The 121,733-nt window shown below is 43.9% G+C and overlaps 6 protein-coding genes across 8 annotated transcripts; 4 read left to right on the plus strand and 2 right to left on the minus strand.

Moving 5' to 3' along the window:
- The first annotated feature begins 13,537 nt into the window (after nucleotides 1–13,537).
- LOC138611499 (actin-related protein 2/3 complex subunit 5-like) lies at nucleotides 13,538–17,351 on the plus strand. The gene is made up of 4 exons (XM_069684651.1): nucleotides 13,538–13,771; nucleotides 15,208–15,280; nucleotides 15,874–16,050; nucleotides 16,715–17,351. Exons 1-4 carry the CDS (start codon nucleotides 13,632–13,634, stop codon nucleotides 16,775–16,777), a joined length of 453 nt encoding a protein of 150 aa, XP_069540752.1. The 5' UTR covers nucleotides 13,538–13,631; the 3' UTR covers nucleotides 16,778–17,351.
- A 658-nt stretch (nucleotides 17,352–18,009) lies between these two features.
- Nucleotides 18,010–26,880, minus strand: rnf2 (ring finger protein 2). The gene is made up of 9 exons (XM_069684650.1): nucleotides 26,831–26,880; nucleotides 24,148–24,244; nucleotides 23,738–23,898; nucleotides 21,576–21,658; nucleotides 21,361–21,493; nucleotides 21,142–21,241; nucleotides 20,804–20,976; nucleotides 20,393–20,582; nucleotides 18,010–20,077 (listed from the first exon to the last, which is right to left on the minus strand). Exons 2-9 carry the CDS (start codon nucleotides 24,232–24,234, stop codon nucleotides 19,976–19,978), a joined length of 1,029 nt encoding a protein of 342 aa, XP_069540751.1. The 5' UTR covers nucleotides 24,235–24,244; nucleotides 26,831–26,880; the 3' UTR covers nucleotides 18,010–19,975.
- A 1,439-nt stretch (nucleotides 26,881–28,319) lies between these two features.
- Nucleotides 28,320–53,984, plus strand: LOC138611038 (ADAMTS-like protein 2). The gene is given in 20 exon segments (XM_069683918.1): nucleotides 28,320–28,423; nucleotides 40,168–40,252; nucleotides 40,534–40,637; nucleotides 44,523–44,598; nucleotides 44,720–44,822; nucleotides 45,131–45,276; nucleotides 45,418–45,541; nucleotides 46,646–46,726; nucleotides 46,884–47,059; nucleotides 47,158–47,563; nucleotides 48,930–48,998; nucleotides 49,304–49,595; nucleotides 49,883–49,983; nucleotides 50,491–50,617; nucleotides 50,760–50,973; nucleotides 52,183–52,338; nucleotides 52,434–52,604; nucleotides 52,935–53,111; nucleotides 53,546–53,699; nucleotides 53,836–53,984. Coding segments are annotated over 20 exon segments (3,015 nt in total).
- Nucleotides 53,985–59,844: 5,860 nt separating this feature from the next.
- Nucleotides 59,845–61,851, plus strand: LOC138611159 (putative ferric-chelate reductase 1). Its single transcript, XM_069684132.1, has 6 exons — nucleotides 59,845–59,944; nucleotides 60,366–60,443; nucleotides 60,915–60,991; nucleotides 61,138–61,235; nucleotides 61,395–61,476; nucleotides 61,792–61,851. The coding sequence occupies exons 1-6, from the start codon at nucleotides 59,845–59,847 to the stop codon at nucleotides 61,849–61,851; spliced, it is 495 nt and encodes a 164-aa protein (XP_069540233.1).
- Nucleotides 61,852–63,264: 1,413 nt separating this feature from the next.
- On the minus strand, nucleotides 63,265–97,773 carry agla (amylo-alpha-1, 6-glucosidase, 4-alpha-glucanotransferase a). 3 transcript variants are annotated; one of them, XM_069683915.1, is made up of 35 exons: nucleotides 97,719–97,773; nucleotides 94,930–95,057; nucleotides 93,165–93,375; nucleotides 92,302–92,471; nucleotides 91,997–92,200; nucleotides 83,733–83,914; nucleotides 82,549–82,660; nucleotides 82,307–82,433; nucleotides 80,368–80,470; nucleotides 79,971–80,068; nucleotides 79,064–79,203; nucleotides 78,766–78,953; nucleotides 76,951–77,074; nucleotides 76,078–76,241; nucleotides 75,753–75,854; nucleotides 73,154–73,309; nucleotides 72,889–73,039; nucleotides 72,660–72,784; nucleotides 72,474–72,586; nucleotides 72,193–72,327; nucleotides 71,756–71,886; nucleotides 70,613–70,749; nucleotides 70,118–70,251; nucleotides 69,865–70,040; nucleotides 69,682–69,784; nucleotides 69,448–69,571; nucleotides 69,114–69,215; nucleotides 68,570–68,681; nucleotides 68,301–68,436; nucleotides 68,021–68,137; nucleotides 67,736–67,943; nucleotides 67,558–67,655; nucleotides 67,383–67,470; nucleotides 66,553–66,686; nucleotides 63,265–65,324 (listed from the first exon to the last, which is right to left on the minus strand). In XM_069683915.1, exons 2-35 carry the CDS (start codon nucleotides 95,018–95,020, stop codon nucleotides 65,207–65,209), a joined length of 4,614 nt encoding a protein of 1,537 aa, XP_069540016.1. In that variant the 5' UTR covers nucleotides 95,021–95,057; nucleotides 97,719–97,773; the 3' UTR covers nucleotides 63,265–65,206. The 3 variants fall into 3 exon arrangements, with proteins under 3 accessions (XP_069540016.1, XP_069540018.1, XP_069540017.1); XM_069683917.1 differs by lacking the exon at nucleotides 76,951–77,074 and adding an exon at nucleotides 78,012–78,135; XM_069683916.1 differs by lacking the exon at nucleotides 97,719–97,773 and adding an exon at nucleotides 95,648–95,669.
- A 6,933-nt stretch (nucleotides 97,774–104,706) lies between these two features.
- Nucleotides 104,707–115,058, plus strand: frrs1a (ferric-chelate reductase 1a). Its single transcript, XM_069684133.1, has 16 exons — nucleotides 104,707–104,977; nucleotides 105,222–105,364; nucleotides 105,596–105,690; nucleotides 106,534–106,681; nucleotides 106,805–106,924; nucleotides 107,703–107,774; nucleotides 107,995–108,093; nucleotides 108,814–108,964; nucleotides 109,398–109,511; nucleotides 110,776–110,891; nucleotides 111,160–111,246; nucleotides 111,776–111,873; nucleotides 113,858–113,916; nucleotides 113,993–114,136; nucleotides 114,236–114,291; nucleotides 114,966–115,058. Exons 1-16 carry the CDS (start codon nucleotides 104,707–104,709, stop codon nucleotides 115,056–115,058), a joined length of 1,866 nt encoding a protein of 621 aa, XP_069540234.1.
- Nucleotides 115,059–121,733: the final 6,675 nt, after the last annotated feature.

The raw sequence follows: 121,733 nt of genomic DNA on the forward strand, positions 1-121,733 counted from the left end.
TGCACAACCAGTGTTTTGGATTAACGAGCGACCCTGTTATCTGGCGACTTCAACAGACTCAGCCTATGGTTGTTGTAGTTACAGTATAAGGAAAAGGATATGTAGGATAGATGTCCTTGCTCGTCTGAAAGCTGCCAGTTAACAGGGTTGCTTGTTGATCCAAAACATCGGTACCAGACGGCATCTGTACGCAGACAGGCAGCGCAGAAGGTACATCTAGGAACCACAGAGGTTGCACCATATTCAAGATTTACATGAGAGACTAATGCCAGATGACTTCTCTCTCTCTCTGTCTCTGTCTCTCTCTGAGTGCATGGTGGGAATGAGCGTGTGGGTCGGAGAGCGTTTGGAGTGTGTTTTTGATTATTTTCTATCTTTATCTCTTGTTTAAGTGTTATTGTTAGTCTCAGTTTGATAGTTTGTTTCTTTTGTGTTTCTTAGTGAGAAAACAGGTGAGATCAGGTAAGACAGGTGAGTTAGCTGGAGAAGCTCACACGCTGACACGGTGTGAAGCTGCTGTCGGGTGGGGGCTTCTCGTAGGAGGAGGCCAGCTATGCTGCCGGGGAGGCTGTTGGTTTTGACAGTGTCAAGTCGGCCTCCCGGATGAACGGCGCCATAGTCATCCTTTTAGACCAGGTGAATAAAGCAGAGCAGGTAGTGGAGGAAGTAGGAAGGTTTTTATGTTACTAAAAGACAGCAGCAAAGACCTGAATCTCACGTTCTGTTTCAGAGTGGATGGATTCGCCTACAACGTGTTGACAATTCTTCTCACTTCTGAAACAATGAAGTGTTTTGGCTGCGGGGCGGCGGGACATATGTTTGTGTGTGCGCGGCATACTGGCGGAGGTTCAGCGCGGCTGCGCCGTCCTTGGGCACATCCGCGCCATCCTCCAGCGTTTCAACCGAGCTGCTGGCCGGGCCATCGGCTGGACCGGACGAGTCCAGTACTCCTCGGCCAGCGGTTGGGTCGGGCTGGCTCGGCTCATTTCGGCTGTGGAGGAGGTGCAGGACGGAGAGGCGGACGTGCGGGACGTGGAGGACAGGGAGCTGAATGTGACTCAGGATCAAGGTAAGACAGTGAAAAATGTAAAAATTGTTCAGAGCAGTGAGAAAGCAGGTAAAACCAAACAGACAAAGAGGAAAAGTGTAAAGAAAATGTCGAGAGCTGCAAAACTGTGATGAGTGATGTTCAGATAGATGAACACGTGTGAGGATGAACTTCAATCTTCAATCTTCTCAACAATCTGTTAAATCTGTTGTGTGTCTGAGAAAAGAAGAAGATGCTTTCAGTGAGCAGGAGGTGTACAGACTAAAGAAAATGGTGACCAAAGTCAAAACCCAGCTGACTGAAGATGATGACTAAACCCAGAATCTCTCTCCTCATGCTGGCTCTGTGTGCTTGTTTATTAAGTCTCTTCCTCTTCGTGGCTGACATCAAAATTGGTCTTTAAACATAAATGGAGCAAGAAGTGACGTGAAGAGAGCCTCTCTTTTTAAACTGATTGATGTTAAACACATAGGCCCTCATTTATCAAATGAACGTACGGCAGAAAACCGTGCGTACGACCATTTCCACACAAGCTTCGGCATTTATCAATTTGGACGTGAGCGGAAGCTACGATCAGATCAAAATTGTGTTATTGTTTTTGAGCGCAGGTTCAACAGTGCGCAAATGGTGAAATGGAGTGCCTTTTGATGTGCCGGTGCAGCCAGAGGAGCCAATGCCCAGGGAACGGTGGCCAGCACAGCCTCCACCGGGGGCTATACGGAGGAGACAGGACCTCATCAATCGCCTTTAAAATGTAAAGTACCTTAAACTTTTGCAAATGCGCTGAAGTATTTAATCAGTAATGTGACGAAGTATCCTAGGTGAAATTGGCTAAAAGCATACTAAACACAGACAATGGACAACATAAAGTCATTTAAACATTTTATTAAGGCTTTTTTAGGGTTTTGTTAATTTATTTTAATGTGTTATTTATTGCCTCAAGTGTGCGGACAACTGAGGCCAATAAACAGCATATTTGTCTCTCCAGGACCTCTGCCTTGATGATGTTTGGTCTTGGCAGCGCAGCACGGGGGGCAGAGGGCACGTGCTTGCTCTCGGCAGCCTGACTCGGTGGGTCTGGCTCATTGGGACCGCTCTGGGGAGGAGACCTGGCCGACATACTGCTGGTGCCTGGCTCTGAAACATTTAAATATACAATAAAAATGTATACCCATGTAACATGTGTAAGCCTAATTATTTATAAGAAATGGTGTACAGTCAGAATTAAATTGATAGATTTTACAATGCAAGCAAAAGGGGGGTTGTTAGTAACCATTCTGCTCTGGCTCTGACGCGAGTGCGTCTGTGTCTCCTCCACCACTTATGCCAGAGATCGACTCAGACCCAATTAACGAGGCAATTTTTTCCTCTGTCCCCGTAAGGATCAGGCTGGAGTCCGGTTGGCCTCCCTCAGTCTGCCTGATGCTGCGCCTAAGTGCAGCAATGCGCTTTTTGGTGGCCAGCTTTAAATCCGCCCACTTTTTCTTGACCTAAATGTAAAGAATTATCTTAATCAATTAGCAGGCATAAGCTCTTAGGCTGTGGATGAATAAAAGATTCATTTAAATCATCATTAGGCATAGGTTAAGTTAGTTATTGAGAATTTTATTCAAACCTCAGCCGCAGTCCGTTCCTGTACGGCAACGCTGTTGACTGCCTCCGTTATCCTCTTCCACACAGCGTTTTTATGAGCTCCCTTAATTCCAGTTTCAGACTGCCAAAAAGCACATCTTTGTTTTGCTCCACCTCAGACGTGAGGATGCCGATTTCCATCTCGGAAAAGTTTCTTTTCTTGCCAGTGTTTCTTCTCTCCATGTTTGACCTCAGTGGGCGAGGCCTCCGAACCAGGAATATTTAAGGGCGTGACATGTTAATGACGATCAAATTCAGCCGCCGCATTTATCAAGACCCGAACGTTTGTACGCTGGGATTGGTCAGATACAAATGTTTCATAAATCACACGTGTCCTGTCGTAAGACCAATTCTGCGCTCAGATCTGCATCCGTTTTCACGCAAGATTGATAAATGAGGGCCACTGTCACCATGGCCCGGTGTCTGAGTGACCTGGAGACTGAGGCAGTAGAGCTCCAGAGTCTGGTTGATTCTACAGGAAATCAGGGGCACGTTGAGGCCCTGCAAGCTAAAAAGGCTGCTTTAGCCAACCTGCTGGGCATCACTGCACAGGGGGCTCCGGTTCGGTCCAGGTTCAAGAGCTCTTCTCATATGGACACCCCCTCCCAGTTCTTCTTCAGCCTGGAGAAAAGAAACGGTCAGAGGAAGATCATCCACTCTCTGCACTCTGAGAGTGGAGCCACAGTGACAGAAAGCTCTGCGATCAGGAGCTACCCCACCTCCTTCTACAAGGAGCTGTTTCAGAGGGAGTTTGTGGAGGACGCAGAGCTGGCTGGGCATTTTTCTGATGTTCTACCTCAGGTGACGGAGGAGTCCAATACACTGCTGGACTCTGAACTATCCCTGAATGAACTGCCATGAGCCTGCAGCATGGAAAAACACCGGGGATAGATGGTCTCCCGGTTGACTTTTATAAATCCTTCTGGACCGTGATTAGTGAGGACCTGTTAGAGGTAATTCAGGCCAGTTTAAGGACTGGGCTGCTCCCGCTGAGCTGCAGGAGGGCGATCATAACCCTGCTGCCTAAAAAGGGAGACTTACAGGATTTGAAGAACTGGAGGAATGTGTCCCAGTTCTGTGGGGACTATAAGATACTGTCCAAGGCTTTGGCATCAAGGCTGAGAGAGGTGATGAGTGAGGTGGTCCACATAGACCAGACCTACTGTGTGCCCGGCAGGCTTATCAGTGACAACGTCACTCTGATTCGGCATGTTGTGGAGGTCTCTGGCTCATTGGCTGAGGATACTGGTCTGACTTCTATAGACCAGGAAAAGGCTTTCGACCGGGTTAAACACCAGTACCTGTGGCACATGCTCGGTGCGTTTAGCTTCAGCTGAGGGTTCATAGCCAGGATAAAGGTCCTGTACCGTGACATTGCGAGTGTACTGAAAATCAATGGTGGTCTGGCTGCACCTTTTAATGTCCAGAGGGGGTCAGGCAGGGCTGCTCGCTATCGGGCATGCTGTATTCTCTCTCCATCGAGCCTCAGCTTCACAAGCTCAGGAGAGTGCTCTCAGGTGTGTCCTTCCCAGGCTGTCCTTCCACTTTTAAAGTCACGCCACATGCAGATGACGTCATCTGCAAAAGTCAACTGGAGTAAAAGTGAAGCCCTGATGGTGGGTAATAAACTGTCAGACCACTTAACTCTGCCGTGGGGGCTCACCTGGAAAACGGGAGGGTTGAAGTACCTGGGGGTGTTTTTAGGTGATGAGTCGTTTTTAATGAAAAACTGGGAGAACGTTGTAGAGGAGGTGGAGGGGAGACTGAAAAAGTGGAGGAGGCTCCTGCCAGGCTTGTCCTACAGAGGGAGGACGCTGATCATTAACAACCTGGGGTCCTCCTCTCTGTGGCACAGGCTGGCCTGCGTAGACCCCCCCTCTACTTTACTCTGTCGTGTCCAAGCTGTTCTTGCTGTTCTGGGACAAGCTGCACTGGCTTCCTCAGGCGTCCTCTTTCTTCCTAAAGAAGAAGGAGGACAAGGACTTATTCATCTGGCCTGCAGAGCAGCTGCTTTCCGGTTGCAGTTTGTCCAGAGACTATTGTTCGGACACAGAGACTTGGTGTCGAGGCCGCTGGTTCACCTGGTCCTGCAGCAGTGTTGGGGTTTTAAACTGGACACGCCTCTCTTTTTAATGGATTTTAAAACTGTGAACTTTCGGGGTCTGCCACTGTTTTATCGTGGAGTTTTCACTGTGTGGAAAATGCTGGTGAAGGAGCGACCGGTCCTAAGTTCCTCTCTTCACTGGTTGCTGCAGGAGCCGGTGGTGCACGGCGGATGCCTGGATGCCCCCTGCTGGGTGGGTTCAGCAGTGTCTCAGGTGGTCATCAGAGCTCACCTGCTCACCCTCGGATCTGTAATAAATCTTGCTGGGCCTGGTCTGGAGGATGCGGCTGCTCTGACAGCTGGTCTGAGGGTCAGATCAGTGAGGACCATTCGCCGACTCCTGGAGCACTGGAGGCACCGCCGCACCAGACACGAACGCCTCCTGCTGGAGGATCACAGTCGGGGTCTGGTGACACCTGACAGTGACCACCTTCCCAGAGATCAGTCTGTGTGTGGACTCAGAGCTGCGCCCGGAGTTAAACCTGGAGGAAGCGAGGGCCAAACCTCTGTACAAACTGATGGTCTGGTGTCTCCACAAAGACAAACTGAACCAGCGTGTCTTAACGTAGGCTTTTAGTGTCTAATTATAATATTTGATCTTTTTATATATATTGAAAAACAATTTTTAAGAAACCTCGGCTTGATGTCCAGCCGGACACAAGGCCTACAGCTGAGGAGGCACAGCAGGGCATGGGGCCCATGGAGGACCCCGATATGCCACCTCAAAGGTTACAGACCTTTCACCAGTAGACGAGCCTGCATGCCAGCCCAAACTGTGAGCTTTCCTAGCCACACAAGCAGCCAGTGGAAAAAGAAGGACTTTTTCTGCTAAATAGTATGACCAGTACACTTGGCTGAAGTACAGCATTAAACTAGATGCTGTTTTTTGCCCGTCCTGCCGGTTAATACAGAAACATCGCCAGTATCATTTGTTAAAACGAACTCCTTCAATCTGAGATTCAACTGGTTGTAAAAAAAGCAGAGAGGGACTAAACCGCCATGTAAACTGGGCTTTAGGCAAATTAAGTCTCAACAGCATAGTGAGGGAGCTCGATCAGAGGTAAGAATGTTAGGATACTTTGACTGCAGAACGTTGGGGATCAGTTTTGAGTCAAGGAGGAAATAATCTATTCTGGTGTAAGATTTGTGGACATGAGGGACAAAAGAATAATCCCTGTCTGTAGGGTGCTTCAGTCTCCATTTATCAATTAAACTTAAAGACTGAATTAAATTATTTAACACACTAACAGAGCCGATGGTGGGTGGGACCCGGGAGGATAGGCAATCGAGATAAGGGTTTGCTGGTGCTGAGATCAGGGAGTAAATTAAAGACCTTCCATATCCACATTAGGACCATAAACTTGCAGACATGTTATTGGGAATGAGTTAATGATACCAATGACATATCTGCCGCCCTGGTCAGAGGTAACAGAAGTCATGTGAGATGTGATAGATTTGTCAAAAATAATGGCAACCCCTCCAGCCTTTGAAGAAAATGGTGCTTTCTATACTTGAGACACACAATTCACTATTAGGCGCCCCTGATCTTTCGCCACTAGTTAAAACATTAAATCCACAGACGGTGTTTCCAAATGAGCAAATACTTTCCGTCTTTTGACTGCGTGACCGAGACTCTTCACGTTCCATGAGGCCATAGTAATGGGCTTGTCACCCCCTGTGTCATTGTAACTACGTATCATGAGAAGCATCTTGACATAGGCATGAAGTAAAGTAAGATAAAAGGAAGTAGACTGGCACCATGCAGAACGGACCCACCCACCCTCCACCGCTTCCCCAAATGAAACGGAAAACCCCCATAATACTCACGGAGACGGCTGGGCAAAAAGAGACTTTAAAAAGACCTTAGCTTACAAAACGGGCCGTCCCTCCGCAACTCTGACGGTCGAAAGAAAACGATCGTTCACACTAACGGTCGGAATGAATAAGCGTGCTTGTTATCATCCCGCTGCGTCCCTTGGTTGAAAATAAAAATAGTTCACAAGATTAATGTCCATTTGTAAAGTTGAGCTTGTCTGTTGTCTATGATGGCAGTCCACTGCATTGATCATTTGGTTATGGACTCAGGAAATGGTCTGCCTCCCCTGGTGTGTCATAGGTTCTTATCGCAGAGAGCGAAGGCTGTACTTCACTCCGGCATCACGAGTTTCTTCATCACTTCGCTTAAGGACATCACCTCCGCAGTGTAGTCAGGAAATATGAACACCTTAGCTCCCCTGTAAGACAGTGGCCCCCGCTCGCGGCTGAAACTCAAGACCAGGTCCTTGTCATGTCGCGGTGCATTTCGGCAATGATGGTTTTCTTCTGCCTCTATAATTCCCACAAACTCTAAGTTCAGTCTGCGAGACCGGCCCTCAAGGTCATTCGCTTTGGCACAGAGTGAGTTGTAGCCAGCAGCTTGTCATGCGACTTTTCCAGGGTGGTCAGACGGTCCTCATAGCTATTAAAGGTGTTTTGGATCTTGGACACCTGTTTATTTATCTTGTTCTGTTCCTCTTAAAGTATGTCAAGCGACGAGACCATGAAGCCTCTCATCAAATAAATATAAAAGCATCAATGAATGTTTATTCCATTTTTCTGATGATGAAAGCAAACACGGTTAAATTACCCTGGACTACAATATGCACACTTACATTTCGCTAACACTAAACACACTAACACTAAAAACTAACAAATGTAACAACCAAGCCAAAGGCCACACAGCTGAAACAAGCTTGAAGAGGAGGATACATAGGTAGATAATGAAAAGACTCAGAATCAAGAGTTAGTTACTCAAGCCCATTTCTGATTCTGCTGTGTAGTTCATATATTTCACTGATAACCACAGAGCTGGAGGAGCATCAACAAACAATGTTTCATATCACTTCAGTCCATACTCACCCGCCCCCTTCAGAGGCAGAAGATCAGGAAGGCTCCAGGACCTGACAGTGTGTCTCCCTCCTGCCTAAAGGGTCTGTACTGACCAGCTGGCCCCCATCCTCACCCGGATCTTCAACAGATCTCTGGAGCTGTGTGAAGTCCCCTCCTGCTTCAAACGCTCCACCATCATCCCGGTCCCCAAGAAACCCTCCATCACGAGACTGAATGACTACAGGCCCATTGCCCTGACAACTGTGGTCATGAAATCCTTTGAAAGAATGGTGTTGACTCACCTGAAGGAAAACACTGGCCCCCTGCTGGACCCCCTGCAGTTTGCCTACCAGGCAAACAGGTCAGTGGATGATGCGGTCAACATGGGACTGCGCTACATCCTGCATCACCTCGACTACACAGGGAGGATCCTGTTTGTGGACTTCAGCTCGGCATTCAACACCATCATCCCTGAAATCCTCCACCACAAACTCACCCATACCCCTTTTCGACCGAGACAGTTTCAGAGCCAGTTCGGAGTCGGTGCTCAATTGAGAACCAGTTCTTTGTGAACTGTGACAGCAAAAAAAATGGATCTCAGCCAGGGAAACAGGTTCCAGAGCGGCACCAACTCTTTGCTGGACTAGAACCACAAACAACAAGAGTATCTGTTTTTCTACATTCAGCGACACAAATCAAGAAAGGTTATGGATGCAAAGGCAAAGCTGTGGTCGGCCGAGGAGACAAGAAGCCGCCTTTTTTAGTTTGGTGCTCGCAGGAGATCGAGAGCAAGCTGGAGGGATCAACGAGGACCAAATCAATTTTGGAGGAGATCAGGAGACCTTAAACTTGCTGACGGTCTTTCTGGAGTCGATGGTGGAGGACTAGTTAAGTTTTCAGAGCTCTACTGATAACAGTAAGTTTTTATTTGCCTTGTTGCCAGCTATGCATTACTAGGCTGTGCTTATCTTATTTTCAAATCTATGTTACGTTAAACCCTGTAGTTATGTTTGGGTAATGTTAGCTGACCAACAGCTAGCTTCCTTCCTAGCGTCACCTTGGTAACAATAGCTAACGTTAGCATGCTACTAATGTAAGCATGCTACATTTTGCCACTGGCTAATAAACTAAAGTCACTTAAAATTTGGCTTCTAGTCGAGCGCCGAGGTCGATGCGACGCTGCAGCCATCATTGACCTGTAGCTCTCTTGCACCAGGCACGTGCAGAGGGGGGGCGGAGGGTGCTGGAGCACCTGCCCCTTTGCCCCTTGATGCCCAAAGTGCCCCTTGTGAAGTGATTTTTTTTATTTTCATTTATTTATTTATTTTGTAAGTGTGTGTGTGTGTGTGTGTGTGAAAGTCTGTCTGTGTGTATACAGTGTTTATTAATAATAATAAATAAAACAAAATAATAATAATTTAGATCTACCTTGGTCGGTCACATGATCCACGACGTGCCCTCACTCTGCCCTCACTGCCCTGACGTGCCCAGACGTGCTGTAGCTAAGCGCTGCTAAGCTGCTAGAGACGGCCACTGCTAGTCTCGCGAAACCGAAGAAGACCCGAGGGAGTAAACAACTGGTCCGGTGAGTAGGTTTTGCAGCGGTATTCGTTTGTGCACGGTGTAGTGAGTGAGTCAGTGAGTTAAACACACACAGCGTGCTGTGGGGAAAAAGTATGTCAGGCTTCTTTTTGTTAGTATGTTTCTCTTGTCATGGGCAAAGTGCATTAGAGAGATGTCATGTATTATTTTACTGTCAAGCAGTGTTTTTCCTATGTTTCTAGAGGCAATGAGGCATAGACTATGTTATTTCACTAAACTATTCACATAATTTTGGACTATTACAGTATAAATACAACAACAATAACAATAATAATTAGAAGAATTTGAATTGTGATTTTCTCAACCTCTCATTTAAACATATCAGTACTTGTTTGTTTATAACATTTACACACAAATTAAATATAATATGCATACAAAATATATAACTTTTAGAACCTTGCTGTCTTATAGTGGATAGTCAAACTGAATAAAAGCACAAAAATATTTAAATACATCATTCAATTATTTTTTACTTTATTATTAGCACTAGGAATAATAAAGGGCAGATTATGAATGGATTAAATTCGTGGCTATACAGTACAATTTTTGAAAAGGTATGAAATGTCACTGTGATGTTTAAAAAACACAGAAACACACAGACACACAGACAGACACAAACAGAGACACAAACAAGCACAGACAGACACAGACAAACACAGACAGACACACACACACACACACACACACACACACACACACACACCCCTCCTCTATTCTCTTTCTCCCATTATTAATGTTCCCCTTTCAGTTACAGTTACAGTTAGTTATATATAGAATACGAATACATGTCTGTTAAATAAAATAAATAAATACAGGATGAAACATTTCATGTTGAAGTCATGTTTGTGTCAAAACAATTGGTTACATTTGGTTTTACTGAGGTTAGAAAACAAAAATAAAGCTGTGAAATTAAAATAAAGAGGTCAAATTCAATCAATCAATCAAATTTTATTTGTATAGCGCCAAATCATAACCAGAGTTATCTCGAGACACTTTACAGAAAGAGCAGGTCTAGACCGACTCTTTGTTAAGTTATTTAAAGAGAGGCCCAACATGAATCCACCTTACCAGCACTTAGCAATTCGGCACATTGGCAGAAAAACTTCCTTTTAACAGGCAGAAACCTCGAGCAGAACCAGACTCATGTTGAACAGCCGTCTGCCTCGACTGGATGGGCCGAGAATGGGATAGAAGGAGATGCAGGATAGAGACAGGCAAAGAGAGCAACAACAACATATGTCCTTGTTACATGAACAACAACAGGTAATACATGCTTATGGTTACAGTGCCAATAATAGTGGTACACTAGGGTGAAGATAGCAAAATAAATAAATAAATAAATTAGCGAGAGAAGCAGAGTAATGATAAAGGCTGAGGTAATCGTAATTGTAACAGTTGAAGTCAACAGGTCTACTATTAGCATTAGCAGCAACAATAATGATACTATGGGGAAGGCTGATGTTAGTAGTTGTTGCAGTCGAGCAGGTCCACAGCAGCAGGTGGTCTGCAGCAACGATCCCCAGGAACCTTCAAGACAAGGGAGCACAAGAACTCCCGGGAAGATATGTGGTTAGTAATGTTAATGGGACCAGAAGATACAGAGTTAATGAGCTGCATTAATATGACAGAGAGAGAGAGAGGGAGAGAGAGAGAGAGAGAGACACAGAGAGCCAGAGAGGGAGAGAGACAGAGAAACAGAGAGAGAGGGAGAGAGAGAGAGAGACACAGAGAAACAGAGAGAGAGAGAAGCTCAATTATGACAGAGGTGTCATAATTGATTAATTTTTGTCCTCCAATTTGATTAGAACTGAAAAGCAAGGACTCCAGGAAGAGTAGCCACAGTTAAACAGTCCAGTGTCTAATGGTGATCTAAATTCAACTTAATACATTATCTTCATATGTCCTAAATTAATGCATAGCCTGAATTATGGTTTTGTGGATATAAGCTGTACCTCCACCCCTCCTTTATTCTCTGCTCATACTTAATACTGTTCTACTGTGCATATATCCTGGTGTACTCATATTACCCCTTACAAGTTTCCCTTCATGGGTTGATAAAATAATATAAATGTGTAATATACGGTAGTAAAATGTTATATATACTCTGCAACACCCTGACCCTTTTTTGCTGCTGAATGCTATTTAGTTATCTAATTCTTTTACTAATTGTGTTTTTGTTGATAATTAAAAGGAAGCGGGACAGCACCTCAGAGCTGCTCCATCTCATGGAGAGGGCGGATGAGCGGGAGGAGAGGCTCCTGCAGCAGAGTCAGGAGATGCATGCCTTGCTGATGCAGAGGCTGGACAGGATGGAGGCTGAGGTGCAGGCCTTCCTTGGGCTAATGGGCCGCATTGTGGCGGTGATGGAAGCCAAAGGCAGGCCAACATGATTGCCACATTTACAATCCATGTTGCATAAAGCTTGTACCATTTGTATCAAAGTTATTTTTTAAATAAAAATGAAACAAGACACCTGTCTGTGATTCAGTGCATTTTTAATCAATAAAGAAACAATATTGATTTCTTCAACACAAAGAGAACAGGTTTGCTAGACTGTGTAGTTACCCCCATGCTACTCCTGACCCAATCACAGATGTGATCGAAAGACTCCCGAGACACGGGGAAATTCTGAATGAATTGTTATGCGTTGAAATCCGGAACAATTGTGTTTCACCAGTGGCGAGATCGTGGATGTGTGGATCGCCATCAGCATCAAGACTGTCTATAAAAAATTAAATGTAGTTTAAAATTACTGCATTTGTTTAATAGACACCAGTTTAGTTGATGCTAAATAATAAGCTCATCGTTGTTATTGTGAGGGAAAGATGGCGCTAGCACTGCTGGGAAAGGCGGTCATGTTTAGAGTGATGTCATGGCGTGGCTCTTCCACAGGCTCTTGTAGGTGGAAAAACAAACTGGTGTCGAGTTGGTTCGCAAGTTGAATCAGCTCTAAATCAGCCCAGAGTTAGAACCAGGTTTGTGTTGGTCGAAAAGGGGTACCAGCTCACTGTGCCAGCCTCCACCTGTCAGTAGATCACCAACTTCTTGACTGACAGGAGGCAGCAGGTGAAGCTGGGAAACATCACATCCAGCACCCGGATAATCAGCTCTGGAGCCCCCCAGGGATGTGTGCTCTCCCCACTGCTCTTCTCCCTCTACATTAATGGCTGCACCTCAGGGGACCCCTCTGTTAAACTCCTGAAGTTTGCAGACGATCCGGGACGTTATCCGGGAGGGAGACAAAACTGCTTACAGACGGGAGGTGGATCAGCTGGTCCTCTGGAGCTGTCAGAACCACCTGGAGCTCAACCCGCTCAAGACTGTGGAGGCAACAGTGCACTTCAGAAGAGAAGCCCCCCTACACCCCCCCTCACAATCCTCAACAGCACCGTGTCTACTGTGGACATCTTCAGGTTCCTGGGATCCACTATCTGTCGACCTCCCATATAGACACCATCAGGAAAAAGGCCCAGTAGAGGATGAGACGGCTCAGGAAGTTCAACCTGCCTCAGGAGCTGCTGATCATGTTTTACTCCGCCATCATCCAGTCTGTTCTCTGCACGTCCATCACTGTTTGGTTTGGATCTGCCACTAAACAGGACAGACTGCACACACAATCTGCAGAAAAAATCATCGGGGCTGACCTGTCCTTCATCCAGGACTTATACCGCTCCAGGGTCAGGAAGTGGGCAGGTAACATCACTGCAGACCCCTCACACCCCAGACACACACTGTTTGAACTCCTCCCGTCCTGCAGGCGTTACAGAGCACTGTACACCAAAACATCCAGACACAGGAACTGTTTCTCCCCCAGGCTGTCTCTCTGATGAACACTGAACAGTCAGCATCAGAACAATCAGTGTGGGAAAACCCTGTCACCTGTAGGTAAGACTCTCATTGTATGGACACACATTTTATTCATGTAAATATCATCCGTCATCTGGAACGAATCTATGCACTGTGTTTACTGTAAATGCTGGAAACTATCTACCTCATGTAAATGATCCAATCTGTTACATAATTACATACTTTTTAAAATCATATTATATATTTCAGCATCGTTGCACTCCTCATATTTGCACTATTGTTTTTCGTAGGCGTGGCCAATAAAGCTGATTCTGACATACTGTTGTGATAATAATAGTACTTAATTAAAATTTAAACTGAAAACGATAAGCCGACACTAATGATTTACGCCACCCTCCAGTCCGTCAGGTGGCGTTCATTAATCTGTACGCTTGTCTACAACCAACAACAGATCCAGAGAAGAAGAAAAAGCGGAAGTGTAGAAGCGAGGAAGTGGCAGCAGCTCTGCAGACAGGACAGTAACGTCACATCAGCGAGTGTCTATTAGATAACCTTTCTGTGTTCTGCAACATGTCCAAAAACACGGACTCGGCCCGGTTCAGGAAAGTCGACGTTGATGAATACGACGAGAACAAGTTTGTGGATGAAGACGAAGGAGGAGAGAACCAGAGCGGTCCGGACGAGGCGGAAGTAGACGCTCTGCTCAGACAATATCCTTTAACTTTGACTTAATTAATTATAAACAATAGATTCTACACTAACATAGACTTCATACCGAGACACTGACAGAAACTTATGTCAGGGCTCCCTGCACACCTCTGTTCTGTTCTCATGTACACCAGCTGAGTGCTAAAACAAGAGCAAAATGTGGATTTAAGTTCCAGTTGAGCGCTATATTTGGATAAATTAAGATTAAATCTAAACCATGTTGTTTAAACTGCAGCCAGGAGCCGTTATTTACTTTATGTGTGCAGTTTGCGGAACATTTCCGTAGAGAAGCTCTCGTTTCCGGGTGTCGGGTCCCAGGAGGGTGTGGTCGCTCACTTTTTAACAGTAAATTCAGTTCAGAGGTGAAGTTCCAGCTGTAACCAGACTGCAGCATCAATTTCGTGTTTGTGTTTTGGTGCATAACAACTTACTTTAGCTGTGTAATGTGAGCATCACCTGGTCTTTCTTTAATTCAAAATATAAAACTGCACACTGGATTCATGCAGTGAGGAGCAGGACTGTGTTGTGACAGGACTCATCTCTTTGTGTTTTAAGCAGAATTCAGGTATTTATGAACCTGAGCCCTATTTTTATATACTTAGGTTTTAGCTCCAGTAGATGTGTTCATCCTGCAGCAGTGAAACAGGCTGTAATGGCTGCAACATAATCCTTGATGGATCAAAGTGCGTCCAAAGTTCTTGTTGTTTCCACTGACAGGATCAGATTGTTATTCTAAGTGTGTGACAACATTACAGAAAGGATCCCTACAGAGAGAGACCTTTTTGTTACAGAGGAAGAGGATTGTTTTTCACCATTCATAAAAACACTGATTTTACCTGATTAAACACAGGCGCTGCTGGTCTACTGCTGCCTCCATCAGTTAGTTTGAGTTAATAAGTGTTACACAAATAGAATGTTGGATCCAATCTGACACTAACCTTGCTAACCAAGATAGTGTTAGCGTTAGTTGTTTGCTTCCTCATTGCCCCCCTCACTTCAGGCTATAAGAAACTATGATTGTGTCTGCTAAACTCAAGGCTTCAAACTAATAGTCCACAACCTAATGATGGATGCCATGGGGTCTAGGTCCACTTATATACAGTCAATAAAAAAAGCACTCAGGCGCTGCGCTCATTTTGTATAATGGTAGAGAAAACCCTGCTGTTTGTTTTGGCCAACATGTTGGTGACATTCTGAAGTAAACAACTGTTATAGTGATGCTGTTAAGTAATGCTTGCTATTTGTGAAGCGGTGGTGGTAGTAGGATACGTTGCTCACAGAGAGACCACATGATTCCTGTTCAGTGCTTCCATTCAGTTTTCCATCCATGCAGTTTTAAGAGTTTGTCTCATCTTCCTGTGCTCATTCAGTGGAAAAAGAAATGCGTGTGTATCTGTGTGTCCTTTGAAACGGTTTCGTCCTTGACTGTTTTTTTCACGGGGAACATGAATGCAGCTCTCCAGGCAGTGCTGAAGAATCCCCCCATCAACACCAAGAACCAGAACACCAAGGTATCAGTGTTTGTGCAGTAATCCTCTTTAACAAGGTGATGGTAGTGTTCTCCTCGGCTAGTATTAAAGCTGGAGTTCTTATGTGTGTATCGTTGTCATACTGCATGCAGCAATTTTTTTACTTGGGGTCATAATTTAATAGTATTAGTGGGGTTTAGTGGGGTTTCTCTTAATTTGTAAAAACTACATAGTAAACAAACATTTTATGGGGCAAAGAAAACCGTACGCAAAAGTAGGGATGGGTCTGTTTTTCAGCCTCTTTGTAATTGAAAATGTTGGTATTGGTTGTGGTACAGGAAATAGTCAGATCTGAAACCATCTGTTTCACAGGTTTAAAAAATATTAAATATTAAACATTCTCCTGTAAAAAAACCTATTTTCACCTCATCTTAAAACTCAGGGGAAAAACGCATCAGATTTATGCATGTTGGTCCTGCAGCCTGCAGAGTTTTATACTTGGGGATAAAACAAAGTCAGCTGCAGGAGAATATCCAAGTCATCCAGCTACATGTTGTTTAACATACGGTATCCCTCTGTGTTTGTGCGTGTGTGTGTGTGTGTGTGTGTATGTGTGTGTGTGTGCGCATGTTTAGGACCGGGCCGAGCTGCTGGTGGTGCGGGTGCTGAGCAGTTTTAAGAGCAGTGACATCGAGAAGGCTGTGGGCTCCCTGGACAAAGCTGGAGTGGACCTGCTGATGAAATACATCTACAGAGGCTTCGAGAAGCCAACTGACAACAGCAGCGCCGTGCTGCTGCAGTGGCACGAAAAGGTGTGTAGTCAGCAATAATGATACAGAGAAAGGTTGTTTTCTAAACATATTTTTTTATATAGTAAAAAAACATCCTTTCTCCATCTTTCAATAGTTTGTGACTCTCCTGTTTGACCTGCTGCTCCCTCCTGAGACATGCTCCTTAAAAATATCGAAAGGCTCAGTAAACCTGTAACAGCTGCTCACTCTAGTTTTTATGAGACGTTTCAAAACGTTTTTTTTACGGATACCTGATCTTGTTTGTCATACGGTACCGAGCACTAATGTAATCCCAGTGTGACTAAAAAATAAACGTAGTATTATTTAACACCTGTAGGCCTTTACTACTAACCTTTGTTTCGCTGGTGTGACTTCCCAGTGTTGAATATCGACACATTACTGCCTTTCTGTGTCTGAACCACTTCATGAGTGACAAAGAAAAGTTGATTTCATGTGTTCCAGAGTAACAGTATCAGATCAGTGCATAGACTGATGCATTTACCGACAACTAATCTCACATTTTAGGGAGCATCAGAGGCATTACTGAGGAAATGGTGCATTTGTTGGGGACTATTTTCTGCTGTGCATTAATCCACATTTTGTACATTGAACATTTTCTCAAAGCTTACAGAATGCTGCAGTACACTGGACCTGATGTCTGGCTTTAATGTGTGTGTGTCCGCAGGCTCTGGCCGTAGGAGGTGTGGGCTCTATAGTCCGAGTCCTGACTGCCAGGAAGACCGTGTGATGGTCCCAAAGAGTCCAGCTGGTGACAGATGTTAGTCTGTCCAACACGCGGTCACGGAGCTCAGGGACGAGCCTCTTCTTCTTCTTCTGTTTTTATTTTTATACTGAAGCTGAGTGTCTTTCTTTCTTTCTGCATCCACACTCACAGCTCTGGGATTCAGAGGAGCTGGCAGTCAGGTGGGCAGGGAGGTGCTGGCACCTCACACTGTCTCTCCCTGCCAGCCGTGCAGAGAGAACAGACACATTTCAGACGCTTCCTCAAACACTTTCAACTCTGCGCTCCTTCAGACGGCTCCACAGCTGCTCTGAAGCCTCTGCTGGCTCCTGCAACTCCTCCTCCTCCTCTGAAGCTTCTGGGTCGTCCAGGTTTAGGAAGTGGAAAAGATTGCTTTCAGATGGAGGGTGCTTCCCTGCATTTCTCCCAGTGCATGCTGGGTTTGGAGTTCTTTCTTTCCTGATCATTCTTTCTTAAAGCTCTTTGTTTATTTGTTTTCTACTTGCATCATGTTGTTGTGTGGGGCCTATTTCTCTTGGTTTTTATATCTGAAAAATAAAGTGCTAAACCTGAATCTGGACCGATGACTCTCCTGTCTTTTGAACTTTTATTACTTGAAAAAGACAGGACCAAGAAAAACTTTTCTTTCCACTTAAGCTTGGACACATTCAACATAATCTGAAGTTAAGTGACTAAAAGTTTCGGCAGTCATGAAACAGGCTGTAATGGCTGCAACATAAGCCTTGATGGATCAAAGTGCGTCCACTAAAAGTTCTTGTTGTTTCCACTGACAGGCTCAGATTGTTATTCTAAGTGTGTGACAACATTACAGAAAGGATCCCTACAGAGAGAGACCTTTTTGTTACAGAGGTAGATGATTTTTTTTTTAACACAAATAGACGTTACATCGCTCTCTGCAAACACACCAGACTCCATTCATAAAAACAGTGATTTAACCTCACAGGACACAGGAGCTGCTGCTGTGTAGTTTCCTCTCAGTGTTACACAAATATCGTTTTGGATCCAAAAGAACTATTAAAACAAACATTCTGATCGAGGCAGAGGTAGCCCAGCAGCTCCTGTGTTCTGCAAGTTAAAATGACGTGTCAATGGAGTCTGGTGTGTTTGAAGAGAGCGAGTCATTCCAAACCCTTTTTTTAATCTATGAATGTTTTTGACAAATGTCTCTGTTTTGTTGTCATAATGCGTTGTTGGTCCTGCCCTCACAGAAAGACGAGTTAAAACATCCTGTTTGAAACATAAATGTGTTTAATGGTTGTTTGTCCAGTCGGGGCTCCTGTGGGCACGACAGTGAACCAGATCAGATGCAGAATAAAAATAAGGCAGTAAAATAACAGCACATGTATGATACAAACACTTTCAGACCCCTCCATCTGCTACATGGAGACTGAAAAACTATGAAACATTTTACAGGAACCTGCTCGTGTGTTTCAAACATGTCATGTTTGAGGCCATTCTTTACATCCATGGGAAAATTGTCCTGTGTCAGACAACCACCTTTAAAGAGAGCAGGTTTGCGGACCTACTAAAATGGTCTTTATGTCTGTGATACTGCTAAAAAAAAAAACAACCTCCAATCACACACATTCCTTCCTCTGTTACAAAAGACATTTATAAAACGAGCAGCCACAGATATCAGACGGTTTCTTCTACAGGCAACAGATCAACACAACAGGTTCTGTCACAGCTCAGGGTGATCGCTGCTCCATTCACCTGATGTCAGTTTCACAGACTGCAGTCTCTCACACCGTCTCCATTCTTTAGTTTTATTTGAAAGACGACACAGACAGGTCAAAACAGAACAAAACGTTTAAAGAACACTTCAACATCATTGGAATAAAACAAACAGAACGATTCATCTGCTTCAGTCTCTGTAGAAACACACCTGGGTATTTAACAGACTGAACACACATTGTACCTGGAGGCATTCAACAGGTGTTTTCTCAAAGGCCTTGATTCACACTGTGATAACAGCATGCAGATCTGTGCCACATGGACAGTCTGTGTCTGACTGAGGGACTGAGAGGAACGTGTGGAGGCAAAGAAACAGCCGTGATAACTTTGAAAACCTTCTGTCTGATGTCAGCTTGTTTTCTTATCTCAGTGTCGAATCTCCAGCCGCTCAATTCAGGTTGTGCATTTCCACAAAGTTTCCACAAAATCAAGTGCAACATTTTAAGAGATGACAGAGACTGATCAAAGTGAGTTCATTCATTCTGAAACTAAAAAAAGTCTCTTCAGTCCTCTGAAGTGGTTTTTGCAGCAAAACACAGTCAGCTCTACAGTCCGTCCAGAGTCTATGATGACGAAAAGCAGCCTGTGATTTAATTAAACAGAGACTCACAGCAGAGCGGAGACGTGTTTAGCTCTGTGTGATGCACATGAACGTAGCAGCCCGAGAACTGCTGCTAAGAAGCAGCTAATGTTAGCGGCATGAAATCAAATCTGCTGTGCTGGGATTGAAGATTTTAAGTATTGTTAGATATCGCCCAGACATTTTCCAGACAAGTTTGTGGAAAAAAATACTTTGAAAAATAGCAAAACTTGAAATAACCTGAAAATATCAAAAAGTGGAATCAAACGATTAAAATCCAGACGGTCGTCAGAGCGAAATATTACGACTGTCTTAATGAATATTTAGTTTTTATTCAGCTATCTATTAAATGATCATGGCCCTTCTGGGCCTCCGTACACGTCACACCCACATGTGATCTATGGGTTTGGTTTCTGGGCATTTACAATGGTGCTGTCCTCCACTTCATGCGGCATCATTTCACACCACGTGTGCTGGACAACATGCTGATTAAAGTCAGACACACGTCACAGGGAGATCTGGGACCAAAGAGTTCACCGTTTCTCGTTCACTGCAGACAGAAAGAATATAATACACTGTTTTTACTGATTCAGAGACTCCATCCCGTGTGTGACCGAGCTGCTGTACTGATCTGCTACCATCTACAGAGAAAAGATAGAAAGAGACACAGAAAGATACAGAGAATATAAAACAGGGTTTTTCTTTTTACAAGAGTCCTTTGGAGGGTTTCACCCACCCCCCTCATCTCCTTCACACACACACGCTCCTCTCCTCCTGTCTGTGTGTGTGCAGCTGTAACCGAGTCCATGTGTGTACTTCCTACTGGTGTGCATGTGTGTGCATGTGTACGTGTGTATATATGTATGTGTCTACTTGTGTTCTTTAGTCGGAGCGAAGTAGAGCTCCATGGGTTTGTTGACCTTCCAGTACTTCTCGCTGACCAGCTCCAGGGAGAAGGACCCGTTCAGAACCTGCGGACGCAGATTCACAGTTAACAAACATCACTGAGGGTTTCCTGATCACCTGCTACCCAAAATTCACCTGGAACCAACAATTAAGCTGGTACCCACAATTCAGCTGGAACCCACAATTCAGTTGGTACCCACAATTCAGCTGGAACCAACAATTCAGCTGGTACCCACAATTCACCTCCTCCACTCCATCAAAGTGTGTTCAGAATGAGGAAGCAGTGAAGGAAGTTAATCTAGCAGTGAAGCGGTGAGAGCAATGCTGTTCTGCTGTGTGTGTGTGAGTGTGTGTGTGTGTGTGTGTGTGTGTGTACTCACAGTGAACTGGTTTCCAGCAGTAGGTATGTAGATGGTGTACTGTTTCTCTGAAGCTGCCTCCACATTAACAGGACTGGCCTCTGCGTTTCTCCTCAGCTCCTCCAGAGCAAGTCTGACAGCCAGGTACTTGGACAGGTGATCCACCGTGGCGTTACCTGACGTCTTGATGTAGCGAGGGACGAACTCCACACTGCACACACACATTCAGCACAGCATATGTACATGAGCAGGTAGCCACATTGTTAGCTTGTAGCTACTATCTCACATCCAGTCTAGCAAACAATAAACATGATCATAACACAGAAACAGCCACCAGCTGCAGTTTTTTATATACTTTGAGACCACAATTAGGCTGTATTCCAGCTGTGTGTGTGTGTGTGTGTGTGTGTGTGTGTGTGTGTGTGTGTCTACCTGTTGTGAGCATCATCCTTCTCCATCAGGGTGGGGTGTGGCCTGAACACCAGCTCTATCTCACTGGCACCTCCGTCGATGACAGAGTCCCCACCCCCGTTCTCAGCAGCGTTGTCCATGTCCAGGCCGCTGTCGTCACTCGTCTTGGTGCGCTTAATGCTCGGACCGGCCTCCTGCGGGGAGTCAAATACAGTGTTTGTACGATGGCAAACCACAGCTGTGAGACAAGCTCACCCTTCATTCACGTACGGCAATAACAAAGATTGAAATCTAAAGGTGAAGTTCGTTTATGGGTAACTGAGATATTCTTGAGTTTCCCTTTAAACATAATAACATACCTGGTTGCTGTGGACGGAAGCGTTGCTACAGTGGGAGGAGTCTCCATTGTCCTCCGCTCCGCTGCCGTTCTCCACTGTGTGTCTCTTACCGCGCTGCAGTCTGACACACACACACACACGTTATTTATTAGAGAGTTTAAAGAGTATTTGTGTGTTTTTCTGTGTGTGTGTGTGTGTGTGTGTGTGTGTGTGTGTGTGTGTGTGTGTGTGTGTGATTACCTGGTCATGGCCTGTATCTTCAGCCCCTCCTCTATGCTGTGGGACAGGGCCTGCTGGTTGTTGTGTTTGCTGATGCGGGCCAGCACTCTCTCCTGGTGGGCTTCGTACTCGTCACGGCTCGGATAAATCTTACCTGTAAAGTAAACATATTATCATCTGCTTTGTGACTTACTACGGTGTGCGTATCGATTAAACCTCCTCATGCCGACACTTACTAATCAGAGCATCAAAGTTGGGGTCTGGACGCAGCGACCTCTTGGACACCAGCTTCTTACGACAGGTGGGACACTCTTTATTACTGCAGAGACAGTTTCAGACATTCATCCACATCATTCACTAAACGTGCCAATGCAACAGTGTGGAATATGTATTTATGATGCAGTTTTATTTGTCTGAACATGTCTATTTCCATCAAACGAAAACTTTGAGTGAACCCTGAACACGGCTAACACTAAAACACTGAAACATAAACAAAAAAAAAAAGAATACAGCTTTAAAAATGTGTGAAAGATAGCTTTAGAGCCAGCTGTTGAGCACCACTCAATGGTGTTTTTAGTTAGTAACAATAACAGAGGACAGTGAAATAAATACAGTAACAACATTTTGATTTTGGCATGGTGTACATTCAGCCTTGGAGGGTGGTTTAAAAAGTAAGCCTGGTGACTGGAGATGCACCGATACCAGTATCAGGTATTGCGCGGATACTGAGCTTAAGTACACAAGTAAAACCACATCCGATATACCAGTGTACGGCTTGACGTTAGCGTCCTGTAGGCGCGGGGTAGCATTGTGTCAGCAGTTTGGAAATATTTCAAAATAAACGATGATGATAAAAGGAGGGCGGGCTGCAAAATATTCACTGCTAAACTGTCAAGAGAGGGGGTGAAAAATAGCTCCTATAACACAAGTCATTCAATAAAATCCTTTTTAACCACGGAAGTCAGGAGAAGAGCAGATCTGTGCGTTTCTCATGCTCTGTACGTGGCTCAATAAGGTCGCGACGCGTCCGTATTTCGGCACACAGTTACTATAAAGTATAAAGTACATCTCAACATGTGAATGACACGAGCAGGAGCTGTAACCTGCGATCAGTTCATCATAGTTTATAATAACACAGCGCGGGGAGGACACAGACATTTAATGACGTGGATCTGTGTTTATCACGCGGCTCCGTCTGTCTAACTGTCACTGTTAACAGACTCCAGTCTGCTGTGTAGTTCATATATTTCACTAATAAACACACACACGTTTTATATTGCTTCAGTCTGTGATCACCCGCTCCCTCCCTCTGCATCACAGTTTTTTATTATATGCTGTTTTTTAAAGCCTAACGAAGGTAAATGAGGCTCTCGCGATCCATCTAGGTTATTTTTACGTTCGATAGCACCGAGAGCTTTAAAACAATAACAGATCTACAGTCAGAGTTTCAACACAAAGCTGCCGCAAGCAAAAGAGAGAGAGAGAAAATACAGTTGTTTCACAGCGGTTAAACAACAAACTAACACGCCTACACCTCGGTACAACCCCGCAGGAAGGGACAGGGTTTACTTTTTATAGTCTGAAGTGGAGTGTGTTTGTCTGCTCCGCCATCCGTCACACCTGGAGCTCTGATACAGCAGCGACACAGCGGACTGTTCTCATTCACAGAACGACACATGAAGACGTTTTGTGACGTCCCTTACACGTCTGATAAAGATGCACAAGTTACAATAGTGTCTGTGAGCAGAGCAGAGAGACAGACAGAGAGGCAGAGAGGCAGACAGACAGACAGACACAGAGCATAGAGACAGACAGACAGAGAGCAGAGAGGCAGACAGACAGACAGACAGACACAGAGCAGAGGGACAGACAGACAGACAGACAGAGAGCAGAGAGGCAGAAAGACAGACAGACACAGAGCAGAGGGACAGACAGACAGACAGAGAGCAGAGGGACAGACAGACAGACAGAGAGCAGAGGGACAGACAGACAGAGAGCATAGGGACAGACAGACAGACAGAGAGCAGAGGGACAGACAGACAGACAGAGAGCATAGAGGCAGACAGACAATGAGCAGAGACAGACAGACAGACAGACAGACAGACAGACAGACAGACGAGGCAGGAAGAGTTTAGACGTGTCCAATATTGGGAAGCTCTCGTTTACACGTTATTAATAAATGCGGTATGCTCCTTTAGATCATTAATAATTCCAGTCTGTGAGTAACGTTAGCCTCCACCTCTAATTATATAAAAAGCTGGTGACGGCCTCCCTACCCACTGATGTATCACTCTCTCCAGCTCTGACACCAGCTGCTGGTCCCACTGTGTGCTTCGAGCCCTGAGGACCACCACAGGGACACAAAAGCTCTGCTGGTTTCCCTGCTGATTAGACTCACCCGGATCTCAAAGCCGTGATGATACAATCAGCGCAGAAGCGGTGCAGACATTCTTTGGTGGTCATTGTGTTCTTCAGCATGTCCAGACAGATTGGACACATGAGTTCGCTGTGCAGGGACCTGGGCGACACGGCGATCTCCAGTCCATCTGTGATCGCCTCCTGTGCCAGTACGAGACACAAACAGATGAAGGTTAGTACACACAGAGACATGTCTGTCTGTGGACATCAGGCCGGATGGAAGTCACACTTTAGGAGCATGATGGGGCTCCAGATCTTCACGACTATGTTACAGGGATGATGATTGAATATGTGCTGAGAGATACACCTGTCAGTGTGTTGTGTGACGCATACAAACCTGTGTAAAGCAGAGCGATAGGGGTCAGACAGTAATGCGGTATGAATGGTTACCTGTGGTGTTCTCTGCAGCTCATACAGACTGAGCTCCCAGGTCTTACTGAGGGGCTGAACCCCATTGGTCTGGACCGTCTGAGTCATCACTGCAACACTGAAACAAAATGAGATTGTATTGAAGGTCCAGGATGTAACGCTGACCTCTAGTGTTGCACTTTATGCTTGCAAATAAATGGACCACAACACTAACACATTTTTCCCTTGCTCAAGGGCACTTTCAGATTTCTCGATACATCTAGATTGTATCCAGATTGATTTTATAAATTCTGGACAGGAAAAGTAGAAACAAGACGAGATCAAAACCTAGCATGTGGATGACCGCATCAGGTCAATGTGCGATTTTTTTGGGCAATGTGTTACAAGGACTGTCCATAAGAGGCCGATGACAACGTGTTTGAAAGCGATCCAGTTTGCTCCATGATCCGCCATTGCGATGTCATGAGTCTCTCTCTCTCTACGGCTGTGTAAGTACGGTCACTCAGTCACTCAGTCAGTCAGCCACATACAGACCCATGTGTAGGCCCGACCCCGGCGGTCAGCCGAAAAAAATAAACAAAAAAGACATGAAATGCGATATTTGCATATTGGATTAGTTAGGCTCAGGATCAGATATTTACAATTATGACTCAGTACAATTAAAAAATCACAGCAGCCTCAACAAACCATGCAATTCATGCAAAACCAACTATACCTTCTGACTTTAGCTGCCATGAATATCTTCATTAATAATTAGTAATTACTGTTTTTTATATTTGTATTCTTACTGCCTGTTTCTTTTTTTTCTTGTTCTATTGAAGTCTTTTACTCATCTTTAGTCTAGTTCTGCACCAAAACACCAAAACAAATCCCTTGTCTGTGTAAACCTACAACAAACCCTGATTCTGATTCTGGTAAAGGATGTGATCACAGGTTTAAACACCCTTTCGTACGGTTCTGATTTGCTTTATTTTGCAGAACAATGTTCCAAGCAGAGGAACACCACTAAATCCATTCTACAGAAAGTCACAAGGTTTCAGTTACCAAATATGTATGCTCTGGCTTGTTATTCGTAGGCCTAATGCCTACATTCAGAAATTACTCTGACCCATAAGCTGGTACCAAAACATACATTTTTACAGTGTGTCCATACTTGGTACAACCATTTCAATCTAAGTGCAATGAGTGGATGTTTAAACAAATGAACTTTAATTTTGTTCATTTAAACCTCTATATCTTCTTGCTTCCCAATTATAGTTGTGCATTACTGAAAAAATAAAATCATACTGTGATGATTTAGACGGATATCGATTACAGTGTGATTCATATTAAGCAGAAATGAGCCTTTGTTCAACACAAATTGTATTTTCCCTGTAAAATCATGATGAGACCTTTCCTTTGGTATTCTTAAATCTGGAGCTTCTCTGCAGCACTGTGGTTTTTTAAATGTGTTACTTTGTCACATATTTTATTCTTATTTAATCTATTACAGCTTTTACTATATAGATATTGTACTTGGCTTTATTTCACCAATATTTGCATTAATTGTGCAGCCCTTGGTCCCAATCGATCAAGGACGAGTGAAAGAAGTGAATTTTCAAAACAACAGAGACAGAGTCTGAGCAAATCTGTCTCTGATAATCCAAATATCTAAATTTAGATCAACTAACGATACAAATAATTGCCTTGTGGTTATTAATCAATGCCACCTGACACCTGTGTGTGCTGCATAGCTTGAATTCATGACATATCTCAGAGTCCAACAGGGGAAGCCCAAACTGGGTACTGGGTCTGAGGATACTTGTGCTGCATTCCTGCTAGCCTTTAGAAACAGCAAAGCCAAGACTTTAGAACTTATTCATTTCAAACATGCTCTGAGACTTCTGCAGCTGTGTGTCCATGCTGCCACACGTGTGACAGACAGGGGGTGAATGTGGGGGTGGTCCATATTAAAAACACTGACTGATTAAAGGCAAACTAATCGCTACACAATAGCTCAAAAACATCAAGAAAAATAAAGCAGAAACTGAGACATGAACATTTTGGAACGTCTTCATCACACTTACACGGATTTGTTGCAATGCTATTATCAACTAATGCCAATAAACAAAGCCCAATAATGTACTAATATTATGTTACTTATTGGGATTAAACACATGTGGTATCTTATACGTATATAACGTTGGTTAGGCTGTCTCGCATAGGACATGGCTCGCGATTCAGTCATTTTAAGGTACTTCCTAATCAATTTCAGTTTTTAAAAAAACCCAGCGCAGAGATTGTGTGTGAAATCTGTGGGGCTAAGCTAATGCTACCTAGCTACCAGGGGCTAGCTATTATTCGTAACGCTACATAAATAAGCTTCAGGTATTGCAGGTAGGTAGCACAAATAACACAAGGGAACAGAGGCAGCTCATGTGTGTCCATTTCAATATCTCAACTAACGTTACAAAAAGGTTTTTATCTTAAAACAGCGAGGGAGTCGTGAGGCAAATTACTCTCCTTTACAGAGGGAAAAACAACAACAGAGAAAGAGCCTGCGCTCCAGCCTCCGGAGCTAAGCTAACAGGCTTTAAACCCTCATTCTGCCGTATTTTAACAGCTGCAAGCTCGGTATAAGGGCGGCCATTAAACACAAACACAGACGTATAATCGAAATATACCTAGCTTGTATAAAATATGATTGTTTCTCATCTGTACTTACATTTTCAGTTGTGGGTACGAGCCGATCCAGCCAGCGCGTTTGGGGGGAAGGCAATATGGCGGCTGCAAAAGACGGGTGCAGTCTGGGAAATTGAGGCGCTTTGCAAGAGGGGAAGTGGTTCCGAAAGAGAAGTGGAGCTGCTTGTATGAAACAAGAGCCAACCTATCATTGTACACATCCGATCCCCCAACACATTAAATGTTTGTTTGTGTTTTTTTTTTTTTACGTTTACGCTATATTACGTACCGACTGACTTCCCCACCTCTCTCCTCTATTTTCTACCTCACCCCTAGACATAGATGGTATGGAGTCACAGGAGTGCAATAAAAAAAGAATTTATCCGTGAAATAATAGGAATAACAAAACAAGAACACTAATTACACATTTTGATTTATTATTTTTTATGTATTCATTTATTCTTGTTTATTTCTGTCTATATTTGTTATATATTCGAACCAATTTGTATTTATTTTGCGGATACAAGATCATAATTTTTTTTATATTTATATTTACAGAAGATGTAGGATCTAGTGCTGTGCTAAATAAAGTGTGGGACATTGTACATATTACATATACATATTATACATGCAGACATGGGTTCTTCAAAACAATGCAACTGACAGAAAGGTTTTAATAGTAATTACAAACCTATGACTAGGCCCAAAAAAAAAGAAAATATCTGGAGGATAAGCTGATGAGACCGAGTTGGCTATGATGCATTAGGTGGGGTGATAGGTAACATTACTGGGGAATTACTCTACATGTATACATATTAATGTACATTGCTTTGGACAAAAGCGTTTGCTAAATGAAATTATAGCATTGTAAAAAAAAAAAAAAAAAACATTTTGCAAACTGAACTACTGCATTTAAATATATATATAATATATTTCCTGTCTCCTTCATTCCTGCACCAATTATACAGCTATTTATACACAGTAGAAATAGATCAAATATTATATTATATATATATTATATATATATATATTAACTTCTTGAACAAGTAAACCCAGTCAGCAATCAACCCATTTTGGTTCTGAAGTCCATCCACACTTCAAAAACACTGTCAACAGAAAGCTGTAAGTCGGTCAGTGAGACATTTAAAATACACATTATTGGTTTATCTGTTTTTGGTGAATAAAAATAGAAAATAACAAAAATCAAATACAAAATAAATGACACAAAAGACATTCCGATCACCTAACAAACACCCCTAAACAACTATCACTGAGACAGGCAGACAAACAAACAAACAAACAAACAAACAATTCTTTATAACAGAGCAGAAACATCACGTGAGGACTGAAACCAAAATGGGGGTGTCTCGTGCAGCGCGCGTGCGTACACGCGTGAGTGAGCGAGAGTAGGAGGCGTAGCCACATCAGAAGGGGGTCGAAGTGGGAGGAGGAAGGAGGGCAGAAGGAGAGAAGGAGGAGGAGGTGAGGGGGGAGCGGAGGTAAGGGGAAGGGAAGTGTTGTCGGTCCGTGACATGAATGAACCATGTTCGGTAACGGAGGCTTCGCTCTCCCGGTTTGCTCCTTCCTCCTGCTGCACCTCCCGGTTCTCCCACTGACCAACAACTGGCCCGTTAAGGTAAATAGTTCGCTGTTTGTTCACCTCTTCAGGCTGTTTGTCCATTTTTAAACTGCTGAAAAGTTACTGTGGGGGACTGGGGAGTTTGCTCACAAGTCTGTCACGGTCCTCACCGTCAATCACACTCGCTGTTTCCACCTTAAATTAACGCTTTTTCAATCCGACTAAGTTATAATGAACCCGGCAGCCACCGTGTCTGTTAAGCCGTCCGTCCCCGGAGAAGCCGAACCATTCAGCCTCAGAGTAACAGTGTGTGTAAGGCGGCTATCTGTTACCAAAGGCGAGTGTCACTGTTCCCCCCGAGACAGAGCTGATAAACTGCTGGATTAACGGGATGCTTTAGAGCTGCGTCAGGACTGAACGTGACGGCTTTCTGAGACGTGTTCACATTATGTGTTCACATTAGATTTATAAACAATAGAGCAGTGGAATGACAGGAGTAGCAGGAATTGTTAACTGTGTCTTGTGTTTTCTGCTCCGAAACACTTGAGACGTTGAAAAATGAGCTTCCCCCTAAACCAGAATAAAAACACGTCACCTGCTTTTCTTAATGATGTCTGCTTTACCTTTGTTAACCCCCCTATAAAGTATTGCTATACAGTTTTGTGATAAAGTATCAATTCATTGTAATGATTGTAAAGGGATAATGTGCAGGGAGTGGGTTGCTATAGCATAAATAAACCCTGACGGGGTATGCAGCTTGTCTAACCCTAAAGAGATTTATCTTTGCTATGAAGCCCCACTTGCTGTACACCATCCCGCTTCTGAGACAGTTTACGAAATAAAATAATCATTTTACAAAAACTATTGATTTAAAAGTGCTTTAATTTCTTCATCTTAAATAAATAGTCCCTTTGATTCGACATTTGGAACTGCATTACCACTGTGACTCTCTTCTTACAATGAGCCTGCGTGGTCGTGGTTCCCATGAAGTGAACATTGATTGATTGTGAAGAGTGACAAGCTGAACTGGGTCGCATAAATGATCGCAGCACCTGACTGAGGCTTTATATTAAAGTTATACATTTACCTTTAATTAACACTGCACATCCAATACCACGTTCTGTTTAATGTTTAAGTCATATTGTAACCTCTTTTTTCTGCACCTTTTTCTTAATGTTTTCAAAGATATGAATATGAATGGACTCATGTTAAATTAGGTGGAGTTCTTTCTGTGGATTGAAATGATGGACTTTGTCTTAAGATCAGGTTGGTTCAGACTGTTAATGGAGTAACTGACCAAACACTAATGAGTTAAACTTCATAACTCAGCTGTTTAACTCCTCCTGGACATTAAAAACAAAGGTCTCTAAAACACACTGAGTCATAAAAGGCACAATAAATAAAGTTCTTACAAAATCACAATATGTTTAATATATATTGTATAATATATAATATATATGTTTAATATATATATTTAATATACTGCAATTTCATGTGTCATACAGAATACATACGTACCTATCTTATCACCTTATTCGCGCCAATTCACAGTCCCAGTGACAGGACTCAAAAAAAAGGACCCAAGAGCACGACTCAAAATTCAGAAAAATCAAAAGGTTTATTTTAACAAAGGAAGTCCACGAAAATTCCAAAGAAACACAAAGTACAACATAAAATCGCTGCTAAGCAGGAAAACTAAGATCAGGTTGAGAAAAACACAAAATCACAGCAATGCTGGAAAAAAGGCTTGACCAAAGTACAAACAAAAAATCACAGCTAAGCTGGAACTAAAGACCAGAGCAAAGACCACACTAATATGAACAAAGCTTACTTGGACAAGAGGGATCAGGACGAGACTAGAGACAAGACGATCTGACACAGGACACAGGTAGACACAGACTTAAAATACATGAGGAAATGGGAAACAGGTGGACACAATCAGGGGTGGAGCAGACAATCACACTGACGAGGAAACACCAGGGCAGGAAATAAAGTTTCTGAAACGAGAGAGGACAGTTACTACAAAATAAAAGCGGACATGGCAAACATGGAAGACAGGACTAAAAACATAAAACTTAACATAACCGACGAGACATGACAGTACCCCTCCCTCTAGGGACGTCTCCTGACGGCCCAGGGTTCTGTGAGCGTTGTGCATAATAGTCTCTAACCAAGTCCTTGTCCACAATGAAGCTAGCAGGGATCCAGGATCTCTCCTCAGGACCGTACCCCTCCCAGTCAACCAGGAACTGTTGTCCCCGACCCCGACTCCTGACATCCAACAGTCTTTTCACCGTGTAGACGGGACCCCCGTCCAACATACGAGGAGGAGGCGGTGGTTTGGCAGCCGGAACCAGGGAACTCTCCATGACGGGCTTGACCTTGGAAACATGAAACGTGGGGTGGACCCGGAGAGACCTGGGGAGGCGGAGACGGACAGACACAGGATTAACCACTTTGGAGATGGTATAGGGACCCACAAACCTGGGAGCCAGCTTTTTGGAGGTCACACGAAGGGGTAAATCCTTGGTGGATAACCAGACGTTTTGACCAGTCCTGTACTCCGGGGCCGGACCCCGCCGTCGATCGGCCATCCTCTTCATCCTGGCCGCGTTGCGAGTCAGGACCTTCCGAGCTGCTGCCCAGACCCGGTGACATTGGCGGATCAGAGCATGAGCAGACGGTACCTCCACCTCCTTCTCCCCCTCAGGAAACAGGGGGGGCTGATAACCATAGGCACACTGGAACGGAGTGAGTCCAGTTGCCGAGGTAGGGAGGGAATTGTGGGCAAACTCCACCCACATCAGACGGCGACTCCAGGAGGCCGGGTTCTGGGACACCAAACAGCGTAGGCAGGTCTCCAACACCTGGTTGAGTCTCTCCGTCTGCCCGTTGGATTGAGGATGGTACCCAGAAGAAAGGCTCACCGTGGCTCCAATGAGAGTGCAGAATTCCCTCCAGAAACGGGAAACGAACTGTGGGCCCCGATCAGATACAATATCCCTGGGAAATCCATGCACTCGAAAAACATGTTGCATCATGACCTCCGCCGTTTCTTTAGCTGAGGGTAATTTAGGTAAAGCTATGAAATGTACCATTTTGGAAAAACGGTCAACCACCGTCAATACGGCAGTGTTACCTTGGGAAACCGGGAGTCCCGTAACAAAATCCAGGGATATATCCGACCACGGTCTGCTGGGGATGGAAAGAGGATGAAGGAGTCCCCTCGGAGACAAGGATGAAGTCTTGTTCCTTGCACAGGTGGGACAGGCAGCAACATATTCTCCCACCTCCTTCTCCATTGCCGGCCACCAAAACCTCTGCTTGATCACAAACATAGTACGCTTCACCCCAGGATGACAGGTAAGCAAGGAAGTGTGAGCCCAGTGAATGACCTGTGACCTCACCGTCTCCGGCACGAACAGCCGGTCCGGAGGGCAGCCACTAGGTGCTGGAACCTCACCATTAGCCTGCTTGACCACAGTTTCTATCTGCCAAGTCACCGCTCCAACCACACGGTTAAGTGGAAGGATGGGTTCAGGCTCCTTGGCATTAGATGTGTGAGGAAACATCCTAGACAGAGCATCAGGCTTGATATTTCTGGAGCCAGGTCGGTAAGACAAAGTAAAGTTGAAACGATTAAAAAATAGAGTCCATCGAGCCTGCCGAGCATTCAGTCTTTTAGCCTTTCTGATGTATTCTAAGTTCTTATGATCAGTCCAGACTATAAAAGGGTGCTCGGCTCCCTCTAACCAATGTCTCCATTCCTCTAAGGCAGCTTTAACAGCTAACAGTTCGCGGTTTCCTACATCATAGTTCCGCTCAGCTGTGGAAAACTTACGTGACAGGTAAGCACAGGGGTGGAGTTTGTTGTCGCTGACCGAACGTTGGGATAAGACAGCCCCCAACCCCTCGTTGGAGGCGTCCACCTCCACTACGAACTGCCGATGAGGATCAGGAACGATGAGGATCGGGGCAGATGTGAACATCCTCTTGAGGTTCTGAAAAGCTTCCTCCGCCTGGGAATTCCACTCAAAATGTACATGATTAGAAGTCAGGGCATGCAAGGGGGCAGCAATAGAGCTGAAGTTCCTGATAAAACGTCTATAAAAATTGGCAAAACCCAAGAACTGCTGAACCTGCTTCTTGCAGCTGGGTGTTGGCCAATTGGCCACCGCACTGACCTTAGAAGGGTCCATCTTGATGTGGTCCTCCTCAATAATGAAGCCCAGGAATGACACCTTTTTGACATGAAAGTCACACTTCTCAGCCTTTACGAACAGCTGGTTGTCCAATAGCCGTTGTAGAACTTGTTCCACGTGCTGGATGTGGGTTTTCTCATCAGGAGAGAAGATCAAAATATCATCCAGATATACAAAAACGAACACATTCAGGAAATCCCTTAACACGTTGTTTACTAGGGCCTGGAAAACAGCTGGTGCGTTAGTGAGGCCAAAAGGCATGACCAGGTACTCGTAGTGTCCAGTGGGGGTATTAAACCCCGTTTTCCATTCATCCCCCTCCCGAATTCTGACCAGATGATAAGCATTACGTAAATCCAGTTTGGTGTATATTTTAGCATCTTGTAACTGTTCAAATGCTTCTGTCATGAGTGGGAGGGGGTACCTGTTCTTAACCGTGATGTTATTCAGCGGGCTGTAGTCGATACATGGTCGGAGTGACCCATCTTTTTTCTTGACGAAGAAGAATCCGGCCCCTGCCGGAGACGAGGATGGTCGTATTAGCCCTGCTTTTAATGAAGAAGAGATATAGTCATTCATGGCCTCTCTTTCCGGCCCAGAGATGGAGTAGAGTCGCCCCTTGGGAATGGCCGCCCCCGGCAACAACTCTATGGTGCAGTCATAGGGTCTGTGTGGAGGTAAAGAAGTGGCTCGAACCTTGTTAAACACCTCTTTTAACCCATGATAGCAAGCAGGTACTTTAGAAAGATCAGGGAACTGTTCTTGCTTTTCCTTGACGTCAGTGGTGTCACTGACCATGGCAGGACCAGTCTTAGGAATTTTTGCAAAACATCTGCCTCCACACTTCTCCCCCCACCTCAATATCTTACCAGACTTCCAGTCAATGTGAGGGTTATGGAGGGTGAGCCAAGGGTAGCCAAGGATGAGTGGATTTTGAGCTGAGTCAAACAAATGAAATGTAATCATCTCATGATGTCCTCCCGACATCGTCAAGCTGACAGGTTCAGTAACATGGGTTACATTGAATAAATGGTTTCCGTCAAGAGCTCTAGCAGTTAGTGGTTGCGTCAAAGGTGTGCACTGAAGTCCCCACTTCTTAGCTAGCCCCCAGTCCATCAGACTCTCGTCTGCCCCCGAGTCAATTAATGCACCTATAACCTCGGTTAGTCCATGCATGTCTATGGTCACTTGAGACAAAAGGCGAGAAGGGTAATCAAAAGACTGAATTTGACTCACCAGCGCCCTTCTCTTCACTGATGAGCCTGTTCTTTTACTGAACAGGCAGCGAGCAGATGTCCTAGTTCCCCGCAGTAAAAGCACCTTCCTTCCCGTAGACGTCGCTGCCGCTCCTCGGGAGTCAGCTTGGCCCGTCCCAGCTGCATGGGTTCCTCCGCGCTGCTAGAGGGCGCTGTTCTTTCCTTGGTGTCTGAAGCAGCAGAGAAAGGTAGCCTCCTGGTGTGCTGGGGAAGAGTGCGCCCCCAGTGCCGAGATGAGCGTGGTGCAGTCAATTCTCTGTCTCTGACCCGGTCCCGGATACGGTTGTCAATCCTTGTGGCCATGGCTATAACAGAATCGAGGTCAGCAGGAATGTCCAGAGGGGCCAGTTGATCCTTAATAGGACCGGAAAGTCCATGTAAAAAGGCATCTAATAAAGCTGATTCATTCCACCCACTGTCGGCAGCCAGAGTGCGGAATTCAATGGCGTAGTCAGAAACACGCCGCTGCTGCTGTTTTAACTCCACCAGGGCTCGAGCAGCTTCTCGCCCCGGAGTCGTGTGATGAAAACATTTTTTAAAAGTGTCACTGAATAACTGAATGGAATCACATACATTAGAGTCTCTGTCCCACTCAGCCGTGGCCCATGCCGCCGCTCTTCCCGTCATGTGGGAAATCATGAATGCCACTTTGGATCGCTCGGTGGGAAATGAGGCGGGTTGGTGGCTGTAATGCAGGCCGCATTGAACCAAGAATGGCCTACAATCCCCGGAGTCGCCCGAAAATCTTTCTGGGGCAGCCAGGCGGGTCGGAGCCAGGAGGTGAGGGTCCGCCTGGGCCGGTCTGGGGGTCGTGGGCACCGGTGAGGTCTGTGGGACAGCTCCCATCTGGGTCAGCACCCGGTGAAGCTGCTCAGACAGGAGGCCAACTTGCTGAGAGACTGAGGCCTGGAAATCTCCCTGTTGATTGTGCAGGTTGCTGATTCCCTGATTAATCGCCGACAGCTGCTCCTCGTGTTGATGCAGGCGGCTGCCTTGTTTCTTTAAGGCATTTCTGAATGTCTCAGAGTCGGCTGGGTCCATACTGGTCAGATCGTACTGACAGGACTCAAAAAAAAGGACCCAAGAGCACGACTCAAAATTCAGAAAAATCAAAAGGTTTATTTTAACAAAGGAAGTCCACGAAAATTCCAAAGAAACACAAAGTACAACATAAAATCGCTGCTAAGCAGGAAAACTAAGATCAGGTTGAGAAAAACACAAAATCACAGCAATGCTGGAAAAAAGGCTTGACCAAAGTACAAACAAAAAATCACAGCTAAGCTGGAACTAAAGACCAGAGCAAAGACCACACTAATATGAACAAAGCTTACTTGGACAAGAGGGATCAGGACGAGACTAGAGACAAGACGATCTGACACAGGACACAGGTAGACACAGACTTAAAATACATGAGGAAATGGGAAACAGGTGGACACAATCAGGGGTGGAGCAGACAATCACACTGACGAGGAAACACCAGGGCAGGAAATAAAGTTTCTGAAACGAGAGAGGACAGTTACTACAAAATAAAAGCGGACATGGCAAACATGGAAGACAGGACTAAAAACATAAAACTTAACATAACCGACGAGACATGACACCAGTAGGGAGGAGCAATATTGAATTTAGCATATATCTGAACTGTCTGATATTTTTGTCCAATTATACATATGTACTACACCTAATAAGAGAACAAAGTCTCATGTTATATTGTTTGTTACATGTAAATGCCATCATTGTATCCGCATTTAACGCGTCATCTAATCTGCCTGTTATATTGTTATATACCCTACCTCTACCTCCCTGTATGGTACATTAACACCTCTACCTCCCTGTATGGTACATTAACACCTCTACCTCCTTACGTTTAAGTTATATGTTAGTTTTATATTTTAGATTTACTTGAGTAGGTTTACTTTTCAGATATGTTTATATTTAGTTATATGTTTAAATTTTAAATTCATATAGTTGATGTTATTATTTATTATTGTTGTTAGAATTCCTGGATGTATATATTCCTTCTTCTAGTGTTCGGGTTATTTTTACTGTGTATTTATTTTCTCCTGTGCTGTAGTCGCCTTGATAACCTGCTGCTGTAACGCCACAATTTCCCAGTTTGGGATCAATAAAGTACATCTATTTATCTATCCATCCATCTATCCATCTATCCATCTATCCATCCATCCATCCATCCATCCATCCATCCATCCATTAGTAGACATGTTCATTACTGTACTGGTGCCAGTATTTGATTTTTTTTTATTTTAAATTTTTTTAAAGATTATTATTTTGGCTTTTGCCTTTATTTCACAGGACAGCTGAAGATAGACCGGAAATGTTGTGAATAGAGAGTGAGGGATGACATGCACCAAATGATCGGCAGACTGGGAGTCAAACCCCCGATCAGTGCGGCCTCTGCACATGCGGCGCCCGCTCCACCAACTGAGCTAAGCCAGTGCCCCCAGTATATGATTTTAAAGCCTTTATCGGCCGATACTGATGACTGCGTATCCCCAAACTGCAGCTTTGTTGAACACGACCACTTAGGCCATTCATGTAACAGAAGCAATGTTTGTTATGTCTGTTTGTAATTCAGTCAAATATGAAGAACAGTTTCATGAAGGAAGGCAAACTATTGTCCTCTAACTCACATTGTGCCGTCTTTCTTTCACTCTCAGTCCTTATGTATCTGTTTTAAATGAGAAAGAAACGCTTTAGCTTGAATATTAGAAAAAGCCTTTATTACTGTACTTGTTCAGACCCACACTTGGACAAAGCTTGTGACCAGATTAGTCTAACTGTCTGAGTTACTGCCTCTCATCATGTAATTGGCAGAACAGCCAGACTGTGATGAACTTCGAGTAGCAGCACAATTGTTTTGCTTATAGTAATATTATAGTATATAGTTAGAATAATAGGTCTGGTCCAATTGGTAACACATTTTGTGACTCTTTTCTTGCTGTCCCCCTGAGGTCAATAATTTTGTGTTATAGGAAAATCAGCTCGTCTTTCTTCATGTGGCCAAATATAATATATATATATATTCAGTCTTTCAGTGTGTTTGATGAACATGTCAGGAGGTGAATCTGGTGCCATGACTGCAGGATAGACAACATCACTGGATAGTTACATCACTGACTGACCATTTGGCCCCGCTGTCCACTGAGGGCTGAATGACCAGCTTGCAGACTGATGTGCTGTCTGACCAAAAGGTTTACACAGCCTGTTTGACTGAATGAAGAAGACAACATGGTGACAGCCAGCCAGGAAACTGTTATCTTTTGCCTTATCAAAGGACCATAGCTCTTCTTCTAAGCTGCATCGTTTCTATGCACATTAATTGACTACACATTAATGCCCCACAGATAGCTGGGAAAATACCCCATATGTATCCAGTTAGCACTGCATTCATCATTCAGTCCATTTGTTTTCACCAATGAGCGAAAGAGCTCTGCTGTGAAGTGAACCAAGAGTAGGACTGTGTTTGTGGATGTGAACTTGATTACACATTAAATTGATGGCAACAGTAGAAGTAGAGTCGTCGAGAGCAGACAACAACTGGCAGAACATCTGAAACGCTTTTTGCAAAGACTAATGAAGGACATTGTTATTGAACCAGACTGAATACCTCTTTGCACATTACAAACATCATGATGCACCATAGCAACAGAGATCTAATGCTTTCTATTTAGAGGTTTGAATTTAATGGCTAATCATTGCTTAGTTTGTATTAGCAGTGGGTATTAAGATTAATTACTCAATTCAACTGTAAAGAGCTTTTGAGGTACTGTTCGGGCAACAGGCCAGAATGATGCACTAATATATGCCCAGATGTTTGAAAATTAAGTGTTTTCAAGTCTGTTATACAAGAAAAATACCCCCCATCCTGCTCTTATGAAAAGTTAATCTAACATCAAGAGTTGTCAACATTTTCACAAACCTATTCATGACCTTAGACCAGGGCGAATTCAAAGGCGGTTCAGTCAAAATGAATTACATATTGGAGCCTGACTGATCAAGACTTCAGGAATCTTCAGGACAGTTTAGGCCAATGTCTACATATGAGATGAGAAACCTGGGGTGCAGATAAAACGTCCAAACGCAAAGTAAGTTAGCCCAGATGTCCCTCTGCCCAGCAACGTTTTTCAGTTGGGAGATCCCATGACATTCCCAGGCAAGATGACAAGATATAATCCCTCAGGCAAGTTCTGGGTCTGCTTCTTGGTCTCCTCCCAGTTGGACGTGCCCAGAAATCCTGTAGAATCTTGATCAAGGGGGCAGACCACCTCAACTGGCCCCTTTTAGATGAAGGGGCATCAGCTCTACCCTGAGCTCCCTGCTGAGTAAGCTCATTTCAGCAGCTTGTATTCGTAATTGCATTCTCTCAGTAACTATTCAAAGCTCATGACCATAGATGAAGCATGAAACATAGACTGGTGAATGAAAAGCTTTGCCCTCCTGGTCAGCTCCCTCCTCACATAGAAGGTTTCGTACAAAGCCTGCGTTACTACTGAAGCGGCTCCAACCCATACTTCACTCTTGAACAAGACCCTTGAACTCCTTCGCTTGAGGAAAGAACTCACTCCCATATCTGAAAAGGAGCCACCCAGAGTTTTCTGGCAGAGAACCGTGGCCTCTGGCAGCTATCGTTCACTTCAGTGACCCGGATCTTCAGATCTCGTTCAGCTGCAAGATTCGTTAACTACAATTGTTCACCAGGTCGTTGAGTGACATTTCCAGTTTCCCCTTAACTAACTCACTCACTCTCTCTCTCACTCATTCATGAACGATGACGGCTCCCGTTGCGTTCACTGGTCTTCTTGTGAAATCGTCACAATATAACAGTTACTTGGCCCAACTTTTCCATTACAAAACCTTCTGACGTTATAATTTCTTAATAAATAAACATAGTTTAGTTTGTGTTCATCTGTCAGAGGTTTACACGTCTGTGAATTGACTTTGTATGCACGCCTGAAACACTTCTGCCCCACTTTCGTTCCTAATCGGGTTCTCGTTCTTTCGGTCAAGCGGTACGTTCTGTAGTTCTCCTAACCAATGATGGTCATTTGATTTCACAAATACAGCCCTCCTCCAAAAGGCAATTGGCGCATGCTAACATGCAAACGAAATTAGCACATTTAATGCATGGAAGTGAACGGATCATTCTGTTCACTGAAAAGATTCGCTCTTTTTGAACGAATCATTCAGGACCGAAACATCTCTAATGGCCTCAGACTTGGAGGTGCTGCCTCTCATTCTGACTGCTTCACACTTAGCTGCAAACCACCCTAGTGCCTGCTGGAGGTCATAACTTGACACTACCAACAGAAGCAAATCATCTGCAAAAAGCAGAGATGCAATTCCCAGGTCCCGAAACTTAACACTCTCCTCCCCCGGCAGTACCTTTTAGATCCTGTCCCAGGGACAACCCTGAGGGAAGTCAACACTCACCGGGAATGTGCTTTTCTTTGTTCCGAGGATAAGGACACAGCACTTACTTTGGTCATAATGGCTGCAAGCAATGACCCAGGTACCCCATACTCTCACAGAGACCCCCGCAGGAGTCCCACAGAGACATGGTTGTAGACCTTCTTTAAGTCCACAACACATGAAAACTCTGTCTGTGTGTGTGTGTGTGTGTGTGTGTGTGTGTGTGTGTGTTGAATTAGCCAGAGTTAGGAGCCTGTGTGGGCTTGTTAATGACACAGTAGTGGGACTTTGAGCCTCGGTGTGTGAATGAACCAGAATCAAGCTAAAGCTGCAGCTTATAACAGTCTCCTTATCGATTAGTCTGCTCATTATTTCCATAATTAAAAGACGAATCCTTTAATCTTTTGAATGACAAAAAAAACAGTGAAAATGCTCGTCAAAGTTTTCTACAGAAGATTATCCTCACATTGAAGACGTTACAATGGAAACTGTCTTTTCTTGAAATATAGTTGGCAGCTTTGATCAACTTATCTGCTAAGCTTTGGCATCTCCATTTATCTGTAAATGAAACTGGTATAAAATATGCATATTCCACCATTATTTACCATCAGATGTTTACATGCAGGAACAACAAAACACATCTGGCAGGAGCCAAAAATAAACCCCAAACTCAGAATCTGCTTTCCTTATAAGTTCATCTCAGCTGAGGTAGAAGTGTTTCTATTTGATGTCCTAGGCAGGTTCAGTAAAATGTGTCGAACACGATCTAATCCCAAAACGTCTGACACAAGCTAATCTCAAACACTGCAGTCGAGAAGTCGAAGTAAACGTATACGGGGTATGTATGCCATGTTTTCTACGTTCATTTGTACGTGTCTGTGTGTGTGTTTGTGGTGTGTGTCTGCCAGGACAGAAGTGGAGGGGGGGTGGAGCAGCGTGATACCCATCTACAACCACACAGCGTTGGAGGTCAGGATGCCAAGCAGACAAGCAACAAGGTAATCACACGCACACACACACTTTCTCTCTGTCACTTTTAAGCTGTGTAATGTGAATGGGATTTGTGTCTGACTGTCAGTATTATGTGAGACTCACAGCAGCCACACACCTGCTGCTGTCAGTGTGCACTCACACTCTGCAGGTTTTTATCACCTCACAGTGTTTCCTGTCTGAAGTCTGATTAATATTCACCATTCTAATAAGTCTTTCTTGTTGCAGTCTGACATGTTTCACTTCTCTCTGATGGAAACAACATGCCTGTTTGTGTGTTCTCTCCCAGGAGGAGGTGTTTCAGTGGTGGGGGGAGTGGTCCAGTTGGTCCTCCTGTTCCAGGAGCTGTGGAGGAGGAGTGAGGAGTCAGGAGAGACACTGTCTCATACAAAGGTACGCTTACTTTTCATTTAGTTAGAAACATGTTGAACACGAACATGGGTTTTTTTCACCTCCTGTCTGAGCTGAATGTATGCCTGATCTGTGTTGAGTTAAAGCATAATGATTGGCAACAGGTTTTGTGAGTATCTGCCTATTTGTTTACTAACTTCAGCAATTAACAGGGTATACTGAGTGTATAGCCCCTTTTACAAACCTAGTTAGAGGCGGGGCTACATTACAGGATCTGCATTAAGTTGGTTTAAATCTTATTGATCAGATCGATCTCAGTTTGTTAATGATCATGATGTGTCCTCTATGCACACCAAAGTTAGTCATGGAGTTCCACAAGGTTCTGTGCTCGGACCGATTCTTTTTACCTTATATATGCTTCCTCTGGGTAATATCATGAGGAACCACTCCACTACACTCCACTAATGATAGATGATGCAGATGATACTCAATTATACTTATCAATGAAGCCAAGCGAAACCAATCAGCTTTCTAAACTAGAAGCATGCCTTAAGGACATAAAGATCTGGATGACTAGAAACTTTCTGCTTGGCCTAAGAGACACTTTCTCTTATGTTATAGCTGCCCTAGATGGCATCAGCCTGGCATCCATCTCCACCGTTAGGAATCAGGGACTAAAATTTGATCAGGAAATGTCCTCCAACTCGCCTCTTTGACTAACTGTCCCCTTCTACACAGCTTTAAGGTGTTCCTTTTGTGCCATCATTTTGCCTCACTGTTCTGTATAAAAGGGACAGAGGCGACATTGGTGGGGTGAGGTCGTTCTGCCTTTAAGCTGGCATCTGAGATAATAACAGAAGCATAGGTAAAACAATGTCTTGAACGCACATGTCCGGTTGTGTTAATGTGTGCAGTACCACAGAGTGGAGGGGTGGGTAGACACACAGCCATGCACAGAGGGATGTTGGGTTAAGCGTTTGTAGCTGTCATGTTACCTTTGACCTCCCCTGTCGGACATGCGGAAGTTTCTGTCAACCATGATTAACACCACTCTGCCCTCACTTGTTGGCCTCTGTCTCTCCCCTCCTCCCCCTCTCCCATTTCTCCCCTCATGTCTGCCCCCTTCACTCCTCTCTTCATTTTTCACCCTTTTCTCTCCTCTACACTTCCTCTTCCCACTCTTCTCCCCCTCTTCCTCCCTACCGCGTTCACCTCACTCCCCTTCATCTCCTGTCCTGCCCTCATCACCTTCTACCAATTAGATGTGACACTCTCACATAGTGACCTCCCGCTCACCTCCTCCTGCTGTCTCTCCTACTTTACCGTCTAAACAGGGTAGGAGGATGGGCTAAAGAGAGAGGTAGAGATAGACAGAGGAGGTGTGTGTGTGTGTGTGTGTGTGTGTGTGTTGGGTTGGGGGTTAACATGGTAATGAAAGACAGATGCATTAACTCCATGTTGAAGTTCTGCAGTGACAACCCTCCAGAGTTTTCTTTCTAAAGTCTGACGTACATGATTCAAGAACAAAACGGAGAACATACAGGGTCTGTGTCAGACAACATACTTCACTGATTATGAAAGATACTTAGATATTGATTGATATCTGATCTTTTTTAGTTATTGCCTATTTACACATCCAGCAGACTCAGAACAGCTTTGGCATTCAGTAAGAGTCGAGTGTTGGCCCACCTGATGAATGTAAGTCCAATATTAATTCTCTTTAAGCTCTGTTTTGGTCTCCTCCAACTCCTGAAGGAAACATCTGGCTCTCTAACTGCTCCACTATGTTCACCAGCTACTCTTTAAGAAATAAGGTTTCCAAAGAAGTTTCCCCTCAAAGGATGAAGTCCTACTGAGAACCATTTGCTTCCTATAACCCTTGTCCAAAGACTGGGTTCTTTGTTAGATTACGGGTTACATTAAAAACTGAATGTTTGCTCAATTTAAACATTTGTATTATTCTTTATAGAACCCTCAGAAGACAAGAGGGTCACTAGAGGTGAAACCCCAGTCAAAAGGCTATCCTTTCAGTTCCAGAGAAACACTTTTGGAACACAAAAGGGTTCTTGGTAGAACACCCTGGGTGGCTTCTAGATGTAACTCTTGGGACATTAGACAGTTCTCGTTACACCCCCTTTGGTGGGTACTAGATGAAACCTTTTGAAATATATTTCTAGAGACCCGCTCGGTGGGTTCTAAATTGAACCCTTCAAATGTATAAGGGTTCTCGATAGATTCCCCTGGGTGGGTTCTTGAAAGCGCCCTTGGAATGTTTAAGGGGCTCCAAATGGGACCCCCTGGGTCGGGTCAAATATAACCTGGGTAGATCTCCCAGAGAGGATTCTGGTTGGAACTTTTCCACCTTAAATTGGTTCTGAGTCCAACCTCTCCTGGGGGGTTCTGGTTAAGCCTTTAATATTTGGTTGTAGGTACAACCAAAAAAGGGTCCTTCTATGAGTACAAGCTGTAAAAGCTCAAGTTACTTATTTATTTCCAAGAGTGTGTTTCTTAACTGAATCTGCTGTTTGGAAAGTTAGCTTACATGGGGATTATCAGAACGTGTTCCTGTTGCCTCGGGGGTCTCTCACTCTGAGAAATGGACTGCTCAGAGTATTCAGCAAGATTACAAACCATAGGGAGCAGGCGATGTTCAGTCCAAAGGGAACTGTGTAGGAAAGAGCTAAACAACGGTTCATCATTTTTTCAGAAGCTGACACGCAAGATTACCCATCAGTCATTGGGCCGCAGAATTTTTGCTCGGTACATGTCATTAATTTTGTGCTCCAATTATAATGATGAAGAATGACACAAAAGGATTCTTACATAATAATAATTATGTTTAAAAAAATGACACATAATTTTAGATCTTCTGTAAATAATCAGAAAATTGTTCATCTTTCTAGAAATAAAAATGTACACTTTCTACATTAATTACAAGTGACCTGAAGCAGTGTTATATAGTTATGTAGTGTAAGCCTAGTAGAATGAGTTTGGGTTTTGTTTCTATTTACTTAATATTTTATTTGAGTTGTGTAAAGTCTCCACAGAGGCAGCGACAGGGAACCTTAGCAGGCTGTTCTTTAGGGAGAAGTTCTCTTTGCTGTCATTCCCTGAACAGGAAGCAGGCTGCACTGTTTATACCAGAGTTTTCTCTGTAAACAGCTGTTTGCTGCTGCTGGACACTGATAAGAGCAGAGTTTGTAAAACCAAAACAATGAGCTAATAGAAGCTTAAAAACCAGTGAGCTGGAGGAAGGATTGCTGACTTACAAAACTGGATATTGGAAAAGGAGGAAAAAAGCATCTAGATGGAAGGCTATTTTCTGAAAAGCACTAATTAAAGTAAAGAAAAGAGGGTCATTTTGAAAAATGAAGGTAGCGCTCTCTGAAATTGTGAAGTGTTCAGCACCACGAATAAAAAGAGTTTGGTCTGGAAAGGCAAAAACACTTCAGCATCAGTCAGAGTGAGACACTTTGGATGTGTTGTGTGAATGAATGCCAAGTGTCTGGGAAGTGTGCTAAGTACTGTTTGCTCATTGTAGCAGCTGCCCGAGCTACTCATTACCCAGACTAAGTCACTTTTCATTATGAGAGCTGTATCTGTGAATCACTGTTTATTCCAGAGAAATGGGACTGGCTGAGATGAAGGAGAGAGAAGAGGAAAGATCCTTCCAAAACTCTGCAGCCAGATTTTAACTCCATCACATGACACCACCTGTCTTCCCCACACTGGCTGCCTGTTGCTTTAGAAGTGATTTCACAGTTTTACTGAGCACATCTCCCTTTGCCCTTTCCCTCTCCTTTAAATGTGTTTTATTGTTAGGCCTCTTGTGACTGTGTTTAGAAAGAATAAGTAAAGGTTATTGTTATCACTGTGTTACTACAGTAAATTCCCTGTGTCCTGTGTTGTGTCCTGTCTCTGCCTCAGGATGTCCACCACCCAGGATGTGAACAGCTCATATTGTGTCGGCTCTCCCAAACAGTACCAGCTCTGTCCAAACCAGGTAGGACTCTGCACTGCTACTGATACTATATTGATTAGTTCTCTGTTCAATCCTTAACATCAGAACACGGAGGTTAACTGGAGGGAATTAGAATAAGTGTGTGTGTGTGTGTGTTTTCCAGCCCTGTCCCAGCCACAGTGTGAGCTTCAAGCAGCATCAGTGTTCCCAGTTCAACTCCAAAGCCTTTGGAAGGAGATACTTCCAGTGGATACCGCTTTACCCAGGTGTGCTATCAGCCACTCTGCCATCTGTCTGTTTGCACATTCGGGTCAGGTCACTCACGACATACATGCTGTCCTCTCTTGAGAGAATGAAACTACGTAGCTGTAAAAGCATTGAGTTTGCCTGCTCACAGAGAGAATTGAAGTCATGCTGAGAACAGCAGGAGAGAAACACTGAGCTCACTCAGCTGCAGCTTTGCATTTGTGCAATCCTAAATGATAACCACATGTAACTAATTCAATGTGAAGACTTCACCCCACAGAAATCCTATACTGTGATGTCAATAAAGTCAATGTCATTTCCTGTGCAGCTGATTACATCAGCATCTCCAATAAGCCATGTGACCTGCAATGTACAACCATCAGTGGTGAGCGACAGCTGCTGGTTCCCGCCCACGATGGTACCTTCTGCCGAGACACCAAGTACAATGGAGTCTGTATAGAGGGAATCTGTCAGGTAACCCAGCAAGAGGAATCACTAAAATGTATTACCTTTATTTTATACCGTGTAAAACATGTTTCCTTTTCACTGTGCTGCTGAGATCAATTTAAACAGGCCTAACTCTCTAAAGTGGCTTTACTTCCTGTCCTCCTGCAGCCCGTGAGCTGTGACGGGCAGCTGTACAGCAGTAAGACGGTGGACAGATGTGGAGTGTGTGGAGGAAACGGGACGTCATGCCAGCGTGTGTCTGGATCATACAGGAAGGCACTCACACAGTTAGGTAACACACACACAAACACACATGTAGACAGACACTGACACAAAAACCACAGCCATGTTCCTGACTGTATTAATGCTCAGCTCCTGTAGAATGTCTGAACCAGTTCTTGAATTTTTACTCAACTTTCAATCCACTCAATCTTCAGACACAGTTTAGTCCCGTTGTATGCTGTCCTTCCACCAACTGGAGCAGACAATTCTACAATGCTGAAATGCTGTTGTGAGGGTTTGGTTGGAGTTGAGGTGCTCCTGTTATCTCGATTGTTCGGTGTAAGGTTGGCATGAAACACTAAAACTAAAACTCAGCCTGAGCTGTCTCAGCTCAGTCTTTTCTTGTCTTGACGATCCCATAAAATCAAACATTTTGATATTATTTTTTTTGTTTTTGGTTTGGCTCATGCAAATAATGAAGTTAACTATCACCGATCACCAACCAATAGGAGCGCTCTCTGCAGCAGCAAACAGAAAGCAGCATGGTAGATGGTAAACATGGAGGGAACTCTGAACATCACATTGAGTCCATGCACGGTGACATAGTTGGATGCTCGCTGGTAGCACACAGTGTTAGAACTGGTGAAAGTTTGATGTACTCGCTTGTGATGCTAATCCAGCTAACATTACATCCTCAATTACAGCAGACAGATAACACAGACCAGTGCACACACAGGGACAAACGCTGCTCCTGTTTCTGCTATTTTTGTAAATGTCCACCAGGAGCATGATGGGAAATACTCTCAACAGGAACGTAGTCTGTAAATAGTGAACCTAAGAGAATCGCCGTCTTTGTAAAACGTGTTTATTCTGTGCCTGTAATGTGTTTATGTGCGAGAGGGTGTGATGCTGTAGTCTTCCTGTGTGTGGTAGGCGACAGTCAGACTTAACCATGAGGAGTCTACTTTTTGTGACCTTTATATCTCACTGCAGAAAACTGCTGTAACATTTGATCTAATAGATTTGTGCTGAAGCGCCTGGTGCAGAGGATCAGCCACAGAATGGCAGGTTGTGTGATTCAGAGCGCAGCTTTCAGAGAGCTCTGATGTTACAGTTTATGATGTCCCCTGCAGACAGTGATGGCAGGGTTTAAAGTCTGTGTTACTGTCACCAGGCTACGTGTTCATCACCCACATCCCAGCTGGAGCTTCAGACATTCAGATCATAGAGAGACACAAGACTGAGAACATCCTGGGTGAGAACCTACACCTTCTTTAAGGTCAATAAACTGAATCAAGAGGTTTAAGTCAGCATGTTCAACAGTGCTAGCATCTTAATGTATAATGAGGTTAAGCATGGTCTGCAGACTTTGACCCTGACTCTGTTGATTCTGATGATCCTGTCCTCCTCAGCCCTGTCAGATGAAGCGGGTCACTTCTTCTTTAACGGACACTCAGTGTTCGACAATCCTCAAAACTTCAGAGTGGCAGGAACCGTGTTCAAATACCGACGTCCCAGCAATGCGTTCTCTGATGGGCTGGAGTACATCATCGCCCAGGGACCCACACTTCAGGGCCTGAATGTGATGGTAGTACACACACGCACACACACACACACACACACAGGACCAGTATATGTGTCTGTTTAATTAGTATCTAACCTGTGATGTTCTCTGTGGATGTGCAGTACTACAACCTGAACGGGAAGCTCCCCCACATCACCTACGAGTTCACCGTCCCGTCTCATGAAATCACAGCAGCAGAACCTGCAGGCCCCGCCCACTCCCACCTTAACCTCACCTTTAACGTGGTAAATGAGGACATCAGAGGGGATCAGCTGAGAGCGACCAATCACAGCAGAGGGAGCGTAACATCTGTTCATCAGTACAACACCCAGCTGGGGACCGATGACCGATCAGACGTCCAGATGCAGGAGGAAGAGGAGGAGGAGGAGGAGTTGGTGTGGGAGATCAGGACCCCCAGCCCGCCCCCACCAGCGGCCATGTTGGTCTACAGGCCTGTTGATGTCACCAGTCATGTGATCAGCCATAATGACGTAGAGGAGCGGGGTCCTCCAGGACCATCTGCCTACCGTGAGTCACAGATTGATGTCATTCCTTCAGTCGTTCTGTCCTACACTGCTGCTGAGTGTCACACCCACACACTGGAGGTCCTTCTGGACTTTAGTAAATCACAAATATTAAAATAATTATCAGCTCATTGTGACGCCCAGACTCCAGAGATGTGAGTGTGTGTTGCAGTCATAATGCCTGCAGCTACATTACAACGCAGTGAAGCCTGCTCTTATTTATGGTCATTATCAAAGTCTGACTTAAAATAATGTCTGAACATTATTTACAGGGACCAAGTGTGTGCCAGATGTTTGTATTAACACGTGCACATTTACTGTAGCCCCCGCTGCTGCAGCCTACATGTGGAAGATAGTTAGTCCACTTTAGCTACACAGTTTTATCCCAACTCATTACAGTTCCACATCTATCCCTCCTCCTGAGACAGAAAGGTTAGAAGAGCACTGTGAAGGCCGATGCTCAGAGCAAGTAAGGAGCCTACTGTTCACACTCCATGCCAGCAGGGGGTGCCGCAGCACAGACTTTGAATTAAGAGACTGTGAGATAATGAACCGTAGGCTAACAAGAAATCAAACTCTAATTTAAATGAATAAAACAAAATATGTTAAGTCTATTCAGGTCTTGGGTTATGGAAGTGTCACATTCATGGAAGACTGTGGGTCAAATGATCTTTTGAGAGTTGTTTACCTTTGGGCCACAAAAACTAATCTTATCTTTTATTATGTCTTACAGTAAATTTAGGAGCCTGCGGCCCCACTTGGTGCATAAAATATGTTTATTTATGATATGACCAGTACATCCATCAAGTAGCTATACCGCTTATCCTGTTCAGGGTCACGGGGGGCTGGAGCCTATCCCAGCTGTCATTGGCTGAGAGGCGGGGTTACACCTGGACAGGTCACCTGTCAATCACAGGGCTGACACACACAGACAGACAACCTTTCACGCTCACATTCACACCTACGGTCAGAGTCACCAATGAACCTAACGAGCATGTCTTTGGACTGTGGGAGGGAGCTGGAGTACCCGGAGGGAACCCACGCATGCACGGGGAGAACATGCAGACTCCACACAGAAAGGCCCACTACCTCTGAACCGGGACTCAAACCAGGAACCTTCTAGCTGTGAGGCGACAGCGCTAACCACTGCACCACCATGCCGCCTTGACCAGTTTATCATCCAAGTTAAAATATCTGGCAGTTGTAATGCAGACCTGGTTCATGTCAGTCTAAAGCTGTTGTGAAAAGTTCTGTTCACTGTATTTTACGAGTGTGTCAGTCAGCCTCGTAGTTTTGTGTGTGTCATGAATGTACTGTATATATCTGGGGTCTGTTTGTGTCATTGCCTCGTTGTTTTTCTGCTCATAAAGGAAGTTCCTCGAACTCGATTGACGAGCAGTCCACAGCTGATGACAACGCTCTGCTGCTCTCTTTCCCAGGTAGGAAACACTGATGAGGCTCGTTTTCACTGATGATGTCTTTATGAAAATACAACATGGACCTGAATGCTCGTGCTTTAGCTTCTGTTGGAAATATTAGTCATGATAATTGAGTGGAGTGTTGGGTTTAGTTTCTGTTTCGAGGCAGTGCTGTATTCTAACTCTGGATCATCACCAACAGACCAACACATTATAAATCCTTCACACAGAGGGACTTAAAATAACACCCATGAGTACCTGTTGAGCAGGAATCATCAGTAAATGTTGAAATGATCAAGCCTTCATTTGTTTCTATCCTCTCACAGGAAGTCGGAGTGCTCATCCTGCAGCTCTGCCAGAAGATGCCCCCTACCTGCTACTGGAGGAATTACATTACAACCAGACACACTCAAACACACACTCCCTCACACAGTCCAACACACACTCTGTCAAACACACACTCACTGACCCACACTTGGAGACGCCGTCAGCTGCAGACGCTGAATTACACACAGTTCCTTTCACTGAGACGGACAGCGACACACACGCAGACACACGCGCTGCCATCTTGGTGCGGCTGCAGCAGGTGTCTGCGGTCCAGGCAGCCGGCACAGAGAGGTACGAGAGCTGGAGAAGACATGAGTGTGTTGGAGTCATGTCAGGAGATGTTTGGTGTTTTATAATGTGATCACTGTTGTCACGTTATAAATCACGGAGATCAGTGCTCAGAGAAACGTTTAATGACTGTGTCAGGCTGGCCTGCCTGTTCTGTTTTTAATATAACTGAATGGACAGGACATTCGTCTCATCCTGTCAGCGGGATAAAAGCTTCACTTGTGTGTTTTATAAATGAAGTGGTGAATATGAGGATTCACAAATGTCCCTGTGTGTCTCTGTGTCTGCAGTAATGACTTTGATGTGGGTCTGGATCCAGATGTGAGTCTGGCAGACATGTATCGCTGGAAGGTGTCTGCTTACGCTCCCTGCAGCTCCACCTGTACGACAGGTAAACACATGTGAGAACAGTAAAAGGATAATACACTCATTTGTTATAGGCCAAGTAAAGGCTGCAATCTTTCAGGATCAATGTGACAGATCAAACACAAACAAACTAACCGATAGAGGCAGCAGCAGAGCAGCAGCTCCTGTGTCCTGTGAGCTAAAATCACTGATTTTATGAATGGAGTCTGGTGTGTTTGCAGAGAGCGATGTAACGTCTGTTTGTGGTTAAAAAAAATCATCTTCCTCTGTAACAAAAAGGTCTCTCTCTGTAGGGATCCTTTCTGTCATGTTAGAATAACATTAGAATAACAATCTGAGCCTGTCAGTGGAAACAACAAGAACTTTTAGTGGACGCACTTTGATCCATCAAGGATTATGTTGCAGCCATTACAGCCTGTTTCACAACTGTTGGATGACGTGCTCTGCTGGAGATACTCAGACACTGCGTGTGTGTACGTGTGTGTGTGTGTGTGTGTGTGTGTGTGTGTGTGTGTGTGTGTGTGTGTGTCAGGTATCACCACCAGCTACGCCCTCTGTGTGCGGTATGATGGGACTGAAGTGGACGACAGTTACTGTGACTCTCTGGCCCGACCTGAGCCCACACATGAGTTCTGTACAGGAAAGGAATGTCCTCCAAGGTACCGTATTCTTTTTGTCCTGACTGACTGACTGACTTTGTTTGTAATGGCATTTAATTCATGCATCATTTTACAATCAACCCTTTGTTGTTTAATATAAAACTATAGCTGCCCCTCCCCCACCTTACCCCCCTCTCCTCAGGTGGGAGACGAGTGGATGGAGTGAGTGCTCTCGGACCTGTGGGGAGGGCGTTCAGTATCGTACCGTGCGCTGCTGGAAGATGCTGTCGCCCGGTCTCGACTCCTCCGTCTATGATTCCCTGTGTCTGTCACATGACCTTCACAAACCAGCCAATAGGAAGGTCTGCCTGGGCCAGAGCTGCGGGCCCCAGTGGGAGGTGTCAGAGTGGTCGGAGGTAACACAGCAGCAGCACAGGGCGTGTTGTGATGGAGGGATGTGGCTGTTTCCTGATAATTAAATTGAATAAAATTGTTCAAAGCTGCAAAAACCAAAAACATGTTGAAGAATCGTGATGAAGCCAGTTTTTGAATCCAGTTTTCCACATCAGCATCAAACAAGTCCAGTTAGGTTTACGTTACTACTGTTTGTAGAGACTGTCCTGCTCCTCCTGCAGGTCAAACACTTTATCCCTCCTCCGTCATGCTGTGTTTCCTGGATATCATCAGAGGGAGGCTGCTAGCAGAGGCTGGAACTCAGGCTAGTTTTTTGTTGCGAAACATTTTAAAGCTCAAACAGCCTTTCCCTGATGAGCATTATGATGCAATTTTTAAAAACAAAACGCAGCCAATGACCATTGAGCTACACTGGGCATGCTTATGCACACACAAAACAAGCCCTGGTTCTCTCAGCTCCATGCAGGGCTGACCACGCTGCTGGACACGTAGTCCCTCTAATAACACTTTACCACTGCATGTAGGCAGGAGCTATAGTAGAAAATGCTGAATTTTAAGGAGCAACACCCGCTAGACAACAAGGTGAGCAGCCCGTGATTATATTATTATGTTAACTACTGCAAGTGAAGGCAGGTGAACATTCGATCTAAGAACATTGTGCAAGGTTCTGCTCTGGTTCTGGAGTTGGAGGACACGTGCTCCTTCACGTGTGAAACTGGCTTTGAGATGCGTTTTCTCTTGTTTGCTTGATGTGTCAGAGATTCGACCCAGTCAGTCAATCTTAAGCACTTTATTAAAAATGTACAGTATAATTCTTGCATAACACATGACGTATTTAACAGGGTGTTCTATGCACCACTATTTCTGCTACTTTTGGTCAGGGCTGAACACACCTTGTAATTAATTTTATTTAAATCTGGACGAGAGTGATGTGATCAAGAATCAGGGAAGGGCACGTCTTTTGTGACTATCGTGCAGAAACGTAAGAAACGATTAGTGTTACCAAGCGTAGCAGTGTGGACGCAGCCTCAGAAGAACCAGCACAGATACTAAAGAGGAATGAACACATGAGCAATACTGTCCTGCATGATGGTGTCAGCTCATGTGTTCTTTATCTGATGGGCTGTTAGCATGCTGAACATGCCCTCCTATAATACTGTAGCCCTGACAGGTGCCTGTTGTATGAGCCATGCTGTGTATCTGTGTGTTAGTGTTCTGCGCGGTGTGGCTCCCGGGGGGTCCGGACTCGGGAGGTTCGTTGCTCCATGGAAATGAAACTGTGTAACAAGACGTCTCAGCCAATAGAAAGCCAGGAATGTGAAGGCCCGCCCTGTGACAGAAGATGGACAGTTACTGACTGGGGACCAGTGAGTGTAACAACACACACAAACACACACACACACACACACACACACCAGACATCACCTCTCATACAATGTATGTGTGTCTCTGTGTGTGTTAGTGCTCAGGTGTGTGTGGAGAGGGGAGGATGGTGCGTGCAGTGATGTGTCGATCATCAGGTGGGGTGGTGATGTCAGAAGAGCAGTGCGACCAATCACTGCGCCCGCTGGCCATCCATCCCTGTGGAGACAGAGATTGCGCCCCCCACTGGGTAGAACAGGAGTGGCAACAGGTAAACATGGAGCACTGAAAGGGTTAACTCTGCTCTCAATCACTGACAGGTTCTGAAGGGTTAACAAAGGCTCCAGTCCATGTGTTTACACCAATGTTGTGTTGGATATAAAAGGACAATTCACTGCTGCAGGCTGAAGACACCTGTCAGTCCTTAGAGCCCAGAGCGTGTACGAGCAGGGCCCAGGTCTCACCTGAACTCCCCTTTTAGAGGACGTAGGGACGGATATGTGTTAGTATGAGATAAGCAACAGTCAAAGTCAACCCTCATAGATGTACACTGTAAATCTATATTTAATGTGTGTGTGTTTGTTGTGTGTGTGTGTGTCAGTGTAACGCTACGTGTGGGCGTGGCCTGCGGCAGCGTCAGGTGGTGTGTGCGGGGCTGGAAGGCGGCGTGTTCAAAGAGTTTCCAGACAGCAGCTGTGACCAAAGCAACAAACCAGAGAGCAGCTCCTCCTGCTTCCAGAGACCCTGCTCCAAGTGGTTCACCACCTCCTGGTCTCAGGTAACTGTCTGTCTCTCCGCTGTCTCTCTGCCTGTCTGTCTGTCTGTCTGTCTGTCTGTCTGTCTCTCTGTCTGTCTGCCTGTCTCTCTGCCTGCCTGTCTGTCTGTCTATCTGCCTGTCTCTCTGCCTGCCTAACTGTCTGTCTGTCTGTCTCTCTGTTCTTTCCCTATGCCTGTCTGTCTCTCTGTCTGTCCCTCTGCCTGTATGTCTCTCTGTCTGTCTCTATGCCTGTCTGTCTGCCTGTCTCTCTGTGTGCCTGTGTGCCTGTCTCTCTGTCTGCCTGTGTTCCTGTCTCTCTGCCTGCCTGTCTGTCTGTCTCTGCCTGCCTGTCTGTCTCTCTACCTGTCTGTCTGTCTTTGTAGGTTGTCCTAAGGTCGGATCTTCAGAGATCAATAATCAGTCATGTGTCTCCCCCCCCGCCCCTGCCCCCTCAGTGCAGTAAGACCTGTGGGAGTGGCGTCCAAGTACGAGAGGTGAAGTGTTACCAGGGGGAGGAGCTTGTAACCCGGGGCCACAGCTGCGACTCTGCCCTGAAGCCAGAAGCCCGACAGAGCTGTGAGATCCAGAGCTGTCCGACAGAAGCTCCAGGTACAACAACAAGCACAGCGCGATGCAACACTTCAGCACGCTGTCAGCTCTGACATGCGTCACTGTCAGGGAGTGTTTATCCACATGAATGAAGCAGAACATTCAGACTCTCTCTCTGTCTTCTTCTGTTCATCAGCAGCCGTGCCGGCAGCGTCGGTATCCGTAGACGACTCCTGCCAGGACAAAGCGACAGCTAACTGCGCCCTGGTGCTGAAGGTGAAGCTGTGCTCTCACTGGTACTACAGGAAGGCCTGCTGCCAGGCCTGTAAGGCACCCAGACCCTGAGGTCTGAACTGAAACCTCTCACCTCAAACCACTGGTACCAAAGGTCACATGACTCTCATGTTGGTGCTACACAGACTCCTGCTGCTAGCAATGAAAGGCCTGATGACATCAACCCTTAACTCCTCCTCCTTTCACTGATGTCAAAGGTCAACTTGGGTCCCTGTTTTTCCCTTAAATGTTATAAATCCTGTTTTTGTTTTTACGATCACACTCACTCCTAAAGAGAACAAACATTACTCTCAGTTCGTCCACGATTCATCAGTAAAATACTCTGTTGACTGACAGCCTCTTCCCCAGCAATGTGAAGACAGACTCCCTTTAGGACACACTCACTGGACATCTGTGTTCACCTGTTTCCTTCAAACATCCTGTTCAAACAGAAGATATAAACCACTCTATGTCCTTGTTTCTTTTGTATTCCCTTTCGCACTCTTCATCCATCCTCCTGCCCCACTTTAAACCTCATGCCTCCTATAATAAATATCTAACCATTCCCTCACTTCTCTTTAAAGGGTCGTTCAAGTTTTCTTAAATTGGGCCCTTTTGTTCATTTAGATGTTTTGGGATCTAAATAAGAAATGGGTAGAACAGGTTTCTGAATTTTGCCTTAGTTGGTGTTCCTGTTGCTGGTATTGTCTGCTGGCCAAACCTGATCTTGTTTGTAATAATACCTGTCTACTGCTTACTGTTTTTGTCAATGGAGTCTGGTGGCTAGAGCAATTACCAAACTTTGTATACCTGTAAGTCATATAGACCCCAGAATATGTAAATATGTAAAAATAGGGCCCAGGTGTAAACATCCAAAATTCCTCTTTAAGGTGCTCTGCTGCACTTCAGAGGGTGATCCTCAGGAAGCATGAATTTACAGCATATACATCTGACACAAAACAACCTGCTGCCAACTGAACGGCCCCCAGCTGCTCCTTTTTAAACACGGCATGAAAAGTCATGTTGCATCCAGCAGGAGCGATACAGACTATGATGTAATGACCTTAAACTAAAGACATCTACAGCATGAGACAGGTCATCTTCATCAAACTACATGCAAGAGACGCAGATAAACAAATATTTTAAATTCATTCAAACTAAAACACTGACACATGATATGAGTAATGTTCTATTAACAGCTCCAGTAGCTCAGCAACATGTGGTAATGTCTAATTCTAAATCAAGTCCAACAAAGTATTTTACAGTGTTTAAGGTCACACATTGTTTTTAACCAACTTCTCTATGGAAGCCCTTAGAGGACATGCATCATCATATATATGTACTATATATTAAGTTTTCTTGTTGTTTTCTGGAGATCTCGACTTATTGATCTCGTTATCTCGAGATAACAAAGCTGGCTTTCTCATGATAACGGGATCATTCTCTGTCGATGTAGAAAACAGAACAACAGGCTGCTCACGGTGATGTTACAGAGCAGGACATGCCATGCTGTCATCGCCCACACTGATGAGGTCAGTTCAGCCTGTTTCTGTGTTTGTTTGATGCTTTTGCAGCTCTGGAGGTATGAGTTAAGCTCATGTGACGTTACGCTCGAGATAACGAGATAAATAAGTCGAGATCTCCAGAAAACAGCTGAAATGACATGAGGTGACATGTAGTTCTGTACTTGAGGACATGTATCAGACTCATACAGCGCCCCCTGGAGACTCTTTAGCTCTCTGCAACACCTGCACACAGGTGTAGAAAAAACAACATCATAGAGTGAAGACTTTAACAGACTAACATTTGTTAACTTAACCACAGTGAGAAGGTCAATACATCAGTGTAGGTCCAGCTTAGCCTAGCTTAGCACAAAGACTGGAGGCAGTGGGAGCCTGTTAGCGTAGCTCCTTGTCAAAAGTAAAAAATATCTCTAAAAAAGCTGTTTTTTTACACCAGTGGTTCTCAAAATGGGGTCCTAGGACCCCTGGGGTTCTGCGAACCATAGCCCGGGGGTCCGCAAAATAATTATAATAAATTAATAATACATTTTAAAATTGTGTTGTATCATTACAAACTGCATGTCTACAGATGTGAACCATTTGTACCAATGAAACAAGCATGTTGTGTCCATTCCTCTCGCCCACGTTAGCTTTGGGCCAATAGAAACTGATATGATTGTGACTCATCACGTCAATCTGTCATGAATCACTCAACTCACTCAGGTCGCGATGAACTGTTCCTGCTGCTGTTCATTTTCTGAAAGCTTTTAAGATCAATTACTTGTATAAATGCCCTCTGTTTTAACGTATGTAAGTGGTATTAACATGATTCAAATGGAATGTGTTTCTGTTTATCACTATGACACAGGTCTGAAGTATTAAGGTTGAGACGTTTTACAATACAAATACTTCCAGTAGTATCTAAGAGTGCAGATGGTAGTGAGCATGTATTTAATCAGTGTTAGAATTATGAGGGGGTCCTTGGCCCCAGATGTTCTCCCCTGTGAGGGGTCCCTGTCCCCAGAAAGTCTGAGCCCCTGCTTCACACCTTTAAACAGGAGCTTGGAGTGTGTGTCCTGTTTGAAAGCAAAAGTCAAAGTTATGTAAGTCTGTCACCTCCATCACATCACCACAGTGTGTCATTTCATTTAATGTAACATGCTCACATAACCATCATCCTTTTACAACGTCAAGGATTTTTCTTGGTACAGTCGTGTAGGTGTGAGTACATGTAGGTCTCCACAGTGTTGTAGGACATGCTCCTGTAGGTCTCATTAGAGTAGGAACAACCTTTGTGGTTGTTGGAGCTGGAACTCTTGGCTCTTCTTTACCTTGTGTGTGCACAACACTAACACTGACAAAGCCCATGTGTGTATCACTGATCATCTTACAAGCTACAACATTTACATGAGACAGCTGCAGAGGCGGCTGTAGGAGAGATGATCTGTCTTTAGTGGACACACTGAGACCCAATGGAAAAGCATCACACTCGTATCTCTAAAGATGTTGGAGTTTGTTTTTAATGCTAAACTTGATGCTAAAAAAATCCAGGATCATTCTGAAGAATGATCAGCAGTGGGACATGTAGAAGTCTGTGAGGAGTCGGTCTGCTCCTGTGCATGTGTCCTTTAAGAGGCCTTTAGTAAAACGCGTCAGTGCAGCTGCTGTCTTTAAAGCAGGAGAGTTGTGTAAACAGCTGTGGAGCAGGAGCGTGGTACTGTGAGAACTTGTCCCTCCATGACACTGTGCACACTGAGTCATTACCTGTTGTTGTGTTTTCTCACTGTGTCACACATAAAGAATAAAGATCAGCTGTTTCTAACAATCGTCTGTCAGACTGATTTCTGCTCCACAATGAAGAAACACTAAACTACTTCCTGTAGAGCTTCAGCAGGTACTTTCCAGAAAAGGAGACGATTGAATTACACGGTAAAGACCTGAACACTAAGCAACCAACCAAACTAGCAATAAGTGAAAGTGTACTTTTCAATAGTAACCATGGTAACCTGAGCTGGGGCTGAATGGTAACCACACAGAGGAGACAGAGTCCACGCTGGTTTACACGAAGGTCCATTTATCAGAGGAACTAATCACACCTTCACCTGATACCTGAGCTGTTTCCCTGTTTGTGTCCTATTATTGACCATTGTGTTGTTTACTGGCACAATTAGGATGGATGGATGACTCCTTGGTGAAAGTACATCACACACATGAACACACACACATTACTCAACTGAGCTGCTCTCAACCAGACGGTGTGAGTCCTTCACTGACAGACGACGAGCTCCACATCACTTAATTTCTTCAGATTCACACCCAAGAGAGGAAACAGCTGCACAGACATGGTGAGTACCTCAGGACCAGCTGATCCTTCTACCAACAGAGACTTTACCTGTGCAAAAAGATGTCACGTTCAGGTCAGTCAGTCTGGACCCAAAGCTGCTCTTGAGTTTATTTCTACTTTTATCTCCAGATGTTCTCAGGTGAGATCATCTTCATTGATCCCACACTGACTCGTATCTCCAGACATAGAAACAGGCTCAACTCAGTGTGGGTGATGGCAGCATGTCCTGCTCTGTAACATCACAGTGAGCAGCCTGTTGTTCTGTTTTCTACATCGACAGGAAATAATCCCGTTACCGCGAGAAAACCTTGAGATAATGAGATCAATAAGTCCAGATCTCCAGAAAAACTGAAATTACTCGTCATCACAGGAAAACAGAGGACATAAAATGTATGGATGCGTGTCCTCTTAGGGCTTCCATAGATAAAACAATGATTAAGAAGAGATAGAACTTTATCAATCCCAAAGGAAATTACAGAGCTTTCAAACATACAGAACAAATTAGAGAGACACAGAAAACAACTAAAATATAAGTGAACATATAAAATATAAAGTGTATGTGTTCGTGTGTCATAACATGACGATATTTACGAAGACATGACTTTGCACAGAATAACTGCACACATAATTGTTAAACACACACGGTGCGTAGCATTATAACATGAACAGAAATAAGGTCGTATAAAACAGTATGAAAGTATTGCACAGTATAAATAACGTATGTAAGGATACTGTATGTATAACAATGTGACTAAATGTACAAAGACAGATATTATTTAAATGTTTAAGCACCAAAATAACGATGCTGGATTTATTTCTTCAGTGTTAGAGAGGGGACATCCAGTGATCACAACAATACACTAACATGACTTTAAGTGTAGTTAATAATAATGACATGTAAAAGTTTAATACATGTGAAACAATAATATATTTATATAATGGATCTAAGGATGTTGTTGTACGTGGTGAGTGATATAAAACTGTGATTGTTAACTTCTATTAAATTCCGTTTCTAATGAGAGCAAATAAGAGAAAACACCTTTACCTGACTTTAACCCAGAGGAACAAGAGGTGAACAGGTGAGGGGGAGCAGGTGTAGATGTTTGGCCGTTCTCTCCAGTGTGGCCGTGATGAGAGTCTTATATTTAAGTTTCAGGTTAAACTCATGTTACTGACTATTTTTTTAAAGCTACCTAATAAAACTTTACATCAGAGATATGAGGCTGTCAGCGGTGTTTGCTTAAAGAGTCGGGGCAGGAAGAAGGAAGTCGATTCTGAGTTTGAAATCAGACTTCAGGGACAAGTTGTTCAAAACAGACGTGAAGTATTGAGTCATCAATAAACAGGCATTTGAATCAAACTAAAATCATTAATTCTTTTTCCTTTAATTTATCAGCTCATGTTCATAAGTCAGAAGAAGTTTCTAACTATTTGTTCTAGTGAGAGGTCAAAGGTCAAATCCTCCTGAATCAGAACACAGGTTATATATGTTATGTGTTATATTAAATGTGAGTTTTAAGCTAACTTACTACCTGTCTGCCTGCCTGCCTCTCTTTCTGTCTGTCTGCCTGCCTGCCTGCCCGCCTGCCTGCCTCTCTGTCTATCTGCCTGCCTGCCTGCTTGCCTGCCTGCCTCTCTGTCTATCTGCCTGCCTGCCTGCTTGCCTGCCTGCTTGCCTGTCTGCCTGTATCTCTGTCTGCCTGTCTGTCTGCCTGCCTGTTTGCCTGCCTGCCTGTCTGCCTGCCTCTCTTTCTGTCTGTCTGCCTGCCTGCCTGCTTCTCTGTCTGCCTGTCTGTCTGCCTGCCTGTTTGCTTGCCTGCCTGCCTGCCTGCTTGCCTGTCTGCCTGTATCTCTGTCTGTCTGTCTGCCTGTTTGCTTGCCTGCCTGCCTGCCTGCCTGCCTGCCTGCCTGCCTGCCTCTCTGTCTGCCTGTCTGCCTGCCTCTCTGTCTGCCTGTCTGCCTGCCTGTCTGTCTGCTGCAGGTCTCTCTCCCAGCCCTCTGCTTGTTGGCAGCGTTGGTGTGTGTGTGCTGTGTGCAGCAGTGTGTGTGCTTCCCTAACGGCTCAGTAGCGTTCTCCTGTGGCAGCATGATGCCGGTGCACCCCCCCTACACCCCGTCCAAAAGCAGCCCCCCATTTACTGTGTCCGCCTCTAGTGCCACCTACAGGCCTGGAGGAGTCATCACAGGTAAGTCTGAGCAGCATTTCTTATCCCCCTGCTTCCTCCCTTTGTCTCTCACTCCTCCTCCCCCTCTGCCCTCCCCCCTTTTCCCTCTCACCAACCCTCTAATTCTCCCTGACCCCGCCTCCCATCCCATGGGTGGGGTTGTGCAACCGTTCACAGGTCAAAGGTCATGTTTGGAGGAACTTGCTGTGAACTCTTTCTCTCACCCTTTGGACCCGTCCCCATCCTCCCCCAGTCTTCCCCCTCTCCTCCCCCATCAGACACACATTTCTGTAGCTGTGAAGCTTTTTGGACGACTGTCACACATGTTTAAAGACCACAGATACACTCGCCTCTCTTACTGCCCCGTGTTCACCCACTCCTGTCTGTCATATGCTAACATGGATCTTTCCTCCTCTCACCTCCCTGTTACTCCCCCCCGCAGTGATGGTGGAGGCAGGGACCAACAGCTCCACAGAGTTTCAGGGTTTCCTGTTGCAGGCTCGGAGCAGGAGCGGAAACGGTAATACAGTCTGACTGTGTGAATGTTGCTGTGCACAGAAAACATGTCTGCAGTTCTGTAATGTTAGTGGGTGGAGGATGGTTAAACCGATAGATGTGCAGTTCCTCTGGTGTCCACTTGAGGCAGTCTCCAGCAGTGAGTCAGTCCCCATAGAGCCCCATGTTAAACTTTACAGCAGAAATAAACATGTTTACAGCCTGGTACAAAAACAGTTTGGGTCTCTATAGCTCATTTCTCTCTTCATGACAACTGTACGGGGAGAATCTTTTTCTCTCTTTGTTCATGTAAATATCAGACAGATAATCTGTGTGTGCGCTTTATTGGACTAACAGACCGTCCAGCACGTCTGACACACTGTTTTTACACTCATTATTGTATTTATATGTTAGCACTAATTAGCAGCTATCTGTGCTCTTTAGCTCCGATAACTTGGCTCTGAGTGTCTATGGAGTCTTTGTTTTGTGCCTCCAGCTGTGCTGTGGCCTGTGGGGAAGTTCACCAACATTGACCCCTCCATGTTCACTACACTGCACTGTCAGAGTAAGCAGGTGTGTGAGAGTAATGCTTTTCAGAGGGTTCTTTGTTAAATAAATATGAAGCGTGCTGATGACAGAGTTTTTCATCCGGAGACTAAAAGAAGAAACATCTCGACTGTTTTTGAACGTGTGTGTGTGTGTGTGTGTGTGTTTTGCAGAACTCAACTGTCAGTCAGGCTTCAGGAGCCAAGAAGAAGAAGGTCCAGCTGACCTGGGAGGCGCCTAGCAACAGTAACTATGGAGATATCTACTTCAGGTAAACAATTAGCCATCATACCTGATCGTCATCATACCTGTGTGCTGCAGATGAAGTGTTGCCATGACAACCACTCATCACAGCCGACATGCATTGATCCAAGACTTGCTGACCTCCCGTTATCCTCATGTCTCATGTTGTTGTTGTTGTTGACGACAGTGCAACTGTGGTCCAGGACTACACCACATTCTGGGTTCAGCTCAACAGCAGCACTCTGAGACCTGAAAACTCAGCTGGAGGAGTGAGTACTGTCTGTCTGTCTGTCTGACTGACTGTCTCTGCCTGTCTCTCTGTCTCTCTGTCTGCCTGTCTCTCTGTCTGTCTGACTGTCTGTCTATCTGACTGTCTCTGCCTGTCTCTCTGTCTGTCTGTCTGTCTATCTGACTGTCTCTGCCTGCCTGTCTTTCTGTCAGTCTATCTGACTGTCTCTTCCTGTCTCTCTGTCTCTCTGACTGTCTATCTGACTGTCTCTGCCTGTCTATCTCTCTGTCTGTCTATCTGTCTGTCTGACAGATCTTCCCTGTGATGCTGACGTGTCCCTCTCTCTCTTCTTCAGGTGTTTTCCTCTTCATCTCTGCTCTTCATCAGTCTGCTGAGTCTGCCTGCCTACTGCTGACACACACACACACACACACACACACACACACGCACACACACACACACACACACACACACACACACACACACACACACACACACACATTTTTATGTATTTTTATGTGTTTTATGAGTTTTTATTTCTGCTTTTTTTATTTCACTGTGTAGCACTTTGGTACACTTTGATGTTTTTTAAAATGTGCTCTATGAATAAAGTGGATTGGATTGAAGTGGACCTGTAGAGAGTCAGGAGGTGTTCAGCCGACAGACATGACTCATGTTAATGTTTGTCTATTTTTATTGTATTTGATTATATAACCAACGACAATCAGCAAACAAATCATGTAGAATAATAAAGTGTTTCATCCTGGAACAAAGCTTGTTGATTATCAGATGTGTTTTAATCAAATCAATCCACTATAACTAACTGACCTTTTCATGGTGTACCTGAGAGACACATCACATCACTGTTCACTGTGTGATGAAGATAAACCTCAGCATCATGTTCCAGAGTCCGTGTCTGTGAAACTGAGGTCAATGTGAATCTCTGTAATAAAACCATTCATTTAAAAATAACTGTTTTGTCAAGTTATTGAGACTCTTTGGGGGGAACTGTGCTGACTTTTGTGGTTTCAGAATGAGCTATGAGTGGACGTAGCCACTGTCATGTCACACATTCTTTTAAACCTCAAGTTCGACATTTTTGCCCTCATTATTTGTCCTTAGGAGCCAGAAGTGACCATATTTGGACCAGAGGTAGGATTTGATCATGCAACATTTTCCTCATGAGTTTATGGTCTCAATCTCTCGTTTCAAGTCTTCTTCAACACCGCATGATGTTCATTTAGTCACTGATGCTCCCATTTAGAGTCACACAGACCAGAAACCAGGGGAGGGTTTAGGGCGGGGCTACAGACAAGTTGCTACCACACAACCTTAAAAATGTCTTGTGCAGCGTTGGTGGCTGTTCATTTTTTCAGTTAATGTAATTTTTAGCCTGTTTTAGCTAGGCAAAATGAGCATGCTAATTTATATCACAGTTCAGTCAGACAGCTCACGTTGTGATAGTTTGAAGTGCCACATTGGGAGGAAGTGTTTGTCAGGTGACTGTGGAGAATGACGCATGTCAAGTGTAAGTCAGTGCAGCTCCAGTTGCTGCCTGAACTAGCTCTCAGGAGTCGCTCCATTTACTGTGGATTACGGATGCACTTTGCTAACCAAGCAGTGCTAGCTTGATACGCTAATATTTAAGTGTTTGCTAACCCCTCCCTTCTCTCCAGCTCCACCCTCTCTTCCAGATATGGTCACTTCTTTCTCCATCGAACCAAGATGGCGGTCATGTCACACTTATTCTACATGACGTATTTGATTCACTTTAAACTACAGATCTGCTCGATCTGTGACTTCTGTCTCAGAAAGAAACATCAGCCGAGTCATGTAACAGTTTATTCAGCATGGCCACTGTAACACTACACACAGAGAACAACAACGTTACTGATGAAACAGCAGGAACACACATGTTACAGTTATTAAGCTTACAACTCAGTGAGCTGACTTTATATGAAGGGGACATCACTGTTAAACTCATCTGACAGACATGTTGATTTCTCACTGACAACTGAAGACTAGAGTGTGATACTAAATAAAAACTGCTCTTAAAGGTTTAATCTGGAAGATTTTCATGTAAACAAATGTCTGTAAGTCTCTAACTATCTCTGAATGAGGTAACACAATGGTGACTGAGCCTATGGCCGACTGATGAAAGCCTTTGCATTTGCAGTATACAGTATTATTACAGACTGGGTGTCTGTGGTGACATTCACTGAATAAATCCCAAGCGGCGCCCAGTTAGTGACGCATTTTCTATCAGCCAGCAGTGGTTGGTCTGCCAGAGAGGGTAGGCGGAGCTAAGCGGCTGCTTTTCCGGTCTCTGCAAGTGTTGCGAGTAAACAGTAATCTACTATGGCTGAACAAACAAAGAAAAGATGGATGACTACAGATACAACTTCAACAAGAAGTGAAAATCCAAAGAAAAAGAAACAAACTCGACGCTCAGATGAAGCAAACACTCTGAAAAGGAAAGCGACCGTCAGCCAGGAAAATCAAGAGTTACAACCGGAGCCAACCGTGGACATCAAAGGTGCCACTCAAGAGAACACAACTGAAATCTTCGAGTTTAGACCTTTAAATGTGAGCTGTTTTATAACACAATGAATTAAACACTGATTTGAGATCAGTCATTTTAGTGTTTAACAAAGTGACAGAACCTCAGCTTCACTGGGAGATGTTTTTACAATCTGACACGAGATAACGATGATGTGTCCTGAAGCTAACAAGTGAGTGAAGACTTTTAGCTGCTTCTGTTTTTGGAAACAAGGACCCAAAGTGATTTAATAATGTGCTGAAAGCAGGAAGATTTTGAAACACCAGTGACTGGACTTTAAACAGGAACTTAAACAGTACTTCTGCTCGTTCACCACATCTTTCTTTCTCTGTAGCTGTTAGACAGGTGAAGGCGTCAGCAGAGATGTACAGCAGGTTACAAACCAAACCTCTGCAAACACGATAACACACACGCAGCTGGTTTAACATTAACACACAGCTGAATGACACAAACATTGAACTACATCATAAGGCTGGTAGGGAAACAGGAAACAGGTTCATGGTGTGTATAAAGGCGTCAGGTGGAGGTTTCAGTGATGTTAACTTTAGGAAACAAGATCTGAACTACATAAACACTGGTGCTACAGCTGCTCGTGTGACGGTGACAGCAGGTGTTTGTTAGACAGGTAACATGAGAATTCACAGTGACGGCTGATCTGAGGTCAGTATAAAAGCACCTGCTCAGGTAGAAAAATGTTTGTCCTGCCCTTTTTGTGAGACTGCTGGCTGCAGGGGACTGTGACAGTAATATAATGAGTGATAATATGAAAATATAAGCAACAAAGACTCTTTCATTCAATATTTAAAATACTAGAGAATATTTATCTTGTTGATTTTAAATCTACATCCTGTTCTGACAGATTGTTTTCTCCAACTCTGTATCTGATTAATTTTCAAAACAAAGTCAGACTTTAATGAAGCAGATTTCAGTCAGACTGACAACATGAGCATGCAGGGAAACATGCTCTTGTTCAGGTTAAACATAATGAAGTGCTATAGACATGAACACCTGTGTGACACCTACATAAGAATGAGCTTGATGAACACTGACACCAGATCAGATCAGGAGCTGCTGCTAGTTTGAGTTAATGGCTCAACCAGGAAGTGCTGCTTTAATGCCAGAGGTTTCTAAGTGAAGTGAAACGAGCTAAAACTGGAACTGTAGCTGTTCAGTTTCAGGGAGGAGCACGACGTCACATCGAGGACGGGGTTTAGAGGTCATGTAGGACCTCCAGCACGGTGGCCAGAGACCAGGCCTGCGTCTCACAGCTGAAGGGGCAGAACTGGCCGTTCTCATTAGTCAGCTCAGGCAGACCCTTCCATGGAGACCTGAGGAGGGGAAACAGGGGGATTAAAAAGACACTTTGAAAATCTCTAAATGCTCCAGCACAGAGCAAAAGTAGACTTTCATGAAATATGAAGATAAAAAAAGAAAACAGATGACAAGAGCAGTTACATAAGATAAGATCAGTGGTGTAAAGATGAATGATCGGTGGTGTGAAGATGGAGGATCAGTGGTGTACAGATGGATGATCGGTGGTGTAAAGATGAATGATCGGTGGTGTGAAGATGGAGGATCAGTGGTGTACAGATGGATGATCGGTGGTGTAAAGATGGATGATCGTTGGAGTAAAGATGAATGATCGGTGGTGTGAAGATGGAGGATCAGTGGTGTACAGATGGATGATCGGTGGTGTAAAGATGGATGATCGTTGGAGTAAAGATGGATGATCTGGGGTGTAAAGATGGATGATCGTTGGAGTAAAGATGAATGATCGGTGGTGTGAAGATGGAGGATCAGTGGTGTACAGATGGATGATCGGTGGTGTAAAGATGAATGATCGGTGGAGTAAAGATGGATGATCTGGGGTGTAAAGATGGATGATCGTTGGAGTAAAGATGGATGATCTGTGGTGTGAAGATGGAGGATCGGTGGTGTAAAGATGAATGATCGTTGGAGTAAAGATGGATGATCTGTGGTGTGAAGATGGAGGATCGGTGGTGTAAGATGAACGATCGGTGGAGTAAAGATGGAGGATCAGTAATGGTGGATCAGTGGTGTACAGATGGAGGATCGGTGGTGTACAGATGGAGGATCAGTGGTGTGAAGATGGATGATCGGTGGTGTAAAGATGAATGATCGGTGGTGTAAAGATTGATGATCAGTGGTGTAAAGATGGAGGATCAGTGGTGTGAAGATGGATGATCGGTGGTGTGAAGATGGAGGATCAGTGGTGTGAAGATGGATGATCGGTGGTGTGAAGATGGAGGATCAGTGGTGTGAAGATGGATGATCGGTGGTGTGAAGATGGAGGATCAGTGGTGTGAAGATGGATGATCGGTGGTGTAAAGATGAATGATCGGTGGTGTAAAGATTGATGATCAGTGGTGTAAAGATGGAGGATCAGTGGTGTACAGATGTATGATCAGTGGTGTAAAGATGGAGGATCAGTGGTATAAAGACGGAGAATCAGTGGTGTACAGATGGAGGATCAGTGGAGGATCAGTGGTGTAAAGATGGAGCGTCAGTGGTATAAAGATGGAGGATCAGTCGTACCTCTCCAGGTGGGTGTAATGTCGGGACAGAACATTTTTCACCAGTGTCACAGCTCTGCTGTGTGTTTCTCCTCCCAGCTTCTTAGCAAAGTAGAGTTTAGCACGCAGGAAGTAACCTACAGGCCACAGCCACTCCTACACACACACACACACACACACACACACACACACACACACACACACACACACACACACACACACACAGTTAGCATGTGTTGAAGTCAGCTCGATGAATAACTTCAAAAGCAGCTGAAAGCTTCTCTGTTTACTTAGCTTTCCTAGCCTTTAGCTATGATTTCACTGTAACTGGCATAATTTAACTTTGCTTTGCACTGCTGCACGTCTTTAAAATGTTTAAATTAAACAAGGAATAAACCACAGAATGTCACAGAGCTGTCACCATGGTTACTGTAAAGCACTATAGTAAAGTCCAGTTGGTTTAGGTACATAAGTAACTGATATCTCAACTAAGTGTGTATTTTGAGTTGCCATGACAGCCAGAAAACTATGTTTGTATTGTTTATGATTGTTACTGTAGGGAGAGGACCCCCTCTTACTGAGGCCCATTATCAGACACCCTAACAAAGACATGTCTTTAGATTTTGCACCAAATAATGGAGAGTAGTCAATCAATAAGCAGTATCAGTATCAATACCAGTATTGATAAAATCCTAAGGACACCCATCCCTAGCTATGAGTGACATTGTTTTCAGAACTGCTTTGTTTTAGCTGAGAGCTGTAAACACTGATGTTGATGAAACAGACTGAGTGACTGTGCTTCAGTCTGCGGCCTGTCTGATAAAAGCTCCAGTGCACGGCGGTCACACTCACTGGTCCTTGGTGGTAGTTGAAGCCTTTTGCCAGGTTGTAGTTCTCGTTGTCCAGAGCGTTATCATAGACACCACAGTACACCATGTCACTATGACAACACAAACAGTGCATCAGTGTGAAGTAAACAATGTGATAACTATGTAAATACACAATGTGATGAATAAAGAGGTGTTACTCTGGGTCGAGTGTCTTCATCCCCAGAGGTCCCAGTAGTTTGTTTTCAGCAACCTCGAGAGCTTTCCAGGCTCTCTCCACGCTGAACAGCTCCGGAGCCTGAGGACACGAGCAGCCAATCACAGCTCAGAGACAGCAGGCAGGAACAACTCATGACCAATAATCTTTCAGGCACTCACCACCACCATGGCTATGGCGAAGTTGGGTCTGAGTTGGTAGTCACACCAGGGGCTGGAGGCTCCATAGCTGTCCTTGTAGATGCCTCTCTTGTGCACCAGGTCGGGGTGCTGCTCGGCGGGGTCCTGGGGGTCCACAGACACCCAGAAACCAGCTTCAAAGGCCTGCTGGAGCTGCTGGTTCCACTGGGAGTATGAGACGAACACCTCTGTACCTGCAATTGAAAGGGTTTAATTCAGAAGAAGGGGAAAATGAAACCTCAGTGTGTGTGTGTGTGTGTGTGTTAGGTACCATCGCGGTGCACTTTGGCGCCATCATAGGGGAACAGTCCTTTAGCATGGAGCTCCACCACCCAGCGAACAGCTGACTTGCTGAGACCGACGATCTCCACTGCTGCCCCGTCTCTGCACACACACCACGAGTCAGGCTGAAGCTCACCATCATTGTCAGTATTTATATATATACTTTATTAAGGCTATGAAACATCCAAAGATCTGTTGACCAACGCCTATTTTTTGATTTTAGAGCCATTATGTAAATGTAAACGTGTGTATGTGTGTGTGTTACCTGGGAGTAGCAGGCATGCCTTTGTTCTTGGCTGTCTCACTCTCTCCCATCTTGTCCATCCATGTTCCACAGTTGAAGCGGTTTCCTCCGCTCACAAACCCGGTGGCTGGATCCACTTTAGCCGACACGTTGAACCCTGAGGAGCAGCAGAGATTACCTCACTGTGTCTGCTGTACACTGTGCTCTGATGCTCATTATCTTATTACTCTGAGACACTTCCTCACACTAAATGATTCACTGATATTATAAGAACATGCAGTTTAACACACCTTCGTCTCTCATGTTCATGTCTATCTTGGCTCCAGCGTTTCTCTCTCTGAAGGAAATCCCCTCCAGGTGGCGCTGCAGGGCCTCCTGTATCACATCATACAGAGGCTGCTCCTACACACACACACGCACGCACACACACAAATATATATATATATATATATATATATATGGCGGCCCCTACAGTTTCAGAATGAAACTCCCTCTCTCTCTGAGTCAAAGCCGGTCTGAGCTTTACTCATTCATTCATTTTCTCGTCTTGAGCTTCACACCAAAAGAGAAGCTGATTTTCACCTCACCGTACGGAGAGTTTAACCCAGGGATCATTGGGGTTTTTTAGCGTTAGTTAAACACACCCCTCGAGCACTCTTCTTTTCAGAATCCAAACTCTGTCATGTGTGTGTTCATAACATGCAGAGATTGTACCCACTGACCCAGAGTTACAGAGCAAGAAGTGTATTGTGAGCATCTGCTGACATCTAGTGACAGCTTCAAGAGCTCGCTGCAAACCTGTATCTGAGTGTGTCTGTGTGTGTGTGTACGTACCACCTCTCCAGGTTTGCTGGGCTCACAGTCATCAGTCGGGTACATGCGTGTGACGGGGCAGTGAAGGATTTCAAGGCCGTGAGGAACGTGGGTCGCATAGTCCTGAACAGAATCACACAGTGTGGTAAGTGTTACATCTTTAACTGTTCTAACTACAGTTTGAGACACCTTTAAAAGGACAACAAACAGACAGATGTTTATGTTCACATTCAGACTAAATACTCCAACCGTCCTTCTTTCACACACACTGACTGGATGTCAGCGGCTGCTCATCAGCAGTGTGGATACTCCCTCCCTACATCCCCTGACTGAGTGTGTAACAGCCTCCTCCTACCTGGATGCACTGCAGCCACCACCACACAGCATCCCGACAGTTGTACCGAGCACAGCGTCCCTCACCCAGCAGGTTGGGGATCAAACCGTGACGCAGGGTCCCCGCAAAGGCCAGGATGATGTTGCTATGGGGACCATGAGACACAATCGTTAGTGTAGGGTTAAGTTACTGTGGAGACATCAGACAGAGGTCAGTGACTGTGGGCTGTGCAGGCTGATGCTGTCCCGTACGTACCGAGCCTCAGCGTGTCTCCCTGTGAGCAGCATGAGTCCTCTGAGAGCGATGAAGGTGTCTCTGCCCCAGCAGCGGAAGATCCCAGAGGAGAAGTGAGGAAGACCTGAAGAACGTCAAAAACAGGCTTCATACAAAGTTCTTATTTAGAAAACAACAGTCTCAGTACCACCGAGCATCTGTTACCTGCAGCCAGAGACACGCAGCACTGCTCCTTCTGCCCTGTGATTGGACTGACGCGGTAGGGAACGTCCTCCAGTTTGGCAGAGAGGGGGGGCAGAGCGGGGAAACGTCCGACCCCGCACATCTGAACCGAACCCAGAGCCAGGTGACGGACGAAGGAGGAGCCGTTCTGGATGAAACTGATGGACGAGACAGGAAGTGATTATTGTTCTATGTTTTAATATGTCAGAGATGCTGCTTCCAGAGTGAACTGTACCTGGACATGAGTTTGTGTGTGGCATCCAGGGCCGTGGTGTAGGTGGACACCAGGATGGCATCAAAGTAACAGGGGATGAGGTAGCGTGGGATGTGCTTCAGGTAGTTAAACATGGCCGCCAACCACTGACCCACCTGCACAAAACACAAAGATACAATAGACCATCTGCTCCAGGACAGGCTGGAGGATATTTACTGCTGTCTGTTTGTCACAGACAGTGATGTTCTGGTTTTAAATATGACGCAATGAAAGTATATGAACAGATGCAGAGTATAGAAGAGAAGCTTTAAATCACTACAACTCAGTATACTCAGATCATCTGCTGTGTACTGACTAAACTAAATAAAACTTACAGCTGATATGTTTTAGTGTAGTATAATTTTTTAATGCTTAACAAAACATGAATAATAAATATATGTCAAAAATCTGAACAAATAAACCCGACCTCTCTACATTTCTTCAGATCTTAACAGTGAGTGTGAGAGCAGCTCTGACCTGAGCCAGCGGGCCCTCTTTGTGGATCAGCCTGTTGGACACGTAGTCGATCAGCCAGTCTCCCTGTCTCAGGTTAGCACACACAGGATGGCCCAGGTCGTTGTTGGGACGGATATCAGCCAACACTGACATCAGACCTGCACACACGCACGCACGCACGCACGCACGCACACACACACACACACACACAGGGTTGTTCTTGGAATTAAGAAGCTTGAACAACTAAACAACAGATTGTTTTTGTGTCTTTCTTTGTCTTTGCTGCATGTTGAGCACAATGACAGAGTGAACGTGTCGAGTGCTGCAAGCACAAACACGCCCATAAAGTCTCGCAGCTCGCGCAATTTGCTCTTGTTTTGTGTCTGATTGTGGAGAGAAGCTGTCTTCAGCTCGCCTCTCTGCTGCGCTCTCAGCTGAGCTCCACATTGACAGAGCTCAGGTCCATGCACAGATTGATGATGAGCAGGGAGAGGAGCGGGCAGCTCTTTAACAGTTTATTGTAAAGTCCAGACTCGACAGGTGTTTACTAGTGACTTGTTTGTAACACAGCTTCGTTTTTTTAAACGAGCGTGTAGCAGCAGATAATTATCAGTGTCATGTGTAACTGCTCTAAAGTGTGTCCGTGTGTAACTGATTGGTCTGCTGATTATAATAATAATGGCAATATATCATTATCAGACTGTATTTATAGACACATATATATAACACATTTATTGATCATACAAAAGGTGGACTTGTCGTCATGATCAGTGTAAACTCAGAGCGTGACAGCCCTTATAACACTGTGCCGCAGCTCCCACCAGCTCGCTGCAGACGGTAATATTTTCATTCTAACTGGGTGGTGCTGTTAGCGCTGCGGTCTGTGAATTAGGTGCTTTTTGCATAGAAAGGGGCTAAATTTGCCCCTAATGTTTACATAATGACTCATTTAAATACGCGCAAACGGCTCTGGAGCATGGAGACACTGTTTGCTCTGCAGCGCACTTTGGGGTGCATTTAACTCTCTGCGTGTGCATTGAGAATTAGGCGGAGTCTTTTTAGGTCATTTGCAGGTTTAGCGGGTGCAAAAGCCGCACAGTCCTTTAGTGAAGTCCCCTTCAAAGTAGAAAATAGAAGCATGTGTAACTCCTTTGCTGTGTTTACCCTGCAGTCCAGCATATTTGAAGCTCTCCCAGCCCGGGATGCTGTAACAGCCTCCTCCATCTTCTTGTTCTTCAGAGTCACAGCGGAACAGCAGCACGTTCAGGTCGGCTAACGTTAGCTTAGACATCAACCTGACACACACGCACACACACACACAAACACACACAAATTGACCTTAAACTCCACTGTGCGGGTTCACAGATCAGAAACTGTTCTGCAAAGATTTATTATTGCTCCTTCAGCATTTTCAGATTCTGTAATGACAGTTTCATTAAATGTACATGATCTAAAGTCTATGGAGTGAGCCTGGTGCCTACTACATATCCAGAATTGTGTTGTTACTTACTGGACGTAGTTTGGGTGTAAATCTAATCTATCACGATTCTTTACACCACTCTTTAACCTTTAGAAGATCCACGCCCACACTGTGTACTCACTGTGAGAGGGGCTTCTGCAGAGCCTCAGGGGGGTTCTCCTCTGCCACGCTGCCTCTCCTGTATTTGGGGCTGAACTGGGACAGGTAGTACCTCAGCATGCCCACCAGCTTCTGAGCCTTCGGGTCCAAACTGACCCTGAGAGGGCGAGAGGGAGGAGACAACTGAGGGAAACACTCATCAACATGCTTTTAATAACCATGGGCTGACTGTGTGTGTGTGTGTGTGTGTGTGTGTGTGTGTGTGTGTGTGTGTGTGTATATATGTGTGTGTGAATGCACTACCTGAAGGCGATGACGCTGCCAGGTGTCAGCTTCTGGAAGGTGATTTCCTGCACAAACTCTGAGCGACCTTTCGACGTGACTCCAGACTTCTTCACCACAGCACTCTGCTCTAACTGCACACAGAGGATACGTTACACATCTCCTTACACACAGAGTGATGCTGCACGTGGTCACAGCAGTGTTTACCGGTATGTGCTCCTTTATTTCCACTGTGTACTCTGGCATGCCATTGATGTAGTCGTCATCCTTCTTATAACTCCCAGCATGCCTTTCTACCATCCTGGCTTCCAGCACCACTTCCTCTATCTTCCCTTCAGAGACAGACAAACATTCTCAGCATGTCAAAGTGTTTCTTAAAGTAACAGAAACACATCAATTCTACAAACATGATTCAACAGCAGGTTTTTAAACATACCGGGGATGAACATGGGCGGGACGTTGGGGTCGTACTCGTGTGTTTTGGGGTTCCAGAAGGCCGTCCTGCACACGGCCACCACAGACTGGTGAGTGCTGGGACAGTGACGAGTTATAGCAACAATATCTGCATCCACCTGGTCCACATACACCTGCAGGGGACGAGGACCAGAGATTAAACCTGGACAACATGTTCACTGATGAGCTGTCTGCAGAAACACACACACACACACACACACACACACACACACAGTCCCTGATGTTACCTGTATGAACCCCTGAGCAGCCAGCTCCTGGTGCAGCGTGTTCAGAGCCAGTTTCCCTGCTATGATGCCAGACTGCGGTCCGACCTGATCAGGGGAGGAGGGGGGCGCTGACGGGTTCCACTTGGGGTAAAAACGCTCCTCCTTGACCACAGAGATCTACACACACACACACACACACGCACACGCACACGCACACGCACACGCACACACACACACACACACACACACACACACACACACACACACACACACACACAGATCAGATTTCCCCTCTAAAATGAGCAGTGAGGGAGGTGGAGTGTGTACTTCCCATAATTCAGACTTGTCATCTGTGGCGCATAAAGTATTAATCATGTGGCATCAGTTCAGATCCTTCTACCTTAGGGACTGATCACAGGCTGCACCAATAGCAGAAAGCCGTGTGTTTGTCCTGTCAGTGATGGATGAGGCTTTTGACATGTGGTCTAGTCGGGGTGTGGCTTCATTGTCTGATCTCTATATTGATGGTCATTTAATAAATACATTTAATATTCCAGATCACACTTTTTCAGGTGCTTGCAGATCTGCAACTTGGCAGCCTCAAAGTCCGACTGCTTTCCATCGTGCCCTCCTGCTTGTTCAAGTGTTAATCTGTCACAAAACGGGCTATGAGAATAATATATGAACTATTGAACTTGATGCCTTTAGACAATCTTAAAATCAAAACAGAAACAGATTTGGGTGAACCAATTTCAGGGGAATCCTGGCAAAGAAGAATACAGGTAATCTTCACCTCTTCGACATGTCTGAGGCTGTTATCCAGTTTAAAATTGTACACCGCCTGCATTAGTCTGCAGTTAGGCTTTAGAAGATTAAAGCTGATCCCACATGTGGTCGATGCAGGCAGGCTCCAGCCGCTCAAAGCTTTATACATTCTGGAAAACCATCTCTGAGACTTCCTCTAAGATATTTGGGGAAACAGTGGAGCCCTCTCCACTCATTGCATTGCTTGGTGTGGCCCCAGTGAACGCACCTCTCAGCAGGTTAGAAACCAGCATGTTGGCCTTCTGTTCTCTACTGTGCCAGCAGACTGATATTGTTTAAATGGAAAGACCCTATTCCACCAATGTATAGTCATTGGATCAGGGAAGTCATGTACCATCTTAAACTGGAGAAGATGTACCATCAGAGGGTCAGCCTTAAAATGTCACACTATTTAGCAGCCTTTCTCAGCTTTTGTTGGGGATATGGACACTGACAGCATGACAGTATAACCAGTTTATCTATGTTGTTTACATTGACCTTCTGGACATCTGGCAATGTATCATGGATATATGTGTGGGCCTGGGGGTTCTTTCTTCCTGTTGATCCTGTAATGTAACATCATGTGAAAAGAAAACAATAAAAAGACCTTGAAGTATAAACACTTGTTAAGCAGCCCACTTTAATTGTGAAATTCTCCCCTAACTTCCTGTAGAAAAGTCATCAGCTCAGTGCGTCGCGCTGACAAACTAAACATGTCACAACTTTAGAGAGTATAAGAAAGAAAGCATATTTACAATCAGCATGTTCTTGTGTGCAATAAATGAGCCGGTGTGCAGGAGTCCCTCGCTTCACCTTTGAAAATAAACCTCCGGCAGGTCAGTGGAAGTGGTTTTCAGCATAATCCTGTTTTAATGGACTAGAGCTTCATTTACAGACATGTTACACCTTTAGCTCGTGCAGATTTTAAGTGGATATGAAGCATTTAAAGATACTCGGATCAATGAGATCAGAAGAAGCAGATTTTATAATCAGACATCATTTGAGGAGAGATAAGAAAGAGACAGACAGACCTGTGCCATAACTGCACAGCTGTCAGTTTGAGCTTTAAATATATTTCACCATGCGAGCATTGTACCTTCACGTCTGTGTGACCTGTGTCCCTGTTCTTCGTGACTCTTTTAGTTGTGCAGTAAGTTGTTGAAGTATGAGCTGGCAGCTCTTTGCCTCAATCTGTCCAGTATTTCCTTTTTAATTCAGCACAGGCCTTTTATGAATTCCATAGCCCAGCTGTTATGCTTGCTGAGGTAGCTGGTGTTACTGGTGTTACACAGTGTTGGGACATATTCCATCACTTCCCCTCCATCTTTCTGCTTAAAAACAGAAGATCAATACCTAGTCCGAAGGCACACGCTACAATGATTAACTGAGTGTGTCTTCGTACAGCAGCAGAGCCACAGCAGGAGTCACGTCACAAATCAAAGACCAAATTGTGTCTCTGCAAATGTCATCACCCGTTAACATCCGACAAGGCAAGTTTTTTGGTTTGCTTCCTGTGTTAGGTCCGACTTTAAGTCTGCTCTCACCACAATCAACAAACAGCACGGGTTCAATCAGACTAAACAAGGCTGGTGTGAAGTATTTGTTGTTACATTTATAATTGTTTTTGATCAGCATGTTCGGTGTCCTAACTCAGCAAAGTTTTTGGTTTATTGATTCACAAAACCTGAAAAAGAAATGACAGGACAAGAAGCAAAGCTAACAGTTTATGTACTGAAGGACCGTTCCTGTGTGTGTGTGTGTGTGTGTGTGTGTGTGTGTGTGTGTGTGTGTGTGTGTGTGTGTGTGTGCCAATAACCTGGTGTGGCACTAGTTCATCATATCCTCTGGTGGAGCCGGTGGCACAGCAGGCCATAGAGACCATGGCAGAGCTGGGGAGGGAGTCCAGGGCCGAACGCAGCTGCAGAGAGACACACACACACACACACACACTTACTGTTACTGTGCACACACCTGACACCTGGACAGGTTATCACACCAGTGACATCATCACAATTCATTTGTTTAAACACAGAGAAGGAGCAGACCACTGTTCATGGTCAAATAAAAGATAACGCAGACTAAAGTTACAGGATACAAGCATCATCAGAGATTTAACCCCTGACACCTTCATAGAGACTCACCTGTATGGGACACTCGTTGTCGTGGGTTACGTCCAGGAACATGGCGTGGGCGATGGAGGGCATGAGAGGGCGGAGACTGGGCTGAACAAACGCTCCCACCGGCTCTCCTCCGTAACGATACACCAGCCGTCCTTCTTCATGGCTGTCACTGGCTGACATGGCCTCTGTGGACGGGAGGGGGAGGGGAAAGGTCAGTTAAAAACAGCCCTGTGGGGGGTTCACATGTTCATGCTGTGCAGTGCAGGTGAGAGCTGATGGACACATGAAGCTTCACTTAGAAACACAGACAGAGCACTGAGCTCACAGGCAGGGCTGCTGCTGCTGGAGGGTTGATTTGAACAGATTTTACAAACTGATTTCATATTTTATCTGCAAGTTTATTACAACTATGATGTGTTTGTACTCTCAATAAACAGAGAGGTGGCAAATAGAAGGAAACACCTGAACTGTGAAACATGTGACTATCACACCTCTCAGGCTTCGTCCAAACTACTAGTTCACTATAGAGCCACTACAGCAGAGAGCTTTGGAAGCGCTGCTGACCGTGTTCAGGTTTAAAACTCTGGGAGTGAGTTTGTTATTGAATCTCTAGATGTGTCAGCACCTCGGTACATCTCTGACCTCCTGCATGTCCACCCCCCTCCAGGTCTTTGATGTCCTCTGATCAGCCGCTTCTCGTCATTCATAAGACTAAACTAGAAACCAGGGTGACCGTGTCTTTTCAGCACCGTGCCTTAAAATTAATCACCCATCTGTGTGTAATGTGTGCACAGGTAACATATATACCTACCTGTTTATGTCCACTCTGTCAGCACTCACAGATATACACTGTATATGCAGGTGTATGTATGTGTAACAGGTTAGTTACTGTACCTCTGATGAGTGATGAGATGCCTAGCTTGGTAACAAAGACGTTATCCAGCTCCTCACTGCCAGTGAACAGCTCAGCCACCACATACAGGTTAGGACACACTGTTCGGGCCACGTCCAGCATGAACTGGTCAGCCACAGCAAGAACACACAGAGAGCAGGGCAGACAGGACGACGGGGCAGGATGAGAGAGAGAGAGAGAGGGCAGACAGGACAACGGGGCAGGATGAGAGAGAGAGAGGGCAGACAGGACGGCGGGGCAGGATGAGAGAGAGAGAGGGCAGACAGGACAACGGGGCAGGATGAGAGAGAGAGAGAGAGGGCAGACAGGACAACGGGGCAGGATTAGAGAGAGAGAGGGCAGACAGGACAACGGGGCAGGATGAGAGAGAGAGAGAGAGGGCAGACAGGACAACGGGGCAGGATTAGAGAGAGAGAGAGGGCAGACAGGACAATGGGGCAGGATGAGAGAGAGAGAGAGAGGGCAGACAGGACAACGGGGCAGGATGAGAGAGAGAGAGAGGGCAGACAGGACAACGGGGCAGGATGAGAGAGAGAGAGAGGGCAGACAGGACAACGGGGCAGAAGGTGAGAGAGAGAGAGGGCAGACAGGACAACGGGGCAGGATGAGAGAGAGGGAGAGGGCAGACAGGACAACGGGGCAGGATGAGAGAGAGGGCAGAAAGGTCAGGATGAGAGAGAGAAAGAGGGCAGACAGGACGACGGGGCAGGATGAGAGAGAGAGAGAGGGCAGACAGGACGACGGGGCAGGATGAGGGATAGAGAGAGAGAGGGCAGACAGGACGACGGGGCAGGATGAGAGAGAGAGAGAGGGCAGACAGGACGACGGGGCAGGATGAGGGATAGAGAGAGAGAGGGCAGACAGAGGAGGAGGTAATGAGAAGGGGACCACAGCCAGTTAGTGATCACAGGCCTCAGAGTAACCACAGCATACAGTCACACCGGCCATGAGAGCAGAGAGACAGAGATGGGAGAGATGGAGGGATGCAGAACGGGGACAAAGAGACAAAAACAGTCAGTCAGTTCATGCCTGAGAGCTGTACCTCGTATCAGGCTGGTTATTCCCAGCCGGTTCACAAACACATTGTCAACCAGCTCGCTGCCTGTGAACAGCTCAGCGATCACAAACAGATTGGGTCTGACCCGCCTGGCTGCGTCTAACATGGCCTGATGAGACGAACAGCAGCACACACAGGAGAGACAGTCACAGTCATTAAACAGACATTAATACTGCTACTGCTGCTCAGGTCTGAAATCATCATTCAGATCATCAGTGTTCATTTTCACTTGTTCCTTGATTCCACATAGACTTAGACTGGTGAGGGAGTGCGGATGGAAACCTGCCCTCTATATCTGACATGTTTACAGTAATGTTTGTTAAAATGAACTGTGAGACATTCAGAGACATTACATCAGTCTGCACAGATTGTCTTAACCCTCTATGAGGATGTGAAGTTTACACGGAGCACGAGGAAGCTGCTGATCATTATCATAACAGTTCTCAGGTGTCTGATCAGCAGGTTTGCCTGAGTTCCTCGTCACTCCGAGGTCTCGTCACTCCATCCAGTAAAGAAAACCCAGTGACAACACAGTGTACTAGTTAGCTGGTTAGTTTAAAAGACAAACTACTCCGTAAGTTGAGTAGAGGACACACCTGCACACATGGAAAAGAACATTTAGAAACCAGGAGGTTGACATGTCATGATAAACTGGTGCACATTAAAGAACTCTAGTTTCACATTCAGAATCTAAATATGTTGTAGACATGATGTGTACTATGATAATGAAGGACAGTACCTCAGCTACATGTAGCGGCGTAGAGTGGCAGTTGTCCAGTCTGACTCCATTGAAGTACTTGGCAGTGATCTCAGTGTATTTCTGCATGTGGGCCCACAGGTAGGGGCAGTCCTCAGGACCCCGACCGTACCGCAGTTTGACACTGTCCCCCCAGCACACCAGCTCCCGACGCAGGTACACGTTAGAGCCTACAGGTGAACATACAGTTCAACATGGAACCTGAATAATTCCTGATCTTTACACATGATCTGATGTTGATTTATGTCTCTGTACAGTTTAACCAGTTTCACATATGCACCTGGCTCTGCAAAGTTACGCAGCGGGTCGTCGCCCATCACCCAACCGTTGTGAGCCAGAAAGTGACACGTCTTGTCTGGCTGGTCCAGCAGCTGCATCTCCTGCTCCAGAGTCATCTCCTGATATGGGAAGGTGAAATACCTGAGACAGACAGGTGATAACACAGATATTAAAGATAATGAAGTTTCAGGTTTCACACTTTAACTGCAGCAGGAGGGTGATGGGGACTAACAGATCCTCTCCAGAGGATACAATTTCCCATGAGCTGTCCTCTTCCATCGCCTGAACAAATCTCAGAGTCAGCTTCACACTGTTCTTTCATCTCTTTCTATCCTATTAACCAGCTGGCCTCTACTCTAGCAACCCCCTGGAGGAATAACTATACATTTGTGAACTGCTTTATTGTTGCTTCTTTCATTTTCATTAAATGGCTGTATCAAACTGTAGAATCCAACACGCTCCAATGCATTGCAACACTACCAGACTTACAGCTGCTATTTTCCCAGTGCTAACACCTTTAATATAAAGTAAATATATGACACACGTTTCTCTTCCGTCTTTCCACCACTTAATCTCCCTTCCACGCATATTGAAGGGGAATGTTTGTAGCTCAGCAACTTAAAGGGGAATTCTGGTGTTTTTTAAGCAGGTCCTGTTTTTCCTCTAAGCCAAAAGATTCCAAAAACTGAAAGAGAAGTTTTACCTCCAAGATTTCAGGAGTCTCTGGTCTACCATGCTGACCTGATGAGTTAGTTTCTTATTGTTGGACTTTATTATAAATGTTTAATTTAGACCCAGCCCAACATTGGTGTAACAAGTCCACGAAGGTAAATGTATTGTTTTGTGGCTTTGAAATCTCTTTATGTAAAAACAGGCCAAAGTTTAAATACCAGAATGAACTGTGTTACCTGGTCACCAGAGGGTCCTTCCTGCTAACAGGACCCAGTTTGGGGCCGTGGTCTGCCAGACGCTCATACACTACATTTCCCACAATGCAGTTGGCAGCCTTGAGGGGAGAAGAGGAAAAACACATGACTGAAGCACAGGATGCTGTGTGTATACTGGGAACAATGTCCTCATGTTAAGCATGTAGCTACACTGTGTTCTGATATTACATTATAAATAAACACTCTGTGCTATAAATGACACGAGGCATCCTGTCGTGTCATACATCAGCGTCCACTGGGAGCCGAGCCAGCAGGCTCAGGTTCAGCTCACATGTACACTCACACATGTATGACATGTCTGATTATTTATAACCGTCAGCAGGGAACCTGTCTGCTGCTATGTGGCCCTGCAGCTGACCTGTTCATGATGCTGCTTCATGATGTGATGCTGCTCCTCGTTTAGCTCCTTCAGCTTCTGTCTCAGCCAATCACAGCACTCCTCGATGTGCTGCGGGGACGAGCTGAGAGAGAGAGAGAGGTAACATGAAGCAAACACACCACCGCTCTACATACGGTACATGCATAGTGTGCTGTACTGTATATGTACTGAAATAGTACATATGGAGGACTGCCAACTCAGCTCACTTAGTGGAGATATTACACTGCCGTTCAAAAGTTTGGGGTTTGAAAGAAAAGCACATGTTTTGCCCATTAAAATAACATAAAATTGATCAGAAATATTGTGTGGACATTGTCCATGTTGTAAATGACTATTGTAGCTGTAAACAGCTGATTTTTAATGAAATATCTACATAGGCATACAGAGGCCCATTCTCAGCAACCATTAGTCCTGTCTTCCAATGGCAAGTTGTGTTTGCTAATGCAAGTTGATCATTTCAACAGGCTAACCAATCATCAGAAAACCCTTGTCCAATTATGCTAGCTCAGCTGAAAACTGTTGTGCTGATTAAAGAAGCAATAAATCTGGCCTTCTTTGGACTAGTTGAGTATTTGGAGCATCAGCAGTTCAATTACAGGCTCAAAATGGCCAGAAACAAAGAACTTTCTTCTGAAACTCGTCAGTCTATTCTTGTTCTGTGAAATGAAGGCTAGTCCATGCGAGAAATTGCCAAGAAACTGAAGATTTCGTACAACGCTGTGTACTACTCCCTTCACAGAGCAGTGCAAACTGGCTCTAACCAGAATAGAAAGAGGAGTGGGGGGCCCCGGTGCACAACTAAGCAGGAGGACAAATACATTAGAGTGTCTAGTTTGAGAAACAGACGCCTCAACTGGCAGCTTCATTAAATAGTCCCCGCAAAACACCAGTCTCAACGTCAACAGTGAAAAGGCGACTCCGGGACGCTGGTCTTCTAGGCAGAGTTGCAAAGAAAAAGCCATATCTCAGACTGGCCATTAAAAAGGAGAGGTTAAGATGGGCAAAAGAACAGAGACACTGGACAGAGGAAGACTTGAAAAAAGTGTTAAGGGCCGACGATTTTAAATTTGAGGTGTTCGGATCACAAAGAAGAACATTCGTGAGGCGCAGACCAAATGAAAAGATGCTGGAGGAGTGCTTGACGCCATCTGTCAAGCATGGTGGAGGCAATGTGATGGTCTAGGGCTGCTTTGGTGGTGGTAAAGTGGGAGATTTGTACAGGGTTAAAGGGATCTTGAAGAAGGAAGGCTATCACTCCATTTTGCAACGCCATGCCATACCCTGTGGACAGCGCTAGATTGGAGCCAATTTCCTCCTACAACAGGACAATGACCTAAAGCACAGCTCCAAACTATGTAAGAACTATTTAGGAAAGAAGCAGTCAGCCAGTATTCTGTCTATCATGGAGTGGCCAGCACAGTCATCGGATCTCAACCCTATTGAGCTGTTGTGGGAGCAGCTTGACCATATGGTACGCAAGAAGTGCCCATCAAGCCAGTCCGACTTGTGGAAGGTGCTTCAGGAAGCATGGGGAGAAATCTCTTCAGATTACCTTGACAAATTGACAGCTAGAATGCCACAGGTCTGCAAGGCTGTAATTGCTGCAAATGGAGGATTCTTTGATGAAAGCAAAATTTGAAAGACAAAAGTATTATTTCAATTAAAAATCATTATTTCTAACTTTGTCAATGTCATTTCTTCCTATTTAAACTCATTTCATGTATGTTTTCAGGGAAAACGACGAAATTTCTAAGTGACCCCAAACTTTTGAACGGCAATGTACATCTTGTGAGCCTGTTCACACTCGTCTCAGTGGTGAGAAGCTGCGTTCACTTAATGTTCTTACTAAAATCCACCTTTCAGTGTTGTAGAGAAAGAGATCAGAGATGTTTGCACAATGTCACAATGTGATTCTGACCTGTGAGGTACAAACGTCTCCAGAGCTGAGTCCATGTCCACAGTGTTCCCATATCGTCGGTGGTTTGGGTCCTGGATGATCCTTAGACCCTTCTCCCCTCCACTGTGAGCAGGATCAGCTCTGATGCCTAAGAAAAAAGAGGATATTTAAAGCTGTCTGTACAGTTTAGCTTCAGTTTATGTTCAATAAGCAGCTGTGATCCTAAAGGTAACAGTAAACCGTGCTCTCTTCACAGTACACACCTTTCTGCAGCAGAGTCCTGAACTGCTCCACAGCAGCCTCCACTCTGACCTGGAAGAACTCCCACAGCTTGACCTCAGGAAACACCTCCTGCCACAACACACTGCGGATGGCCTGGTACACACACACACACACACACACACACACACACACACACACACACACACACACACCTTTAACATCAGTCTTACATCATGAGTGGCACACACACATCTCTTTTACTCAGCCTCATCATGCACATCTTTAAAAACAAATAGTGTTGATTAGACTGTCAGCTGAGTGGAAGGATGAGGAGCGGAGGACAGAGCGGATATTTTAATAAAGCCGGAGTGTTGCCAAGTCTCCGGCTCCAATTCCCCCCAGAGGGGATCACATAGTTCTTGAAAGCACGCACGACCTAAACCATAAAAACTATCAGCTGCTGGGAGCTCAACAACAGGATTTACAATTTAAATGAATTGCACAATTACTTAACGACTCCTTAGCTCTCAGCTTTAAACGTAGTGTGAGGTTCTTTCAAATGTGTGCTCACTAACAATAAAGACAATAAATATGAGTTCTTTAATAAACTCTGCGGATGATTTGGCTCCAAAATCCAATATCAATATTTTGTCTGTTTACAACCAATCAACCAATCCCAGACTTTACAAGTTTTAGGACGTGATGGTGTTGCATCGGACGCCAAAATGTTGCTGTTTTGCATGAAGAACTCTCAGCAGAGATAGTGAGGATGTGAGATGGCTCACCCCTCAGCAAACTCAGCTCCAGAAAATGATGTTATGTCTGCACACAGATTAGTTGGCCACTAATTTTGTCATCGATTATTGCCGACAATGTCGACTAATAGTTGCCGCTCCCCCACACTGCTAACATGCTCCAAATTAATTTAAATAGTTTTTCTGTGTTATCTATCATCCCTCCGAAGGACTTTGCAGCTAAGCTATGAGCTCTTGAGTGAACATAAAGCACAAATTATTTTACATTTGAGCCGAAGATTTTGAGTGTGTGAATATACTATGGGAGTGATACTCGTGTACAGCAGTGTTATCAGCCCTATATGGAGTGCTTTGTGTGCACCTTTTTCACACAAATACAGCACTGTGCATGTATCATCACACTCATGAATTCCACGTGTGTCCTCTACATCACAGCGGTGAAATAACTATCATAAACTGTGTCTCCTTACGTTCAGATGGCTCTCAGAGGTGATGTCAGCAGGCAGTCCTTTAGCCTCGTAGCGTCCCTCTGACATTCTGGTGGTGAGATGCCAGATGGCTCTATCTAACACCCAGGCTGGTCTCAGGTGGGGGGAGTTCACCAGGTTGTAGCCACACTCTGGATGCTCCTTGATCCACACACTGTTAGCAGCTGTAGAGACACAGAATGACAATCGACCACCATGAGGATAACATTCACCAACATGAGGATAACATTCACCAACACAAGGATAACATTCACCAACATGAGGATAACATTCATCAACACAAGGATAACATTCACCAACATGAGGATAACATTCACCAACATGAGGATAACATTCACCAACATGAGGATAACATTCACCAACACAAGGATAACATTCACCATGAGGATAACATTCACCAACACAAGGATAACATTCACCAACACGAGGATAACATTCACCATGAGGATAACATTCACCAACACAAGGATAACATTCACCAACACAAGGATAACATTCACCATGAGGATAACATTCACCAACATGAGGATAACATTCACCAACACAAGGATAACATTCACCAACATGAGGATAACATTCACCAACATGAGGATAACATTCACAAACACAAGGATAACATTCACCAACATGAGGATAACATTCATCAACACAAGGATAACATTCACCAACATGAGGATAACATTCACCAACACAAGGATAACATTCACCATGAGGATAACATTCACCAATACAAGGATAAAATTCACCAACACAAGGATAACATTCACCATGAGGATAACATTCACCAACACAAGGATAACATTCACCATGAGGATAACATTCACCAACATGAGGATAACATTCACCATGAGGATAACATTCACCAACACAAGGATAACATTCACCAACATGAGGATAACATTCATCAACACAAGGATAACATTCACCAACATGAGGATAACATTCACCAACACAAGGATAACATTCACCATGAGGATAACATTCAACAACACAAGGATAACATTCAGCAACACAAGGATAACATTCACCATGAGGATAACATTCACCATGAGGATAACATTCACCATGAGGATAACATTCACCAACATGAGGATAACATTCACCAACACAAGGATAACATTCACCATGAGGATAACATTCACCAACATGAGGATAACATTCACCAACACAAGGATAACATTCACCAACATGAGGATAACATTCACCAAAATGAGGATAACATTCACCATGAGGATAACATTCACCAACACAAGGATAACATTCACCATGAGGATAACATTCACCAACACGAGGATAACATTCACCAACACAAGGATAACATTCACCAAAATGAGGATAACATTCACCATGAGGATAACATTCACCAACACAAGGATAACATTCACCAACACAAGGATAACATTCACCATGAGGATAACATTCACCATGAGGATAACATTCACCAAAATGAGGATAACATTCACCATGAGGATAACATTCACCAACACGAGGATAACATTCACCATGAGGATAACATTCACCATGAGGATAACATTCACCATGAGGATAACATTCACCAACATAAGGATAACATTCACCATGAGGATAACATTCACCAACATGAGGATAACATTCACCAACACAAGGATAACATTCACCAACACGAGGATAACATTCACCAACATGAGGATAACATTCACCATGAGGATAACATTCACCAACACGAGGATAACATTCACCAACACGAGGATAACATTCACCAACATGAGGATAACATTCACCAACACAAGGATAACATTCACCAACATGAGGATAACATTCATCAACACAAGGATAACATTCACCAACATGAGGATAACATTCACCAACACAAGGATAACATTCACCATGAGGATAACATTCACCAACATGAGGATAACATTCACCAACACAAGGATAACATTCACCATGAGGATAACATTCACCAACACAAGGATAAAATTCACCAACACAAGGATAACATTCACCATGAGGATAACATTCACCAACACAAGGATAACATTCACCAACACAAGGATAACATTCACCAACATGAGGATAACATTCACCAACATGAGGATAACATTCACCATGAGGATAACATTCACCAACACAAGGATAACATTCACCAACATGAGGATAACATTCACCAACATGAGGATAACATTCATCAACACAAGGATAACATTCACCAACATGAGGATAACATTCACCAACACAAGGATAACATTCACCATGAGGATAACATTCACCAACACAAGGATAAAATTCACCAACACAAGGATAACATTCACCATGAGGATAACATTCACCAACACAAGGATAACATTCACCATGAGGATAACATTCACCAACATAAGGATAACATTCACCATGAGGATAACATTCACCAACATGAGGATAACATTCACCATGAGGATAACATTCACCAACACAAGGATAACATTCACCAACACGAGGATAACATTCACCATGAGGATAACATTCACCATGAGGATAACATTCACCAACATGAGGATAACATTCACCAACACGAGGATAACATTCACCAACACGAGGATAACATTCACCAACATGAGGATAACATTCACCAACACAAGGATAACATTCACCAACATGAGGATAACATTCATCAACACAAGGATAACATTCACCAACATGAGGATAACATTCACCAACACAAGGATAACATTCACCATGAGGATAACATTCACCAACATGAGGATAACATTCACCAACACAAGGATAACATTCACCATGAGGATAACATTCACCAACACAAGGATAAAATTCACCAACACAAGGATAACATTCACCATGAGGATAACATTCACCAACACAAGGATAACATTCACCAACACAAGGATAACATTCACCAACATGAGGATAACATTCACCAACATGAGGATAACATTCACCATGAGGATAACATTCACCAACACAAGGATAACATTCACCAACATGAGGATAACATTCACCAACATGAGGATAACATTCATCAACACAAGGATAACATTCACCAACATGAGGATAACATTCACCAACACAAGGATAACATTCACCATGAGGATAACATTCACCAACACAAGGATAAAATTCACCAACACAAGGATAACATTCACCATGAGGATAACATTCACCAACACAAGGATAACATTCACCATGAGGATAACATTCACCAACATAAGGATAACATTCACCATGAGGATAACATTCACCAACATGAGGATAACATTCACCATGAGGATAACATTCACCAACACAAGGATAACATTCACCAACACGAGGATAACATTCACCATGAGGATAACATTCACCATGAGGATAACATTCACCAACATGAGGATAACATTCACCAACACAAGGATAACATTCACCATGAGGATAACATTCACCATGAGGATAACATTCAACAACACAAGGATAACATTCACCAAAATGAGGATAACATTCACCAAAATGAGGATAACATTCACCATGAGGATAACATTCACCAACACAAGGATAACATTCACCATGAGGATAACATTCACCAACACGAGGATAACATTCACCAACACAAGGATAACATTCACCAAAATGAGGATAACATTCACCATGAGGATAACATTCACCATGAGGATAACATTCACCAACACAAGGATAACATTCACCATGAGGATAACATTCACCAAAATGAGGATAACATTCACCATGAGGATAACATTCACCAACACGAGGATAACATTCACCATGAGGATAACATTCACCATGAGGATAACATTCACCAACATAAGGATAACATTCACCATGAGGATAACATTCACCAACATGAGGATAACATTCACCAACACAAGGATAACATTCACCAACACGAGGATAACATAACCAACATGAGGATAACATTCACCAACATGAGGATAACATTCACCAACACGAGGATAACATTCATCAACACAAGGATAACATTCATCAACACAAGGATAACATTCACCAACACGAGGATAACATTCACCAACATGAGGATAACATTCACCATGAGGATAACATTCACCAACACAAGGATAACATTCACCAACACAAGGATAACATTCACCAACACAAGGATAACATTCACCAACATGAGGATAACATTCACCAACATGAGGATAACATTCACCATGAGGATAACATTCACCAACACAAGGATAACATTCACCAACACAAGGATAACATTCACCAACACGAGGATAACATTCACCATGAGGATAACATTCACCAAAATGAGGATAACATTCACCATGAGGATAACATTCACCATGAGGATAACATTCACCAACACAAGGATAACATTCACCATGAGGATAACATTCACCATGAGGATAACATTCAACAACACGAGGATAACATTCACAAACACAAGGATAACATTCACCATGAGGATAACATTCACCAACACGAGGATAACATTCACCAACACGAGGATAACATTCACAGACACAAGGATAACATTCACCAAAATGAGGATAACATTCACCATGAGGATAACATTCACCATGAGGATAACATTCACCAACACGAGGATAACATTCACAAACACAAGGATAACATTCACCAACACGAGGATAACATTCACAAACACAAGGATAACATTCACCAACACGAGGATAACATTCACAAACACAAGGATAACATTCACCATGAAGATAACATTCACCATGAGGATAACATTCACCAACACAAGGATAACATTCACCAACACAAGGATAACATTCACCATGAGGATAACATTCACCAACATGAGGATAACATTCACCAACACGAGGATAACATTCACCAACACAAGGATAACATTCACCATGAGGATAACATTCACCAACATGAGGATAACATAACCAACATGAGGATAACATTCACCAACACGAGGATAACATTCACCAACACAAGGATAACATTCACCATGAGGATAACATTCACCATGAGGATAACATAACCAACATGAGGATAACATTCACCAACACGAGGATAACATTCACAAACACAAGGATAACATTCACCATGAGGATAACATTCACCAACATGAGGATAACATTCACCAACACGAGGATAACATTCATCAACACAAGGATAACATTCACCAACATGAGGATAACATTCACCAACACGAGGATAACATTCACAAACACAAGGATAACATTCACCAACATGAGGATAACATTCACCAACATGAGGATAACATTCACCAACACGAGGATAACATAACCAACATGAGGATAACATTCACCAACATGAGGATAACATTCACCATGAGGATAACATTCACCATGAGGATAACATTCACCAACACGAGGATAACATTCACAGACACAAGGATAACATTCACCAAAATGAGGATAACATTCACCATGAGGATAACATTCACCATGAGGATAACATTCACCAACACGAGGATAACATTCACAAACACAAGGATAACATAACAACATGAGGATAACATTCACCAACACGAGAATAACATTCACCAACATGAGGATAACATTCACCAACACGAGGATAACATAACCAACATGAGGATAACATTCACCAACACGAGGATAACATAACCAACATGAGGATAACATTCACCAACACGAGGATAACATTCACAAACACAAGGATAACATTCACCAACATGAGGATAACATTCACCAACATAAGGATAACATTCACCAACACAAGGATAACATTCACCAACATGAGGATAACATTCACCAACATGAGGATAACATTCACCAACACAAGGATAACATTCACCATGAGGATAACATTCACCAACATGAGGATAACATTCACCATGAGGATAGCATTCAAAATTCAGATAGAAGTTACAATACACTTTCATTGATCAGGAAATTAAGGAAGAAATTGGTTCAAGTAGTTTTAAAGTGTTTGGACTTCATAAATCCAGAATATTTTGGCTCAGTTAAGTGACATGTTTGTGAAAGTTGCACAGTTGTAGAAGGTAAGAAATCAGGACCGCCCATGATGTGAGCTGAGGAAGTTGGCAGGACTGAACCCATTATTTATTACATGGTGAAGGCAGATTTCATGGTATGAATGACAATAATAAAAATGACAACAACACTGGAAAAAAAGAGGGACCAGCATGTTACATCTGCATTAAGCTACTCCAAACATCATTGAGGTTGTGGATTTCCTCGGACATGTCTTTATGAGCTTGTATGTAAACAGAAGTTTTCAGCAGCAGTATAGAAAATCAATGTCAGTCAGGTTCCTCTCAGTCAGAACTGATTCTTCTGTAGGAGTTGTAGAGATCAGCAGACAGACTGACAGAGGCAGACCATGGATCCACACTCACTAAGACTTTAACCTTTTGATCAGGCTCATCTTACTGACCTTTAATGACTTTTCAGTGGAGAAAGGGGGCGGGGTTACGAGGAGTACAGGGTGTGATTCCTTCTTTTAATGTGTTCACATACTCCACACATCACTGTGCTCTGAGTACACAGAGAAACACAGATATCTTCTCCTTTATCTCTGTTAACACAAGAACCCTTATTGGTGTGAAGTTTACTGAATGACCTGGTGTTATATCTCTGTAACAGATGCTACTGAGCATGTGCAGAACTCTGCTCGCCTCCCTCTCCTCATTGTTTCCTCTCTCTCTGCTCCCTTTTGTTACTGTGAACTCAGGTCTGGTTTAGCATGCTGCTCACACATACACACACCACTGGATCATGGTGGTCTTATGTCTTTGATTAGTGACCATCATGAGCACGAGGGACGGCCCCAGCTTCTTACACTCTCTCACTGACATCAAGTCTTCATCAAACACATACAACATCACAAAGAGATGAGTCTGCCGCTTTGACTTTAACATAAAGGTGCTTATTCAGACTGACATGTTAAACTTCTGTCAGGTTAAAGTTCATGTCTGAAAGGGGCTTCAGTCACTATCAGGTAAAAACAGTCTATCACTACATATCCTCTTTCCATGTAGCTTTATTTTAGGGGTTTAGCTGGAGCAAATATTTCACAACAGATTATAAACATGCAGTAAATATCTTTACATGAACAGATAGTGGACGGTGACAGTGTTACAGGAGATATATGAAACACGTCAGCTCCAACAAACTTGTTGTTAGCTCCTGTTATTCTGTAAAAGTAAGAGTGTTTAGCTTTGACTGACATAACTTCTAATTACATGAGATAATTAACCCCATTCTTAGGCTGCGCTTTAACACAGACACTCCCTCAGGGACCTTTGGAGGAGCTCCACCAGAGGGACCAGAATTCAATTAAGTTCTGGGGACATTATGTTACCCTTCAAAAGGTTCCTGCTCCGAGGGATTACTTTCTGAACGTACAGAAACTTTGGGGGCGGGACTTGCAGCACTGAGCAAATTTGGAGTTACAAACCAGAATGTTGTTTTATTTGTTCATCGTGCTTCGACACATCAGAGGAGGTACAGAAGAAGGTGAAGACGGATGGAACAATAACCAAGTGAAGACCATTTATACTCAGGATGAATCAGCAGCAGGAACTGGAAATGGTGACCCTCAATGATAAGGTGTCACTTTGGATGGCGTCATCGTAGTTAAGCTTTGAGCACAATCAATCAATCAATCAAATTTTGTATGTATAGTGCCATAATCAAAGTTATCTCAAGACACTTTACAGACGGAGCAGGTCTAGAGCGTACTCTTTGTTATTTAGAGAGAGACCCAGTATGAATCACCATGAGCAGCACTCGAGCAAATTAAGAGTAAAAACAGCTGTGGCTTCAGAGGACTGATGTGCCTCATGGTTGATGGTCTGCAGGCGGACATGCAGACAAAACGAGGCTGAAGGAACCTTTTAGTTCTTTAGAAACTCGTTCCTGGGACTAAAAGTTCTGGGTACTTTACTTTACTACTGGCAGAAAACATGGCAGAAGTTATTCTATATCAGATCTATAACTCTGTGTGATCTACAGCTCTACTGTAGCTGTTGATGTATTGTTACACAAACACCTTGTTCCATATGATCTGCTCTGCCCTTTGCCCTGCCTGATAAACTCATGTAAACACACTGCTCATATAGACAGAGGTCACCGAACTGTGTGACAGGAGAAGACTGTGGACCAATGACCCTGCTGATCAGCACTTTAACTGTACATACAGTATGCACATATGTAAACACTGGGATATATTCAGTTCACTATACAAGATGTGTTCTGCTCTTCATTGGGCCGCTTACACTCCTTACACTGTGCAGATGTATGTGTGTGTACCTCTGTGTGTGTACTCACCGGTGTGATTGTACACCACGTCTGTGATACACAGCATGTTCCACTCTTTCTTCAGCTGCTCCACCACAGCCCCCACATCAGACCAGCTGTAGCTCTGACCCTGTGGGCTGAACTCGGGGTTAAAGGTCAGCTGGTCTGCCAGGGAGTAACAGGACCTGGACTCTCCCAAAGTCTGCAGGGGGGTGAAGTGGATCATGTTGTATCCTGTAACACACACACACACACACAGAAACACACACACTGTTAAGCACTGCTGATAATAATGATAATAAAGAGCATGGTGCGTGTGCCTGCAGACTGCACACCTGACTCCTTGGCCACTCTCAGTCTGTCTGGCCAGTCGTCCAGGTGTCCCAGACATTTGGACAGGTAGGTCTGGATGGTGACGCAGTCTAAGGGGAGGACGTGACTGTCCGCTCCGACTCGAAGGACCGGGTCCACCACGATGTATCCACGGCCCGACTGCTCCGTGTCTCTGTGGAGGACAAGAATATATTAAAATGATACATATGTGTGTTATCAGTACTGTCATGGTCTGAACGAACAGATAACAACGACTCCTACACCGATATGTAAACTACAACACATTACTGTGATATCTGATACCACAAGACTCACAAACGTATTGGAAGAAAGCAGGGCAGCACTTTAAAGCTTTACTCTATTATTGACAGAAAATGAACTGGGGAAAAACAACAGTTAAAATGTTACATTATGGCGACTCTCTCCTACACGTGAACAAACACCATCCACATCCACATCATCAAAGATCCACACTCAGTTTGATGTGAAGTAACCTTGGGGGAGTGTTTAACACCAGATAGGAACCACAAAGTCACATTAGCATTGTACAAAAGGACATTATTTAACATCATATATCATATCGTGTTCATCTACATAACATCAAGCACAGTCCTTATGTTGATGAAGACAGTTTGACTCTGCAGAACGCTGGTTTTGTTAAAGTGCTGTTTTAAAGGTTGCAACATTTGGCTGGTGTGTCTGACACAGATATCAGTGTTAAATGATCTTAAATGATGAGTTCACTGTCCTGCTGTCAGCACAGACCGTCCACAAACATTACAGATAAGGCCTGATCTCATTCTGCCTGCTGAATATAATAATACAACTGTACAGCCTGCAGGCCGTGATCAGGAGGGTCTCTCACCCGTAACCAAAGTAGTACTCGTAGGATCCGGCCACCTGGAGGTCCAGGGAGCAGAACTTATCAGAGTCATCCTCTCTTCCTGTCGGGTAGTTCCACGCCAAAACCCTGAAGTTATGTCGCTCAAAGAGCTGTCCTTCCAGAGGGTAGTTGGTGTGCAGCGTCACCCTCCTTCCCTGGAGGCTCGGACCCAGCCGGAACTGGAGCTCAAAGCCTGACGAGACGCAGAAACGAGCGTTGTGTTTGAACATGTGGAGACCATATTAAATCATCTCTGAAGAGTGTCACAGGGAGCCTGGCTCTGCGCTCACTCCTCCATCCACACTGGCCTTTTATAGGCTCACCAGCAGAACAGGATCATCACACGCACACACTTAATAAACAAAAGGGATAGTCTGCACAGTCAGTCACTCAGAGGGGGATTAGTTAAAAAATGCCACACTTCCTGATCTGGACCGGCACAGGCTCGTCTATATTTAGTCCAGTTTAACAGCCGGCCCACAAAGTCCCTCTCAGGTTCACCGCGCTGTAAATGTCAAACGGTACACCAAGACAACGAGCTACTTGACCTTCAGCCAACACACACACACACACACACACACACACACACACACACACACACACACACACACACACACACACAGATGTGTTTATGTAAGTCACCTAAGAGGTATTCATGGGGACTATCATTAATATCCTGCAAACTTACTCTGACTACAGCCCTCAACAAACCCCCCAGAAAACAGAGTGTTACAATCTGTCGTCACATTTGTCCAACGTTCCACAAGCATTCTCCAATCACCTGGTCTCATGTAAAGTAGTACAGGAGCATCCTCTGATGCAGCCTTTGATGCAGGTATCAGGAGAAACACAATCTACACTCCTACCAGATAACATGAACAATTAACCTCCTAAATTATCTACTTGTTTCTTCTTCTGTAAAGTAGCAGATATATTTCGGCCTGACACCAGAGGTCATTGTTATAGATCAGACAGGTAAAGGTAAATGATCAGGCTATGATGACAAACGCACTGAGGTGCTCATGGACAGGGGAACTTTAGAGTAAAAGGCATTTTAAGGCTGTGTATTTGTATTTAGAAGGTAACCTCATTAAAAACAGTAATTGTAATTCTGATCATCCTGCTGATTGACATCGTCGTCACTGCTGCACTGTGGTGTTTAATTAGCTCACTGTCATTCAGTGTTTGAGAACATTTCTTCTATCTCTCCGTCTTTCTTCCTCCTCACGACTCCTAACAGGATCTCACCTTAGCAGCTCTCTTAAGGGCTCAGCTGCTTTGTGAATAACTTTAGATCAGGATCTAGTCTTAGCTTTAAGGGGAAATTCTTAGAAAACATCACGATTCTTAGGAACAACTCTTTGTACAATAAAGCTTTGTGAATACGGCCCCTGATCTCAACCCAATTCCCAGCACAGACATGTTGACTGTACTTCCTGAATCAGCCTTGAAAATCGGTCTGTTTTATTCCACTCCTGTATCAGTCTGATGACGTGTGTGTGTATGTTAGCCAGTGAGAAGACGTACATTCATTTACTCGCTCATAGTGCTGGCTCTGACTAATGTTACACTCTCTGCTGGTAATGCACAGGGGTTTTCTTCTATTGTAAAGTGACAAGCTGAAATAAGCAATTATTCACGCTCCTAACCTGTTACTGCAGGTGGCAGCCATCATCCATCCATGCTGCAGCACAGCACAGGTGCTGAGTCCACACATTCAGGCACAGAGTAAAAGAAGCACTGTTACCTTGTTCAAGTCTGAACAGAGTTCTCTCTAGGTTCTGCTTGTCGTTCAGCATCAGGACTCGGATCTGCTTCAGGTGCTGAGGCAACATCATGAGTAGATCTCCTCAAAGTGAACGGATCCCTGGCCTCCTGCAAACAGGACAGAATACATCTTTAGAGCACATACATACTCTCTCTGAGGTTAGTCAAACAACTGCCTGATTCACAACACGTCCATTAAGCAGGAGGAAATACTCAAACTATGGAGCAGCTCGTTGGCAGTATGTTGTCAATAACAACAACGTTTGAGTGACAGCTGTGAGAGATTACAACTCTTAGACTGAAATAAAGCAGTAAAATTGAACCTCTATCTGTAACATCTATTCAATAACTTTCAGACTGAATATGCAGAAACATGAGGTCAGTGACGTCGGGTCAACCGTGTATTTTGTACTTGATTCTTAATCACAACCCTCCAGAGCTTCCTGCTTCAGATTCTCAAAGTTTCTGAAGCAGAGACCAAAAAGTACGATGCACCAATGTAAACGCCCCGGAAAGGAAAACCACCTACATTGTGAAGCAACAAGTTACAAAACCTGCTGCAGAGGTCGGTCTGCAGTAGGCTGAATAAATGATACATTTTAACAGCAACATACTCAAGGGGGCCTAATCATCTGTGACCAAACCCCAGTCAATAAACTGCTTATTTAACATATCACGGAGAAATCCTGACAACATACAGCTAACACAAAAATCCAGCTTTCACAGGCTGACATAATCAACAGGTACATGACTGACACATCCTGGTTTGCAAACACGTCTTTAATAAAGATTTTTGTGCAATGAGTTTGTTGTGACACACGTTGTGTAAACTGTTGTCACAGCATGAGGAAGTACACAACGTTTTTACTTTAGTGCAAACTGATAAAAACTGAATCTGGACACAAACTTATCAACTTTTGATTGTTTGTTTTAAATTAAATGGCTGCTCAAGTTCTCAAAACAAAATTTGTTATCTGTGCACAAAAAAAACATTTACCATATGTTACAATTTTTAAACGTTTTAATGAACTTTTGGCAAATGATAAGCACAACAGAAATCAATTTTAACACTTATTGGTGCTATATTTCTGTGTGATCAAAAATGATTATGCTTCTTCCAAGTTAAATAGTTTTACTACCTAAAATAACTTCAAATTCTTTCATTGTGTAAGTCATCACATACATAATAATCCACTTAATCAGCTGAGACTCACTGCATTGCATTGTAATGGAGTCTGCTACAGTCTGTTAAATCAATTCATCGTCAGGTTTGGAACAACAGGAGCTACAGGATGAAGAGTTACTCTAAGCACTGTAACTTTAGCTTGTTACTATAGTTCATAAATGCATATAGAAGGCCAATGTTTATCAAAAATATGTGGCCTTTTTTGTTGCAGTGTTGAACCATCTATTATTGTTTTCACCTTACTGCATTGTACTGTGAGAGACAAAATAGGTTTTCCTCACATTACTTGTAAATATAAGTACTGCTATAAATACGTAAAAATAATAGTGTAGACATGCTCTATATGTAAAGTATCATGACACATGTTATGTTGTGTTTTAGCACTACATAAAAATGGACTTGACTCTTGACTGCTGTTAAAAGTCAAGCCTTTAAAACCATCAGCCAAAACAAGAGAGCATTTGAACCACCTTGGTATTTCACAATGTCAAAGTGAGTCTTTTTAGTGGCAGTAGCTTATTTATTGACACTGACACTTCATTTAGAACCATTAATTTCAGATGTATCCGCTTCTAGGTTAACTGTAGAGTTTTTCAGCAGGTATGAGCTGTTTTTGAGGATTTCAAAATGTTTTCAGAAGTAGACTGCAGTACACAGTTTTCAATGATAGGAAGTGACTTTAGTAGAATTACTGAAGCGAAATATCTCGTATTACACAGTTTGACTTCCTGGAGGTAACACATGGAGCACAGATAGTTCTTGTAGTAGCTATCTAAAAACAAGCCCAGACTTTGAGTCCACTTCTGTAATATTGGGAGCAGGTTAACGCATCCAGAGTCACTGAACCCCTCTGACTGAACTCTCCGTCTGAGTCTGCGCAGTGCGTCCGACCCATCAGAACAAGGTCAGGAATCCAGCCGTTAATGTCACCCTCTCTATTTATAAAACTCTTCCTCCCACTGTTCAGCTCGCTGACACACCGGCTAAAACACAGTGACAAACACAGATAGAAAGACGACGGATAACTTATCTGCCATTGTGAGGCAGGAACCTGCAAAGATAACGTCCCGTTTGTAGCTGCACTCCAACTTCCGTTCAAAAAAGTGGTAATTTAATGTTGTCTCGTTTATTGGCAGATAATTATTTCCCATAAGACATAATTCCGAGTCTCGGTTTTATTGTTAGTAACTACTAAAGTATTCGGCCTAGGTATAGTTTACAAAAGACACCTAATATCAACAAAGCAACAGTTTTAACTTGTAGTTCTTTGGGGCTTCATACAGTTGGCCCTGCAGTGGGCGGTAACGTCAACTCACTGAAGGAAGTAATGCACGGCAGTCATATTGATTTAAATATTGACATTATTTTATTTTATTTTGTTGGTTACGTTTGATTCCTTTATTATCGCGCAAGGTAACGTTATAAACGTTAATGTTAGCTAAACTTATGACAGCTAGCTAACGTTAGCTATTTGTTTATGTTCCATCTGCCAGCCATTAGCTGTGATAAAAGTCTTCATAATATCTGATGATACTACGCGACAGTGCAAGAACCCCGTGTACACAGCTAACATCCACTCTCACCTGTCAGTTGTGTGTTCAGTCACAGCAGCAGGAGGACAGTGTGTGACAGAGGAACAGGCTGACAGCTCCAGCTCTCCTGCATGAAGTGAGGGGGGCGGGGTCCGCAGACTACCGTAATAACCCGAGTACAGGGGAACAGAAAAAATACTCCAAGTTGTCTCTTTTTCAGACAGACTGTATTTCAGAAGTGGATGAAGTCTCTGTGTCTGAAAAAGTGCCGTCAGTTTAGAAGTACCTTCAACCTGTTTTTTTTAATGAGTATCGGGGTGGGGGGTGGGCACCGGTTGCCAAAGAAGTGTGATTGTATAGAAGTCTACTAGGAAATGAGCCTCTTAATTTGTTACATCTGTAATCATATTATCTCAATCTCTAGTTTCAAGTCTTCTACAAAACAGCATGATTTTCACTTCAATAAATTATTCAAATTTAGAGTCAAGTAGACCATAAAGTAGAGGAGGATTTAGGGCGGGGCTACCTGTGATTGACAGGTCATATTGGACACCTGAAAGATGTTCTGTTATGGTTTTAGAGGTGATCTCTGAGGTGTCAGCTATTCAGCTTTGTATTAAGTAACTACATTTAGTTTAAAGTGTTAAAATGTTGTTTTTGACAGCCATATATAACTTAATTATGCAGATTCATCAGCCAGCTAGCAGTAGCTCCTCCCCCCAGCCAAATATGGTCACATCTGACTGTAAAAAAACAAGATGGAGACAGCAAAAAAACCCCATTCCACAAACGTGTGACATCACATTGGCTATATATGTTTTCAAACTTAGATTTCTTTCAGTATTGACCAAAAAAAAAAATCCTCATAAACCCAGATTTCTGACTGATCGGAATCTGACAGGACGGGTTAACTAGGGTTAGTCTGGATTAGTATGGACATGTTTTCTTGCAGTGAGTTTTCACAACATGACACACATACAGACATGATCTTATTATGTGTCGAGTATTTACTAAAGTCTCAGACAGTGTTTAAGCATGATTAGTAGTGGCATGTGTTTACTGGAATAAATACTCCATTCTTATAGGAATCTGCTACCTAAATATGAGTAGAGTTAAATTGCATAATTTCTTTTGCGCAATTTCTAATCTTTACCAGACACAACATGTACACGCACACACGCACACACACACACACACACACACACACACAGGCAGGCAGGAGAGAGAGAGTTACATAACGTTACACTGCAGTGCAGCTGTGAGCAGACACCAGCTGCTAACACGCAGACAGGAGTCTGTCATCCACTGGCAAAGGAAGATACAAGTCATCTGAAAATCTGACCGACTCGTCTCTGAGGTTTAATGAACCTGATACTTGTAAGATATTATGAAAGCCTCCTTCATTAACAGTTTAAACATGTGATCAACACAGAGCTTTAGATTTTACTCCATGTTGTTGGGATGTAACGGCTTCTGAAGCTTTCATCATCAAGCTTTCATCATTAAGTTAATATATAAAGAAACTGTCACAGACGTCATTCACAAATTGCTTTACATGAGAAGCCAATTAAAAGTAAAAATAAATAAAACACCACAGAGTCCAGAGAGGCGCATTGGGAGACTTTGCCACAGCTTTGAGCTACTGACTATAATAATGATCCTTCTGAGGTTTAAAATGAGGCTGAGATACCCTTATAGACCCCTGAGGACTGGCCTCTGGATGTGGGGGTGCAGGAGATCCATAAGAAGCTGTGCAGCCCGGCCATGTTGGACTGTTAGTGAGCACCAGAATATTAAACACAGGGATGAACTGTGTCTTGGTTTGAATTCTTCCTCTCATCCATCATGCATTAATAATGCTGGGTTACATCACCTTTAGATACACAGTCCACTTATGGAGCATCATTCTGCACAGTCAGTTTGTCCAGGGAGAAAACATCACAGGGAAAGGCTGATATAACAACATCAAGCTGTCTTTGTGATTCAAAATAAACTTCTTCAGTGCTCCTGCCCAGAGTAGAGTCAGCGTGGCATCAAACATTGAACTTCTCTTCCACAAACAGTGTGAAATACTCTCCTGAAATTGACCATTCAAAGCATGCAGTCAAATCCAGAGACCAGAGTGAGCACTGCTGAAGCAGCTGAGACAAACACAGTGTCAACATGTTTAACATGGTTTGCATTAGAGGGGAACGAGGGGTGTCGAGGCTCTGTCCATTCATCCATCTTTTTACTCAGGTGTGTTTACTGCTTCCTTTTTCATGACTAATGATGATGGTGATTCCTATAAATGTGGAGTTGTATATTCTGTTTAACTGCTCTCTAATGAAACAGCTGATGAACAGTATGCTTGTGTTTCCTGAATTCAACACATGATGGCAGTAGACAGCTGCTGTGTGAGGCTCATGACTGAAATACTGTAGGTTCCTTATCTTTTTACAAGGCAAGTTTAGTTATAAAGCACCATACAGACATAAAGCAATTCAAAGTGCTTTACACAGTTAAACAGAGCAGCGAAAACATGAAAGCAAAATATCTTAAAATGTAATTTCAGGTCCGGTCAGAACACGAATGCAGTCTATGCTTAAAAGGTCTGATCACTTATTCTACACTGTAAAGCCATATATTTATAAGTTTGTCATTCCTGAGCTCAAGTCCTCATCTCTGTGTTACAAGTTCTTTAGCTGAGAATGACCTCTGACCTTAATGACTCATGTGATGGAATAGTCTCATTACCTGGAAGCTGCTAAAGGGTCTAAATGGCTCACAGGTACAAACCATAGACTGTATAAAAAGATGGACGACATGACAGGTCCCTAAAAGTGAAGCCAAAACATTTTCAGGGCCCCCTGCTGACTGGCTGCAGTATAGGTCATAAAGCCCGCATCCTCCATGTTAACAGATGGGACATGAGTCAAACTATAAATTCAAAATACACGTCAAATACATTTTTCTCAAACATGGTTTCTGTCATTATAGCTAGTTATTATCATGCTGATTTATGTCCAAGTGTTCATTTTTTTGTAAGGTTTATTTTTAATTAGTTATTTGATGCTGTCAAAGTGATGATTGACAGCTCTGTTGACAAATTCGGCTCCTGCAGCCAATCAGTTCCGGGTGAGCAGAGGAGAGGACTAAAACAATTAAAACAATCACTACAGTCATTGAAGTTTACATACCTGTGCACGTTAACCTCAGACCAACACAGAGAAGCTGTTCTGCTGTTAAACACGCCGGCGTGCGGGATCCTTGCTGTTTTTTCGGTAAGTTAAGTGTGTGTTTGGGTTAGCGGAAGTGGCTACAACCGCTTCACTCACCGATCTCTACTGCGCAGTCTCTGGCTCCATATGACGTCACCATGATTGTTTATACCACAAACAGACGTTACATCGCTCTCTGCAAACACACCAGACTCCATTAAGAAAAACAGTGATTTAACCTTGAATTAAATGGGAGTCGCTGCCTCCATCTATCAGTGTGTTACCGAAATATTGTGATTGTTTTGAACTAAAGCGATGAGGCAGAAATAGAGCAGAATCCTCTCTCTGTGGGGATCCTTTCTGTAATGTTGTCAGACCTAAAAAAACCCAATATATGTTGAAATAGCGTCCCGTTTAAAATAACCACAGTTAGCCTTGAATCACTTAGAGAGACGTTACGTGTGATGTGGTGACATTTGCATCAACATTTTCTTCTTAGAAACACAACACTCAATTAATCTGTTTGAGCTGAATTACATGTGAAACAAATATTCACAGACTGTTACTGAGACTGCACCTCAGAGCAGTAAACTGGTCTAAAATAAAGCTCCTATCATTTTAAGTGTTTAATCAGGCCTCCACAGTCTATCTGCAGCCATCACGTTCATGACAGGGGTCATTGATGGGGAACATTGGCAGGAAATGACTTACTTTGACTCTTTGATAACTAACAGCATAAACACAATAAACACTTTCAATCTTGTGCCAGTCTGCTGTAAAACTGTGAATGACAGGATGTGTCCTGGTGTCCTGCTCTGTCAGCAGCAGGTCGACTCATTATCAAATCCTGGCAGAAAGGTCACTCAGTTCTCTATGTGGTTACTCTTTAATAAGGGTTAGAGGCAGGCTAACGTTTCTCACTCATTAACAGGTTATTATCAACGTCTGACAATTATATTCTGTTCCTTTTTTGTGTTCAGATCATTCTCACTTCAATTCCAACCAAACCCACATCAGCCTCATCACTGAAGGTGTAAGACATGTAACCAACACTTCAAGAAGAGTCTCTTGGTGGCATGATCTTTACCAAACAGGAAGTCAGCCATTAGGATTGTACTTTGAAATGTAAGTGTATATGAAGCCATTTACAGGTGTTATATAGCTTGAAGACCTGAATCAAGCTCTTCAGATCGGGAATGTCAGCATGGCCATGGAGGACGTGACTTATTCCAACACGTCCCCGTCAAACAGGAAGCTGTTGTAACTCAAACATCCAGTAAAACATTTCATTTTTAACAAGAATCATGACCTGAACTGATACCCAGAATGAAAAGTAACCCTGTGTGACATTAAGTTTGCATAGAGTCACAGTGCTGCTTCCCTTTGGTGTCAAGTAATCTCTATTTACTTCAGATTCTACATCAAAATGTAGAATCTGAAGGCAGGGGCCTGGAGGGAAGTGTTCTGAAAGTAGTTTTCTTCTCCTCTTGAGGACAGACCTGAAAAAGCTTCATGTTGACTTGTTCCTAATCTGCATCATGATGTTGTTATTTCAGCAAACTGAAGAGCCGTTAATTAAAGTCAATCACAAGAAAATCTGTTTCTGTTTGGGCTTCATCCCGCTGACGTAAGCCAGAGTGCAGCCTCTGTGTAACTTACTGTTTACAGTGAAACTGAGACTCAGACATGCAGACATATCTGGGGGGAGAATCTCACTTTGATCTGAACACCCGGTCGCTTCTTCTACACTTTTGGTTAGTACTTGCGGTAACTCAGCACGTTGCAGCTAAAATCTCCACCTGATCATTCATTTAGTTTTTACATTTATTAAGGGACCAGGTACAAAACTAAACATGAATGTTACCATTCTACAACAACAACAACAAGACTACAACACTACAGACTGACATAGAGCAGGCAACGTAAACACACTCACTCACACACACACCCCAGCAAAGACAGTATGTTGCCCAAGTTAAAAGCAGAGATATAAACTCAGATTTTTCAGTTTAAAATAAGATAATCCTTTGTTGATCTCTAGGGGTTAAGAGCTGCAGAAAGAGCTGCAGCTCTAAACGTCACCAGGCAGGGCGTTCCACCGAGTGGCTGACTGCCCAAAGGCTGTGCGACGTACAGAGCAATCTCTTATTGAGGGTGTTCTTTTGGAGTTAATCGACTTCTCTGAGCAAAATGAAACAAACTGACATAATGAAGGTGGAGCCAAACCATTCCAAAGGATGTGCACCAGACATACTGTGCTAACCATCTGCACTTCTTACTCTACCGAACATGTGGGATCGAACACAGGTTTCTGACAGGAAAGAGTTCAGGCCTCTGGGAGGAGTCACTAACATTATTAACTGCTGTGTTGGTTTGATCTATTGTTGGGATGGAGCCATCAGTCATGTGATCAGATAAACCTAAATGTGTGAGCAGAGTCTCTTGTGGACGCAGGAGGAGATCATGTGACTTGCACTCATAGAAAACAAACAGTAATGTGTCAGTGTGTGTGACACTCTGTTGGTTCCATACAAAAGTGTCTCCAAAGAGCTGTGTTAGCAGCACACAGTACAGGAAGTCAGCTGCTTATCAAAGTAGGACTTTTCTGCACGTGTGCACCTGGTGAGCAGCTTTCACAGGGGGCAACGAGGTCAACAAGGAGGAAAACAACAACAGGTTATGAAGGAGTCTCTATTATCCTGGTCTATTAGTTACACATGGAAATGTAATGATTTGAATTATATTACAGGAATGTTTTACAAGTAAAGTTTTGTGTGTATGAATGTGATATCAGGTTGTTCCAATAGTCCAAAAGGTCGTAAAACTGCTGCAATAAAAACCTGAAGCTGCACTTTGAAACACACACACACACACACACACTGGGAGAGGAAGTGACACACATATTTATACATGTATGTACGTACAGATTGAAATGATTCCTCAGAGTTGAGGTGGTTTTTGCTCCTGCAGCTGAGTTTAAGAGTGTCTTCTTCCACAAGTTTCCTCCAGAGGTAGATTATTCTTTTGTCTGTTTCTGATATTGTTTAGTTTCTTTATGATTATTGTTTAGTTTGTTTATGATTACTGTTTAGTTTCTTTATGATTATTGTTTAGTTTGTTTATGGTTACTGTTTAGTTTGTTTATGATTATTGTTTAGTTTGTTTTCTGATTATTGATTATTGTTTGCTTATTTATTGATTATTGTTTGTTTTATTTATTGATTTGTATATTTATTGATTATTGTCTAGTTTTGATTTAGTTTACATTCACTTGTATTCCAGCATGCATCTATCGCATCACTGTGCCACTAACCTGAGACATCAGTGAACGAAAGCATTATAATCCTGCTGTTCCTCAGTCTTTCTTTAGTTTTCATTGTGTACAGAAAGCTTTGAACTCAGATGTTACAGCCCGTTAAAGACTCACTCTCTCATTCTGTAGGAAGTCAGATGAAGTCAGACCTTACAGGTTTAATGTCACCGTTCACATTTAAGGATGTATTTTCCAAAGAGGGGTCCCTTCAGGGGGTCAAAGCAAAGTGTCCCCACAAAGGCGACCATGAAGAAGTGATCATCAGTGATTTGTTGTTTTAATGTCTCTTTGCTGCATAGAGACGGTCATGTTTAATGTGACTCAGAGAGGAGGAGAGGCTTGGTGTGTGCTGATACTAAGTCATACTAATCCTCTATAAATAACTATTTCATTTTTGCATTAGTACACTGCAGTTTAAAAGCAGACAGGCCCAGCCATGGAGATGACTGCTCATGTTGTCCCTGATATGTCACATGAACAACACCACAAGCACAAAGCTGCTGCAGCGCGGATAAACCTCTAATAGATGGATCTGTTTCCTTTAGAGAGAGCTTTGGTGTCTCTTATTTCAGACTTTGTGGACACGCTGCAGCTGCAGATGTTTCCTGTGTGGTGTCCTCTCTTTGTTGCTGTCCTGGTGTGTTACTGGGAGCCAGCAGGCTGCTATTCCAATGGCAAGGTCACCAAAGCCTGTGGCAGCATGGAGCCCCACCACCGAGCCACCGGTCAGACCAGTCCCAGTCCCTACCGCCTGCAAGTCAACAGCACCAAGTTCAGCCCTGGTGACCGCGTCCAAGGTGACAAACACTGTTCGCAAACCCATCGCTGAGATATGTATCAGTGAAACACAAACAAACTGAAACCTGACGATGAAAATATTCTGTACTCCAAATAAAGAATCCTGTGCATCTTTACTTTCACTGTAAACTCCACCTGGTGAAATCCTTAGAGTCCTGACTCAGCTTACTAAGCTGTAGTGACTCTAAGCTGTTCACCCTGACTCTCTACTGTAACGTAACTCTTTGTAACATCCCTTTACAGTCGTCCTCACAGGAAGCGCTGACTTTGATGGCTTCCTGCTTCAGGCCAGGGATCCAGCCAATCAGGGCTCAGCATCTGTGGTTGGAACCTTCAGCCTGACCGATCCCATCAGGACTCAGCTGCTCACCTGTTATAAGCACAAGGTGTTAAAACGCACACAGACACACAACAACACATAGTAAAACACTGCAGGTAGTGGTGGTGGTGAAGTGGTTAACACTCAAACAGATGCAACATAAAACATACCATATAAATCTGTGGTGTGTGTGTGTGTGTGTGTGTGTGCGTGCGTGTGTGTGTGTGTGTGTGTGTGTGTGTGTGTGTGTGTGTGTGCCTACATGCGTGTGTGTGTGTGTGTGTGTGTGCGTGCCCAGGATTCAGCAGTGAGTCACACCAGTGCTGTCAGACAGACACGGGTGGTTGTCGTCTGGACGGCTCCTGACGATGCTCCCCAACAGGTTCAATTCTTGTGAGTTTATTTCTTTCTAAAGGCTGAAAAATGATTTCAAACAATATTTATGTGTTCACATGAACATAAACATCTCTAAGCACACACCAGCACTGTGCACATTTTAGATTTCATTTTAAATGACATTTGTCACAAGTTACGGCTGAACCCAGAGGCCAACAGGTAAGGTGTCAATTAGTGTTGTATTTTGAAGAGCTGGCAGGGGGATAGTGAAGGGCTAGCTGGTGGGAGTACTGGGCTGGGGAGTGATGGAGTGGTCCTGGAGGAAGTTGGCTGGCAGGCAGGCTTGGTAAGTGGCAACAATGGAGGTCCTGGAGAACAGGTGTAGGTCAAGGTGTCAGGCAGGCAAACAAACAAAACACACATATATTCCCCTGACAAAGACCCAAGTGTCAAAATGTGGTGATCAATTGTAAATGCAGTCAATAAAGCTAAAAATAATTCCTCTCCTGCTGGTGGAGCCGTGCAGGCAGTGCCTACATGTCCCAGGATGCATTGCAGCCTCGGCCTCACTCATGTTGGAATGAGTAACGCTGAATATCCAGGCAGCAAAACGCTGTTAAATGTCTCCTCCTCCATGACCTCCTCTGCTGCCGTATTTTCTCAGAGAGCATCTGGTAGCTGCAGGATACCTGAATTATCCTCTGGACCAATAATCAGTCTCTCTTTCCTCTCTCTCTCTCTCTCTTTATTTCTCTGAAAGAACAACAGTTTGTGTAACACCTGTGAAGAGCTTACTCTGATAGATGAAGGAGGTTGAAAAGGTGCTTAATTTCTCTTTAACTGTTTGCTCATCACTTTATGGCAGAATGTTATATGTGTGTGAATCTATATATTTTCCAGTGTGACTGTAGTTACAAGCTTCCTGGTATTTTGGGTGAAGCAGCCTGGACCAATCATCTATCAGCATGGTGTTACTCCCCTCCCACCTCAGTCAGAGGCCACACCTCCTCCAGTACAAACAAACACACCCTCTGTGCTGCCCGGGCCTGTGAGTCTAACAACACTGACACATCTGGAGTGCTGATTGTGCCTGAACATGCAGTTATTAATACACTTACATGTGATATGAGTGTAACACATTAAGACTAATAACCTCATCAAACACCTGTAGTTTACCTCAGAGGGGTGTGGCCAATCAAAGTCCTGCCTGCTGGATCCTCCCGGCTGTGCTCCAGAACACGATCCTCACTGCTTCTTCTTGTCCATGACTGCAGAGGAACCAGGCAGCACGGTTTGACCTTTAACCCTTCTCACTTTATACAGTCAGAGATGCTACAATAGAACATCCAGACAGACATGCTGTGTGTCACCTGCTTTCTTTGAATGTCTGACAGTCTGCTTGTCAGCCTCACAGCTTGAAGCTTTTTATGTTGCCAGTTAGTTTCACTCTGATTTGTTTCGTTAGAACTAAAAAGGTATTGATCAGCTTTCTGTTTATTCGAGGGGTTAGAGAGGCTTCTCTTGATAGTGACGTGATGTGACATGACTCTGTGACTCTAAACGGGAGCATCAGTGACTAAATGAACATCATGCTGTGTCGAAGAAGACTTGAAACCAGAGATTGAGACCATAAACTCATTAATGTTTACTGAGGGAATAAATCAGGGGAGGAGGAGGAGCATTTTCTCATTCTATAGAATCAGACTTCTTAAAACCAGTGGAGTCGCCCCCCTGCTGGACATTAGAGAGAATACAGGTTCACTTTTCAAACATAAGGGCTACCTCCACCTCCTGCAGACAGTCTCTGAGTGAGACACATGAGGAATTAGATTAGATTTCACTTTGTTCTCTGAAAGTTGTCTTGCGTCTCCTGACGTCCAGAGTTACACAAAGATAACATACATATGTAACAAAACATAACATTTAAACAAAGGAATACTATGATAAATATACTGAACAATAAAGTTAAACAGGGCATGAACCAGAGATGTGTTTTGTTTGACCGTCATGATTAAGCCTGGACATTGTTAACAGCTACGTGTTGACTGAACTCTCACTTCTCTCTGCAGTCTGTGATGTTTGAGCTGAGTGGCCCGTCTGAAGGATACGTTGCCTTTGCTCTGTCCTTGGACACGTGGATGGTGAGTGAGTCCCACAGAGGAATACAATCTGTATCAACTACTGCTGCAACAACTAACCACTCACTGCTTCGTGTTCTGCATGAGTTTAACTTCCTGTTATGATTCTTTCACCAAAATATTTTACCCCAAAAACCTGAATATTACAGTTACAGTACATGTTCATTTGATGTGTGCTTCTGTGTGTGTGTGTGTGTGTGTGCGTGTGTGTGTGTGTGTGAAGGGCAATGACGATTTGTACATGTGTGTCAAAGAAGGGAACAGAGTATCAGTAAGTGCGGCCTTCGTCAGTGGACGAACTCACCCCGAGGACGAGTCACAGGTGACATGTCATTTCCTTGTTCAGAATGTTTCTGTTGATGATTTCATTACTGCATGTTAATTAGGAAGCTGGAATAAGAGTATGGTTAGCCTAGCTTATCATAAAAAGCTTCAAAGAGTGGGAAACCACCGAGCTCTGCCCAAAGTTACACCATCAAATTAAAAATAGTATCTTTTTGTTTTATAAGTACACAAGCTTAAAATGTATAAAGCAAACACTAGCTGGGAGCAGTGAATGTGGGCAGCGTACTGGAGGCGTGTTGTCGTTGTGACGCTACCAGGTTTGGTACCACTGACCCACAAGAGACCAAAACCTGCACTCACTAACCGTATCTGGCAACCAGCCGCATAGCCAGAGACCATAGACTATATGTAAGAAGTGGATGTAGCCTCTTGATTCAGAAAAATGCACAACTGCAGGCTTGTAATGGCCAGCAGGGGGCAATGTATATAAATCTATGAGCAAGTCAAATAACTAAATCATAGAAACAAGTCCTTACCCCAGTGGCCTGTCTAGCAGTACAAAGGTGTAACAATGTGTATCTACTCTCTCCTCCTTCAGTCACTTCTGGCTTCAGAAGAGTAAAACCAGCGCCACGGTACTACATCCACAATCTGTGGCAGAGACACTGTAACTGCACAGGCTGTAAACCCCTGTGTCCAACCTTATGCTAAGCTAGGCTAACCACATCATAAGTCATCTTTGTGTGTGTGTTTGCAGTCTGGTCTCTCCTCGATGTCATGGCGGCTGGCAGACGGAGCAATTCAGTGCCGGTTCAGTAGACCAGTCAAACTGGCCAATCAGAATCCAGCTCGCTACGATCTGGACCAGGACTACTTCCTGTTTATAGCTAACGGACGTACTCAGTACGGTAGGAGAGGAGGCTCACACACACACACACACACACACACACACACACACACACACACACACCGACCCTGACAGTCATCCTGTGTCTCAGAGGCCAATCAAAGTTATTGACTGACCATGTCACATGACAGTTACTTCAGTTTTACTTCGATGTCAGGAACAGGGAAACACATAAAGTACAGGCTTATGAATGCATGAATAACTTAAAGTGTGTCTGTACTCTGTAACTCTTGTGTGTCCCATATTGACCACAGTAATGGATAAAGGTTTGTTTGAGCTCTGAGATCTTTAAATAACTGTTAAACAGTAACGTTGGAAACTTTGATGTCATATCCTGACTGCACCAGCGGCAGTAAACAGTTTCCTGACATGTACATTAATTGCTCATATTAAAATTCTTTGAAGGACTTTAACAAACTCATTATATCCTCCAGGTAAACTATGGAAGCACAGTCAGCAGCCGTTAATCTCCACCCAGAGAAAACTCATCACTGGACAGCCTGAAGTCCTGAGGGGCTCCCGGGGACCTGTCCTTATGAAGGTGCATGGTGGGTTGAGTTTTAGTTTTATATTTACACACTGGTAATCCAACAATACGTAATGTAGGGTTTACTTTGATCCCAGGGCTCTGTATATGTTAATAAATGCAGATGAAGTCAGATTTATTCATATATTTAAGCATCAGACAACACATCAGAATCAAAAGACACCCAGTGAGATCAAATAGTCAGCGGGGGGAGATGGAACTATTTTCACTATTTTCACTATTGTAGTTTGTGTGGACGGAACGATAGCAATGATAGAAGCATGTTTAGCTTACTGGCTACCTTGCCAGTCTTGAAACCCACTGATTTCAGTCAGATGACAATATAGCCTTTTAAAGTGAAAACTGCCTCTAGGCCTTGGGGTGGTTTGCAGCTGGGTGCAAAGCGGCTGGAATGAGGGTCAGCACCTCCAAGTCTTAGGAAAACAGTGGATTGTTCAGGGTGGGGAGTGAGTCTTTGCCCTCAAGGGAAGGAGTTTGCTGTCTTGTTCACGAGTAAGGGTGACATTGATCGTGAGATTGACCGGCGGATCGGTGCAGCATCAGCAGCAATGCAGGTGTTGTACAGTTGTGGTGAAGAGGGAGTTGAGCCTGAAGGCAAAGCTTTAGATTTACCTTTCGTCAACATTCCAACCCTCACCTGTGGTCATGAGCTTTGGGTAGTGACTGGAAGAATGAAATCTCAGATACAAGTGGTCTAAATGAGTATCCCTTTTCAGAGTGTCTGGGCTCAGCCTCAGAGGCAGGGTAAGGAGCTCTGACAACCAAAAGGGAGCTCGGAGTAGAGCTGCTACTCCTTCACATATAGAGGAGCCAGTTGAGGTGGTTTCGGGCACTTTGGAGGTTTTCCAGGCAAATCCAAATGGGAGGAGACCCCGGGGAGGACCCAGAGCTCGCTTGAGGGAATTTTTATATGGCCTGGGAACGCCTCGAATCCCCAGGAGAAGCTGGAGAATGTTGCTTGTGAGAGGGACGCCTGTGTCCGCTTTGCCGGATGAAGGGAAGAAAATGAATGGAAGTAATGGCCAGTTGTTCAGGGTAGCCAGGGGTTATTGAGATAACCAAGACTTCTTTTTCCTTGTGCTCGTCATTGTCCAACTAGAAGCTTGAGGCGCAAGAATTCAGTTGAGACAAAGTGTACGACCGGACTGTTAGCTGCATGCAGATGTTTCTGTGTGGAGATTGTCGTCAGATGATATATTCTGTATTCGTAAGCAGTGTATGTCCATTGAGATTAGCTGACTGCTCAACTGCCTCTGCTCCTCCAGGTGCACTCATGATGCTAGCCTGGATGCTAACAGGAAGTGTTGGTACCTTCATCGCCAGTTTCTATAAACCTGACTGGCCAAATCAATCTGTTCTTGGCCAGAAAGTCTGGTTCCAGGTAGCTATCACTCGCACACACACACACACACACACACACACACACACACACACACACACACACTCATTCAGACAAACACACAAGTACAGAGTTAAAAGTAGAAAGGGTATCTGCCTCCCTGATCATTGAAGGTTTTACCTCCCACACTGCTCTTGGGATTGAACTAACGTTTCTTTGCGTGTGTGTGTGTGTGTGTGTGTGTGTGTGTGTGTGTGTGTGTGTGTGTGTGTGTGCGTGTGTGTGTGTGCATGCATGTGTGTGTGTGCAGGTTCATCGAGGACTGATGATGCTAACTGTAACTTTGACCACTGTGGCCTTTTGCCTTCCGTTTTTCTACAAGAAGGGTTTGAGAATGGTACAACACACACACACACACACGCGCGCACACACACACACTCACACGCACACACACACGCACACACACACACGCACACGCACACACGCACACACACACACACACACACACACACACACGCACACGCACGCGCACACTCACACACACACGGCCCCCCCACGAACATGCACACACGCGCACACATGCACACTCACACACATACACACACACAGACACGCACGCACGCACGCACGCACACACGCACACACACACGCACACACACACACACGAGCGCACACGCACACATGCACACACACACACACACACACACACACACTTATTTAAGAATTACAGTTTAGAACATTTTATTTGTTTATATTTGTGTATAATTTAGTATTGTACAGTTCAAACAGCCCAGGAGACCTTTGTACTATGAAAACAAAAACACAATTTGTCACTGTCCTGCTGTCATCACTAGCAGAGAGGGATGTCTTTTTAACAACTGCACAACCCCTGTGTGTGTGTGTGTGTGTGTTTTGTGTGTCTGCAGGATGCAGGTGTGCATCAATCCCTGGGCTGTTGTGTTCTGGCCTTATCTGTCATTCAGCCAATAATGGCTGCAGTCAGACCCCCACCTGACTCAAACAGGTAAACACTGCTTACACGCACACAGACTGTATACTGTATATAGTGGGTAGAGCCAGACCTCTCTCACTGGTTTTTAGGCTACCTTTAAACAACCGTCTTCTTGTGGAATAATAAGTGACCATATTTAACCACTTGATACACAACATTAACGTTAAGTTCAGTGACTGAACTAGTTGAGTTGACACCTCGCAGATAGCTAGCAGAACTCACCTGTCACTCAAGTCCCTGAACCTGTCCAGAGGACATGGTTGTAAAACAGCGTCTCATTTTGTGCAGAAGAAAGGATAGGTTGGCAGTTCAATCCCCAGCTCCAGCAGTTTACATGTCAGAGTGTCCTTGGGCAAGACACTGGAGCCCAAAGTGTTCCCAGAGGCATCGCCTTCGGTGTGGGAATGATTAGCCGATTAGTGGCCTTGTATGGCCCTATAAGTTATTGCATCCTTGAGTGTGAAAGGGTGAATGTGACAGTAGTGTAAAGTGCCTTGAGTAAAGAATTCTTGTGATGAAATCAATCTGAATAATGCAAAGAAAAGTCCATTTCCCACCACAAAGTACTGAGAGAGCAGTGAAGAGATGAAGAGCTCTGAAAGGAGGGATAGACTGAGGAGCTGAGGAGCTGAGGGGAAAGAGACGGTGAATGTGAACTCTCTCCTCCAAGGATGAGGAACCTGTTGACTAAAAGAGGATAGCTCGAGACCTTCAGGAAGATCAAACCGGTTCAATCCGACATGTTTGTCTTTCGCAGCAGGGACACTTCTGTCTCTCGTAACTTCTCTGTTCCTGTATAAAGAAGACTTACTGCATTAATAAGTGACAGCCAAATTAAAGGATTAAGTAACTGAATGTTTTATTCAAAATTCATGATATTGTTATTAAAGTATATAAATATATTGGTATTGTTCGTATCTCTGCTACCTGTAACTCAGAGAATTGATTTCAAAGACTCACCGCTTGAATGTAAAGCTCTCTGTGGCTCAGCGCCCAAATACATCTCTGATAGTGATATATGAGGACATCTGGGGCTGGCCTACTGGTCGTCTCAACAGTTACAACAAAACACAGTGAAGCAGCGTTTTGTTACCATGCAGCACAGACCTGGAATCATCTCCCACGTTATGTTAGACATGCCCGACTCTGACCGCCTTCACGTCATTGCTAAAAACACTCCTTTTCACACGGCCTACTTTACTCTCTAATGGATGAATAAAAGAAAGGGGGAGGTCAAATATTGTACCAGTAGGATGCTGGGACTCCAGGGTCTCAGCAGAATTAAAGAGAAATGAAAATCTGACTGTGCTGGAAATAACTGATTCCAAGGTTAGGGAAAACACAGGGTCACTGATAGACGAGTCGTAGTACTTCACAGAGAGTCGTAGTACTTCACAGAGAGTCGTAGTACTTCACACAGAGTCGTAGTACTTCACATAGAGTCACACAGAGTCGTAGTACTTCACATCAATCAATAAATCAATCAAATTTATTTGTATAGCGCCAAATCATAACCAGGGTTATCTCGAGACACTTTACAGAAAGAGCAGGTCTAGACCGACTCTTTCACACATAGAGTCACACAGAGTCGTAGTACTTCACATAGAGTCGTAGTACTTCACAAAGAGTCGTAGTACTTCACATAGAGTCACACAGAGTCGTAGTACTTCACATAGAGTCACACAGAGTCGTAGTACTTCACATAGAGTCACACAGAGTCGTAGTACTTCACATAGAGTCATAGTACTTCACAAAGAGTCAAGAGGACTCATAAATCACTGATACCAAGGTTATTTAACAAGAAGAGAATAAGTGAACGTACCAGGGATCAGACCCTTTAAGCATATACTGTTGTTGTGGTCTGACCGGACCTGAACTTACATCTAATATATTTAGCTTTCCTTTTCTCATCATGTTTTTAATGCTTTTGTTTAACTGTGTGAAGCACTTTGAATTGCTCTAATGGTACTTTATAAATAAACGTGCCTCTGTCCAGGAGATTCCTCTTTACCTGGGCCCACTCGGTGTTCGGCTGTGCGACGGAGACCCTGGCAGGTTGGTCTCCAAAACATTCCCCAACAGGAAACCAGAGACACCTGCCACCATAACCTCCTGTCCTCTGTGTCTGCAGTGATTGCCATGTTCTTTGGGATGCGTCAGTCATCACTGCTCCTCCCCCAGCCTTGGGCAACATATATTCTGATTGGCTACGTGGCATGGCTGGTCTTCTTTAGGTCCCTCCTCCTGATTCACAAGCACTGCTACTGCAAAAACTGTACGAACACTTGATCTTTTTCCTGTTTGACCTCTGAGTGCTGAGAGCATCACTGACACACCTGTGAGCTGCTCTAACTGTTGTCTGTTTGACCAGCAGCACTGCCAGCTGACATGCAGGCCATCCTCTCCAACCAATCAGAGAGCAGGCAGCAGGTAGGTATCAGCTGCAGGTGTCTGCGTTTCTCATGTCCGTATGTTATGTAACTGACATATGTACATTAGTACTTCTTTAAACATAAGCAGACTGCAGCCGCTCCAGCAGGAGGAGCACGTGTTCATTATTAAAGACAAAGTCTAACAGGACGATGCTGCTTTATTATCTGTAACTTCACCTTTCATTTCATTTCTTCTCAAAATAAAACATTTATATGCACAGGGGGAATTAAATAAAAGAAACCCACTTAACACTGAAATGTTTGCACAGATTTAGCAGCTGTAGGTCGTTATTTTAAATGTTGAACCGATTAATTATTGCTCACCTGACCAGCTGCAGCACACCTACGTAAAACACATGTAACTCTCTTTTATACAGCCATCTTTTTCTGGATAATTATTTTTTATTTATTATGGTGTTAATAATACATTTTATATGTGATCTGAACACACTCGTCTTCCTGGAATGTCTGACGGATCAGCTGGTCAGAGACAAAAACACAGTTTAATAAATCAACATGTTAAGGGTTAGGGTTAAGTCTTAACGGAAGATTTTTCCCCTTCAAACTTGGGTTGATAGAAAACGTGCAGACATTCGAGCTGACGTCTGTGAGGAGAGGCTTTCACACCATCGTGTGTCAGCTGTCTAACTTGTGCTCTACTTCCTGTTTCAGAGCTCCTTCATAAAGACTCTGCTCCTGGCTGTGTTTGCTCTGGGAAACGCTGGATTCTTGGTGGCCTTACTGGATTCTGTTGTTCAACTTTGACATCAAAGGTCCAAACCACGATTGACAGCATGTTTGACAGATTATTTTATGCTTGAAATACCTGTAAAAGTTCAGCAAAGTACGAGGGCCTTCACTGCAACAGCAGCAGCTCATCATGTGGGGTGTCGACGATGTTCCCTCTGAGTTTTCTCCTTTAAGTAGCTTTGACTGGTGTCGTTCAGCAGAGAGGGTTTCCCTGTACCCCACAGAGTTCGGCCAATATAATCTTTATAACCTCATTATAAAAGTAAATATTATGTCATCGTTTAGTTTTTTAACATATCGTCAGTACATCGTGTAATATACTGTTCATAGATTTATATATATTTTAAGCGCCCCCCCCCCCCCCCACACACACACACACTGTTGTTTAAATGTATGGTTTTTGTTCATATTCAGATTATTGGTTGTAGTTGTGTAGTTCTATATTTACTGTAAACATTTACATTGTCATGACAGTTTTAATGTTAAAGACACCTCCAGGCAATAATTCAATAAAGAAACTGCAAAATAATCGACTGCAGTTCATGCCATATTCATTTTAAAGCAGGTGGACAGCTTCCCAGGAGCCCAGATCTACCACATGCAGAGATACTGAAAGAAATCAGAGCAGCAACAGAGGTGAGGTAGGTCATCTTATCTGTAGGACTAAAAAACTGCCTTAAACGCCTTCTACCTACCACCAGTGAGGAGCAGCTCCAGCATCTTTAATTACAGCCAGGCAAGCTCTCCCTCACGCTAAGCAGCAGCCATCTTTGAACACTGGCTCAACCAGGTAAACTCACGAGGGGGCATAAAGGTCCCACAACCTCAGCGAGAGGTCTCACCTTCATCCCGATGCCTAGGTCTCCTAATAAATCAGAGCTCTGTAAAGGTTTATTCAATTATCACAGGAGGTTAAAATTATTAGAGCATTTCAATAATGAAACAGATTTTCCTTGTCAATCAATCAATCAAATTTTATTTGTATAGCGCCAAATCATAACCAGGGTTATCTCGAGACACTTTACAGAAAGAGCAGGTCTAGACCGACTCTTTGTTAAGTTATTCAAAGAGAGGCCCAACATCAATCCACCATGAGTAGCACTTAGCAATTCGGCACATTGGCAAGGAAAAACTTCCTTTTAACAGGCAGAAACCTCGAGCAGAACCAGACTCATGTTGAACAGCCATCTGCCTCGACTGGATGGGCTGAAAATGGGATAGAAGGAGATGCAGGATAGAGACAGGCAAAGAGAGCAACAACAACATATGTTCTTGTTACCACAACAACATATGTCCTTGTTACATGAACAACAACAGACACATACTTATGGTTACAATGCCAATAATAGTGGTAGACTAGGGTGAAGATTAGCAAAATAAATAAATAAATAAATTAGCGAGAGAAGCACAGTAATGATAAAGGCTGAGGTAATCGTAATTGTAACAGTTGAAGTCAACAGGTCTACTATTAGCATTAGCAGCAACAATAATGATACTATGGGGAAGACTGATGTTAGTAGTTGTTGCAGTCGAGCAGGTCCACAGCAGCAGGTGGTCTGCAGCAACGATCCTCAGGAACCTTCAAGACAAGGGAGCACGAGAACTCCCGGGAAGATATGTGGTTAGTAATGTTAATGGGACCAGAAGATACAGAGTTAATGAGCTGCATTAATATGACAGAGAGAGAGAGAGAGAGAGAGAGAGGGAGAGAGGGAGAGAGAGAGAGAGAGTCAGAGAGTCAGAGAGAGAGAGAGAGAGAGAGAAGCTTGGTGTGTCAGATCCCCCCGGCAGTCTAAACCTATAGCAGCATAACTATGGGCTAGTCCAAGCCTGAGCCAGCCCTAACTATAAGCTTTATCAAAGAGGAAAGTTTTAAGTCTACTCTTAAAAGAAGAGAGGGTGTCTGCCTCCCGGACCTTGACTGGTAGATTGTTCCAGAGGAGGGGGGCCTGGTAATTGAAGGCTCTACCTCCAACACTACTCTTAGACACTTTAGGTACCACAAGCAGGCCTGCATCCTGGGAGCGCAATGTTCTAGAGGGGTAATATGGCACTATGAGCTCTTTAAGATATGTTGGTGCCTGACCATTAAGAGCTTTGTAAGTAAGAAGAAGGATTTTAAATTCTATTCTATATTTTACAGGAAGCCAGTGCAGAGAGGCTAATACAGGAGAGATGTGCTCTCTCTTCCTAGTTCTTGTCAGCACACGTGCTGCAGCATTTTGTACCAGCTGCAGAATTTTTAGTGACTTATTAGGGCAGCCTGATAGTAACGAGTTACAATAATCCAACCTGGAAGTAACGAATGCATGGACTAGTTTTTCTGCATCGTTTTGAGACAAGATGTGTCTGATTTTTGCTATGTTGCGAAGATGAAAGAAGGCTGTCCTTGATATTTGTTTTATGTGGGAGATGAAGGACATATCCTGATCAAATAGAACTCCCAGATTCCTAACAGTAGTGCTGGATGCCAGGCTGATGCCATCTAGGGCAGCTATATCATTAGAGAAAGAGTCTCTAAGGTGTTTTGGGCCGAGCACAATAACTTCAGTTTTGTCTGAATTAAGTAGCAGAAAGTTTCTAGTCATCCAGATCTTTATGTCCTTAAGGCATGCTTCTAGTTTAGATAGCTGATTGGTTTCACATGGCTTCATAGATAAGTATAATTGAGTATCATCTGCATAACAATGAAAATTAATGGAGTGTTTCCTCATGATATTACCCAGAGGAAGCATATATAAGGTAAAAAGAATCGGTCCGAGCACAGAACCTTGTGGAACTCCATGACTAACTTTGGTTTGCATAGAGGACACATCATGAACATTAACAAACTGAGATCGATCTGATAGATAAGATTTAAACCAACTTAGTGCAGATCCTGTAATGCCAATTAAATGTTCTAATCTCTGTAACAGGATGTGATGGTCTATCGTGTCGAAAGCGGCACTAAGATCTAACAGGACGAGTACAGAGAGAAGTCCTCTGTCTGAAGCAGTAAGTAGATCATTTAAGAAGTTTAAGAAGGGCTGTCTCAGTGCTGTGGTGGACTCTAAATCCTGACTGAAAGTCCTCAAATAAACTGTTGTTATGAAGAAAGTCACATAATTGATTAGCGACTGCTTTCTCAAGGATCTTTGAGATAAAAGGAAGGTTAGATATAGGTCTATAGTTAGCTAAGGTGCCTGAATCTAGGGTAGGCTTTTTAAGAAGTGGCTTAATTACAGCTAGTTTAAAAGACTGGGGTACATAGCCCGTCGATAAAGACATATTGATCATATCTAGTAAAGAAGTGCTAATTGAGGGAAAGACTTCCTTAAGCAGCTTGGTTGGAATCGGGTCTAAAAGACAGGTTGATGGTTTAGACGAAGATATCAGAGAATTTAGCTCAGGAAGGTCAATTGGAGAAAAACAGTCAAGGTAAACATCAGGTTTTTGAGCAGTTTCCAAAGATACATCTGCACCAGTTAACGGCAGGAGGTTACAAATTTTGTCTCTTATCTTTAGGATTTTGTCATTAAAGAAGCTCATGAAATCATCACTGCTGAGGCCTATAGGAATACTTGGCTCAGTGGAGCTGTGACTCTCTGTCAGCCTGGCTACAGTGCTGAAAAGGTACCTGGGATTGTTTTTATGTTCTTCTATGAGGGAGGAGTAGTAGACACCTCGAGCATGCCGTAGGGCCTTCCTGTATTTATTAAGACTATTTTGCCAGAGTAAACGAGACTCTTCTGTTTTGGTGGATCGCCACATTCTTTCAAATTTACGCGACATTTGCTTCAAGTTACGAGTTTCTGAGTCATACCATGGAGCTAGCCTCTGTCGTTTAATAATCTTCTTTTTTAAGGGGGCAATCGAGTCTCGAGTACTTCTCAGCAAACCTGCAGTACTATCAACAAACTGATCAAGCTGAGAGGGACTAACATTAGCATAAGAGCTTTCTGTAGTAAACAGATGTGGTAAAGAATTAAAAGCAGCTGGAATTGTTTCCTTAAATTTAGCTACAGTCCTATCAGACAAACATCTTGTGAGTACATTTTTGTTAACTGGAGAGTAGTCGGTTAATAGGACATCGAATGTTACTAAATAGTGATCTGATAAAAGAGGATTTTGTGGGAAGACAATTAAGTTTTCGGTTTCAAGGCCATAAGCTAGAACAAGGTGGAGGGTGTGGTTAAAGCGGTGAGTAGGCTGGTTTACACTTTGAGTGAAACCAATAGAGTCCAAAAGGGACATAAATGCCATGCTAAGACTATCATTATCAACATCTACATGAATATTGAAGTCCCCTACAATAATTATTTTATCTGAACTCAGGACTAAATCTGATAAAAACTCTGAGAATTCAGTTAGAAAATCAGAGTATGCGCCAGGAGGGCGGTATACTATCACAAATAAAACAGGCTGTAAAGTTTTACAGGCTGGGTGTGAAAAACTCAGAACAAGGCTTTCAAAAGAGCAGAAACTAAGTTTTGGTCTAGGGTTGATTAGAAGACTAGAACTGAAAATAGCTGCCACTCCACCACCTCGACCAGTGTCTCGAGGAATATGAGTATTAAGATGACTGGGAGGAGTGGATTCATTTAAGCTGACATATTCTTCCTGACACAGCCAAGTCTCAGTTAAAGAGAGTAAATCAATATGATAATCTGATATCAGATCGTTCACTAATAGAGCTTTAGATGACAGGGATCTGATATTTAACAGACCACATTTAATTCTCATATTTTTTGGCATAACTTTGGTTGTTGTTTTAATTTTTATTAAATTTTTTTGATTTACTCCTTTTTTATTTGAGTTTGAATTAACTGTAATAAAAGGCCTGGGTTGGGGGGGCAGACACAGTCTCTATAACATTAACATTGTGGCTGGGAAACTGCTCACAGGGAAGCTCAGAGGAGTGTGTAGGACTACAGCTCTGCCTCCTGGTCTCAACTCTGGTTTGTCAGGTTTTACGACTAACAAACTTAGCCATATTACGAGACAAAAGAGCTGCACCATCCAAAGTGGGATGAATGCCGTCTCTTCCGATAAGACCAGGCTTTCCCCAGAATGTCTGCCAGTTGTCTATGAAGCCCACATCGTTTGCGTATAAGCTTGTGTATCTTTTAACTCATCCTGGGTACCAAATCTTAGCAACCATCCGATTAAAATGCAGGATTTAATCAGAAAAGATGAGGCTGCTCTCGCACACTTTAAGGCCCCTTCAGCTAAGAAAAGGAACATCAGGGACCAGAAGTGCACCTTAACAACTCTGAGTAAAGTAGACCAGGGGCTCAAACTTTTTGGGTCCAGGGACCCCTTACAGGGGAGAACATTTTCCAAGGACCCCCTCATAATCCTAACACCGTTTATGCCACATATGCTTACTACCATCTGTCTCTTAGATACCGTTGGAAGTATTTGTATTGTAAAACTTATCAATCAAAATACTTCAGACCTGTGTCATAGTGATAAACAGAAACACATTCCATTTGAATCATGTTAATACCACTTATATACGTTAAAACAGAGGGCATTTATACAAGTGATGACGTGATGTGTCGCAATCATATCAGTTTCTATTGTGTTCTATTATGTCTGCGGTCTCGGGGAAACATGATGAGCGACCCCGACTCTTCCCACTCAAAAGCCAGCAACACAGTAAGATCTGATTCAAACAGCAGTGTAATTGTCTTCAGAGCGAGCTGTGGCCAACAAAACAAAGATGAGCTGCTTCCCCACATGCACTTAAAGCACAAGGAGAAGCCAGCAGAGACAGACAACAAGCAGTCTCACATCACATCATTTGCTAGCCCTGTTAGCACACACCGTTGTGATGATACCAGAGCGGAGAAGATTAGCCTGCTAATAACGAACATGGTGACTGGAGATATGCTCCCAGAAGGCTTCTGTGAGCTGATGGTGTTTGTTGAGCCGGAGTACAAGCCACCATCACGCCGGCCAACGGCTACGAGAGTGGAAAACACGCAAGTTACGTGTGAAGCAACACAGAACAGAAATTCATATAGTCCGCTAACCCTCCCCATTCCCTCACCCTAACCTTAACTGTTGGTATTCTAACATCTCACCTGGACTCCCTACCCCACCTTAACCCTGCCTACTCCTGACCTGAACCACACCACAGCTGACCCTTTACTTTAACATTTAATGTTACAGTAGAAACGTGTCTGAAGGAACAACCTGTGCCAACCACTCCTGTACATTAACACAGCTGATAAACCATGTGTCCTCTGACCAACTGAAGGATTTAAGGTTTTATTTTCTATTTATTTCTTCCCCATGAAGTCTACACAGAAATGCTTCCAATCGGGTCAGTTAGAGCCCTAAGGGGTACCTGACTATACCTGGGGACTGATTAGACAGGTAGTGAAGAAAGGGATCTACCCGTAGACGAACGGGAAGCAAGCTGCTACCTGGTCACACCCCGTCCAGGAAACATATAGCTGCCTGCTGCCCACATGTCCTCACCCTTCTGAAGAAGCCTACCCAGGTGAAACGTAAAGGCCTCACACAACTCGGAAGTACATGTCCTTTGATTTTGAAGTGTATTGGACCTGTTTTAACCAGTTTCAGGACAGACGGCTGTTTTTAACATCTTTACTGGAGACGTTTGATTCTAAAGGAAAAGCCAACAGACAACTGAACCTGAGGCAGAAACAAACAACAAAGCAACACATGACGACCAAACTG

The sequence above is a fragment of the Semicossyphus pulcher genome, unplaced genomic scaffold, assembly GCF_022749685.1.
Source record: "Semicossyphus pulcher isolate SPU_LCO1_2020_fin unplaced genomic scaffold, fSemPul1.0.p SCAF_7, whole genome shotgun sequence".
Classification (NCBI taxonomy): Eukaryota; Metazoa; Chordata; class Actinopteri; order Labriformes; family Labridae; genus Semicossyphus; species Semicossyphus pulcher.

Bases quoted from the DNA above. Each gene is read 5' to 3' on its own strand.
- LOC138611499 (XM_069684651.1), top strand. From the start codon at position 13,632: ATGTCCAAAAACACGGACTCGGCCCGGTTCAGGAAAGTCGACGTTGAT. The intron at 13,772-15,207 runs ATATCCTTTAAC...TGTTTTTTTCAC, and splicing joins GTAGACGCTCTGCTCAGACA to GGGGAACATGAATGCAGCTC. The intron at 16,051-16,714 runs GTGTGTAGTCAG...GTGTGTCCGCAG, and splicing joins TGCTGCAGTGGCACGAAAAG to GCTCTGGCCGTAGGAGGTGT.
- rnf2 (XM_069684650.1), bottom strand. From the start codon at position 24,234: ATGACTCAGACGGTCCAGACCAATGGGGTTCAGCCCCTCAGTAAGACC. The intron at 21,659-23,737 runs GTGAGTCTAATC...CTGTCTCTGCAG, and splicing joins ATCACGGCTTTGAGATCCGG to TAATAAAGAGTGTCCCACCT. The intron at 20,078-20,392 runs GTGAGTACACAC...CTGCGTCCGCAG, and splicing joins CTGCTGGAAACCAGTTCACT to GTTCTGAACGGGTCCTTCTC.
- LOC138611159 (XM_069684132.1), top strand. From the start codon at position 59,845: ATGATGCCGGTGCACCCCCCCTACACCCCGTCCAAAAGCAGCCCCCCA. The intron at 61,236-61,394 runs GTAAACAATTAG...TGTTGACGACAG, and splicing joins TATGGAGATATCTACTTCAG to TGCAACTGTGGTCCAGGACT. The intron at 61,477-61,791 runs GTGAGTACTGTC...TCTCTTCTTCAG, and splicing joins CTGAAAACTCAGCTGGAGGA to GTGTTTTCCTCTTCATCTCT.
- agla (XM_069683915.1), bottom strand. From the start codon at position 95,020: ATGATGTTGCCTCAGCACCTGAAGCAGATCCGAGTCCTGATGCTGAAC. The intron at 79,204-79,970 runs GTAACACAGTTC...TGTCTGTCTCAG, and splicing joins AAGGACCCTCTGGTGACCAG to GTATTTCACCTTCCCATATC. The intron at 70,041-70,117 runs GTACAGTTCACT...CTCGTCCATCAG, and splicing joins ACACACAAACTCATGTCCAG to TTTCATCCAGAACGGCTCCT.
- frrs1a (XM_069684133.1), top strand. From the start codon at position 104,707: ATGGATCTGTTTCCTTTAGAGAGAGCTTTGGTGTCTCTTATTTCAGAC. The intron at 110,892-111,159 runs GTAGCTATCACT...GTGTGTGTGCAG, and splicing joins GCCAGAAAGTCTGGTTCCAG to GTTCATCGAGGACTGATGAT. The intron at 111,874-113,857 runs GTAAACACTGCT...GCCTCTGTCCAG, and splicing joins CCCCCACCTGACTCAAACAG to GAGATTCCTCTTTACCTGGG.